The 144,179-nt window shown below is 41.8% G+C and overlaps 1 protein-coding gene and 1 long non-coding RNA gene across 4 annotated transcripts; one reads left to right on the top strand and one right to left on the bottom strand.

The window, feature by feature from the left end:
* The first annotated feature begins 14,215 nt into the window (after positions 1 to 14,215).
* On the top strand, positions 14,216 to 18,047 carry irx5a (iroquois homeobox 5a). Of its 2 annotated transcripts, none has more exons than XM_085765676.1 (3): positions 14,216 to 14,962; positions 15,931 to 16,336; positions 17,045 to 18,047. In XM_085765676.1, exons 1-3 carry the CDS (start codon positions 14,720 to 14,722, stop codon positions 17,752 to 17,754), a joined length of 1,359 nt encoding a protein of 452 aa, XP_085621802.1. In that variant the 5' UTR covers positions 14,216 to 14,719; the 3' UTR covers positions 17,755 to 18,047. The 2 variants fall into 2 exon arrangements, with proteins under 2 accessions (XP_085621802.1, XP_085621795.1); XM_085765669.1 differs by having other exon boundaries at positions 14,357 to 14,977.
* A 17,016-nt stretch (positions 18,048 to 35,063) lies between these two features.
* LOC146989898 (uncharacterized) lies at positions 35,064 to 120,202 on the bottom strand. Of its 2 annotated transcripts, XR_015035631.1 has the most exons (4): positions 120,122 to 120,202; positions 118,502 to 118,648; positions 35,775 to 35,892; positions 35,064 to 35,206 (listed from the first exon to the last, which is right to left on the bottom strand). It is a non-coding gene; the product is annotated as an uncharacterized LOC146989898 (long non-coding RNA). The 2 variants fall into 2 exon arrangements; XR_015035632.1 differs by lacking the exons at positions 118,502 to 118,648; positions 120,122 to 120,202 and adding an exon at positions 36,585 to 37,570.
* Between the last annotated feature and the right edge of the window lie 23,977 nt (positions 120,203 to 144,179).

The following is a 144,179-nucleotide window of genomic DNA, read 5'->3' as shown; positions in this document are numbered from 1 at the left end:
CCCTCCATGTGGACGACTTCAAAGGCCGGAGCTCATTCTCACCGCTTGTGTTGGCCCCCCATCAATCTCTGGCTGCTGTGGGCATCATCACCTCCAGCCTGAGACAAGCCAGGATAAAGATCAGCTCGGCAGGCTCCGACCAATCGGCAGCTTTGTCCTAAGTGTTCACCCGTGGTCAGACAAAAGACTGCACCTCTGAAGTTGCAGTTACTTTCTTCACTGATCATGCACTAGTCTGCAAGGTGGAGAAAAGCATAGCAACGTAGTAAATTGGTTTGAACATGCAGGTCAATCAAACACAACACTAATCAGTTTCAGTATCACAGAATGATTGTAATTATAATCATGGGTGACAAACATTTCTCCATCTGTGTGTGCTAACGTCACAATAATTACCCATGTCACGCTAAATGTGCAATTTAGCAACACAAATCATGGCATTTACCTCTGCTGACAGCTACAATGATAAAGATTCAGTAAAAGCGTGGCACGGCACCTTCCAGTTCATCTCCACTGTTTGTATGTAGAGAGATTTTTTTTTTCCAACAACAGAGACGCAAAGAACTCCTTTCTTTCTGCTAAACTCTCTGTTCTCAGAAATCATATCAAAAAGCCTCTCTCACAGTGCAAGCCCTCCAGGGTTCTGATGTCACTTCCACTGTAACACTTCGCTGATGACTGACATATGCTTCACATGAGCATGAACCAAAAAAAAAAACAAAAAAAAACATACACACTACACACACACACACCTTTTTGTGTTAGACGACATTTCCGACTTTACGCTAACTTGTTTTGTCAAAACAATTCCCGAAGAAATTAAACGACACATTACTCAAGTCAAACCTGAAACCTAGATCTGCCACAACAAACCTAATCCAGTTTGAGCAGCCCCTGTGTTGTGGTGTCCTCGGAGTGTGTGCGTTTTTCTTGCAACACAGCTTAGGTTTCAGGAAGTTTTAGGCCTGGAGTCAGTCATCGAGGGGGGGGGGGGCAAAACCAAGGGCTCTGACAGTGCTGATAGTGGTCATGTGTTAACCTCTCTGAATGACTTTCACTGAGTATAAACAGTGTAGGACAAAGTCCTAAGGAGTTACTAGAAAGTGATGTGAGAGCAGTGTGTGCTCAACATTTAACATGAGGCTTTTCACTCATCGTGCTGAGCAAAGAGAGCAGTCCTTTGCCAAAAACAAGACGGATAATAAAAAAATGTCACCAAAAGAAGTATCTCTAAGAGTCTATGAACACACTCCAAAGGGGAGCCCTACATTTGAAGGAGCAGAATTAGGTGCGATTAGAAGAGATGGTAAAAAGTCCATATTTGTCACAGAGCTCCTTTCAGCTTTCACCTCGTGATCAGAGGCATCATTTAGACAAAGAACAAAAGACGGCAAATATTTTGGGAAGGAGCGGAAAAAAGGAGGCCTGTGTAGTGAGCTGCAAGAGTGAAAGTGAGCGGGGCGGTGCGCCAAAAGAGCCCGTTGGTGTGGGCTACAGTTTGCAGTGCGTAGCAGCGGAGATCTATGAATACAGATCAGGGAAGATGTGAGGGAATTTTACAGCAGGTATTGTCTGTCACTCACCCCGTCTGTCTGTGTGATCACTGCCTCCTCGGCGGCTGTTTCATCTTTCACTCTCTCACACACTCAAATTCACACACACACACACACACACACACACACACACAAACATACTCCTCCCCCAGCGCTACCAAAGGAGACCTGGTGCTGGGGTGTGCCCTTGCCAAAAAGTGACAGGTGTTCCAATAGGAAATCCAAAAATCAAAGGGCCATTATTCCTATTATACATTATGATACCCTGCTTATGTCTGGCTTTGTATAAGTTACTGACATCTGGATCTGACTGAGAATACAGCATCACGTACAATGTGCAGTGTGAAATGAAATCCAGCGATGACATGAAGATTTGAACATTTTCAGTTTTGCCATATATGTAGCATCTAGTGGAATGTTTTATTTCACCTTTATTTATTTATTTTTTTGTTCTTGTTCTCACAATGGGTAGAAATATCTTGCCAGTCGTAGCCCGGAGCCCTTTAACTCACACTGTGAATTATGCCTGCAGTGAACATAAACACAGATTTTACAGCAAAACACAGAGTTGTGTATACCCAATGACTTAAATCATTCACTCCTATCATTTAAGAGCATCACCGCTGAGGCGAAGCTCGCTGCATCTCGGCAATACGTACATCTAACACTGCCTCCTAGTAAGCGAACATGGGGATAAGATGGCCGATCAACATTAAAAGTGAAACACTGAAGAGAGAGAGAGAGAGAAAAAAAAGGACTTCTCATAAGCAGTTGCTATGCAGTCAATCAGCCCGAACAAGCGGTTGCTTTTGCACAGCAGTGTCAGTGTTGATTTCGAGCATCAGGAGAGCAAAACACACATAAACCTGCCCCAACTGTTCAATCACAGTGCTCTGCAAATGGGGAGTGGGCCTTCGGTCTCAATCAGCTAAGTGTAGCAGGCAGCTGTTGTGTGGCGGATGGAGTGTGTCGTTAATTCTGTAAATATAGCTTCCCTCATGTGTCTGAGAATCACCCACTCAGGCCACATTTAGGCCAGATGAGCAACAGCTTTTGCCAACGTCTGGTAAACTGGGCGAAACTGTGAATGACTCAACGGAGCAGGGAGGAAATTTAAATGTTCCCTGTGAGAAATTTCCTTTTTTTTTTCTTTTGAAAAACACAGCACAAGGTTGCCAACCTTTACTACAAGATTTTCAAATGTAAAGGAAAACGAAGCAGCATTTTAAACAAACAGTTATTGTTATCTCTTCATGTTCCAGTTGTAACTCGTTTTATTCAAACTACACAACAACAATGAGAGGGGGAACAAAAATGCTGCGCTCTTTCAAGGGCAGTGCAGCGTTCAAACTGATGGTTTAGCACTTGTATTGTTCTTTAAAGTTGGACCAGAGAGGCAACAACTTTTCTGGCTCTTCTTTTATGGGCTATCAATAATCTTTTTCTGACACATTATTTGCTGGGCTGGAGGAAAATTGGGAGCAGCACGGTCAGTGGTTCACCACAAAGACTTCTGGGAGCTGGCGAGGGCAGTGTGCGTGGGCGATGCATCCACCCTGGGACCCCGCCAGCATGTCTTTTTGACCAGGCTGCTGGAACAGTAAGGGGCAGCGACCGAATTGCACACAGTCTCTGGGAAAAACACACAGAAGCAATTAGATGACATGACAGTCATGAAGATGATGAGTCTTCAGCAGATCTAGCTCGGTTCAGTTTTATTCATGACTCCGTTCAGCGCGATCTCACGTGATTTAGTGGCCTGCTCCTAAATTAACATTCTTGAGAAATGAATGCACCACATCATGAAAGATTAAAATAACTTTTTTCATTTTTTTGTTTAAAGTATAATCTTACATAAAAGCTTTCATTGGACCGCAGATTTCTTTTTTCTAAGCTTCACCATAATTCTTGTTTCCATTTCTCCCTGATGCTACTATTTTTCCCTTGATGGCCATATTGCTGGTGTGAAGAGTTTTACACGTATATTTCCTCCGAATTCAGCACAGCTAAGGCTTTTGGGGAAATTAAATAACCTGAGGATTGAGCTACTTTAGGAAGCCCAATTAACATATTTGCCTCTAGAGGAAAATATTGCCTTAAGTTGAATGGACGGTAATTTTACGCATGGATTTTTCCATCCTAATTCTCAGAGCTTTGAATAATCCGCAGAATTTGTTTTACAGAACAAGGGGTTTTAACATTCTGCGCTGAAGCTGAGGTGGTTAATATTTAGAGAACCGTGTGTCAAAACAAATAACACAGCTTTTCAGGGGGCTACATGTTCCTGCTGTGTTAATTGAACATGACTCAGTGATTTAATCCAGTAAAGTCATCTGTTTTGACTTTGCTGTATTAATGTATCTTTCCGAGAGCGTGATCTAAGTTTGGAAAGATAAATCCTGTTTGCAGCAGCCACGTTATGGGATATTGTATTTTGACAGAAGCCACGTTTGGCCACAGTGACCCTGTCCACAAATCTACCTTCTCCAACCCTGTGTCAAAATCCCACTATGTGCAAAGATCAAAGTCCGATGAAGTTGGGATAACCCGTATTACTTCTCATTAGTGGGTAACCTAATGCACACTGACATGTCCAACAGTTGCTGTGGTCAGTTGCTGATGCCTCCAAATGGCCCGGCCCCTCTGTGAAACAGGCTGACCAGACGCTGAAGTAGTCCCAGAGTCTAGTCTAGTGTGGCTTAGCATGAACCCCATTTGCGCTTTTGCCTCTAGGCCCAAACCAAAAGGGACTGTTAAAAATGGGCTTTAAGTCTCCAACGGCTCAGCTGACATCCACTGCTACAGATCATTAAGGCTCCACAGCCTCTCTCTCTCTAGCCTCAAACACACCAGTGGAGTCATTAAAGGCAATGTGTAATTAAAGTTGGAATAAACAAAGGCTTTTCCCCAGGTCTTTTATTTCTCCCTCAACCATGTGTGTATCTCTCTCTCATTTTCACACATGCTTTCTCTTCCTCTCCCTCCCTCCATTTCTCTTTTTCTCTGCGTGTCTCAGAGAGAGAGAGTTGACACATAAGAGAGGAAATTCTCATTGGCTCCCATGGTGGTGGCAGGCATGGACGAAGGCCCTCAGCCTAATTAGAAAACTAAATACTCTGAGTAATGCCTAACCTCTGGGAATACAACTGCCATATCTCTTACACATGTGATGTGGAAGGACCCGGAATGCCACTGGGGTGTCTCGCTGAAATATCCTGTGCTGTTCCCCTTTGCACAGCTGTCCACACAGACTCATGCACTTAAGACAGGCTCGCTTTCATAGTTAAAATAGAAATTTGTGTCCTAAGTACTGCAACACAGCTAATGCTAAATATTTAATTCCCATGGGTGCTAATTATGGTTGAGTACTGGCAACACGGATTCCCTTTTTTCACTCCACATAACAACTGTAAAAGCAATTTAAGCATTTTTCAATTAATTAAACACATAGTCTTCCAGTAACCTCTTGTCATTTTGCCCTCCAGGACCATAGCTAATTTGTGTAGAATAGAAAAGGAAAAGGGGAAGGGGTGGGGGGAGTGGGCACTGTTTTCATCTTCGCAAAATGCTCCTACAAAGGAATTAAAGGGGAAGACACATTATTTTCATGAGAGTTTAAAAAGATCACACTCTATCATTTTTTTTTTTTCCAAAACCCTGTAGTATTGTAAGTGTAGTTTGGAGTGTTATGAACCTACATATCAGATGACTGTAACCATGAGCAACCAGCCCCCATTATGTTATCAAAGCTGTGTGAGATAGTCTGGCCATGAAGCTAATCCCTGATGTATTTTTAGTCACAACTGACTGATGAAGTGAAATTACTACATCAGTGATAAAAATGGGGCTCTCTGAAAAGCCTTTACAAGATCACGCAGCAACCAAGAGAGCTCTTTAAGCTACTGCAAGTCTAAATGAACTTGTACAACAGTGGTAAAAGTGCATGACAATATGGTGAAGATGACTAGTAGTAAAATTAAGATAAGGCTACATTATGCATCTATAATATGCTGAAATGATCGTTTCTGCTTTAAAGTTCTGTGTTTCCATTGTGCCAGTGGGCCAGCTTAAAATATAAAACACCCCTGCTTCCATTTATTCAGAACTTAATCAGCGGAAAAAAAAGAAAGAGAAATAATAGGAGGAAATCTAATCACATTTTTGTGATAAAAAATATGGGCAAATTTGAAGGAAAAACTGCACTTAAATGGTATATAGTATCAAACTTCATATAATACAGAATCTCATATATTACGCTCTATTGTGTGGGTGCCTTTGGGTGCATGTGTTAGAGTTATTATAAATAAATTGACTTGACTTGACTTATTAGGAGGGATAGTGGCACACCCATCTTCTTATAAAAGGCCCCTGTCACTGTGAGGGATCAGAAGCAGGCTGTGAAATCCAGCTAATAGTCATTACAGGATCCCGGTGCCTGCACATCCTACCTGCTTGCCAAGGCAGCTCCCTCACACTTCATATTTGCATTGTGTCATCTTATCAGCATTCACCCAGACAGAGGACAGATCACACGGCAGACTGACAGCCAGATCACTAGTATCAGTAAATAGGACTGAGGGAGAGGAGAGTGAGGAGAATTAGACGTCCTGCACTCTGTAGGGGGAAAAAAAAAAACACAAAGAAATGATACAATGGCACAACCTTGTGACACTAAAAATAGCCAGAACAATATTATTTTTCTCCTGATGTAAAATTAATGTCCAGAGTCTTTGTAGATGTCCCCTTGCATGTGATGCCCCCCTCCTGTTACAAGTGGCGAGGAAGGGTGAACTCTAAGAACCCAGTGTGCTCAGTCACTTCTGGGCCCATGCAGTCAATAAGGCTATTTCTGATCTCCGGATGGCTAGGGTTTCAAAGCCTGTTTAAATGGGCTCCCACAAAGCCGGAAGCACCAACCTCAGTCTTCTCCCTCCCTGTCTTTCTCCCTCTCTCTCTCCTTCCTCCTTCACTCTTTCTCTAAATATTGAGAGGGAGCTCAGCTTGCCTACCCCCTTGGTAAAGAGAAGGGGAAGTAGGAGGGGAGAAAGGGACGGTGGTGGGGGGTGTCCTCCCCTTCCACATGCAGAGTGGTGAGGAAAGACAGGGAAGCGCAGGGTCAGGGCTCCCAGTGCTAAGCTGTGAAAGGCAAACGTTTGGCAGAGTAATTACACGCCGCACTGCTCTGGGAGTGATTAGTGATAGTTGTCTGTTCAAAGTGTTTGGAGCTCACAGCCTTTATGGGCTACGCTTGCCTTCCCTTTGCCTAATGTTTAGATTGCATTTGCATCAGGAAGAGAGTTGCATGTATCAACATAAACAGTGCACCTATGAGGCTCACCAACTGTGCACTTGCATGTTTCCACTGATGTTAAAAATATATTTCACTCCAACATCCAGGAAAGATCATTACATTATTGTGGTATATATTTCATAATTTTTTCTATTACAATCTAAAACTCTTTATACATATTTTTTAAAAACCTAATGAAAAAAATATTTATATTTATTAGAATGATTATATGCTTTCAATGTATATAATTTATACTGTATATCTTGATTTAAAAAAGTGTATTTAGCATTTAAAAGCTCCTCCTGGCAAAACAAAAATCCTCTCTACTCCTGAGTCAGGTGACATTGTGGTGCACTGCAATCAACATGCTCAGGTGGCGCGGCTGATAGTGCCAGCCTTTGATGTCTTCTGCTCTGTTTAGTTTACTCTGGCTGGCCATGCTGTCCCAACACAGCCTGCAGATGTGCCTGCAAGCTGTAAGGTGAGCGGCAACATCCCCGAGTAGCGTGTCCAGTTGTAAAGAACGCCCCGACAGAGGGTGTGGTGAAGGGAGGGGGGGGGGCATAGACAACAGGAACATACGCATACAAGGTAGATGACATGAAGTATTAGGAAATGAATGATGTTAGCAGTGAAAATGTTTTGATATCAATATTAATTCCAGTAAAATGAATTCCTATCTCTGTTGAATGGAAACATCTAATTATGTGGCTTAGTTAATCATTATGTTCTGGTGTTATAAACAGATAATAACTGTGCACAATCGACTTTTTTCAGTAAAAAAAAAAAAAAAGCGCTGGCAGTTGATATTAAGTTCTTTATTAACTCTGTTGCTTAGAAAACCTGAGAATCACTTGATTTTAGTCCTATTGATATCTTTTGGGGCCTAAAAAATACCTGACCAAATGAGAATAGTGTGTATCAAAGGAATGATGAGTACACACCTTCTCACACTAATCCCAACACAGGGGCCAGCTTTCACAGAGACTGGAGAGTTGGGTGGCAAAGCAGAGTAGAAACAAACACAGCCGTGAACAGAAAAGGAAATACCTCAGGGACTTTCTGGGATTGGGAAAGAGGTAAGACAGTACCTGTAGTGCAATCCCCTCCAAATCTGCACCAGGTGTCAGGCATTAAGGAGAGCATCTCCGCTTTGGCTTTCCACGTCTGGCTCAATCACCCAGGGCAGTGTGTCAGATGTTGGACAAAACGGATACTCTCGAAGAAGAAGAAGAGGAGGAGGAGCAGGAAAAGGAGGAGGAAGAAGACCTGGGGCTCAGCACAGCAAGAAGATCTCTGAATTCAGAACTGTACCATTGTCTAATAAAAATGCCCTTTTCTGGATGTAATGTTATTATTGTGCCACGATTCTCATCAATGTTTGACATTTAAATATTCAATTACATATGAAATTAGTCCACAGAGAATAGAGTATATTGAGAAGACTGCAGTAAGACAATAAAATACAGGAAGCAGAGCTGAACACTTTGGGTTTTAATGAGTTATTAAGATAGATTCAGAATAATATTACATGTATTCCAGTGAGGTTTTTAGTTAACTACAAAGACAATTGAGCACTGACTATTCCCTGTGTGGTAATACAAAGCAAGGAGTACACTATAGAATGCTTAGCTTGATATTAACATAATACTCTTAATCGTAAAGACAAGGTCTAAACTGAACACCTGGCACCTTCTCAATTTCAGGCATGTAAGCATTTTGCATGTGCAATTGTCCCGAAACAAAACAGTGGCAGCGGAATACTTCAGTGCCCAGAGAGGAAGGAACATAGAGCCATGTTGGCATTGTTGTTGCCACAGATTATACATGACACACCGAATAAAAAGGGCTGATTGTAAAATGTTTAAATGTATCAGAGGTATGGGAGAAGAAACTTAATACCGCAGCACTGGGAGATGGAGAATGCGACTGGGCACGTGCGGAATGCAGAGTGGCAGGAGGAAAGCGGCAATCTAAATTTCTAATGCTGAGGATGTTTCCCATTCTGTGTTTATGAAACATGGCTGCCGGGACTACAAAGGTAAGGGGATACAGCATCAAAGTCTGCCCTGACAAAAACAAAAAAGCAACAATGCTGCAGTGGAATGCACGACAGAACATAATACTCCACCTCCTCCTCCTCCTCTCCCCTAAGCAGTCTCATTTGATTACAGTGTAGCAGGCCCCAAATCAACCCCTTAGTCCCATTTCGCACTCCCCACTGGTGCTGCGAGTAGGAGGTAGAACACGACTTGCCAAAGTGGCCAGAGAGGAAAGGAGGAGAGGTGATGTTGTGGAGGAGAATCCCTCATTTGGAGAACAAAAGAACATGTGAATGGGTGAGCTGGGGTGTCCGCGGCAAAGGGGTGAAATGTGGTTGCTGTCCCAAGTGTGGGGACTGAGGCAGAGACTGCATGTCTGATGACGGCGAGGCAACGTATCGTTTACAGGCTCCCTCAGCAGAAGCCCCTCGCATGTCCGTCTCCAGCCACAGAGTTCGCCCTCTACTTAAGGCAACAAGAGTCAGGCTCAGCATTACAAGCCTATTAAAAGATACTTTTAATTATGCCCTGCTCTCCCGGGATCACTTCTTCCATGAACTCTGTGTTTCTTTGGCATGTGCACTTAGGAATGGCACAACCAGAAGCACGTGTTGTTTTCTCCCTCCAATTAAAGGGCATGTTGACAGATTAAGGCTGCTTCTGGTTTGTGCTCCACTAACGCATTTAGCGAAGATGATGAACATAGAGCGAGGAGGGGGGGCTCAGAGAGACAGAGAGAGAGAGAGAGAGAGAGAGAGAGAGAGATAGACTGATAGAAGGGGAAAGAGGAAGAGAAAGTGAAAAAGAGAAAGAACATGCACATGAACCCTAAGGGATTAATGTGTTTACATTACCTGGGCTGTGATCTATCACCAACCTCGTCAACTTCTATTATGCATCACATACATAAGCAAGCAACAGACCTGGGAGCCCCTGCAACTCACTCATACTATTGCAATTGGATTAAGTCGGAGCAAATATCTGGGGCACTGCTCCCACACTGTGGTTTTAGCATTCTGGTAGTCATTTGATTTGTACGTTGTATCACTTTACCTTCATGAGGGCATTGCACGAGTGCCACCTACATACCTCCAGAGCTTTTAAGTCGTATGGGATTTAGATGATTACCATATGGCACCTATAGCACCTTCAAAACAAACACGCTATTTAGCCGTGGGTCTGGTTAGACTACGTTCAGGCACGGAAGCCCTCAGATCATGAATCAGAATATACAGGTACACACCAGTGAGAGGAATAAGGGAATGTTAAGTATGTGGATTCACCATCTGTGATATTCACTAACATGAGGTTTATTTTGTCCCAGCTGTAGTAGCAGATCTGTATTGTGTATAAGACAGTCAGATGGAGAGGTCTGGTATTACTGTATAAATGCTGACAGTGTAGTCTGCAGCAGAGCCCCTGAAAGAGCTCATATTCACACTCAGGCTTCATTATATCCAATCAATATTCGTTTAGTCACTGAGCCTATTGACTCATTTCTGAAATAATATTACAGGTCATTTGTCTTGTCATGGAGCAGGGAGAATTATCCCTTTTATACCATCCCCCATTTGGAACGGGGGGTATGGGGTGAGTCTGGATGTGCTCTATGGATACAACTGTAAATAAATATTTTTGATAAAACACTGAAAAATCAATGGGTGCTTCCTGTGATCCATCTTAGGCGAATCAATCATAATCTGCACAGCTGGCAGTGTGGTGCGGGAGGACGGCGTGGCAGTGAGAGAAGGGTGCAATCTTTGTCTGTGATACCTCTCATTTTGGAATCGCTTCTCATAATAGGGTCATCATTTCATCACTTAGCCAATCCAGAGCCCTGCCATTCAGCCTTGCGGGGATCTTGGGGAGTAGGCAAGGAGGGGGATTGGACGGGGCCCCATCAAGAGTAAACTGAACACACACACACACACTCTCTCTCTCTCTCTCTCTCTCCATACATCTTCATTCAAGTCAATAAAAGAAAAAGAGATCGCAAGAACAGAAAAGAGATCAGAAAATGGATTCTCTCTCCTGAAAGCCAAATTGGTCCATTGTGCTTCAGGTAAACTTGTAAGATTTTTAAAGTTAAATAAAATCAACAAATCTGAATTGTGTATCATGCGAGTACTGTTTGTGATATTTACCATCAGGTCATCATCAATTTAGTTTAATCTGCAAGTGTGTGTGTGTGCATGCCCGTGTGTTGGAAGGGTTGAGTGGTGCATTTCACAGACTGCTTGGTGACATACAATAAGAAGGCTTCCTCAGTATGGATCTGGACAAAGTCAAAACATGGACAACAAACACTCAGTTATTATTTTTAATACATTTGTATAATAAAACAAAAACTTTATACCAGTAACATTAGCACTGTAAACACACAAGCAGTGTAGTAACAGCTGATGTCATGGCTATCACATTTAAAAATACATAAATAAAACGGGTAAAATTACTGCTGTAATAATATTTACGTTAATGATAATGGCTAATCATGGCTGTATATGATGCCAGTTGTTTAGTCAAGTAGCATAAGGCACATATGTTTAATCATTTAATAACCCCCCTCTTCAAAAAAAAATGCAAGGTCAAAAATAAATTACATCCATTATTTGCAGCAAATCTCCCCAAAGCATTTGGAGCGAAACTGTTTTGAATTTCAATTGGCTTCCAAGTGGCAAAAGCCCTCAGCTAATACATCAAAGAAAAATTGGTGTCAACTAATCGGTTTAGGACACAGATTTAGAATGGTTAAAAAATCCCATGAACACTTCAAGCATTTTTCTGTATACCACTAAAGGCTTGAGAGCAGAACAGCTGACCTTGTGCGCTCCGGAAACCTGTCCGCCACGACATTAACTGTTTAACTCACCCAGCCACGCAATTAGTCCGCCACAACGCATAGTGTTGTGTAATAATAGCCTCTATATCCAATTTAGATTACACTTGCTCCCTGAGGCATTTTTAAGTGGCATGCACCATCTTTCATTCACTTCTTCTTTGCCACGTAAAGCCGTTTTCATGCGTCAAAACCGAGGTCGTCCTCTCAGGGAGGAAAAAAAGAAAAGAAAAAAAGAAGCGATAACGATGAGGAAACGACAAAGTTAGAAGCTGTCAAAACACCACACATCAAGATTTAGATTTCGGATCCGCGTACTGCATGAAGACAAGCCACTTCTACGCACAAAAAAACACACATTCAGTTTTCCACCTTGAAATAATAATTAAAAAAAACCCGCAAATGAGCAAAACTATACTCACCTACACCTCTTCTTCTACCAGTGCAGTGCAGAGAGGTGGTAGCACTTGCCATAACCTACTCCTATTATAGGCTCCGTGATCTCAAATTATGGGTCCTCCTCCTACTTCACAGAGCAACTCTCAACAGAAACGCATTAAGGAGGACACATGACACAGACCTCTTCATCCGAGGCTCTCTTCTCGTCTCTAAACTTCACTCGCATCTTTTTAAGCACAAGATAAATGCAATGCGTAATGACATTAATTCTGCATGGCACTTTGCAACAGCTCCCTGCGGCACGTATTCTACAATGTGGAAGTTTTCTTTTTACATCACGGGATGACGGACGATATTGTCACTGTGAGAAGAATGTACCTGTGTCTGCTAATGAGGCTGTATTTTGCCTTTTTTTTTCATAACGTAACTCCAGTAAGGATGATAACTGTCTCTACCAGCTACTGTCACTGTTGTAGCTGCTGTTGTGGGAAGAAAAAAAGTTGCCGTAATTAGTTGACTGTCTAAAGGCTGTGAAACTAGGTCTCATAGTATCACTGTCATCTGATTAGGCTCTACTGTAGGGTCGCTTTGTGTATCCATTCTTCTTTCTGTTTCCCTTCTTTCCTCTCTCTCTCTCTTTCCCCCTCTGTGTGCGTCTATGTGTGTGTGTTTAAGTCTGCGTCGGCTCACACTGTACCAGCGTCATCATTCTTTGCTCTCTAGAGGTTTTCAGAGCGTAAAAAAAAAAAAAAAAAAACACGTGAGTGTGTGCACACACTCTTTAGCAGCGCCTACAGCGATCCCTTTCGGCTTATCTGAGACTTGAACTGGAAAGTCAATCACCAGAATGAAAGCAGCTCTTAGACAGCCTATTAGAAACACTGTTAAAAATAATTAATATAGCCCAGCACTATTTCTTGGCGCTACTTTAGTCATCCACAACCCATGAAATTGATAGTTATTTTTGAATGTCTTATGTGTTTATTAGAAATTCTAGACTACTACTACTATATGTCTAATAATACCACCTAAAAACAATAAACATACAAATAATAATAATTTATTTAATAATAATTATTTTAATATTTCTATTTTATGGATCATTTAAAAAATCGACATTTGGCAGTTGTCCAATGCCCATTAAATATAAAAAGGTAAGAGTGACATATTAAACAACCTATCCAATATTTCAGCAAAGAAATATATCTGCTGTGATCAAATGAGATTACATCCACTGGTCCAGGCGGATTTGGTGTAGTTGGCACTAATCTGCCCTGGCTTGAGGGTTTATGACTTTCTGAGTGTGTGTGTCTGACTGGTTTATTCCAGGATCTATTACAAAAACTATTTAACCGTCGCCACAGTAAATCGTTCAAACACAAGTGGCGGCGCAGACTAAACATAGCTACTTCTACAAACCACAACACCCAAATGTCAGCGAGGAAAAAGTTTGTTGGCATTCAATAACTGTTCCGATAGAGCCGTTCGGTCGAGCGCCGATTTGCGCCATCTTACTTGCACTTTTCAGCTGTCACATATCTTACCAATGCAATCTGAGTCTGGCGTTAGAAAGTCGACAATGCACAATAGCAGTAATCCATCTGAAACTCCCACTGCGGAATTTAACACGGAGATCACGGAGCGCCAGTCTGTTGATATAACGCACATATTTAAAATGACGACTTTTTTTCTTTTACGCACAAAGGAAGAATAACAAAAAAGAGAGCACAGCACTGGAGCGCCTTTTTAATTCCTGCCGGTATCTTGCAAGCCCATATCCTGGCACACAACAGCCGATTTGTTATTGATCAAGTGTGAAAGTGACGGCTTCGTATTTGGAGGAAAAAAAGAAGAAAGTTGGGAGTTGACAGACTCGCATGATGTCGCCATCCAAAAGGGGGGTGGGGAGGGGGGGGCTGCCAGACGCACTTGAGACTTACTGCAACGAGCCTTGTTAAAGAGGGAAAAAATAGAGAAATAGAGAATGGGAATGATTGTTAGTTAACGCGAGAGAAGGGATGGGGTGAGGAAGGAACAGAGAGAGAGGGAGCACGGGAGGGAGAGAGAGAGGGAGGGAGGGAAAGAGAGAGAGAGCGAGAGAGCATGGGTTTGGGCAGGGCTGTGGTTACCCAACATAAGCTTGCCTTTTCCTTCGGTGACTACACCCCGAGAGGAGGAGCATAGTGTGCAGCGTAGTAGGCGTCAGGATCCTCAATTTCCAACTTAGCATCTTGGCAGGACATTTTCCCAAGCAAAGCCCCCGTCCGACGGGTAAAAAAAAAAACTTCTGCACGGGCATGAGAGCGACCATGCAACTCAGATAAGGGAGCAACAGAAAAACAAAACGAGGCAAAACATCCGACGAGCAGTGGCTGACTGGCTGGCAGCGACCAAAATAATCAAATCAGTATCTAAACCGTTTTTAGGTTTTTTTTATTTAGTCACTTTGACTTTTTTTGTCCTCACCATTGTCATTTAGAAGGGGGGACAGACAGCGGGTCTGCAGACACACGGCTCTATGCGCCCCGACAGCAGCGCATGAGAAAATAAAGGGGGGAAAGTGCGCAAGTTAAGTGGCTTATACTCTCCGGGCTCCAGCATGGCGTATCCTCAGGGCTACTTGTACCAGCCGTCCGCTTCTTTAGCCCTGTATTCATGCCCTGCGTACAGCACCAGCGTTATATCCGGACCCAGAACGGAGGAACTTGGAAGATCCTCTTCGGGATCTGCTTTTGCGCCCTATGCCGGATCTACTGCGTTCACCAGCGCCTCGCCAGGCTACAACTCCCACTTACCATACAGTGCAGACGCGGCGGCAGCTGCCACATTCACCTCGTACGTGGTGAGTAAACTAAAGGTGATTATTCATAGTAATAAAAAAAAACGAGGACGTTAGCTTGCTCTAAAAGACTTGAGTGTCCGCTGTGTGTGAGGAGACCAGCGATTAGGAAGAAATGTGCGTCACTGATGAGCGCATGGATATACAATGACAGAATGGCAGGTCCAGAAATCGTGTTGTTGAGCAAACACAACTAATTTTACTGAGTACTGTGTTATTATGTGGTCCCTAAGTAAACTGTAGTTTTTTATTCCAAAGAGTAGCCAATGCCTTGCCGGAGCTTCTACGCTCTCAACTGAGTACAACGCGCGGTCTGAATACAATTTAGGTCACTGTATCTGATTCTTTTCTTTCCTTTAGTTGTGCGTCTTGTGAAACTTAAACGTTAAAACTTTTGGAAAAAATAGACAGTTTTTTTTTTTTTTTGGCTGTTGTATTCTCAGTGACTGATCTCATAGCAACACAAGTCATTTATCCAAACTGGTTGTGCAGGCCGATAGTTATACCACAAAGGCTGATCCCATTAGAATAGGAAAAGAAACAGAATGTTATATAGGCCCGTCATGCATAATGTCAACACATAAGCATAACTGCAAATTCTACTATTTTAATAGCGAGGATAATTGCAGATTTAGGCTGACATCTTGTTAATACAAATAAAAATACACAGGAACACAAAACTATATTCCAGTCAAGTTCAGACAAACTCCACAAACAATTATCCCAAACTTGAACTACTGGATTAAAGCCATCGTATTCGTGTGTACGTGTGTTTGTGTGTGTCTGTGTGTGTGTGTGCGCGTGTGTGCATGTGTTTATGTGCGCACGCATGTGTCTATGCGTGTGCACGTATGTGTGTGTTCCTGTTCGTTTGCTTTTTAACTATTGCGAAGCAGTTTGGAAAAAAGTGAATGTGGCTGAACTTAAACACACGTTTACATTTTTTTTTTTTATTATCATTATTTTTTCAGAGTTCTCCCTATGACCACACTACGGGTATGGCAGGTTCAATAGGATACCACCCTTATGCAGCACCTTTGGGCACCTACCCTTACGGTGACCCAGCATACCGTAAAAACGCAACCCGGGACGCCACTGCCACCCTGAAGGCCTGGCTCAGTGAGCACCGCAAAAACCCCTACCCCACCAAGGGCGAGAAGATCATGCTGGCCATCATCACCAAAATGACCCTCACCCAGGTGTCCACCTGGTTCGCCAACGCTAGGAGGAGGCTAAAGAAGGAGAACAAGATGACCTGGACCCCCCGGAACCGGAGCGAGGACGAGGAGGAGGACGAGAATATTGATTTGGAGAAAAATGACGACGACGAGCCAAACAAGCCCACAGACAAGGGAGACTCCACAGACACAGAAGCAGGTCGGTGGTGCAGGGGGGGGAAGAAAAGGGAGAAAAAAAATCATCAATTTTTCATCGCAGTCGTTTCCACTCAGGGTGCAAAATTGATTGCTGGTTAATGGTGGTATATTATTTATAATGGGACAATTGCTTTAAATAATAATCACCTTGAACTCCCCTCGTTTGACTTCTCAGGGGCTGAAATTGCTGGTGACGCAGAGTGTTTAGCAGTCAATTTATCTTTAACTGCATAATAAGGATACAGCTGCTCTGCTGCGCCGGTATTTGGTTAAAAATCACTGCCATTGTATGATAATTATATTCTCGTTTTTAACCATTTTTTAATTCTTATTATCATACTAAGGATTTAAAATTACATGATATACCGAAAATATATTTTAAATGAAAACAGTCAGCATGATATATGATCAGCCTTTAATTTGTAGCACGTTGTTCGTGCATGTGCAACACTGTTTATACTCTTTCATAATTGTGGAAAGGAGTTCATTCACCTTTTCAGGCTGGCACACATCTTTATGAGGTCAATTTATGGCATACACAATAACTGTTTTTCAGGAAAACCTGCATAAGCAGCCCAATTATTTTTATAGATCCGATTTCATTTTGCATTTGCTGTTCACTTGCCTCACGATTACCTAAACCATATGTTAGCAGCGTTTTAATGTTGGGCTTATTTGGCAGTAATTCTGATCTTTATTTGTGCTTTAGATCATAAACTCCTGAACCCAGGGGACATAGGCTGTGACAGATTTAAAGAGGAGAGCCATGGCAAAGACACGGATCCTCTTCTGAGCGACTCGGAGTTAAAAGACCAGGAGGAGCGGACTACAGACTTGCTGCCGGATTCCTCAAAACCAACCACTTCGTCTCCCTCGGCGGTGCCCCGGGGGAACCAGACCGTTGCGCAACAAGACAAGCCGTCAGATTTGAGCCATGCACCGGGTACGGTGACCAGCAACGTGACCTCTGTTATCCACTCGCCCCCTTCGGCCCCCAAACCCAAACTCTGGTCCCTTGCGGAGATCGCCACGTCATCAGACAGGTGTAAGGGCAGCGGCGAGGCGCCACAGGCTTGTCCCGGTTTGGGTCAGAGCGCAGTAATGGGCACCAACGCGTCTCCATCACGGTCCTCCCCTCAGTGCCCGCTCCCCAACAGCACGGTCCTATCCAGGCCTCTGTACTACACCTCCCCTTTCTACCCCGGCTACACGAACTATGGTGGCAGCTTTGGACACCTTCACAGTAACCACGGCTCGGTAACCACGGGCTCCACGGCACATTTCAATGGATTAAACCAGACTGTGTTAAATAGAGCAGAGGCTTTGGTAAGGGAGAGCCAGAAAGTCAGAGGCCAAACGCAGGTAGATCTTTGTAAAGACTCCCCTTATGAACTAAAGAAAGGTATGTCAAACATTTAATACCTGATATTTTCCACTCACCGCGGACTTTTATTTATTTTTTGTGGTTGCATAAAAAAGAAAAAAGAATGATGAAGCAAATTCTAAGAACAGTTATTTTCTGAGTAAATGCTTATCCTCAAATTTTTAGTTTCTGAATGGTTAAACCTAAAATGTAACAAGAATGGTCTTAATCGCTGCAGCCGCCTGAGTCTATTTGTATTAAAGACTAACATGTATATTTAATGTAGCATTTTTGTATTTAAAATGGACAACACACTATCTTTGAAGTAAATTATGGAAAAAAAAATACATACTTGTGCAGCGATTATTTGGGGGAGCAGTTGGAATGACCTGATGTGTGTCTGAAGGACATGTGATCTATACGAAATATTAATACAATTTTGCACCGTGACAGATGTTTCAATGGCAATTATCATTTCAAAATATTGTGGTAGTGAGAGGAGACACCGTGGAAGGAAAAGGCCTACATTTAGCTTAAGGATGATGGGATATCTAAACAACTAATGGGCTCAGTTTCGGGGTTTTTGTTGTTGTTGTTGTTGTTGGTGCAAATATGCAGAGTATTTTTTTTTCTTAAAATGCTTGAAACAACACGAACGTACATATTTGTTCTATGGCTTATCACCAGTTCATATTGATCTTTTAAATTCACCCAGGGCCTCTGTTTTTCTTTTTTCTTTTACTTGAGCACGATCCTAAAAGTAGATATTGATATAATAACAACACCGAGGCACAGTCATTTAACCCAATTACCTATCGTGTTTTATGCAGAGCAATCAGGTGGTGAACTCCGGTAATGAGCTCGATTTTATGCCAAATTTAGACCTCATTACTATTTTCCAAGGCGTGGCAAAGCTGTTAAGAGGGACGCGACCATGCATTTAGAACATACTGCCCTATTATATATCATTAATGGAGAGTCTCTTTAATGGCGCGTTAGATATGAAACATAGCTGTTTGGACAAAAGGGAGAAAGCTGTGATGCACACTGCACGGATAGACAGACACACTGAAGCCGGTAGCAAGGCACTGTCCTCTAACTCTTCCAACTTCTGCAGGTAGGTGTCACACTTGCTCCTAATTTCAGGGGGACTCTTTGTTAATCCGTCACGGAAACCCATCCCTGATCAAATGGCCTGGTTAAAAAGAAGTGGAGCCAATGGGGCACACACAATGATCACAGTTATTATGAGGATTATAGCAACTTTCACGAGTGGATACAAAAAAAAGGCATGAATTACATATTTGACCGACATGCAGAACAAAAAAACATAAGGCTGTTTCCCACTGACACACTGCAGATAAGAAATGAAAGATTTTTTTCCCTATGGTTTATTCATGTTTTATTTATTTACTTATCAAAAATAACACATTATTTTTATTATTATTATTATTATTATTATTATTATTATTATTATTATTATTATTACCTCATCAGCATTTGAAAGCTTGCTCCGTATTCCAACAATTGTAGGCCACTAAGCCTTGGTATCAGGCCTCAATGTTCTTTATGAAATCTTTGTTTCATACATATATAGTCTATACACACACACAAACTATGAGGTATTAACAAATATTAACTGTAAACTGAATTTTATACAAAATTCTTACTATAATCATCATCACTATTATTATTATTATTATTATTATTATTATTATTGGTGCTGTTGTGACCTCCACTGAAGTGGGACAGCATGCTCTTGTTTATGGCTGCCATTAATCTCTATAGTTTACTTTCCCCTTCTCCAGTTTGAAATCTCCCCTGGGGTTTATAAAATTCCCTCAGCCTTAATGTCCTCTATTCGGGCCCTCTATTTTAATCTGACAGAGTGTGCTGGAACAGTGATTGCGACACATCAGCCGGCTAAATAGCATAATTATGTTTTTCTTTGCTGATCCCCGTGGGACTGAACTGTTCGATGCAATGCCCCCTTAGAGAGTATTAGAGTTTTATTAGAAATTGCGTTGTTTTCCCACAATTGATCCAAGAAGTCGTGTCTCACAGGGACAACACACCATTTCTGGGGTGCAAATCATCTGTGTGAGGGTAGGTAAATACTGTGACGTTTATGTGTCAATAGGTTTGTCATGTTAGTTTGTGTGTGTGTGCGCGTGTGCGTGCGTGCGTGCGTGTGAGTGAGTGTGTGTGTGCGTGTGTTTGTGTGTGTGGTGGAGGATGTGGGGTTACAGCGCTGCAAGTCAAGCACAGCACCGCATGATGCTGTTCTTCCAATTAACTTTCTCAATATAAAAATAGACGGGACACTTTGGAGAGGATGATCATCTAAATAGAGACTTGGACCAGGGGGCAGGCGTGATTACAACAAAAAACTGTCCCACTGCTGAAGTATCTTTAAATACCATACCATTTTTTATACAGTGTTGTTTTACGAAGGAGATTATTTTAGTGTTTTTTTCCCCCCTCTAATGATGCTGACATTCACCATTCAGCTTTGTCTCCCCCCACTGTTGTTGATCACATCACACCCAGTGGGAGAGAAAACACAAGAGGTCTTTGATGATCCTGTCGAGTCTGCATTAATCCTTCGCACTGTAATTGATTATATATCCGATTCATTAGGCTATTATTATAATTATTATTATTATAATCATCAAAATTATTATTGTTATTATCTTTTGGAAAAAATGTTATAGGTCGAAATATTTCAAGTTTATACATTTTCATTTACAGTACAGGAAATTGGGGGGCGGTTTGATTTCACTTTATTTCAACTCATCGTGTTCACAATCGGGTTACAGTACATTTATACATATAGAAAGAATCATCTCTAATTAAAAAATATATATTTATATTTGATCGTTGATTATACTTGTTCTATTTCTGAGCCTGATAAAAGACAGTCCATTAACCCCAGATTACTTGAGGAAGCGGAGCGAGAGAATTTGCAACCCTTCATCAGAGAACGATAGCCTACAGGGGAGATCCTCTCTGCAACTTTATACAACTCGGTCCCAGGCTTCCCCTCCACTTGAATGGCGTGTCGGCTCATTGTTGGGATTGCTACAGTGTGAGAATACTAAGTAGGGGTGAAACCGTTCCCACGTGTGAAAATGGGGGAAATAATCCGACAGGAGGAGAAGCAGAAGAGAAAAGAGGAGGATAAGGTCTGTACCCTTCACTCCGACTTTGTTACTGTGCAGACTGATTCCGGGATGTTTGGAGAGAGAGACAAAGTTTCTTCTTAATTTCGTCATATCAATTAAACTTTTTTTTTTTCCCCAAAAAAAACTGAAGGCCACAACATCAAGTCGCAAGGCCGCGACTACTGCTTCAGTACAATTTATTGAATTAACTAAATATCATGCTCAGGCCTAAAAATATGAAATGTACCCTACTTTGTCCACATTTCTAAAATCGAATTACTGTGTAAATAAAGAAAACAAAAATATGTTGGCACTGCTCCGAATTGGCCTTTCCAAATCATAACAATATTATCCTGGTACTTAAATATGATAATAATAACGCAGAGACTGACGGCAGAACTGCCAAATTCTTTTTCATCCAAAGTGGGGGGGGGGACGGCGACAGACTGTCCTCGGGCCACTCTGTAGTTGATCACGCTTTATTTATGCAGATTTACTCTAAAAGTAGATCCGACATTTATGCGCGTACTTCGGTGTGTTTGCATCACGAGGGAGACTTTCAGTGGTGACTGAAAATAGTGCTAATATAAGACTAATGAATAACAAGAGTAAACCGTGGTTTCTTGTTTGTTTCCGAGACTTTTGGGAACCACAGGATTTAATGAAGTGGAGTTAAGTCTGGCATCTGTGGCCCCGTATAATCCCTTTTCTTATTGTAATCAGCTGTGCAGCCCGGTGTGCAGGTTGATCACAGGTAAAGCCACATAATCCAGAACTCACCTATCACTCAGTTTGGTTGTCCACTGTGGAAGTGCAGTGGATATTTAGACAACAAAGGCTGCTGTTACTAATGGTGTCAGATTAACCCACCTAAAAGCCCCTTTCTCCTCTTAAGGGACTTTAGCTTCTGTTGGGGACTGTATACATATTCAAAATTCACAGGCTAAACTAAGGCACTGAGATATTTCATTGTTTATATTAAATACTGTTTAATTATAGAAGAAACCACTACCTTTGATTTGACTTCATCCAAAACGTTCGCACATGCAAAACACAAGCCAGAAATATGAGCACTTTTGGAGATGTGCTGCAGGGGCAGGACTTGTGAAGAAATGTGGAGCTGTGGACCAAACAGATTAGACACCTGCCATCGGGACAGTGAACGCCTCTCAAATGCTACTGTATGTCAGACCACAAGGTGAAACCAAAACCTGTTGATACACACACTCACCAATATCAGCGAGCGATTACTCAGCGGAGCAGACGGTACATCGTATAAACAGCCCACTGATAAAAACGTCCCCCCGTCTACACGATACAACACATAGTTGGGGTCAAATTCAGCTCAAATGTGTAAATAGACACCCGCTGTACTTGACCTGCGCAGCTTATTCGCAGGGGGCATGAGCAGCAACACAAGTGTTGCCAAATGCGATAAAAAAAAGAGAGAGGGAGAGGGAGAGAGAGAGAGAGAGAGGTCTGAAATAAAAGGAGGGCGGCTTTTTCAGAAAAGGAGGTCGTTCGTATCTGTGACTGGAACGAACTCGGCTGTCGAGATACTTGTTTTCCCTGGATTTTCACGTTTCCTCTTCAAAAATAGCCTTCAACTTCAAAAGCAAACAAAAAAACACTGTAGTGTTTTACAGGGACCAGCTGTGTGTCTGTGGCAGGCAGGCACACATTCCCCTATAAATCCTATATCTTGAATCATATGCTGTATAATTATTGTTTTGCTCGATCCTTTGATTTTGCTCTGATTTATTTATTTTTTCTCCAGCCCCTGCATAATGTGCCACACTCACACACACACTTCACTCTGTTCTTATTTTTTTTCCATTAAGTGTAAAACCGTAAAGAAGTGAGTGACTCTCCTTCAGTGAGGCTCAGTGAGGAGTTCAGTTACTGCTCACGGCTATTTAATCATCATCATTTGCTAAATGAGAAGGCTAATTAAGGACACAATGCCTCAGCTTCAGTCTTCTGGCGAGACATGAGACTTGAGACCGCAGTCGACGAGATCTGCGCTGTGTTCTGGCTAAAACTACTAGTAAAACCAATTCATTTTTTTTTCTCGTTTTATTCCACTTCCAATCAAACAATTGACTTGTAAAATGTGTGGATATCCACCCAGTCCTGGAACTCTGGGTAAAAAAAAGAAAGAGTGAGTGTCAAGCCTTTGACACCTCCAACGTTCATGTTAAGTGGAGTTATAAAACGGTCTTGAGCAGACTGTAAAGCGGCCCAGATAAGGTGGCAGAGAGTGATTTACCACTATTTTTTTGCACTTCACGGACTGTTTTTCTATTTCTCCATAGAGCTCCTCTGGGAGAGATTACACGTGTAATTTTCAGCTGTGAGATGTTTTAAGTGACCTCCCCCCAACATAAATAAAACATTTCTATGAAGAAGAGGGAAAAAAAACATTAAGGGAGAGTGATGAACTATGAAGTCCTAGGAGGCCATGCAGGGGCTGCTGAGGAGAACTGACGGATTCAGTTTCAGTGGCAAATAATAATAAGTCTATTTAGGTACAGATGGGTTATTATTATGTGTGCATTGCTTGAAATAAATAATAGAATAAAACTGATTTTGTTTAAGGTGATGATTTTAAATCTAACGTTGGATAATTAACAGCCTGGATTCTCCAAAATGTTTCAACTATGCAAACTGATTTTTAATTTTAATGTCTAAACAACGCAACACACACACAAGCACACAGATGCAAACACACACGGCCCTTTTCTGAAAGCACCTTGACTCCTTGAAAAGGGCTGCTCATTGACCAATCTGCTCTGACAGCAGTATGGCGTGAGCTTCTGACCCTGTGACTGCAAAAGGTCTGTGTTCAGTGGCCATGTAAGGGCTTACTGGCGCTCACACTGGGGGTTTCTGCCCTGCCCTGGAGGAGGTGATGTGCACACATACACACAGACACACATGCAGGAGGGACTACTATTCCACGCCAAAGCCCCTCAGGTATGCACAGCCACAGAGCAGTAAGTGTGTGCATCCAGTTCGGAGGTGGAGACACCGGTAGGTTCTTCCTCCTGCGACTTGTGCACAGCTCCTGCCTGTATCCTCGCCCGGCTCCTCCCTCACCCTGGTCACAAGGTGAGCAAGTTCAGCACGCCCACTTCTGAAACACTGACTAATGCCTGTACTTTGTGACACAACCCTGCTACCTCACACAACGCAGCATCCTGTTGAGGAGTTTTCAATCACACATGCCGACTCAAAGTATTGATCCCGTCCTACTGGGCCTTCAAGTAGGGTCACCGTCTCTGTTCATGTGACTTGTAAATGTGTTTATGGTCATACTACAGCAAATGTGGTTTGTGAGGAAACATTAATCTATGTACAATGTGGGCCTCTAATATTTAATGGTTGTGAAGAAAATTGATGAACTGTTTTCTTTCAGTGACTTCACAGGGTCCAAGAGGGAGGAGGGGAAGCTGCCCGACTGTTTATTTACATTTGCCCTTTTTAAATGATCCCTTTCTTCTCAACATCTGCTCCACATTACCACACAGATATCTGTCCTAATGACCGCTATAATGCCTGTGCTCACACACTTGCTCCAACATGAGCGCTCACACACACACACACACACACACACACACACACACACACACACTGCCTGTAACATTACCATTATCCACTGCTCACCTGGGACACTTTACCCTCTCCAAACCACCTTGCACAACAAATGGACCTTCTCTCACTGCCGGCCCTTTTTGTTTTGCTCCATGCTTTCCACTTTTCCTCCCAGTTTGGTGTAGTTTGATGGATGCAAATGGGCACTTACTTAATTGGATCAGTTCCCAAGATGGAGATAAACGGGGCACTGCCTTTTTCTTTTTTTTATCCCCCTCCCCAAGTTTATTTTGAGCCTCAGTTCAGCGGTGTGTGAAGCGAACGTTAATGAGGAGGGGCGAGGAGACGATGCCACTGCTGGACTCATTCAAAACTCTCTGCTCCAGCCTCGCCTTCACTCCCACACAATGAGGGGAAGGAAGCTGCATGGGCCCCATGTGTGACAGTGTCTCAGTGCCAATTTAGTGCCTGCGAGTGATGCAACTCATAAACTGTCCAATCGAGACGCACCACACTGGCAGCTCCAGTTTTGGTACATGCAGGTAGTTTCGTTTCGTCATTCAACAGATATATTCATATAAACAGAACATAAACATAAAGGAAAAATCAGTCTATTTCGTTGATGTAGGTGCTTGTTTACATTACACTAGACACCCAAATGGCCCAGATATTAGGAAATAATAAAAGATGAATTATATTTGTTTCTTTTTTTTGTCATCACCATTATCCATCCCAAAAAAATAAAAAAAAATCAAGCTGTGGCTGCATGCCAGTGGGAGTGTGTTGGCTGCTGCACCCTGATTAACAGGGTGGTTTACAGCCAACTCCAATAGGTAATCTCATCAGAGAGGGGCTTTAAACAGATAAAGACCACCCCTAACTACCCCCCTCACCAACCCCCCCAACTGCCTCCCTTCCCGCATGAGACCTCCCATCTCACATACTAACTGAGAACTGCTAATACCTGGAGCCGGCTAACATGGCAAGACACAAACCAGGCTCAAATCATCTTTTGACCTCATTTTCAATAAAGGAGCCATTTCCAGTCTGATGGATGATTTGTTGGTCTTGCATGGAATAGCCATCTGGATGGAAGGATATGATCACCGTAGTAGGTATGCATCACCTGCCAGCAAGGATTCTCTGTGTAGGCTAAAGCCTACAAGCTGCAGCTATGCGTCTGTCTACGTATTCCACCCGAGCTAATATGTTTAAAACCAGACTAGCTTCAAAAAAAGGAAAGGGCGGTGGGGGGGTGGAAGAGAAGAGCTAATTGAATTTTGCACCATATGGTCACTATTGGCTCAGGTTTTTTCATCTCAAGTCAAACATGAGGTTATTTTGATCCTGTATGAGAAAATCCCTGGTTGCATCTGGAGACATAACAGCAGTTCATTCAGTTATCAAAAGCTTTGTACCCGGGCCTCTTTGTTGCAGAATAAAGAGGAGGAATCCAAAACAAATCTGTGAAAGAGCTTTGGCTGTAGTAAAACCCCTTGTCCCACACAGCCTTCCTTTTTTTGTTTGGGGAGCTCAGATTGGCTTCACAGTAGCTGCACTTAAAGTATAGAAAGATCTGATTTATTAGCTTGTCAGGGGAAGCATTGTTCAAGAAAGCAATCAAAAAGCACTTACCTAGCTCCTCTAAAATTACTGCTTTTTTCACTGGCTAATTTGTGTAACTCCCATGGAGAGGCTGGCAAAGAGTTTGATGAGGCATATAATGATGATTAATGAATTTATTGCCCTGCTGCTCATCAAACGGTTGTGGTATATACTTCTCTCCCTTTCTGCCAATGTGTTGCGCAGGCTCCAGAGCGACAGAGGGGCAGAGATGACATAGTGTCGTCCTCCTCCCCGATACATCCCTTTGGCTGTTAACCTAACTGACCTGATGGGCATGAGAATGTAGTGGAAGGGTCTGTGGCAGAGTGGGAGCACAATGGACAGTTTAACAGAAGGTTAAACTAGAAATGCAAGTAAATCTGCTGCGAGGGACACGCGCTCTCAACTTTCAGTCTCTGATCATTTTTTGTGGGAAAAGCCAGGGGTAACCAGATCCACGTGGCTTCTCCTCCTCTCCACTACCATCGCCACAACAGCCCCTTACAGACCCCCCGTGAATGGGCCTCAAAGAGAAAGAGTAAAAAAAAAAGCATCTAGAAGCCTCCACAACATTTTATGAGTCAACAAAAACAATCTACGTGGGAATCAACAACCGTGTTGAGAGATGAAAGCGAGGTGTTCACATATACCGTTATTCTGTTCAAACAAGGCCCGCTCTCATCACAAATGATGATTAACGACTGGCGGGGTGAAGAGGGAGTGTGCTCGTTTGTGTGTGTTGGCGGTGGTTGGGCTTGTGAAGCGGTCACTATGAGGTCAAAAGCACTTTTGCATATTTGCTAAATAAGCCCACCCCCTCCATCCAGGCCGCTCCCATAACTCCGGGGTCACAAATCTCCCTGTTCAACATTGTATGGGATGTTTACACTTGATTACACCCCATGCCTTCCTATCCCCTGCTCTTTAGCCAACTGTGCTTTATTAAGTCCTTGCTTGTTCACCATTGCTGGCAACTAAAGAACGCATTGTTGCAACAGCCCCCCCCAATCTACCCCCAACAACACAACAAGCATCACACACACAGATGCATACGAATCCCTACCCCCCACCATTGCCCCCTTTGAGAACAGCTCCCTGGATAGACTGTTTCAGGATTCAATGATTCATTAGGTTGGTCCCTTAAATACATCAAAGAGCTCCTTCGCTCACACAATAAACCAATAAAAGCAATTATAACCCCATATCTTCTAGGCAATGTGGATCTCTTGGGTGCAAACATTAGATAATGAAAGAGTTTGATGACATAAGTTTTCTGAGAAAGCTCACTTTCTGTCTCTTTCTAGTGTGCATACTCTTCCGCCGATGTTGGTTTGCTCTGTGTGCAAAATAGCACATGCCACAGTTTCCCCCTCTAACAACATGCATGTAATTTGGCCATATATCATAACCCCAGAATTTGTAGTTAAAATTAGAAGCTATATAAAGTTTTTGCAAGTATAGTGAGAAGCCCAGGGTGCTTTGCCACTCCTGTGTTTAACATTAAATGTTACCAGTTAAAGTTCTTTAAATATGCATTACCCACCCCTCGCTCTCTCCCTCTCCCTGCTTGATGGAGTGGATGGGGCAGCCTATAGGTATAGGCCACTCGGGCTCTGATAACCTCTTCCATTGGCATGGCAGAGATTAAATTCATTCGTCAAAAGGAGAAATTGAGATTCACTCAGCGCTGCTTGATATTGCGTTCACTCCTTTTCCTCAAAACAAGAGACGGCAACCCAATCAGGGGAATCGGCATATGCAGATCACAGCGATAAATTTTTCATGAGCATGTTTCATCCTAAAGCAGATAAAAAGGAGGAAGGAGAAAGTGGTTATTAAACAAAAGATGGAATCAACAGAGTGAAAAATGGCGTGAAGAATGAAGTTTCTAAGTGGGCGCTTTGCTTCACAAGCTGTCTCAATTCTCTGACAAGTATGCATACGGTATTGTGCTGCATACAGTATGATAAGTGGCAAGAGTTAAAACCTCCTATTATGCAGTGTGGTAGTTTTTCTAGCTTGTAATCTTGACCAAGTCGTCTTTGCACCACGTTTTCTGTGCCACAAGTTCAAAACTTCTTTTTTTTTTTTTTTTGGAGCCTTCTTTTGGAATCACAGTGAGCCAGCGGTCAGCAGGTTCACTTGCATACTATATCACCAATAAGTTATAATCACACTGTCTGTCGCCTGTGGGGAATCCTGGAATTTTAATGAATGATGCCTCAGACTCTCTGGATGGAGTGAATACTTGTGGAGCTAGACCTTGTCAGTAACTGCAAATGCTTTTCATGTTTTTTTTTGTTTGTTTTTTCAGCTTAAAGGTAGAGTAGGAGAAAAGTAGAAGCCCCTTTCTTTAGACTTCCTTTCGAGGCCACACATCCAGAGCACAGGAGCGCATAATGCTTGTTCAATGCTGTCTCATTGAATTTAGCAGGCTAGCATAAGCGTATTTTCCGTATCGTAAATTGTTGAATACTTGGAGCGCACACGAAGAGGGGTACACACAGAGGGGGGAGCGAGGGGCAGATGGTAGTTTGATAGACGCATCATGATCCAATTAATTCGTTCAGGGCATTCAAAATGACTGGATGGTGTTTTTACAGAATTATCTGTTCTACAGGTGCCTGACATTTTAACCATTCGATTAATTGCTTGCAATCGGGGTGTGAAAAGGATTTCAAGCAATACAGTAATACAAAAATACAACATACTTCGCACATCAATTTGATAGACAGCTGTGTAGGAGAGGGACAGGCACATCCGCAAAAGTGCAGAATATAGAGATTCCCGCACACTGTAATACTTGCATAGAAAAAAATGTAATGTTTAACATTTTTTCTGTGCAAGAATTACAGTGTAGGGGAATCTTTATATAAAGCAATACAGTAAAAAATGCTCCAGAAAAAGATCTCCTCCCCTACCTGTAACTGCATGCAGGTGCTATGGCTGAAGTTTGCCACATAGAATGATTAGAGGTTTGCCAGGCTGCTTATTGAAACACAATAAGAATACTTTTTTTTGGTTGACAACATACCCAACACAGCCTGATTAAGTAAACAGTACACACCTGAGACCAAAAACAATGAATTTCAAGTAGAGTTGCATTGAATTTGAGTGTCTGTATTGCACAGCCTGGCCAAATACAATTTTGAGTTGGTAGTGAATTAAGATGGGCATGTGAACAAAAGGGAATCAGCTTTTCCGAATGTGTTGTGAAAACAACCATACAGTAATGAACAAAGAAGATTTTTCCTGACTCAACAGTTTGAACACACACACACACACACAATGTTACCTGAAATGAACTTAAAAAATGGTTCAACTCTTTTCCCATGCTGGCACACGAGCAGAGGACGACTATGATATCTCTTTCAGTCCTTGACCTGACTGACTCACAAATGCACTGACTTCATTAGCAGGTCACAAGTCTGCGCTCGCACTGTCATTAGTAAATACACGAGTATTGACACACGCATATAAAAACCTTACACACATTATGTCATCGACTGGAGCAGTTTTACCTACAAGGCTACAGGGTGTGGAGCTGATGAGGGGTCACACAACCAATTACAACTGTTCCACCTGAGGCAGTCAATAGCAAGTGAAACTGTGATTCATTATCAAAATTGCCATGGATAAAAATTCAAAGTAAAAAAGAAAAAAAAAAGATATATGGACCAGCATAATATGCGTATAGTTAGACAGTCCTAGTTTGTGTGCATAATTGCTTTAATGTGGGCCATTAAGCCTAAGTGGATAAGATTTTACTGTCTGCCCTACACTGCGTATGATCCCTGCCATGATCAATACTTATGATTTGTAAGTCACCAGCCATCGATAGCACAGCATGATAGTTAAGTGTTCGACCTTGTGAAGAAGAGCTCCTTGTTCTTGAGACTATCAAACGGCATACTGATGCTTGAGGACACGGAGAGAAACTGCAAACACAGGTGTGTCCTGTAGGGACAGATGGGGACAGATACACTGTATGGGAATAAAAAATATGTATATACTATATGTGTATATACACACACACACACACACACACACACACACACACACACACGCTCACACATGATATCAATTTAAAAGAATGTAGACTGAATGAAGAGTGTAATAAGGAGGAGCGAGTCGGAAATATTTGAGGGTTTGACTGCGCTTCCCTCCCATGCATTCTTTCTTTCTGTTTAGGGTGCCATGTATGGAAGTGACACAAACACACATACACACGCTTCAGATTAGACGTTGAGCTTGAGTGACTTAAACAAGGGAAGATAACTCTGTACGGTGACAGATGGATAAGCAGAGCTATCTCAGGCTGTAATCTTGGAATAGTTTGAGACACTTTGTGTTTTGGCAACAGACGAACACGATATGTGATCTCCCCCTGAATGAATGAGCAATAGTGTTTTAAGAGAGTGGGATCTGTTTTTGAATCGTGTTGTGTCATGTTTTTACCGTCGGCGATCAGACACCAACATCTGGCATGATCAGTCCAACAAAAATGTCACTGAAAGATAATACATGACACTCAATGTGAAAAAAAACCCTCAAACACCTTTACCACATGATTACTTATCTTGATTTAGGTCTGTATATCATCCATCTTATCTGGCTACATTCTATCTTTGAACAGTAAGAAATGTACATTACTGCATGCATCGGCATGTATGAATACATTAAACACTGATGGGTCATCTCAGGCTCTGGGGAACCAGGGGCTAATTAAGATGTACTAGCTTACGATCAATAAAGAAAACATCAAAGAAGAACAACTCCGAGCCTCATTAGTATTAGCAACCCTGACACTGGTCAATCAGTTGTTGATTAAGATCTCTCACTCTCTCAAATCTCCTGTGTGCACGTCTACATGTGTCTGCAAACACGCGCACATGTGTATTTTCTAACAATACACACATTTGGAGAGTAATATGAACACTCTGAAACATGCTGGGGATATGTAAACATCAAATACTTCACTTTTAAGTGGTAATTAAGGTACAAAAATCATTTCAGCCTCTCTAATCTCGCTGTCAGTCATATACACTATCCAGAATCATGTTATTCTTGTATCAGCTTGTCCTGAATCTCATGTTTCCACTCAAGCCGACTCTGACCGCAGGCATTTTTTGACCAGCGGTTGGGGTGAAGTTTTACTGAATTCTGTCTTCGCTGTGTGTGTGGGTGAATCGAAGCTAAGTCTGAGAGAAGCAGGACCAGAGGCACCTAACACAACACAATGATCAAATGCTAGTAGAACGAGTAGCCAGAGTACACAGGGCTATTAGTTGTGAATGATACGGTTGAAGTTACTCCTGTGAACTTTGCAGTGACTCAACGCTTGGTACTGTTTGAGGGGGGGTTGTTGGGGGGGACCACTTGAGCTAGGTGTGTGTGTGTGTGTGTGTGTGTGTGTGTGTGTGTGTGTGTGTGTGTGTGTGTGTGGTTTTTGGGGGGTGGGGGTGGGGAGTTGAGGGATGACCTAACAGTCGATATTTATACCAACGGCCACACAACCCCCCTCCTTGATTCCAGTTGGATTCCACTTATAAGTGCTGCCATTCTTTCCTCTATTGAGTGCGGGCAACACGTGTTCGTGACCACATTCTCTCTCTCGCTCCCTCTCCCCCTCCTTCTCACTCTCCCTCTCTCTCCACCGAACCTAGTTATTAACGCAAACACTGGCTGACACTTGTTTGTGCTTTTAATTGTGTCTGGATGTTATGTCTCTTGTGAACACATACATTAGCATTTCTCTGGCACAGTATAATCACTCCTCCAACCACAACGCCATGCAGACAGAGCACAGGAAATTACCACATGCAATCATGTTTGCTGCACAAGCACATTTGGCTTCGCTCGGCTCCTGTATAGTCTGCCGCAGCCTCTGACTTTGTGTTGGGTTGTGAGTAAGATGCCATTTCATTCCAGCCCACATGCAAGTGCAGTGACGGTAAATTGAATTATTGTAATGTTCCTTCCAGTAATGTCAATATAATCAAACTATTAGAAGGCTACAACATTACATGTAAAATACAGATTAGAAAAATAAGTATATATTCTTTTTTGTTTTGAGTGGTTAAAAACAAGTGATTACAAAGACAATGTAGGGAAATATTCTAGGGAGGTGCGCTAAATAACACTTTTTCAACCTTCAGACTCCATGTGTGATAATCAAAGACTTCACAGTAATGCTGAAATGTTTCTGACTGTCATAACACATTTAGATTCCTCTAATTTTTCTCCGACTGATATGACGCGACCCACACAAAGAAAACCCCCCATTCCTCAGGCCTCTTCACGTACTGTGAACAAAGCAGTGGTGTGCCAAGGATTACACCGTAAAATATGCATGTCTCAATGAAATATGTATATAGCCGTGTGTCATCAATGACATGGCTTCTACAAAGGCTGAACCGCATACACAGGAACGCATGTTTCTCTGATTCTATTCCCTTGACTTTAATGGGTGTAGACACAAGAAAAGACTCATCTGGGGGGATAATTAAGCCTGACATCAATGTATTTGGTGTGCATCTTAACACATTTCAATGAACCACTCATTTAGTTTATTTGAATAACTTCTAGAATGGCAATAAAAAAAAGCATGCAATAAAGAGGCTCAGCGCACCAGCCAGCATTGTTTCTGAATTAAACGCCCCAAATATCTTCAGGAAATAAGATTGTTTTCCTGCGGATGGGGGCCTAATCTACTCAGTCATGGTGGTTTGAAGAGGGAATGTTTTCAAGTTTTAACAGGGTTGGTTCCAGCATTCCCACCACCACAGTGATCTAACGAGAAGAGGGGCTTGTCTTTTCCTCTCTCCGCCACCAAAGGGAAAGGAGGTTACATGGATGAGCTGTGAATTACACCCTGGAACAGACTGAGCAAACCAGCTTGGAGGCCTACAGGACTCGTCAAGTGTCACTGGTGATTAAATGATATTTTTCAAGATGAGCATTATCTCATCTGTGTACAGAAAAGGCAAACTTTGTCCTCTAAGCAGTAATTGAAGGGAAAGCCTTTTTTGTGTTTATTACAAGAGCCGATTACTAAGCCGAAGGCTATAGTGCCACTAGATAATCTCCTCATGACCCAGGCTCCCACAATCAACACAAAAGCACAAGCACCATAACAGTTTGACAACAGTCAAGTACAAGAGGGTGCAACCAGTGTGAGCTAGTTGCCTCTAGCTGTTCAGCTCTGGGTCTCAGGTGTCCACTTCTCTACAGGTATATATTACCATAATAGAGTAGTTAAGAGGGCCTCTTGTCAAGGGCCCTTCCCTCCTGTCTCGGCACACTGACTCCAGTGTGAACAGGGGTGCCTGGCCGATTTAGCGTAGTCTTGTTAGATTGAGTATTACACAATGGAAACTGTCATGCGGCTTGTAATGTGTAATTGAACTTGGAGCCATTTTGCTTGAGAATATTCAGACCCAGCTCGATTGGATTTCACTTGGAAAAGCCAACAGACATCCCGCTCGCTGTTTGCTCAAAGGTTTTTTTTTTTTTTTGAGTGGGGAGCAAAGGCTGGAGAACACTTCTCAGAGACGCTTTTCCCAAACGGCTACATGTCCAGTACAGTTGCACCCTTCTCTTATGTCCCCAAAACCACAATCAACCCCCACACTGCTTTCTCACAACCTACCCCACCCTCTATGGGACTGTTTTGTCCTCTGGAACTTTCATTATGCGAAGAGGATAAAAATACAGCACCCTGTGAATTTATGGTTCCTTCAGAGTTGCCATTGAAAATATGAACTTTTCAGACATTCGCTCTGAAACCAAAGTAAGAAAACAGAGCAACCACAGCGTTTATACAGAGTCACCACAACATAGAGGCCTATAGTCACTGCACTCGCACTTACAGCTTCTTGGTATTAAGGCGCAGACACTTTCAGCTGCACACACACACACACACACACACACGCTTACCCACAGCATGAGTACACATTCATACAAGCATATAAACATTTAAACATATCCACATGTGCCCATATGAGAGCCATAAGCATTGAGTAACAAATGAAAACATACACATATCTGCACACAAGGCAAGAAAAATAACACACCCACGCACTGTCACCATAATCCATTATGTCCTTTTGGATATACTTGTTTATTGACTGTGCCTGTTTTAAAGGACAGTCCGTATATCTCATTTGGTCCCAGTGTAAACCTCTCCTACTCATTTCAACCTCAGACACCAATGACACATCCCTTTAAACATCCCTTTCTCTTGCATGGACATATGACTCAATGATAATGACAGTATTGAGCGTTTTATAAAGAGTCATAATTACAATCATCTAAACCTCCATTCTTGGGAGTTTATCTCCACCTTTTCTTTCTTTCTTTCTTTCTTTCTTCCTCCCTTTCTTTCTTTCTTTCTTTCTTTCTTTCTTTCTTTCTTTCTTTCTTTCTTTCTCCTATTCTCTTTCTTTCTTTCTTTCTTTCTCACTGACAGCTGCTTTTCCTGGGAACGTTCCTCTTTTTCAGGCGATAATCTATTGCCGTCCTTCCATCGCTTACATGTAGCTACATGGTGAGTCAGTGCTGTAATTCCGTCATTAGCTGGATAATGTGTGTGCTGTCTGTGTGTTAAAACTCTAAGTGCCAGCTTTGGTGTGACCCCAGGGCAGCCTGTGGGTTTGACTGATGCCAGTCTACCCACCAAGCGTCATTTGAGCTGTGTAATGGGTTTTGTCCAGCTCAGTTTGGCCTAGATCGGCCTAGGATAACGGCCTTCACGTGTGTGTGTGTGTGTGTGTGTGTGTGTGTGTGTGCGTATGTGTGTGTGTATGTGAGTGTGTGCTAAATGCTGTTTCTCTTGCCACCCTACAATGTCTTTCTTGTGTTTACTGAAGGATCAAAATGCAACAAACAAAAAATGCCCAATCCTTGAGGATTTTAACCAAGTGGATACAACACAATGAGATGCAGTTACCAAACTGTTTCAGTATGTGAAAGCCGATCACAGTCACAGCACTCCACCTTTTTTTTCTTTTCCTGATGAACTTGTTGACCATGCTTGGTGACACGCCTCTGACACGGGATTCACACCAACACGCAGTAACACCCAGTCACCTCCAGCCACTTTCTACACAGTCAGCCGTTACAGAGGGAGCATTCACCACACAGACTGCCAGAGACAGACACCTCTAAATCAGAAGTGGAATTACACAAAAACACGAGTTGTATTATGGCAATGCATAAAGATACATTGAAAGACACATAGCTAAATTGATAAAACATGTCTCGGCTTAGTCTCCACCTGTCTTTTTCCAATAACAAACCCGCACAATTAAGTTCTAAACTCTGCAATAAATCTTCCAGGACTCATGTTTAAAGAGTCCCTCCAGGCAGGCAGACATTTGCTTTTGATTGTAGCATGAAGAAGAAAGAAGAAAGAGGTTTGTGTCTGGCTTTTTGAGTTTGTATTTAAAATGTCATATGTATTTCTAACCGTGTGTTTTTGTGTCTTGACATAAACAGAAACTTGCACAGACAAAATTTGGACTCATCTTATGTGAAAATATTCACACATTATTAAAAACAGACACACACATATAAACGTCTACTCTCTGCACATAGTGTGTGTGTGTGTGTGTGTGTGTGTGTGTGTGTGTGTGTGTGTGTGTGTGTGTGTCACATTCAAATACCATATTCAATCACAGATGAGCTCCTACCAGCCCATGACAAATCTCCACCTGTGTGTGGGATCAGTGTTGTTGCACATGTGGGAGCTCGCCCTGATCCCACAGCCGCTGCACTATCACCCATCACCTGAGGCCCTGTCTGAATGACTGACTGATGGGAGAATCTCACCTGAGAAAAAAAAAAAAGCATCAGTGATTGATCACTGAAGCTCACCTGAGCACCTGAGGGGGGCCCAGCGTGCCAAGGACTGCAGGCCCCAAGAGGGTGCACCTTTTCTTAGCCTGGCCACCTGACACCCTGAGGCAGATTCCACAGCACATGGATTTGTGTGGTCATCACCACAGCTACATGTATCTACACAATCTACCACTGACTGCATCATACTAAAACAACCTAAAGCATAACGAGTTCACCCTGGGGTCAGGCAAATTAATTAGATACTAAATCATTCATTCTTTGAGACAAATGTCTCTTCTGTTTTCTGATCATGAAAGGAGCCCACCGACAAACCAAGTCTTGGAAATAACCTTTGGCTAGACTAGACTGAGAAAATGGGATTTTGCCTCATTAAAAATAAATCAGGCCATTTTGCGCCGTACAAGTGCAAGCCAAATTGCGCTAAGGAAAAGACAATTAGCACAGAATCAATCCCTTTCTTCCTGTTTCCCTTTATTCCTCTCATTTTGTTGTTGCTTTATTTTAGCACCATAATGAATGCTAGGAGAGGAACACATAAACCATGAGATTTTTGGAAAAAGAAGGCAGACAAACCCCCATCTCGCTCATAGCTATGTCTGGATTGCCTTCTGCGCTGAGATAGGAGTCAACATGTTTAGCGACATCAAAAGAAAACCTGATACCTTAAGTATAAGAAGATTAACACTTGCAGTGATCTTGAGCTTAGGCTTCTCCAGGACTTTCAACAGACTGTGCCAGAAGGGACAATTACCGATGAATTGGCACCAACATCTCGTAGTTATTTAACAAAATCTGGCACAGTGTATAAGCTCTCGTCCTTAAGACTTCCTTTCAAGTCTGGCCCCGGTATCAGAAGGCTAACAGATTGGGGAATGTGACGAGAGCCGACAGCAGGGGAATCTGCATGAACACTAAAAGAGGGAGGTGGGGAAAAAAGAAAGCAAGCAAGCAAGAAAGAAAGAAAAACAAACGAGACAAAGAGACAAACAAAGAAACAAAATCGTATCACTCAGGAGACATTTTATTTCCTGACTTTAGGGCTGTGTCATATCTCAGGGTGGATATTTGTGGTGTTCCTGAGCTCAGTGGTATGCCTGTGGGTTTTTTACTGCGTACCTCAGTGGACTCAATATGACAACTTAAGGAAAGTGACATTGTGTAAAACCCTGAAACAAATGCTGACAGTGTGACAGACTGTGCACACACACAGGGACAAAAAATAAAAATACATTTTAATCGTATAATAATTTAAATAGCGTATTATTTCACGATTATTGCCATTTAGAGTAATTTATAATGCTTAGGTGTCACACACCCACATACACAACTCAGCTACACAACACCTGTAGGAGATGTTATGTTGCCACAAGCTCTCTGCTAATCCTTACCTTGAGCACCATGCACTCACCACAGGACTTCTCTGGGTTTAGGAGGTACACTACTCTTTACACATATATCACTCCCTATTAATCCAAAGTACATACTCTATGCTTGTACCTACAACGATTTTGTACAGCAAATGTAATCTGCCTGTCAGAGGGGATGCCAAAAGAAGAAGCCGCACGGGGGAGTCATCGACAAACTCCTCAGACAAAGATGCCTCCCTCCCTGCAGGAAACTTTGACAGCATCCCTGCTTTTCACCTCCACAACATGTGAGCAGAAACAACATAGGTAACTTTTTTTTTTTTTTTTTTACAAAAAGTTTTACTCTTTATTTTTGTTAAACTTGCACTTATCTGTATTTTTGACACTGACATTGAGATCAACTCCAGCAGGTCCAAAGAGCTTTTTTCCTCTTTACGGTTTTGGATATCATAGTTGCTCTCATCCCTCTGAGCCATTTTCAAAAAAAGAAAAAAATACTGATAAACACATTGAAGACTACTTACTTAGGCACTTAGTTAGTGATGTGCATACAAACGTAGCAATTGAAACATTGACTGGGGTTGTTCAAGAAATGCATAATTATCCCACATGTACATGTCATTTGATTAGGACCTCTACTCCAAATGAATGCTAATGCTGCCTGGTGCTTGCTGGATATCCGAGTATCCATAACAACTTCATGTGCAGCTGATGGGTGGTGAATTTGTTAGCTTGTTTTGCCGTTGTCCTGCCCCGTGAGAGCCAAAAAAAAGTGATTAATGATTTTAAAAAAAAAAAAAATGCACATGAGCCAGTTCGAAAATGAGCGACCACCCCATAGGTTTTTGCAAAGGGGGTTTACAGTAAATATTGTGTCTTTGTGACAACAGCAACAGTCTGCTCGACATGCTTGTACAATGAGGTAACAAAAACTACGTAAATTGCATCACATTTGTCTCAATTGTCTCACACAAAACATGTGGAGGGAGAAGTGTTTATTAGTGTGAGAGCAACTCTGAGTTTACAAGTTTCTGCGCTTGGCTCATACATACCTGACTGGTGTTGAAATGAAACTCATCCTTCTATCCACCTGATCTCCCCCTGCTACATGGATCACACTATTTTCTGGACTGGCAGTAAATGTTGAATTTAACTGGCTGTTGCAACATAGCATCGTCTATTACTGTCCTTCCAGCATTTACATGTTTCTGAGGAGACATTGTTGCTGTGCTAATAATAAAAATGTGTCATCTGTCATTCCTTATAAGCACTTGGTTTACATCCAGTTGTTAAATTAAGACGCACACTCTAAACCAGCAGCTTGGCAAGATTATAGAGAAGTATAATTTCTGAGTGACTTATTTCTATTTAACTCGTTTCCAGCCATTATGTGTCATCAGCTTTAATAGACCTGAATAGATGCCACGGCACGTTCCATGTTGTAAAACTCCCACTCTGCATTTTTTAAAGAAAGCTGTGAGTGATCCAACGCAGAACTCCAAGTCTGGTAAAGATAACAGGTGACAAGACAAGAGGCGCCAGTTCGTTGTTGGATCTAGAGGCCGCCTTGGGATACTGTGACAGACGTTGGATTCTGACAGATCTCCGTGGTGGAGGGGGCGGGGGCAGGAAAACTGATTTGGCGTTGTTTTGGAGAAATTCCCCCCAGTCATAGTGCTCTCTCATTCCCTAACCCTCTCTGGAGTGGCTTTGACAGATAGACGGAGGAGACCTGACCTGAAACAAGTGGCTGTTTGATCATCTCCGTACCGCTTTCATTCTGTCACAAAGTGCTATGCAAAATCACTTAATATTAAAAAAGATTTCAGTATTATTAAAGTGAAAATAAGCTCACTGGTGCCTATGCATTATACATCAATAACTCTGACAAAATCTATTTTGTAAGTAAACTGATGAGCCAAGGGGAGAAAGAGAAATTGTGATAAGTCTCAAGAAGGGTATCACGTGTGGCATAGAGAGACTTGGCATATGTCTGTGTGTGTGTGTATGTGTGTGTGTGTGAGAGAGAGAGAGAGAGGGAGAAAGTGTCAAGTGTAGCAAAAGAAAGCCAAACACAAGTTAAGTCTGTAGGCACATATACTATTTTATTCTATTTATAGTGACCATAGAGCACATTATGTCAGTTTATGTCAATTAAAAAAATAATCTAGTTCACTTTGCAGAGGTTAAAGTGTATACACACTTACAGAAATCTGCACACTAGACACACACACAAGCTCACTGCTATCCCAACACCTCATAAAGTCAGAGACTGCCCACACCCAAACAAATTTAAAACAATCAGAGGGCTTGGCAGGAGCAGACTGCTCTAGTCATTACTCTGGTCTCAGTGACAGCTTGCCCTGCTCACCTCATCTGTCTCTCCTCTATAAAGACCAGCCTTATGGGCTGGCTCAGAGCCCCCGACCCCTTCTCACACCCTTCCTCAGACACTCATATGGCCCCCTGACCCTCCTCTGACAATTTAGGCATGGTGTGGATACTTTTTTTCTGGACCACTATGACTGGTGTTAGACTTTGACACTCTTTTTGAAACTAATTTTCACACTAAAACTTTCACTACATCACAAACCTAGCATCAGATTTGGTAGTTTATCTCATTCACAAATAAGATATTTTACATCTGACAATAAAATCTATAATCGTGTCAAGTTTTCATATGTTAAGACATTTTTTTTATTACATCTTTTTCATGCTGGGCTGTTTATCCCATGGCCCTGGATTTATAATAACTGCAGGACCAGAGAGTTTAAGAAAGAAAAACACAAACCAATAGTAAATAGCTGTAGACCTTAAATCACAATCCTGTCACATTAAACAAACACTTCGATCCCTATGATAATAATATAAGAGGAAAATACCTAACCTTTACAGCCCCTAATATTAGTCTCAACTGTGACCTCCAACTTAAGATCATTTGTTATGGCTTTGCTGATCAATAAGACAGAACACAACAAAGACTGACAAGACATTAAGAGCAGAGTGGGCAGCAGGGAAAAGTCTGCCAAGTCATCACTATGGCCCAGTCTCCCACTGACTTCACTATTGTTCTGCGTTCTTTCTTCTTTCTGCCAATGACACATTTCTATACACCCACACAAACATGTAAGCCAACAGATGGATGCAACTAATCACCTAATATTCAGACACACACTAAATCCCTCTCTCTTTCAATCACATGTAGAATCACTGAAAAATGCACAGACACATGCAAATCTTTACCTCTCCCACACGCAAGGACAAAATAAACTAACACAACCTAATATAAGCCTCTCCAACTCTGCTCCAGCGCTGTACCCTGCCACAGCCGACTTAGCCAGGATTTACGCAGCCCAGTCACAGCGTCTCCATTAATTGCTGAAAGTGACACCATGCACGGTTATTACACGATTACGACATGACAGCTCTCGTTTTTCACCATTAAGAAGCAGACGGGCCTGCGCTCAGCTGCAGCAGGGTGTCAGCACATGGGAGTGAGTCGGCAGGAAGACAGGTTAGACTGCGAAGGCCGTGGCCACAGCATGGGGTGCTTAGCTTGCTTATGCGCCGCCACGGCACAAGGGTGACGTTAAGAAATTTACCATCTTGACAAAACCAAACACAAGCGGCTGAACCTTTGCTGGGTCAACAAGAACTGCAATTTGACCATGGAAGATGGAAGTCACAAAAAGAAAAGCTGGCATGGCTTTTTTTGGTCCTTCGTGCCATTAGAAAGAGTAGTAGGAGCAGTTAGCAGCAGTATAAGTAATTGTAACCCTAGTAGACATTTATGAGAAATAGTGAATGCATGTCAAGCATTCAGCCGAGTAGCTTAGGGTTCACAGTTACCACTGCCATGATATGTAATATGCCTCAACCAGTATAAATTGCAAACCCTGAGGACATGGTGGGTATCCATCACTATCTGGTATGAATATTCTTTCTATTAGTATTGGCAAGTCATAACTAGCTTCAAGAGGCTGTAACTGATGCTGTACAATCACTGTAACCCACGCACCCACAATTAGAGTCTTCGCAAAAAAATTAACATTGACATCTAATGGCATCATTATGTCCTCACCCATATCCACAATTATGAAGGGAAGAAACGGATTCATCTCGCCGTTCTATTAATTGCCCACATGAAGCAAAGACGTCAGGGCCGTATGGATTTTCTGCCAGGGAAGTCGTGTGTGGCTGTCCCTTTCCTGGTGAGAGGCCTGGGTGTGGAGTTGTGGGGGGGTGCGATGGGGTGCAAGAGAGGATGTGAATAATGCATTACAAGGTATGAAGCTGGTAAGGAGCCAGGGCTGTGGGAATTTAAAGGCATTTGTGTTTGTCACACAAATCAGGAAGTCTTGCTGTGCTTGGAGAAAAATCCGAACCGACGGCTGAGAGCGGAGGATGACACCACCTTTTCCACAGAACTCGGGCCTGAGAAGGAGGCAGTTGGCGAGAAAGTGAGAGAGGAAGCTTGTGTGTGTCTGTGAGTGCGCAAGATGGAAAACAGAACGGGAGGGGGAGCGAGACAGAGAGAGAGAAAGAGAGAGAGAGGGACAGATAGGAAGCAAATGGTCCAATCATGGCTGAATAGATACACAATTGAGTGCACAATACATACCAATTTTTACCTCACACTGTGTCAACATTTTTTTCTGAACTGGAATTCATATAATATTAACTGGAATATTATCATCGGACAAACATTTCTACATTTTTGGAATTGTTGGTTGGTTATGATGCTGCTCAGAGTAATTTAGAGTACATAAGAAGAGCTCAATGAAACTTTGATAGTTGGCCTATGGTAAATAAGTGGTAATCTCTTTAATACCAACTCACCTTCCTTGCCTATTTAAAAAAAATAATAATGTTACAGAACATATTGTATAAATCAGAAATATAGTCACATAGTCGCTATTTACTAGCAGCTACTCTCATGCAAGTGAGACTGTCAGCGGAATAAGATGCACGGTAAGGTCAGACATACTAAAGATAAAAGCCATTGACCTCTGCTCAGGAGGAGATTCTCTTCCTGCCTGGCGTGCTGAGCTGTTCTGTGGCATGTCTGTCAGTGTGGCTGTGCATGAGGGCATGTGTGTAGTCTGCATAGGATCATTTGTGTGTCTGGGTGTGTCTATCTATGTAGCAAGGGGTAAGCTTGGGCTCCTTGTGTAAGCCATTAAGGCATGTCTCGGGCAGTCTGAAGATGGAAGTTGGTCTTGAAGATTTTCACCTTGCCTGTTTTGGAAAGGCGTGGGGGGGGTGGCAAGGCAAGGCTATGGGAATGGACAACTGCGTGCATGTGGAGTGGGGCTGTTGGTGTTGCCTTGCTACTGATGCAGAGGGTGCTGAGGTGCAGACAGACAGGAAGCAGATCACTCTCTAAGAGACCAAGCCCCAACAACCTCACCCCCTTTTGACACTCTCTTTGAGCGCCAAGTTACTATGAACTTGAGCTACCCAATACAAATAATTAAATGAATAAAATCTTCAAAACTTTATAAACTTAAAAACTTAAATTATAATATGCAGATAGTTATTTGTCTTTCTTTATGCAATAGAGAAAATGCAAATAAACTAGGAAAAGCAACAGTAAGGTTCACTTTTATGGAGTTTGTCTGCTGATTTTTCTTTTTTTCAATCTAGTCCTTTCTCGTGTTGCTTGCCATCATTAATGCTACAGTGGGTTCCTTGGTGCTCAAATAGGTAAGAGCAGAGGCAAGAAAATCAAACATGAAAACAAAATTGGCCATGACTAAGCCATACCATCAAATCACCTGGGATAAAAATGTGGAAAATATCCAAATGCTATTCTCAAGTGTAGTATGGTTTGAAGTAGTTTTTTTTGCCTGGCCGCTGATTGCATGTTACTTAAGGTAATGGCACAAAGGCTCGGCTGCCAAGCTGGCAGACGCATACCAGACTTTCACTTTAAAGGCCGTGTCAGGGGTTAAGTGGTCATGGAAAAGGAGGCAGAGAGCCGCCGCTGGAGTTATTAAGCAGCATAGTTTCTCTCGTCAGCAGGTGGGAGGTGAGATCTGGCGTGAGGAGCAGGTGCTGCTCAGGGCCAGAGATCACAGCTGAACCTTAGGCTGTGATAAGCCCAATGCCACTTAAATTACACCCCCAGCACCACTTTGACCCTGCATGGTTTGTATGTGTGCGAGAGAGAGAGTTGAGGGTATAAGTGTGAGAAACAAAAGCTGAGACATGTGGATGTGAGTGAGTGCGTGTGAATGAGTGTGGGTGCATGGGTTCTTTTTTTTTCTTCTCTTAATGGTGAAGGTTATGTGTGGGTCTATATACTGTATATACACTCAAGAGAAAACACTAACAGCTAAATAAAGTCCAGCCAGGAATGACAGCTTAGGGCATGTTTGTCTGTTTATAGCCCTTCTCATTTTTCAAATTCTCTTTCACTTCAAACATCCACCCAAGTGTTGATTTGCCTTCACAACTCTCAGGCTGTGGGGGTGGATAAAGGCTGCCAATGAGAATGGAAGATGGAGGCCTATGTGGTTTTGTCAAACACAAGTGCTCATCCGCAAACTGGCATCAAGCCACAGATTTCAAACTTTGGTGTTCTGTCTGAACCCAGTGCTGACACATGTTAACGACATTTTGGAAAGAAAGAGAGTGGGAGAAAAGGCAAGGTAAGGGATGAAAGCAGCAGAGTGAGAAAGCGAGGAGCGAGTGCAGGGGCGGATGCATTTATTTGATGATTACCTTTTTGTTAGTTACAGCCCCAGAGACCCCAGCACTAGAAGCACTTCCAGCAAACCAAATCATAAACAAACAAAAAAATGGTAGACGAGACAGGGGATGAAAGTGGACAGAGAGCAGAAGCATGAGGAGCTTTGAGGATGAGGCGAGGTGAAGTATCGATCATCCATTGACAAACACAATAGAAATTTTAGATGTGATGTGAGAGGCCCCCATCCATAATTTATCAGGGGCCAAATGTGAGTGACGTTGGGTGTGGACAGGGGAGAGCACAGAGTATTGATTAGTGGGGGGAGGAAAAAAAAGTGCACAGCGCAAGGGGGGCTCCAGAGAGAAGAGAACGGGGAGGAAGGGGCGGGGGAAGTGGAGGGGATGCAAGAGAGAGATGGCTGAGCAGGGAAGTGGCGTGGGAGCTGGGTGGCGGTGGGGGGGACGTAGATGGAGCACAGGAAAGCCATTAAGGATGGCAGTGTTACCAGACACTGGCAGCGACTGAGAGCTCAAAACAGAGAAGCGCGAAGATTGGAGGACAGAGAGAAAGAACGAGAGAGCGAGAGAGAGAGGTCAACACCCCCCACCCCACCCCCCACACACACACTCCCAACTACCACACCCCCTTTCCATCCCACTCCACCCGTCTCCCCACCACCCCAATCAATATGACCATGTCAAAACATAAAATGCATGCTTTTGCTCTTAAGTAAAAGGTGTCTAAGATTTTTAAAAGCATTGATTCAGGGACGGGTCGATGAAAATCAAGGCATATTTTCCTGTGCAAAGACGGGTAATAACACTCAGCTGATAATAGCACAACAGAGGGGACTCAACAGTGTTTGCAAGGAGTGCACCGGTCAGATTACTGCACTCCACCAGGAGAGGTCACAGGAAGGGGGCAGGTCAAGGATTTGAGCTCTCTCACTCTACACACAAACTGGCTCAGAGAGTTGTCTACGGGGAGAAGCACGAGAAGGAGAGTGAGGTGATGGCACTGGACTTTTACTGGAGCATCTGCCAGAAACATTTACACATTAAAGTGAGGAGTATCGAGAAGAGAAGTTCTCACTGGATTGGCCCTAGGGGAATATGCACCATCAAACACAGCCAGACGGAGCAGATAATTCCTCTTTTGCAATGCTAACCACACAGAGCCAAACACATTTAATGAGAATTCTTCTGAGTGATATATTGTTGTTTAAACATGTCAGTCATCCTACCTTGAGGTGATATTGCTGTACTATTCTTATGGTTTAATTTCAGGCTCACAAGCTCAATTATTTTTTGGCTGCAAGTTTTCTGTGCTCCCTGAATAAAAGTCAATCACTGAGGGGAAAACGAGTCAGAGGCAGAAAGGTTCTGGGTGGGTTCAGCGGTTTGGGAAAGTTTTCTTTTTTTTTTCTTTTTCTCCTAATGTGGGCACCAGTGAGGCAGAGACAACCTCCATGCCGCCACTGGGGACACAGTGCCGCAGCCAAACCCAAGTAGTTAAAGCAGACCAGGCACACAGAGAGACAGCTAGAAAAATACAAGATGAGAGACGGAAAAAACAAAATCATGTTCCATAATCAGAAACAAAACTAGTGCCCACCACATCAAGGTTGCTGCCAGTGTGCATCCATGTGTCCCTTGTTGCTGCAACAGTTAGCACGGCAGCCACAAAATGGGGCTTTAAAGACAATGGCAGTGCAGCAGCAATTAGCCTTATCCCTGGGTGTGGCTACGCTCTGAAGACACTCATCTGTCCATGACCACAGAAGCGTATAATGAATGACATTGCTCTGACACAATAAAATAAACAACATCTGGCTGAACTTAGACAACTCCCTTCCTCTCTGTTGACCTTTTGACCTTTCGTAGGTCATAAGGCAGACTTTAATCAACAGCACTGTGCAACCAGAGCAGAAATAAACAATATTTTAGATTAAAATATATCATTTTCAAATTTACCTTGCTAGGTTTTTCAGGCTTTTACAATTCTAGGCAGTAGGCAGCCAATTCTCTGGCTGACCACCAAAGTTTTCCAAATAAAACACCCATAAATACTGCATAAATGTCAAACTTACGAGCTTCTTTGTGTATCATTTTAAGACTATGGCAAATGAATTATGTGTTGCATTGCAAGGTCAACTGAGGACTTTTCCAGAAAGCTTTTTACAGTACACACAACATAACCATGAGCCAATATCACAACAATTTGCATTGACATTACCTTTTGCTACTCTACTGGGCAAAAGGTAGACAGGTTGAGCTTTATATATTTGGTCTGCAGAAGCCAGAAATGTCATCCATAAAATAGGCAGTAGCTTGTCAAGGCTTGGTAACTAACAATTGGACAGGATGGTCACAATCTCTGCAGCCAGAGACTGAACCTTGTGTTCTAGATACCCAACAATCTCTTTAACCACCTGACCAAGCTAACACCCCAAACAACATGGTTTTCAGCTCAGAGAGGTGTATGCTTGACAAGCAGTATTACTCACTCTGGAACACTGCCCATCCAACTCTAAACCCAACGCCAAGACCTCTGAGTCAACAACTCTGACCTGAGCATTTCTCTGACACATGTCGTAGACATTGCATGCAGCTGACTAGTTGGTCATTTGGTCGGTTTTATCCTGATTGTGTGTGATCTGTTTTCAGTGAAGCACATGAGAATGTGGGAAATGGAAGCCGGCGGGTAGATAATCTAGTCACCTGATCCAGGCTCGGTGGAGGTGATGACAGCCGTGCTGTGCCACCGTGTGTCATACGATAAGGGGGCCAAACGGCAGGTGACTGTCTCTCCCCCTTTTCAATGGACAGATGACCACGCCATCAGGAAGAGAAGGAGAACGGACCTGGGGGAGGGAAGAAGAAGAGAAGGAAAAGATAGATTGGGTTAAGGAGATAGAGTGCATGCAGTGGCTTTCATTTGATACCCTATTTCATGTGATTTTTGATAAGAATGGGCAGGTTTTTCCCCCAGTGTATTCAGCCTGGCGGCCCGCCAGGCTTGTAATAGACATGTGGTACGTCATGTTTATGTGACAAAATAACGCTACACTTAACAATGGAGACACCAGGCAGTTGTTTATTCGTTTTTAGTGCAGACAGTTGATATTATTAATTTAAATAGCTTTTTTTGTTTTGTTTTTTTGTGGTTGGTTGAACATCATTTCAAGAGTGCCTTTCTGTGAGACTCTGATATAGCTTGTGTTTAAATATGTTACATAAATGTCTTATAATAACACATGATTATGGTAATATTTTCAAGTAGTTTTCCAGTCAACTTTTAACTCATTGAGTGCCAACCACGTAATTTCTCGTTTTTCGTTCCCATGCGTTGAGTGCCAAAAACGAAATTTTTCGTTTTTTGCTTTTTTTTTAAATTATGAAAATAGACACTTTAATACACATTATATGTAAATTTGGGGACTCTACGACGAGGAGAACTGAAATAGATGACGATCAAAGTCACATGACAGCTCATGATCTGGAAGTTTTTATCATAACTCAGCTTCTGCAAACGGAGTTCTGCATGCAGATGCAGCGCAGCTGCTCCGCTGCTGCTCCGCTCTCACCTGCGAGGCTGCAGCAGCTGGGAGCTGAACCAGGAAGCTCTCAGCCCACTGTCCCGCCCGGTCTTCATCTGGAGCAACACCGTGTCCTCCCCAAAGTCCTCCCGCGGTAAAATCTGATGGTCTCTGGACCAAAGCAGACCGCCGGCACCGACCCGTACCACAGACGGACCGCGACCACCGGCGGGACCGGTGTTCGCGAGCCGCTGTGGCCGGCAGAGCCTCACGTTCCGCGGCGAGAGGCTGTGACACGGCACGGTGCGTCTGTGTTATTGTTGTTTAGTGGCGCCCCCCCCGCCCCCGATGGTGGTTTTGTGAATAGAACAACAATTGTTGTGTATATTTATCTTATACGAGCCCTTTGATCCAGAAATGCGAGTGTCAGAAGAGCGACAGACACAAACAGCGCACCTTTCATAAAAGACGCTCTATCTCCTTTTCTAGAAAAAAAGGAGGGATTTTGGTGAAACCCAGCCATGTTTAGCTTGACTTTTCTCAGGAACGGAGGCACGTAGAAACAAACGGTTTGTGGCCATTTGAAGGATAAAGTTAAACCTTTCAAATGAGCTACAGTATGTGTTGGTGGCAATAATATAGAATACACTATGGCTCTAAAATAAAAAGTCAAATATGGTCTAATTTGCCGGTACACTTGACTAAAACTTTGGAAAGGAGCGCGGCACTCAATGAGTTAAGGCAAATTCTACTACTCCATTAATGAATCTGTTACCTATAGGGCCCTGCCATCAGTCAATGGTTAGGATCAGGCCTCTGTCACAAAAAAAACACGCTTAGGGGGGCCGCCCTACCACCGGGTTTGACCATTTTTCTGGGGGAAACCCTGAATGGGCCTGATATAAGGTGGTGAAGGAGGAGAAAGGAACAGAAAGAAGAGGTTCTCTGTTTCACACTGCAGTGGGGAAGTCTCTCTACTGGTACTCCAGCGACACTGTGTGAAGCTAGCAGGTATGGAAGCACTGTGTAACACATCCATGTGTTAGTGCTATCGGGAATGCACATGAGGTTGGTATGTGTGTGTGTGAGTGTGTGTGTATTTAACAGCTTAATCAACTACCTAACCACTTGCCAAAGAGGAAACAGGATTTGCTCAACATGCCTCCCACCTTTCAGAAAAGGAGTCTACACAAATAGCTTATACACACAGCTCAAACAAAGAACAAAGCCCCCCCCCCTCCTTTTGTTTAAAGGAGACTTCTGGTACATTGTATCAATAGCCAGAGTTCTCTGTGGAAACAAAGCCAGATGACAGTCATCAACGCAAAGGAGAGGGGTATAACCGCACAAACATGTCTATATTAATATCTTGTATTACTACAGTCACACAAGATAATTGCCCAAAATAGATAAAGGGCCAGGCAGCATGCTAACACCCTCATAAATGCAGATGTTATGCGGATGATTTAATCACGGTCTAACAGATGTTTTTAGGCTGCCCTCTATCATTAAAAGCCTTCCGCAGCAGATACTGGAATCAAAGATTATTCTAGGAATTAGGATATGAAAAGCATGTTAGCTCAATTAAGAAAATTAAATTGTGTACATTAGACAGAGCCTTGTTCAACCAGCAGTGAGCATTTTGCCAGCAAGGCCGGGACATAATAAAATCAAAGAATCACGGCTTAATTGAAATGCACTTAAAAAGGATCATGCTGACAAATGCGATTGTATTGAGGCGCTAATGTGCACACCTCCTCCCACTCCTCTTTAAATCCAATGAAATTGAAATATCCTGGGCTGTTGACCGCTTCCTGATACAATCAGCTGGCCGGCAGCAAAGCACATGCAGGAAGAACAAGATGATGAAACAAATAGGAGGCGGGTAATCAATTTAGAATGAACACATCAAGACAGCACCTCCCTCACTGCTCACTGCTCCCTGCGTCTCGCACACTGACAAGCACATGATGTAAAGTCCACTCACAGATTAAAACAAATGAAAGGTGAAGTGTAGATAACAAGTCACCGTAGCCTTATCAGTCTTGTCCTGCCAAAGGAGACGGTTCACTTCTCTCAGCTCATACTGTAGCAGAAGGTGGATGCTAGTGATGATGGACCACTTAGTGTTTAGCCAAGAGCTCTATTAAGATGCATAACACAACCATAGGATCATGTTTATACACACATTTGTGTATGCAAACACACACACTGGTACACATATACCCTTCTGTATGTTTACATATATCTCATTTACATTTCATTAATCTGAGGGCATGATTACTTACAGACTCACTGGAAGGCTATCTACTGCCATCACACGCACGTACGCACACACACACACTGAGGTATGTGTGGAAATCCATTTCATTGATTTCTTGACCCACAACACTAGGGACTGTTTGCAGCACTTCAGCCAAAAAGTCACCATTAATTAAGATTTAACTACTAAGTTTGTCTGTAGGGGTCTGCTTCTGAATTTGGCCCGTGAGTTTGTTTGTGTACCAAAAATACTGTCTAAACAGTGGAATGTTATCATCCAAGTTAAAAAAGAATAGATCATATTATTTGCTACTCTCTAAGGCACTATCCTGCAGCCTACTTTTCTAAGTACTAAACAGAATATATTAGGATGAATCATAGCAGTAGTGATGGCAAAAAATATCATCATGCAAGTTCAAAATCATGTATATGAAAATAAACAACTCTCTCCCTTAACACTTTTATTTTATTTAGTAGTAGCTGATGAGAACATTGTACTTGAATTGCAAACACTAAATACCTACACCCTTTTTGAGCTTACACTATGTTTCACAAACAAGCCTTTCCCTCTACATATATATGTAAACAAACAAAAATAGACGGTACACAGTTGGACTGCTGATGTGGAGACAAAAAATAATGTGTTTGCTATTTTTCTTGCCATTAATGTGTTTGCTGCTGAGCAGAGCAGTACTCTCAAAGGTAATTCTCTGGAGGAGCCACTAGGGGAGCTTCCAACCCCCTTTTCAGCAAACTTGAGCACACAGTGTATGCAAAAACAGAGGTACACATACTGTATAGACACACACACACAAACACACACACACACACACAGGGATACTGGTGGAGACAAAAAGAGAAACAAAGAGAACAGGAGAACGAATATGATTCTGTTACTCAACAGGGGAGGATGATGCCGTTCACATGAATTGTTCTTTTCAAAGGACAATACTTTGAAATGCACCTTCTCTTTTTCATAATCATTATGACTTTCATCCAAAGCATTATTCAGCCATCCTCTTCCACATCTCACAGTTGACACCGCTGTGTGATACGATGAACAAGTCAGCATGCTATTGTGGTACAGCCTGGTATCGCGATGGGACTACTCCGCGCCAAAAGTACAGAACACACCTCCATTATGCATTACACATCTAAGATATTTAAGCTCTTTGTAAGAGTTAAGTCTTGGAGCCGTGCCGTGTCATTCTGTGGGGGATGATAGGGAGCTTTAGTCATGTCTGTATTAGCGGGATGACTTCCAAAGCCTTCGGGATGGTGTGTTACAACCACTAGCTCCAGTCAGTCCCTGCGTTGATACCCAACTCTGCCTGGCCCTAAGCACCAGATCAGAACCCAAATAGGCCTTGCATTAAAGGGGATAAGCCTTACCACAGGGACTGACTATTCACCAAATGAGATCAAATGAATTGCTGTAGGTTTTATTGTGAGTCGAAATAAATAGAAAAGCAATGGCTCAACAGTCCAGTGTGGGGTTAAAGCCAAGGAGCAAAGCTCTGATTTCTGTTTTGTGCATAGAGGGGGAAAAAAAAAAGGTTGCATGAGATTATTGTGCTTTACAAAAAGTCTTAGGGAGGGGAAGTGAGACTTGAGACCTGTGAACATCAACTGACATGAATTCCAGGACACGTGTCGTCTTCAGAAGTGGGAAAGGCAGTGTTTTCCCTTCTTGGAGCAGGAGAAACATGGTTCTTATTCTAAGATAAATACCGCCCATCTGTCTGGTGCTGTATGGTGGCGGGGTGTGTGTGCCAACATCGGAGCCCTTCAAGAGACACTTAGGTCTGTGTGTATATTTTCACAGTCTGATTGAAGTAAAACACAGCCTTTAATGTATCATTTCAAGTGAACACCGTGCCCAAATGAAAACACATACACCTACAAGCCCCACTTAATTGAAGGCTACAGATTTTCACATAGCAGACAGTTTTTTTCTTCTTTTTTCCAAGGGGGAGAAGAGAGCACTTTTTGAAATCAATATTCTCAACTTGTTTTCCTGCAAATTAAAGCCGCCATTCTCTGGCTGGTGTCACCAGGGACTAGCACTGAGAGACAGAGAGGGATAAGAACTGCAGCAGTAAAGTTTTATATTTCAAGCAGAAAAGATTGAAACGTAATCCTACATTATCTCAAAATGACTGAAAGAGATAGAGGGGGAGGGTGGGTGAGAGAGATGGGAAAACATATATACCAAAAGGGAGCCCGGATGCTATTTCTGTTTTTAAACAGAATAGGGAAGAATATTCAAAGAGAAGAGAATAAAAATACCATGACATGATCATAATTTCAAATGTTCCTCATACATTTCTCTTTGAGATATCACATAAGAAAGTGTCTGTTACAATAACTTGGTGTTGACATACTTTCCATCCCTGGGAGAAGAATTTCATTGGTACAAGTTTCTTCCTCATCTTCCATCTCAATAACATGCAATTGCCTGCAGTTAGTCTACATAACATGCAATTTACACACAAGACTGCACTCTTCTGCTGTCTGTTCCAGTAGACCACGGCTGTACTTTGCAATAAAAACAGATACACTCCTCAGGAAGCTTTGTAGTGCCTAAAAACCTCAATTAGGTTCATCAATATTTGATGGAATGGCTCTGATAAGGTCTGGTCCCCCACCAGCTACCGCAGCCCACCCCTCCAGTGCCCCTGTGCTGGTGGGATGTCTTTAATTGTTGGCCCAAAGCACTGGAGACAGACAAGACTTTGTTTGCTCAGTAATGGATGGCTCTGTCCCTAACACAATATTGAGGCTGGGTGTTGTGCAAGCATGGCTGCCGCACTCCTGGCCTGCAGTAAGAGTGGAAAAGGGGAGGGAGAGAGAGAGAGGGATGTTGACGGTGGAGGAGGACAATGGAGGAGTCGTACTGTATGATGAGCACTGGACTCCCTCTGTGTCTCATACTGTGATATACTGGCAAAAGAGGATGACAAACCACAGGACCTCCATCACTCTCTAACAGCATTGTAAACCCATTGTTTCTCCTCTACATCCAACTATTACAACAAAGAACTTCTCCATCACCATCAGAAATGTTACAGGCAGGAAGCATCCAGGCCAGGGCAACCTCTTTTAAAACCATCGTGCACATATGACAGGGCTGTGAAGATAGAACAGGCACGAGAGGAAAACATAAAAAGACAGCCTTCACCCTCCCTGGCTCCCCCTATCTCTTCCTCCTCTCGTGTGCGTGTTACTTCCACCTTGGCACACGACGATGCTCACCCTCTATTCTCATCTGTGCTCCTCTTCCAGGACCCCTGAGCTGTCCTGGGAGGTGACTTTACTAAGGGATTTCTCTTCATTGACATCCTGGGTAAATTGATTTTAATAGCCAACACTTGGGGCCTTTTCTCACGGTCTCCTCTTTCAGCAGCGGCAGGCTCCGTCACGCCCTGCCATACTTCTCCACTCAGGACGTCTGGGCTATTTTCCAGGGCTATTGGAATAAGAACTGACGAATCCCTTTCAAGGTCCCAAGGAGATAATCTCCTGTCATTTCTGATTTGCATAACATTATTTAAAATTTAATGTAATGGCATTAAGCTATAGAAGACCCTCCCTTTTCTGTGAGCCCACATCTGTTTGCAGTGTGTGTGCGTGTGCACGTGAGAATGTGTTTATGCAGGGACACAACATAGTGGGGGCTCATCTCTGATGGGGTAACAGGAAGCCTCCTTCCTCCCTCTGCTCCACTCTCTCTCTCTTCCTATCTTCCCAGAGCAACCCCCACCTTCCAATCTGTCCCAGCTAACACATAATATGACCGCACTGCACTGAGATAATCAACAGATAGCTCAAAGCAGATGAAAGAGGTATCAGATCTATCCTCACTCTAACACACACACACACACACACACAGAGCAGCTAACAAAGTGTGGGGCCTTTTCCAGGGTACAGGGCCAAGACATAGCCCAGAGGACCGAGGGCCGGATACCATTCCATTTGTCGGATCCGTACGTGTCCTACTTAGAAGGCTGCAATGGGACTCAATTAGGCTGGAACCAAGAAGAGATGATAAATTAATTTATTAATGAATACAATGGAATGGAGAATGGAGAGGGATGAGCTTGCTCATTTGTTCTGGGTTGGCTAGGCCAAAGAGCTCCACTGCATTGCAGGGCTTTGACTGGGAAGGAGATGGGTCAAACAGGGATTAATGCGGTGGAGATTTTCACACTCTCCTGGTGGTTGGTGAGAACAAAAAAACAACTGCAGTCTCATTATGTAGAATATTAAGAAAAATAAATTGATTTCTGTTAAGGTCAGTCTTGCTTTACTTTCCATTTTTCCTGTGTAATCTTGAAGATTGTGCACAAGCCAACACAAACATAAAAGGCAAAACCACACACATAGCACCAAGACACCAATGGGGGTTAACGTGTGCACTTCTGTATGTGCAATTGCATTACTGATACATGCACATCCAAAGACACACAGACTCACTAGCAAACGCAAACAGAAGCATGCTATTACACTGCAGACAGACAAGAGCACAAACACACAACCACTCATAGACACACCATCTCAATTCTCTGTAGAGCATCTTCCACACATTAAAAATAAATTCATTCAGAGTCAATTTGGGGAATGTTTGGCGATGCAGGGCAGGAATACCATCTGAGCTCTGGGAATTGTAGATTGCTCCCCCTCTCCCTAAGGCATTCTCTTTGTCTATCTATTTGGTGTGATTAAAAATACAATGATGAATGCATATTTCTTCCAGATGAATAACTTGAAGGGGTTGGCAGGAGATGAATCAGGGAGCAGTGTGTTTGGTGGAGAGACTAGCCAGGTCAGACAGATTCACAGTCAGATCCTCTTTAGGCTGGACTTCCTCAGCATGGGAAGAGAAAAAAAGAGGAGGTCATCTGGACAACAGTCTGGGCTGGAGCTGGTTAAATTCACATTAAAGCTGCAGATTATCCTTGAACTGGATCTGCACAGAGACAGAATTCTGATTCTGAATCTGTCAGATAAGGTCAATAATAATATACTGTTCACAAACAGAAATGGAAAATGGAAAATCTGGACTCAAATACAAAAGGGAGGTCCGAAACGCACAACTCCGGAAAAACACATGTACCCCATGTACCATCATCTAATATTAAAACAAAGTAGTTTAGACTATTTCATCACCGTCACATTCAGAAGCACTGTGAATATTTCTTGACTTTGAAACCAATCTCATAGTTACAAATTGCATCATTTGCATCCAACAATGTATAATGTTGTTCGTAAACTCTATTTCGGTCTCTCTGGCAATTCACACAGCACTTAGAAAAAATTTAAACATCAACAACTCCACCTCCCTCCAAAGTCCCACCAACCTCTTTCTTCTGCCTTACCTCCAAGGCGCCCCTCCTGCGTGCGTTGGCAAGGTAACGGTAAACAGAAGAGCTAAGGGAGTTAAACGAGAATGAGACAATTCTGAGTCTGATTCAGAGGTTACTGTTCAACCAACACGGTCCAATGCAATCCTGGAGTTCAAAACTTAGACGGAGTCAGTGACGAGTGATGATTTTTACAATATATTGTTCGACGTAACGTTACTGGTAAATGGAAACACATGAAGAAGGTAATGTTACAGAGTAGTGTTGTGTCGTTCGCAAACGTTTGGTTCAAAGGAATGGATTGTTTGAGTGAATGTACTGAATGGAATCTCTTCCTGACCCAATTCGTTCTTTTTTCAATTCAGTCGAACTCAGCAGTGAGCGTGTAGGCCGGCAGTGGAACTGCGTGTGGTCTGTGAATCACTCGCGAATCTGGTGGTGGAGACTCTCATTGCGAGGGAACGGTGCATGTTCAGTGATGCATTCACTGAATGTACTGTCACTCAGGGCTGAGGGCTCACCTTCACTCAGTGTCGTTCACGAACATGTCGCTGTGTCGCTCGTGAGCGTCTGTGTAGTATATTCAGTGAAAGTGCCGCTCATCAGTACGTTCACTGAACGTACGAACGATTTGGTGAACAGATTTTTTGAACAAATCTTTTTAATTAACTGATTCTAGTGATTCAGTACTCTCAAAAGAACTGCCTTTGCCATCACTATTACAGAGTGCTCAAAGGCCGAGCCGGCCCGACTAACCAAACTGGATGTATTGGTTCGGGCCGAAAATCTATACAAGTAGCTCAGGTCGGGCCTCCTTTTTCATTTATTTATTTTTGAGCAGTATCAGGCCTCGTCGGGTCCGGGATTCAACACCCAAGGGTTGGGCCAGGTCGTGTTATAATTTTCTGGCCCATTGAGAATTCTATTACAGGGCCGACAGTAACCATTAGCAACTGGATGCTGCGTTATCACATACAGTAGCTCAAATCGGGCATGGGGAGGCTTATGTCCGTTCATGAACGTTTCATTACTGCTGCCTCCATTAAGTATTATTGGAGTGGACCAGTGAGTAGAGTGGACTGAGGTTTACTGCCCCATGCTCAATCAGCCATGTGACAACACTGTCCAGCAGAAACTCCACGACCATCTCATCCCTTCTTAGCTCAGGATGAAGTGGCATCAGTCTCTGCCATCAATCAAAAGCAATGTTGACTCAAGTTTTGGCTCTTGCCGCATCAAGTCCTCTCTTGGTGGTGGCTTTTCCAAAAATAGCCTTCCTTTTGCCAACTGATTTCTCTGTGGGAGCGGCGGCCCGCATTCGTCTGTCTGTTTTACAAAATCCTGGGCGGGGGTGGAGAGGAGTGTGCGAGCAGTTACGTAAGTACATTCAGGACACTCAGCCAATCATTGCATTCAGATCGAATGACATGATGGGTCAGACTTTTTTCAGAACCATTATGAGAATGGAATAACGGTGAATTTCTCTCACATTTTAGTTTGCCATCAGATTATTAATAGAATTTCAACTAAAACAAAAAAAGGTAAGTGTTGCTTTAATGCTATAAAAAAGGTTCAACAACAAGTGTGTAAATGTACCTACAACCACCTTAACAACCTACATCTACATACAATCAACTGCCCGCCAAACATATTGTATAAGAAGTATAAGACTCCTGACTGGCTGGGGAGGCTCTGGGCTTGAAGGGGAGTGTTTGAGGCTCATATCCCCAGTAGAACTCGCTCCTGGCAGGGCTACTGAGCGCGCCCCCCACCCCCAACCCGCCCCACTGCCCCCTACTAACCAGTGAGAGAGGAAGGCCCTCCTCTCCTCACATGTCAACTTCAGAGAGCATGCCTCTTGGTGCCTCAAAGCTTTGATACCAAAATAGTCCAGGAAGCCTCTGTCTTAAAAATGCCCCAGCAGACCTTTATTCAAGGGATAGAGGGAGGGAAAAGAAAGAAAGAAACTGGAAAGAGGGAAAACACAGGAGAACTAGAGTATTACTGGGAAGGAACGAAAAGGGGGAAATTTACAGGTTTTGTATGATTGTTGAACACGGCAGTGTACTGAAATAACACTGCAGCAACACTTATAAATCCTGACCAGAAAACACATTCAGCATAACAATAATTAAGATAGATTTGGTGCTAGTTGACTGAATGGAGAAGAAAGGTGCGAAAGGCCTTTATGAGAGAGACAACACTTGTCTCCTCTGAGGCCCTTTATTTCCAAGGCTTTCAGATCATCCAGTATGCACCATAGGTACTGTATATAAATAATACATAAACAATCTTATCCATGGCATCTGAATGAAAAGAAAAAAACTTAATAATAGAATTGGTAGTGAGTTTAAAAGAATAGAAAAACGGAATAGTGGAGGATCAGGTCTGCTTAATGATCAACAGCTGAAGTGAAAGAGGTAGTGAGTAGGAGTAGAGAAATTGAGAAAGTGACTTGGTGGTAATTAAAATCCACTTGAGATCGAAATTATTTTTTACCAGTTCTACCTGTGCTGTTATGTATGGTAGACACACCACTTAATGGGTTGAGCCTTTTCTATGTCTTTTCTGCAGGTACTGTAGGCTGGGAACATTTAAGGTCTAATAAGTTAGGGAGGGAGGGAGTTGACCAGCACTTGCAGGAAGCCCCTCTCAACTATAGGTACAACGTGCTGCATGGCATGTCAGGTGTAAGTCAGATTTACTGGCCAAATCACAAAATCACCAAGTTGTCATGCAGGCACTAAGTTCACCTGCCTACTGAACATATATGTCTGGGTTGTTTATTCAGCAATGCCTAGTGCTAGTCAGATGAAAGCATTTGCACCTGTCAAACTAACTGGTGGAGCTGTGATAAATTAATGATCAAATGACTCACTCAGAAGTACAGTGGCACTACCGAGTCCTGTAGGCACCAAAGCAAAAGAAATAAAGAAATAGAAAGGAAAAGAGAAATATGGAAATGCAGTTTCAGAGAAAAAAGAGTAAAGAAGAGTTGCATGATGAGAAGGTAGGGTTTCAAGACAAAGGGAAATCAGAGGGAGGATAGGGAGAACACAAAAGTAGGAAATATGAAAATGAGAGGGTAAGAAAAACCAGAAAAAGACACGGACATAAAAAAAAAAAAATTTAATTGGGTGTGTGTGTCTAGAGCGTATGTGCCTTCAAACAGAGGTGAGCAGTGGAAACAAGCATCTCTGTGTGGGCAGTGGTAGAGTACAGTTAGTTACTGTTTGAAATTTTTAAGGACCCTCAAACTGGTCTGACCAAAGTCCTATATACATTTCAGAGTTGCCTAACCAACCTGAAGTGCTGGGCCAGTGGCTGTATTATTTTATAACTGTGTTCCTACACTGCAGTAAACACATACACTTTGATAGAACAGCAATTTTATTACTGACAACCAAGAAAATATTATCGAATCAAAAAGACTTCATTCAAACACAGCCGGAATGTATTATTTATCTGCAGTATTTTCATGAGGCTTTACACAAGCATATTGTCTTTCCGTGTGTGTGATTGAATACACTTTGGGGGGCAAGGGACAGCTTATGGCTTCTGAGGAAAAAAAAGAGATTATGTCAAAAAAAAGGGTTTTTGTAAACAACACATGCTTGTGGGGGCTTTTTTTCAGGTTGAAAGAGGGAGTCACAGTGAGTGACTGGATACTCTGTTCTTCCCAGCACATTTCCATCCCTATTATGTCGTCCAGGCATTGTGACGGGAGTGCTGCAGCTCATCTCATATGCAGTTATCCAGCTAACTATACCAGCCTTCCCTGCTGCTCCACCAGCCTTTGATAAGAACAGAGGGAAATTAAAATCATGAACCTGAATTATGAATCCAATGACAAGATAGGCTCTTTCTCCGCACCATCTCTCTTGGTTTTTTCTCCTCCTCTTTCTCTTTCTGACTCTCTCTTACTATTACTTTTGCTCTTTATTCCTCTTTCGATCCCATGTTGTTCTTTCAATTTTATTTTTTTTCTCCTCATCCCCACCCCCATTCTCTCTTGGTTGCAGAGGATTCAACTGCTAGCATATTCCATAAGAGCAGAGATAGACTGAGGGAGAAAGAGAGGAAAAAAGTTTCAAACGCCGATAACACACAGTTTGCTAAAACTGACAAGGGACTCAATTAAGGCTTCCCTGTCAAAGCAGGAGTGATATTTTATTAAGTCGCAGTGTGCCATACGATGGGTACATCAAGCGACGCATCTGTAGACGAGAGGACTGCACCAGCCGGGTAAGAGGGACACGTGTTGCCACTTTCAGGAAACATCAGTCGAAACTCAATTCATCACATCTGCTGAAAAATTAAGAGACCCCGATATTAGGATGCTCATTTACTTTTTCATGCACCACCCTTAGTATTTGAGGAGAGACTTGCGTTGCCCCCCTTTTTTTCCTTTTATTACAAATGCATCCAGGCACAAAGAGTTCTGGTATTAGCTTTTACCATCAGATCAAGCGCAGCCAAGATTTGCCACATCTAAAGCAAAAACAACCAAAGGCTTGCATTGTCAGTGTTATACATGCAGCTTTTAAGAAACTGATTTTTAGGGCAACAAGTATGCTAATTTTTATACCATGTCTAACATTTGAGTTGTGATTCTGTTGTCAGGATTCTTGATCCAATGCAAATTCAGTATAAAACTGGTGGATGAAAAGTTACCAGAATCATTGCAGTAAGATTCTCTTCTGTTCAAGCACTCACTTTGTTGTTAAAAGTACAATATTTAGAATAAGCTCACCAGACCATTTTTTTCCCATTAACCAAACACATTTAATGTTTGCGTGTTTACTTGGGAAATTTCACTAGCAATGGCAGCATCAGAAAAGCACTCCATATTCTCTTACACAACTTCTAAAGCAGTTATTTTTCTTATCGATACATATTCTTTTTTTTTCAATATGTATCCCATTTCCGCAGAAGAGAGACTCCTTTTTGTGTCTCTGTGGCTCTTACTTTGTTGTCACACAACTGTGATGTGTGGGTGCTGTGGCATTGACCCAAACACACTTTACTATTGCATATATAAATTAAAACTCAGTCTACCGTTGCACTCATTTTAAGTCGCTCTGGATGAGAGACTCAGTAAAATACCTGCAATGTAAAATGGAATGTAGTTTTCTTTGTCTATTACAGCAAAACAGAAGATTTGAGTATCAACATTACATTCAGACCTCGCTGTTTGTGTGGACAACTGCATATACTGTATATTCAGCAAGTTCCGCCCTACTTTAAATTTCTTTTAAAATAAAAGTAAACTTAATCCTTCAGGGACAGCAAACATGGTGGTGTTGTTAAAAAGAAAACAGCAATACTCTGATGTGGCAGGAAGAGGCCAGGGCTTTACAGTAAGATGAAACTTTAATTCTGCTCTTGTAATTGAGATTGCTTTTGTAGGACGCTATCTTGCTGAGAAAAAACAGATGCCCTTGTTCCCCCCCACACACACATTCACGAACACACACATTCCATAAATATGCGTGTGCATGGTTTTACATGTTGTTGTACACAAATATGGGCCTGCATGCCAACTTGCCTACAGGCTGTTTGCCTTCATCTCCACAAATGTGTGTGTGTGTGTACATGTGCATGTGGTGGAGCTGACACTCGCTGTACAGGGGCTCAGTGCTGACCATACATAGTCTGTTTCATCTAGAACAAAAGCTCTGTTGGAGGACACAAAAGGCCAGGTTCAAAAGCATTGCAGGCGTCAGGAGCCCAGGCCTAGATACATGAAACAATCAGTGTAAACTTGTCCACAGCTAAGAGGGCTGTGATGCACCTACAACAATGCTCCTCGCGCTCAACTGCAGGCACGTTTCTGTCCACACAAGACAAGATTAAAGCTCTCGGTAGATCAGACACAGTGTTGATGATTAGCACAAAAGAATGTTTTTGTGTTTCTATCATTGATTAATATGTTGCTCCCAAGACGCGCAGAGCATCATGCATGATTTATGGACACTGCGTATGACTGAAATTACAGCACTGCTCTGTGGGGTTGGCATGGCAGTGTGGCAAGGGGAAAAGGCATCTGGACATCTGTGTGTTTAAGCGTGTATGAGAGGTTGTCTCATGTATGTGAATCTTATGTGACAATTGTGATGAGCGAGGGTGGGTGTGTAAGTCGTTCGGAAGGCCACATCTCAAAGACAGCTACTGGAGAAACAATGATGGATTCAGGCACTGACGAGTGGTAGTGCTGTTTTAATAAGGACAAAAGTACACACTCACACACAGAAACACAAACACAGACACACACACAAACACTAGTATAAATGTCAGACTGACTCGCTCTCCTCCCTCGCTGTTATTCCCTCATCTCTTCCCTTCTACTCTCTTCCTTCCTCCATCACTCTCTCCAGGATATTTATGACTGATAGATCTGTCAACACTCTTGCTAAACAAATGAAAGTTGCAGCTCGTGCCATCGAGACGATGCTTTCATCAGCTCTCGGCAGGCTTGTTTTGAAGTGGGCCCCCGCCTCCCTCATGTACCACCATTGAACTTGGAAAGTTAGTACTTGGGAATGTGATATTTATGTTCAGTCACCACATGTAGCAAAACTGTGTTTATTTTACAGATGAATCAAGCTCATTGCATATTATTATTCTCTCATATGATTACGTAACTTTTTTTTTCATGTGACTGTATTCAATGCAATTTGCAGTCAATGTGATTATACTGCATCAGCAAGTGGAGTTAGTAAAGTCAAAGTCATTACTAAGTAACAGTACTACTAAAATTATACTGGGACAGGAAAGATTTTACACAAAGATGTTAAGTGTAATGTAATTTTAACCAGCACATTGTGAATTCAATCTCATTGGATGTGGCTATGTCTGTAATTTTTATGGATTGAGGGTTACTGTGCCATTAAAGAGTTCAGCATTTTCCTTCTGTTTAACAGCCACTAAAATGGCCTTAGAGCAATGTTTTGCAAAGCCCTTAGTAAATATGATTATATGATATAATATATATCATATAATATAATATAATAATACGAGTGGCCTGTCTGGATGGAGCCTCATTTACAATTATAGCTTTATTACAGAAAACAAATTCCTTCTAGAAATGTATTATTTTACTAGCCAGGCTAGCGCCGCCTACTGGTTCCGGCAAATTTCATTTGCCTCAACAATGTAGTCAGGACACTAGCAATGCGTTTCGGTTTGCTCCGTCCGCCAGAGCGGACGGACCAATCAGCGAACAGACGGGTAAGTGATGGCGATGACGTTGAACTCAAGCGCTCAAGATTAACCTATGAGCTTAACCGGTGTATAGCACACGTGACCACCAAGCAGCAGCGATTAGTTGAAGCAAATGTAAGCAACCGCCTCCCGGAAGCAAACGAATCCCTATGGCTCGTGTTCAGACGCTTTTTGAAATGTAATGAAATAAGCGGCTGATGCATCAGGCTATTATTTTACTGGAGTTGTTCAAATAAGGCATCCAACAGCCTTACATGAACACCCAAGAATGGGGGGTGAGAATAGCTGAACATGAATGAATTTATATTAGAGAATTTGGTGGCTGAAAGGGAAACAAGAATATCTGGGTGAATGTGCTTGTGTGTGAGTCTGTGTCTGTGTTTCGTTCCCCCTTACAACCTGTAAAGTTGTGTGCTGTCAGCCCGGGGGCATTGTGTCCAGTTTGGCCTAGCTTTAGTCCCCTCTCCATCACTTTGCTACCTTTGAAACCTGAGAGACCTCCACCCGCCCACTCTCTATCAATGTTATCACTAATTCTTTTTTCACCTTTTGCCTTTATTCATGCAAGAGTTTCTACATAATCTGCACCACTGCAGGGCCCAGTCCTGCTGTCTGTCAGGGTTGAGGGTCACTCAACTGTAATTGCCAGTGTAGAGTTGTACCACTCAGTAATTTATACCCACACTTTGGAATATGGATTGACCACTGTGTGAATAGATGAAGGAAGAGGCAAATAGAGAGACAGTCATAAGTCTGTCTGCCTCTCTAATGTGTGAGTGTTCCATGTGCATCATGCTGATGGTGCCAGCTCTTTGTCTGTAGCTACTGTTTTCCTCTTGAGTGACTGCACTGGAACATCCAGAAAAAAGTACTGAGGCCTATAGCACAGAGGTACAAAATCTTATACAAGGAAAAGAATGCCTAAGGTTAACAGGAAGAGATAGAAGTTGTATGCAAGTTGTGGTAGTTTGAATTTAGGTTAGCAATAGGCTAGTGTTGCTTTCTGCTCAGATCTTTTTATGGTCAGAAAACGGGTTGCATATGTCCATTACTTTCTTAAAGTTTGTGATGGGCCATTTTAATCAAGAAAATATATTTCGATAGTGAGTAATAAATGCTCAGAAATATATTCTGTTACACTTTTGATATGTCATCAAAATAATCTTAAACAAAAAACATCTCAAAAACTCATGGTCTCCAGGATGATAAAGTTAATTGATTACTTGCTTGGCTTATAGTATCTCAACAACCCACCCAACACCCACCTGTTGCAGACAAAATATGGGTTCTGTTTAGGTAGGAAGAAGACAACGTAAATCAAACAAAAGCATCTGAACCAGCTCCAGGTCTGACCCTTGTTTTCTTTAGATTACTCGTGTCTTGGCACACATTCACACACAGCAATGCAGACCTACACACACATATGCACAAATGTTTAGTCTCTTCTAAATATGTATGCATGCGCGTATCCAAAAGTGAGAAGTAAACAAGTTTAATCATCCTGTTTTGTGTCGGTTTCAGTGACAGTTTACATTAACAGAATAGGGAGATTTTACCCCAGCTGGGAAAAAAAAACACCTGTGTTGAGAGAGAAACAAATAAATGCAATAAAGGTAGTTGACATAACATAGCAACAGTGCTAATTGAATACATATATATGAGGGGAGGAGAACTTAACAGTCCCTTAAATTATGCATTAATCAAACAAAACTTAATATGAACTGACAAGGAGCTTGACAATCTGGCAGCCATCTGGAAGACAGGCCTGTCAGTCACAGAGAGGTGAGAAAGAGGGCTGGCTGAACTCTGGGTTAACCCTAAAGAGTGGGAGATAGGAGGGAGTGGGAGACAGCAAGACAGAAAAGGAGACAATGAGATATACTGTAGAGGTTGAGAAAGACAGAGAGAGAAGTTGGGTCTAAAGGTTATATAAAGACTATAGAAGTTGATTTGGGATTGCTAAAGGTGTGTGTGTGAGTGTGTGTGGTCAAGTATCGCTGATACAAAAACAAGGTCACTTTGAGAGGCATGTTTTTGACGGCTGTAATGAAAAACATTGTCAGGGTCATCATACATCAACTCTACAAACAGCCACATATAGACACATGAGCTCTTTGTGCTACACACCTCACACATGACTATGCTGCTGCACAACCATCTAACCACACACACACAGCTTATTCCAAACATCAACTAAGCACCAAGCCATGCTGAGAGCTACACCACCACTCGTTTTTTTCTGTCTTTCTCACAAACACACACACCACAATCCATATTCCACAAGCATCCATCACACACTTACTTAGCCCAGACGAAAAGGCTTCACACTTAACTTGTGGCATGTCTGACTGCCGTCTGTACCTCATGAACCCTGTTGACAGGCTGAGCTGCTGTTGATAATATTGTTGTCGGCTGCAGTTGTATGCTATAAGTATGCTGCGGGTGCAGACCAAAAGCCTAGAATCAAAAACTTCTCCAACTGGCGCAGTTACACCACCAGGCTGATGGGTTGCCATCTGCAGCTGCTTCATTCCACACATGGGGACACAGTAACGAGGCAAACAAGAAGAAAACTGACAAGACTGTGATACGAGCAACGAGCGATACTTCTACCAGCTCACGCTGCACTTTGATTCGCTCCCTCCAGTGCTTAGAGCGATTTTGATTTTACCCGCCTGTAGTGTACTTAGACTCTTTTTCTCCTTATAAATCCAAGTCTGATTTCACATTGTTCTCCACCTAAGTTATGTATGACAAACGCCTGGGGCCAAATCACCATCAAAGCAGCACATCGCAGGAACACGGCGCTTCCGAGCTTCTTAGTGATGACAGATGTCACTTTTGAAGTGAGCAAGGGGATGAAAGTGGCGGGGATGTGACGGGCGGCATGAGGACAGCTTCTCCACCGCGACCTGCCATCATCAGTACTGCTGAGGTGTAATGGGGAGAGACTGGAGGGGCCTGGAAGCTCCAACGGCCGTCTGGGGTGTCTGTCTCAGTGCCCAACAGGGGCCAAGTCTTACATGTCATAGACACCTAGCCTGCAAGCAGCCAGCACCCAATCTGGCAGCCCTACAGCCAGCCAGCCAATAAGGCTGCTAGTCAGCCAGCCAGCCAGCCAGCCAGCCAGCAACCCATCATGCCTCTGCCACCCGATTGGGATGGAAGTGTCTCCTTCCGTTACACTGGCTGCTCTGCCAGTGGATTCGTCAGGGTATAGAGAGAATAGCTAATCTGAGGGAACCAGCGGCCCAGAATCAAAGGGCCACTGGCTTCTGTCTTCCTTGTGTGTAGCAGCGCTCACCTGGGTACTATCCCCGGTGTGACAGAGCGAGCAGCAAGAGGACTTGGTAAACAAGGCAGAGCAATGCAACTTTCAAACAGAGAGGCAGGTAGTGCAGGGAAACCAAAACAAACTCTTAACTCAGGAAATTCACAGAACGTTTTCCCCTGCCTTCTCCACTGTTCCCTGTGTCTTTATTGTGGCTTGATATGTCACCACTGTCTCTATCTCCTACTTGCTCAGGACTTCAAGTGGCTGTCTCTATTTTGCTGGGCCATAAATTATTCAGTGCTATGTGTCTTCTTAGTATCTGTGCTTTCCATTGGGTTCCTATCTTATCCCCTCTTCTGAAAGAAGGGCTGGTGCTTTGAGACAGAGTTTGCAAAAGGTAACACAGGAACTTCAGCACCGACAACCACTTTCTTAGTAGGAGCTCTTGTCAAGTACATATATTTGTTCCAGCACAAGGAAAATATGAAAAAGAAAAACAAGAAAAAAGTTGTATCTGAATACAACATGGAATCCAACAAGCTCCACTGCTGCTACGACAACAACTTGGACTAGTATCTGAGCTAAAAATAATGACAGTATTCCACATAGAGGAGAGTGTGTTTTGTTTCCCCAGCGCGTGCGTGTATGCATGTGCGAGTGTGTGTGTGGAGCCCAGGGAGCCCACTGTATGTAAATAGCCATATGAGACTGCATAGCATTACTGTCCAGACATTGAAGAGGTGACCTGATCCCAATTAATCACACAATCCCAGGGAGAACTGTCACATCCCATCTCCATCAGCACTACCATCCTGTTCGGTCTCCCTCCCTTGTCATCCTCTGTTCCTCCATCTCTTCTACTCTCCCTCTCCCCTCTCCCTCTTTCACACACACACACAACAGACAGCGCACGCATACCCTACTAGGTCCCATCATCCCCTCACCAACACTCCCCCTTCACTTCCCTGCTTTTATTCAAACACACAGGGTCTAAAGCTGACAGGTCAGCTGGCATGGGCCAGTCGGTCCCCACCTGTCCCCTAGCTTCTTCCCCCAGAAGGCAAAGTGCCAGAAGAGTGAAGAAGAGGCATTTCTATCTTTACAGCTGCCAAAACAAGATGCAGCCTTAGGCTTTGTATCCCCCAAAGAGATGGAGTGTTTGCATCGCTACAGTATCGGTGAAGGGGAGCATCTATTATATGGTTTATCACACTTTTAAACAAGAGTACATTGGGGTGAAGATGCTGACAAAAAGATTCCACATGCATGTGGAGGAGGCAGGTTGTTTTATTAGAATGTGACACAATAGTGAGTACTTGTAATGCCAGTGTATTATAAACATCAAAAGGCAGAGTGAACCTTCTTTTAAATGTGATATGCAAGTATATATTTACTGTTCTCCTGACTGTCATGACTACTGATGTAGGTCCTTTGAAGTTATAGTGATGACTGTGTTGGTGTGTCACATGAATCCACACACACGAGCCTGAGCCTTGTAAAGAGCATGATTAAGTAAGCGTAACAAGAAATGCGATGTTTGCGAGAAGGTGTCATTTTATATTTGTACTGTCAGTTTATATTATTGCTGGGAGAAACTGCATTAGTTAGTGGCCCCACAGAGTTTTAAAAAATGGTTTCAGATGGAGAGATGAACAAAAGTGAAAAATAAAAAAAGAAACATCCATCTGACATTTTTTGACTCCTGTGTGACCCGCAATTCAAAGGATTGGTCTAATGAGGGTTGTCTGTCGAATCTTTCAGCAACACTAAAATGAAACACATCCCATATTTTTTAATCTTTTTTTTTTTCTTTTTTTTTCCAGACATCGATATACAAGTGGAGATCAAAACACCAGCCATGTCTATGAAAGTGGCATACTGGATACAGGAGTCATGTCGTAGCTTTGTCTTGATTCATCCTGATATAACCATTTTGAGTATTCCCTTTGAAAAACGAAGAACTGGCATCTTGTGAAATCACAGAAGAAGTCAGGAGACTATGTATCACATGTCGTTAAAGTTCTATTGTTTCACCCATGCGTTTGTCGACTTATTCCCGTCAGCTTGTTCAAGTTGTTCCCTTTTTTGCTGTTACAGTTACAGGAATGTGACATAAAATCACAAGTCTGCAAAACAACGGAGTAAAGCAGGGTTTTCTGCCCCCATTCAAGGCATATATACCATGTGATAGTTGAAATAAAATTAAAAAAAGTTTTTGTGTTAAGAAATAACTTTTTACTGGTACAGTTTGGCAAAGATTAAATGAAAAGCAGAATAAAACAGTAAAAGATTTGCCTCTGATTCAAAGAGGTTCAATGATTAGTTCAGGGTCTCTCACTCACTCTTTCTCTTGCAGTTTTCCTACCACTACTATGCATCCCTGTTTGAGCAGCCTCCACTTCAGCTTCTATAGATCCTCATTAATGGTTGTGTCTACGGAAGACTGCAGGTGTTATAAAAATGTGAGAGTGCCAAGGGAAAGGGAACTGGGAGGTAGGGAGCTGAGGGGCCATTGTTGGCCCCACAGGTGAGCCTGTCGAGGAAAGAAAGGCTGCATCCTGGGACTCAGGCTTAGAGGAGGGAGGAGGAGAAGGTTGGTTCTGCATTCCCAAAACACTATAAATTCCCCTCCTCTTTCATCGTCTTGGGTTCTTTCCTTATGCTCTCTCTACCATCTCCATTTCTCACCATGCCATAGAAAAATGGGAAACTGGGGGGAAAAAATGGAACAGTGGGATGAGTATTTATAATGATAATGAGGCCCCATGTGGCTCCCTCCGTCTTAAATCTTGTTAATCGTCAGGTGAGTAAAGGCTGTTTTACAGGGAATCCACAACGGACAACAGTGAGGGAAGGTGTGTGCAACAATCAGATACACATCCCTGATAGCACCTCACAGCAGCAGCACTATTGAGACATTAACCTTTACCAGAGTGAGGAAATCCTCCGCCTCTCCTTTGAATGGATTTAAACTTTTCTCCCAAGACGTATGTGTTTCAAAGACACCTTTAAGACGTTGTTCACTAGCAATGTGAAGGAGAATGTTTAACCCAGCAGTCAAAGCCAACATACAGTATGCATTATTCATTTTTACAGTTGGTACTGCTGTTAATGAGAATATACTTTTGATTAGACTGACTTACAACTGTGGCAACAGCGAGTGATTAAATTCCTACATCAGAAACATTAACATAATGTCTTAATTTTGGCACAGACAAGCACTGGAGCTCAAGAGTGAAAAAGACCAAGTAGGAAGGAACAGTATATAATTCAGATCATACAGAATGAATGCGTTTTAATATCATTTAACATCATTCGGTAAGTTTTTGATCAGCTCAGCTGAACTTACTTTCCCTATTCCCTCTATTGACAGCTCTATGTCTTTTTGGGAATGAGCAATATAAAAGATTTATAACACAGTTAAGTATAAATACTCTTTTGAAATCAAATTAAGTATATTAATTATGAATAAACTAGAAAAATGTAAATTCCTCAGCAGAGCTTTTGTCCAGCACCACTGTAGGTTGAGCTGCTACTGAACATAACAACTACAAAAAATAAGACAGGAAGATCACCATAGTATTTTCGGAGCACATTCACTTCTGACAAAGGAAAAACCTTTTCCCTTTTAGACACTTGTGGACATGTGCTTTCCTCTTGTGCTCCCCATGGGGCACAATGTCAACTTTGCAAGAGATGATCCTCGCAAAAAATGGCAACATCAGCCATGACAGCAAATGCCTAAAACAAGATATGTTTACTTTCAAGTTACAAAGACGTATCACAACAGTAGGAATTATGACCCTTGTACACTGAGAGCAAAAGGAGGAGGCAGTGTGACGTTGTTAGGTAGAAGCACAAAGTCAGCAATAGGAGGAGGTTGGGGTGATGGACAGGTCAACAACATGTTGCCAACAAAACACAGGAGACAACTTCCTGTTCCCAGCAGGCAGTCAATGTTGGTTTCTTCAAACTATGACCATGACTGTTCCCCAACCTTGACAATGTAGCTACTATTTTAACTATGACGACAAAGGTCCCCAAGCCATAACCATATAGCTATTTTAACCCAGACCTTGATCTCTTCCCTGACCAAGTCATTTTTGTAACCGAACCTTACCAAACCATAGTGGTTTAAGAATTTATTTGTGACTGTAATCTGTCACGATTTGGAAGGTGCTCAGAAATTATGGAAACACTCGTTTGTCACTCTGGAGAGATGTGACAAACACCACCACATTGTTGCTGCACTGCATTGCACAAACACATTTATTTTGAAACAAAATTATTTTAACTGTTAAGACTGGGAAAAAGAAAACCAGCACTGTTAAGAGAGATTCACTCAGGGTACAGACTAAGATTTGTCTACAGATCTTTTAACCATTGTCGGTCTACAGGTTCTTCATCTATATTGTGTGAACCCTGCATGGTCCAGCTGCTTTGACATATCTACTGTACACCCAGGCTGGGTAATTATGAGCTACAAAGCTCACTGACCTTGTCAAGCTCTCTCTACCCTCTCCAAGCTAGCCCAGTGTATGAGAGGAGGGGGTACATTCTGTGGCTGTCTGGTTTCCACCAACACACATAAACACACACACCTGGACCATGGCTGTTTACCTGCCAGGTTAAAGGGCTGAAGTCAGTGACAGAAGGAAATTTAACAAGGAAGCCAGGGAAGTGGAGGAAGATGAATATGCAGGAAGAGTAGAGTGTGAGGGAGAGGGGCACAGAGGAAGGAGGGTGGAAAGATAATGACAGTACAGAGCAGAGGGAGGGGGTGAGTGGGGGTCACAGAGTGATGAGGGGGTTAAATGCCACAAATGCCATGTCTCAAGGCCTCATAAAGACAAGCTCTGCATTGCTCCCAAGGTCAGGGCAGGCACACATGCACCTGTGCGATGGTAGTGGTGGTTTAGTGGGTGGGTGGCTGGGGGATCATGTGAGTGCTTCCATGTACGATACACAGTCTAGCCTAGTTAGTGCATAGTCTGAGACAAATGGCCTTGCAAATATAAATGGTGCACCACTTTTAAAGGGGATTACAGAGAAATTGATGCTTTTATCTTTGTCTGCAACAGATGACAACAGTAAGAGGGTCTGGTGTGAAGGCCTGGGGTAGAGTTGAACTGTTTCATCAGTGATTAACTACTGTGAGGGATTTGACATCATTGTAACCTTTTTGATTTTCAGGTGGCAAAATATTACCAAATATGTTCAACTTGGTTACTTCCCTACCACTCCAAAATATACTACAAGCAAATTTCTCATGAAGATCAATGCATAAATGAAACTGCATGTTGAAACGGGGTCTTAACGTGCATTTTCCGAGTTACTCTTTGAGACAAGTCAACCAAAAAGGTCCTGCATGCAGCAAAAAGCAGTAATCAAATTGCAATGTCCCCATCATTTATGTCTACAACATGCATTTCAGTGTTTGTGTTAAAGAATTATATAATTGTATGAGAATGTGTTGGAATCCTCCTGCTGAAACACGATAATGGACAAGCCAAGTGGCAGGTTGAACATGCCAGCGGCCAACCAGCATGCACCAAACTCCCCCAAGCTAGAGCCCCAGATGGCTGGCCAAACTGTGGTCAATGGAGTCTGCAGGAGGCAGCATTACAGCCATCCCTAGTTATCAAAGCCAATGTGATCACTATGGTAACTGAGCGATCGGAATCGTCTGGAGACAAAGGACACGACGTGTCATCTCCGGACCAACAAGTGAGACAGCAGTGAATTAGATAATGGACACAAGCCCTCCACAAACATGCTGACACGGACACATGTATGCCCCGTAAAAATACACATCATACACACACGCATGCTATATGCACCCTCAGCCTCCTAGGCCCGAAACAGCACCAAAGCCAGACAATGAATGTGAAATGGTTAAGAGTCTGATCCTTTGATCACTTCCAATATCCAGTAACTTTGCCACCTAAACCATTATTGTCCCGTGAACTTAACAGGCAGAGGCAGCCTTCAGCCAATTACAGGGCGGCATTAGTGTTAGGCGGGAGTGTGTGTTATATGAGACAACCAATTAAAATCACTTATGGGCAGGGTAATATCCAGTGATTTAGACCTGAACAAAACGGCTTTGGGAGGATTATCCCTAGCGTAACCTGATCTTATTCTCTTACACACACACACGCACACACACAGGAGCTGACACTACAAGCTTTGCAACCCTGCACACACACACACACACACACTAGACAGATGACAAGACAACTGGGCCTTGAGCTGCATTCATGTACATGCCTTTGTCATTCCCAGACAGGCAATGATGGGGCACATTCAAATCTACAGACTACAGACATAGGAGTGTTTGAAAATACTCGCTTGCAGATACAAATACACTTTACTGTGTCCGGCACCACTTGCCTTCCTTCTGACCTTCTAGCCTCCCTCTAATCAAATTCTAGTGAAGCTATTATGATGAAGCCCAATGGCAATGTGGACACCCACACAAGGATCTCCTGTGAGCTCACATATTCTCTGTGAATGACAATGACTGACAGGCTGTGGAAAAGTGATATAAATCATAATAAAACAATGATCCAAAACACAAAACCATGAAGAGCCAAGTCTGGGGCAAGTTTATGGCAAGCTGAACTGGAAAGTGATTTTGTAGACCACAGATTTGTTTATTTTGCTCTTGTGTGAGGCAAGCACATGCCAGAGGTGATGGCCAGTCTTCTTGCTGTGAACAACCACTTTTGTTGTTGAAACTTTAACTGAAGTGAACTCACTTTCTCCATAGATAGGCTGTCCAAAAACTGGTCTGAAGTGCTACTTCTTAAACTACACAATCTTGCCCTCAAGTTTTCAAAATAATTGAAACCTAAACCTATTGAAAATCAAATGCCACCAAATTAATTACACAGCTCAGATTCTATCTTCCAGACATTTTGCCTTCTTATCCAAACAAAGCATTTGACTTCAGGCCAAAAAGCCTGTTTAGAACATGGAGACATTGTACATCTCTGAAAAATGTCCATTAGAATCCTACATAAAACGTCACAATATGCAAATATTATTCTCAGGCGCTCTTTCCAAAATTGAATGCATGAGCTCCAACAATAAGTGTAGGTAGTAATATGTAGAAAAGCTATTTTCAAGGAATCAATCCACCGTAGTTTGTTTACCACAAGCCAATGGCCAATGTTAAGTGAATGAACAGAGAACTGTTATGGACAAGATAAAAGGAAAATTTCCTGTGTGTGTAATGCAGCTTTATTTCCCACAAACTTTGTTTAACTTGACTTAAAGTGTACTTGCACACTTTTTTTTAAATTATTGCAAGTCACATAACCATTGCAACAGTGAACTTAATATTGAACAGTGTAGATTGCAATGTTTCCTTATATTGTGCAGGCCTAATATAGACCACCAGTCAGATAAACAATGGTAAAACTGTGTCTGTGAAAGTAAGAAAAACAGTCAAGGCTGATGCTGGTCAATCCCGGGGGATTTACTCTTTATGCTGAGGCCTTCAATCTAATCCTTAACAGGCTTGGCTTTGTGCATCTGTGCTTTAAAATGTTTTTGTACTCTGCTTAAAGAAAATAATTGACAATTCTAAGTAATTGGACATTTGATAACATTGTTGAGATCACTGCTGACTTTAAACTCATGTATAACTGAAGCAATGAGCCCTTAAAATGACATCATTTTGAACTCTGATAGTCTATAAGAAGTCAGACAATCCCCATTATTTTCTCAGTGTCCCACTATTTCCTATTCCATGGTCTGGACAGCAAATAACTATCATCTCCTCACCATTTATGCAGACCAGCCAAACCCAGCATGTAGCCTGCTGCGGAGAGGGAGTCTGATAATGAGCTAATGGCTAGTGCTCTACAGCCATTTGACTGACATGGCCAATCCGCAAGCTCTGTTTGCCTTTCACCTACTTGTGGCTCGGCTGTTCTGCCAAAGCTCCCATTAATTCACCCCATGGGCGTTTTTTTAAGGTATCCGCAGAAAACCATTGAAACGCAACCTAAAACCTCAAATGGGCATGTCAGTGTGGGCTAAGTTTAAACTGGCACAGTGGAGTGTACTTTCCTCCACCTCGGGACCACTGAAGCTGACCTCGACATGCAGAGAGATGGTTTAAGGGATGTGCTTGCTGATGTGCCTTGGCTAGACATGTCTGCTAGATCACTGACTGAGGAAATGTAGCGTTGTCAGGTTGTTGTGGTAGGCTGTGTGGTGAGACTGGTCCTCACTTTTCCCCTGTTCCTAGCCACCACAAATGCAATCTTTCTAGGGGTCAAGACAGGAAAGAAATCTGTTTAAGTGGGGGGGGGGGACGTTCTTCCAAGACCTTGGTAAAATACCCATGTCTCGGGACAAATTGTTTGACTCAAATACGCCTTGAATAAAGAGATTTTAGAAAAATAAAGAAACCAAAATTAGCTGACAAAGAACGAGATCAGTCATTCTAAAACGAATAGAGATAAAAATAAAAACAGCTGACTAGCACTAAGCCTTTTAATCTTACTGGTTTGGAAATATAAATAGCATTTCTGGCAGTCATTTAAATTCATCAGTCTAAAACAAAATCATACAGTCTGCCAAAATGTATGACACAGACACTCTTCATGAGAACATTAGTCCAGCAATTTGAAACCTTGCATTCACAAATCACCGTACAAAGCACAACAGGGAACAAAGCAAAATTGACCTTTCAAATGATTAAGCTGAAACATTATCATCATGTTCCCAGTTTTTTTCCTCCCCTAGATCAGAACAACTGGTTTGCCAGTTCAGAGCTGGCAGGGGCAAAGCCCATCTATGATTTCAGTTCAGAGCTGCCGGGCTGAGGGGCCAAGCTGGCCAGTGCCCATCTGGAGCGGGCCAAGTGTCTGCTCCACTCAGGCTCAATGCACAGTGGTGATTACTGCGATGGTGCGGCGGCGGTCATGGTGGTGTGGTTATAAATATAAGCCCTGGTCTGATCCCTCTTGTTCATAAACAGAGGTTTGGAGCTGCTGTGGGAACGGAGCACAAAGGCTTGTGGGCCTCTGAGGGCCTCTGTGTGCTCCACAGCCACTATTCTACCTCAGGTTTGTCTGGCCAGCTGGTGGTGTCTCACCAGATGAGGACGGCTGGGCAGTGGGCAGCGAATAAGGGGACTGAACAACAGAAGAGAGGGATGGAGCGACTGTTGGCAGCAGTAGAGATGGTGGCAAAGATATGAAGGCTGGAGCGGAGAGAGTGGATAGAGGCCAAAGGGCACTGCTTCAAATTGACTGGGAGATTCTGCTGCACAGTGGAAAAGAAACACAGCTCGAGGATTATTTTGCAGACTTACTTTGGACAGACTGAGTAAAGACTGGATGTGTGGACACGTCCTTTCCAAAGGAAAACACAATATCCAGAACTTCTCAGTCAATCACTTTATAGTTTTTACAAGAATATAACACTGACAAGCCCAACAGTGCAGAGTTTGACTGTGATAAGGGTCTTGAATCCCAAATACACAATATATCTTAGACTTGATTAGTGTGGCAGGTGTTGAGCCCAAGTGGTGGCATTCTCCAGTGAACCAACTCTGCCATGCCGCCCACTAATCCATGTCTGGATCAGCTCAGCATCAACTCCCCGCCCTTCTCAACCCCTGTACACCAGTGGTCATATGGTTCACAATGTCTGCTCCATGCCCAATCCAACATTAGCATTAGCATGAAGGGTTAAGCCGCTAATGCTGCCAGCTGTGCACGGCTGCCCCCTCAACACCAATCCCTTCTGCACAATGGAACCACATGGGGGGGGTGGGGGGTTGGATGGTTGGGAGGACAGTTGGGACAGGGTGGACTAAATTCCCGGGGGGTAAGCGTGGCTGTAGTGCCCTCTTGTGCCAAGTGTTTTAACCTGTTATTGGGTGAGTAGAAACAGAAAGTAACTGCTAAAAAATAAATAATTAAAATAGAGAGTAAATTGTTAAATAATAAATGTATGGTTAAATTAACAGTCTAATGAAGAGCTAAAGACTTAAAAACAAAGCATAGCTACAACTATCAACAATATCTTTGCTCACAACTTAAATGCCAAAAGTCTTTAATGGAGTTTAGCCAGGTGTGTCGTGTTAAAGTGGTTATGTTTAAATTTGCTACTATTTGTTACATGTTTTAACCTGTGAGTAAGTGCCTAATTGTCAAAAGATATTTATTCAGCTTTCCTTTAAATGGGTGAGCCCAGCAGTAAATGAAACCCTTTATTCTGGCAGTGCTGGTGCGTTGCTTCAGTAAAAGCATGTCAAGGCAGTACACTGGTATAGAGCACAGCAGAGAAGGGCATGGCTGAGCTGGCGACACTGCTTTCTCAGTTAAGCTGATAATTGCCCTTATTGATGTATAAAAGATATCCCACAGAGCCTTGTGAAACACCATTAGCAGGCAAAAGCTGAATTGTTCATGAGCTGCCTCCAAATGAGGAAGAGGGGGGAAAAAAATCTGAAGATTAATAAGACTTCCCCTGGAGTGTGATAATAACATGATGTATGTGTGTGTGGGCCTATGTGTGAATGTGTATTTTCAGCCAAGCCTCTGAAGAGTTTCCATTACTAAAAGACATTATTCTGGGAAACTAATCTATTTTAAATCTCAAATTGAGGGGAAAAGATGTAATGTCATTTAGCATACAGGGAAGGGTGATGGTCATTATCATAAGGGCCCTCCTTATTTCGACTAAGGCTGCTGAAGCCTAAATGATGACACTTAAAATGCCCCCAGAGCTCCACAAAAATGAGACACTCACAGCAAATGTACACTAGTGAGGCACTGTGTGAGGCCAAATCTTCTGTGCAGACGAGTCTATAGTGAACGACATGAAAGTAAGTGGCCCTAATAAGGTGGATCTTTGGCTCTGTAGGCTCCTGATGCCCATTAGAGGTCGAAAGCTAACAAAGACTAGTGGCCCCAAAGGACAATAAATACAGAACACTGATTACCACAGCAGGGACAACCATAACCCTGGATCAAAGAGGATGTGCAGAGTGCAAAAAGTAAGTGCTTGGTAAAACTTTATGAACAAAATCGTAACGTTGTATTGTAATATTAACATTAAAAACTCCCATGAAAAGTAAAGACTTGACACGCCATTTAAGTAGCTGCACAGCAACATATAAACTAAGCTTAATTATTAACTTACATGTCAAGAAGAGTTCTACCAGTTGCAATATACTGTAAATTATATCAAATCTGGATAAAGTTGATTTTTTTTTCTCTACTTCACATGTTTTTGAGCGAGAGCTTGAAAAAGGAAGTTGAAAGAACCTATTACAAATATTCATGGGCTTGACTGAAAAAGGAAATTTGTGAAATATTAAACAGAGGCATTGCACTGTGTATCTAACGATTCCTGAAGTCTCTGTATATGTATTCAAATCCAAACCTCCTAATTATTCAGAAAGGGAAGCCACAGAAATTCTGACGGGGCTTATCAATGAGAAAAGACATCTTGTTAAGTTAGGAATTCTCTTTGTGTTAGCAAGGTTTCTCTAGTTAATCTGGCACTTTTCTTGATCTGCACCAAGGTAATTGGAATGCACAGTGAAAATGCCTGCCGTATTGAGCCAGCAAAGAACAATGAGAGAAATGGATATCACAACAGGCGTTAGCTTTCTAATCAATTCTCTAACTTACTGTTCAAAAGTAGGCTTGTACTTTTTTAATGAGGACGCGGGGGGTGAATCTTTCTGGCTACAGTAACATTGGCAGATTACAGCTCCAATTAACTTAACTTTCACTTAGACATCAAGAAGAGTTATGTCTTTGTTGTGGAAACCTTGTTTGTTGTTGGTTTTCCAGACAAACACCAACAAATGTTGACTACAACACCTATATCCATCAAACAGAGGGAAAATGTGGCAGAGCGAGAAACTGAGATGCAGAAAGATCACATCTTAAAGTTTGCTCGACTCTGCGGATACATGTGGTTTCTCTTTGCGTGTGTGTGTGGATCCATGTGCCGAAATGCTTGCATGCATGCTCATTTATCTAACTGGGAGTAAATGTGTGTTATCCCGTCATCACACCCCCAGTACCCTGGCACTAAGCAGAAGGAGGGGTGAGAGGTCAGGTCAGGGGCAACCACGACCTTTCCGTCTCCGCGGCACGGTGTCATCCTTTGGGCAATGCAAACAAACAGGCCTGGCCCCCGGGCAAGGTGGGCTCAGCAGGGTGGCATTGCCAGGTCAGGGTATAGCCTGGGACAGGACAGGACGGGATGGCAGCCTCTGATAGATGCTGCTCATTATTTTCAAGCCCACAAAACTGGGACACTTACAAACAGAGAGATGCCATGGCAACTGGGGTATGAGGTCACAGGCAGAGGGCTTTTCATCCCAGCTAAACCAGCCACGTTTGTCAACTCACCCACACAAGAGTGCACACAAACAAACTGACCAACAAAGTTTTGTGGGCACACTATCACAATGTTGAATCACTTGTGTGAGAATCACGCAAGAATCTTTCTAGTCAATAATGTAAGGGACTGGATAACAAGAACATGAAACACATTGTTAAATAGCATTTGCCTTTACCAGGACACTGTGAAAATATTAACTCTTAAGCAAAACATTTGAAGCCTAATGTTAAATAAAGCCTTTGTTTGATTTTTAAAAAACTTGTATACATTGTAACATTTGTTTGTTTGTTTTTTGGTTTGTTTTTAAATGACACGTTCAGTGTTCAAATGTTCCAAAGGTTCAAGTGAACTTATTCTGAACTTACAACAAAACCTTACCCTCATAACCTGCAAATCCCCAAATCCCAAATGTAACCAAGTCAAGGTACAGAATATTTCCACTTCTTTTTGGCGATTTTTTTTATGACCTGCATATTTTCCCAGGTTGTTTTGTATAATTTAAAGAGACTGTAAGGGAATGAGGGGTGTGTGTCATGATGTCTCTCTGAACTACCTATATTTACTACTGAAAGTGAATTCTTTATGAGAGCACAGATATCAAAGACAGCGGGATCAAAGAGGATTTAATAAGCTACCCACTGTTCTACGAAACCTGAACTTTCATGTCATGTATTTTCCTTGGTTTCTTCATTTTGGGCTTTGGGCCAAGAAACTGACACTAAAGGCAAACATGTAGTCACATTGTCATTCTCTATTCCTTTAATTTGTTAGTCTGTATACCTTGTAGCGGAGAATGTCCCAGTGGCTGGCAAGTGCAGATTTTTTAAACAGCGTCAGTTTTGTACACCGCAGCAGCTATCTGCTTCTCTTCTAGCATTATTTCGGTACATGTTTCTTTTGCTTTTAGCCAAGGGCATTAATACTGTCTTCTTGTGTGTTCAGGCACATCTCTGTGTGTTAAAAAGTAAACATACAGTAATTTCTGTGTAACATTTATGCTCTGACAAGACCCAATAGATGCTGCTCATCATTTTTCACTCTAATTGAGCAAAAACTTCAGGTGTGTAACTACCAAAATGATTGTCACAGATGTAGCAGAGGTTGGCAGGGTGCAAAAGTAAAATAGTACAAATAGCAGAACTGTGCACTGAATTTAGATGTATTATTCTTGAGGTTTCTGGAGTGCAACATTGTTGATACACAATAGGTTGACATTTTAGACTGCAATTTTGCTTTAGAGTTAATTTAGAGGATTGGAAGACACAGTAACTTCAATTCTCTTGTGTTCACTTAATAATCCAAAGGACATTTTATTTAATTTATCTGCAATTTTATTTTTTAAGTTGTTACATTATGTAAGTGCTTACCTGTGTGGCAACTGACCATGTGCCATTTCTGTATTCCCTGGCTGTGAACACACAGTGGCCCTCATTTATGAAATTTGCGTACACCAAAAAACGTGGTGTACAACCAAAAATTTCCACACGCAAGGATCGGCATTTATTAAATTCTGACGTGTGCGTACGGTACGCAAACAAATCTCATAACGCAGCGTCTGACCAGGTGTACGCACCTTTGGAACCAGCGTGAACATCAGGAAGGAGGCTCTGTGTCAGAATTATTATTAACCATAGTCTAATAACGCAGCGATGTGGAACAGCACAGTTGTTGTTGTATATATTGATAACAAGATAAAAAGTAGCCAAAAAAAAAAAAAGAAACGATAAAAACCAATCTGTTGTTGAAAAATATAACTCGACCTTTAATTTTGGGCAACTGAGATGAATTAAAAACCACGACGTAACAGATGCTCGTTTAATCAGCTGTGTCCACAGTCAATGACAGACAGACCTGTTATATGTAGATCACACACACAAACCAACATCTGCACACCAGAGCATGACCCGGCAACGGCTTCCCTCAGTCTCTCTCTCTGCCGACACCGGGGGGGGGGGGGGGGGGGGGGGGGGGGCCTCCGCTAACCTGTCCAGGTGCAGCTGATCTCGGCGGAGTGTTTTTCTTTTCTTTTTTTTTTTTTTTTTTTTTTTCTTTTTCTTTCCTTTTTTTTTTTTTTTTCTTTTTTTGTTTTTTTTTTTTTTTTTTTTTTTTATTTTTTTTTTTTCTTTCTTTTTTTTTTTTTTTTTTTTTATTTTTTTTTTTTTTTTTTTTTTTTTTTTTCTTTTTTGTTTTTCTTTTTTCCCATTTCATTCTTTCTTTTTTTTTATTTTTTTTTGTTTTTATTTTTTTCTGTCTTTTATTTTTTTTTTTTTTTTTTATGTCTTTTTTTTTTTTTTTTTTTTTTGTTTTTTTTTTTTATTATTTTTTTTTTTGTTTATTTTTTTTTTTTTTATTTTTATTTTTTGTTTTTTCTTTTGTTTTTTTTTTTTTTTTTTTTTTTTTTTTTTTTTCTTTTTGTTTAATTTTTTTTAATTTTTTTTTTTTGTCATCCCCTTTTTTTTTTTTTTTTTTTTTTTTTTTTTTTTTTTTTTTGTTTTTTTTCTTTTTTCTTTTTTTTTTTTTTTTTTTTTTTTTCTTTTTTTTTTTATTTTATTTTTTTTTCTCTTTCTTTTTTTTTTTTTTTTTTTTTTTTTTTTTTTTTTTTTTTTTTTTTTTTCCTTTTTTTTTTTTTTTTTTTTTTCTTTTTTTTTTTTTTTTTTTTCTTTTTTTTTTTTTTTTTTTTTTTTTTTGTTTTTTTTTTTTTTTTTTTTGTTTGTTTTTTTTATTTTTTTTTTTTTTTTTATTTGTCTTTTGTTTTTTTTTTTTTTCTTTTTTTTTTTTTTTTAATATTTTTTTTATTTTTTTGTTTTTTTTTTTTTTTTTTTTTTTTTTCTTCCCTTTTTTTTTTTTTTTTTGTTTTTTTTTATTTTTTTTTTTTTTTTTATTGTGTTTTTTTTTTTCCCCTGTCTTCACCTTTTTTTCTTTTTTTTTTTTCCTTTCCCTTCGCCCCCCCTCTTTTTTTCTTTTTTTTTTTTTTTTTTTTTTTTTTTTTTTTTTTTTTTCCTTTTTTTCGTTCCCCCAACGTCAAAAAATACCCGGGACCTGTCGCGGGACATCGACCGGTGTTTCACATCCCTCCATCAGTACCGAACCATCCAAGCCGGTGCTATGGTCATAAAGCGCGTTCCGCCAGCAGTAATATGCCTATGATTTCTCCTCATCACTTGTGTTTATAAACTGCAGGAGCATTCTTAGATAGCTGGGTTTCGCTGACGTAGTCGGTGAGCATGTCGTCTGCAGCCATCCATCCACCGGATACGCTTTATCAATCACAAAATCTATCAATCTATCATGTCCAGATATTTAATCTTGCCCGCCCTCTCCCTGCTCAACGCGGTAATGTCGTAAAGTCCCCTCTTCTTGGTCCGTCTTCGTGTCCCATGTCGTAAAAGGGGCAGGCGACGCCTCTAAAAGCAGGAATAATCGGGGCGTGACATTTAAATGAAGCGCTCGTTTTCAGCCGCCGATTTATCACACCCACGCCGGTTCTACGCACGAATCAGCAGCGTTCACACTTTTATTAAATCACACTGACACTTGCCGTACACTGAATTTAAAATTTTTTTTACAGGACAGAATCTACACCAGATCCTGCGCAAGTTTAATAAATGAGGGCCAATGTGGGTGGATATCTCTGCTGTTTACAAAGCAGCATACAGACAGTGCATCATGAAAAGCAATTCCAGAATATCCATTGCATTTCCAACAACATATGGACACACATTTATTTTTGATGCACAGAAAGATGAATGGCAGCTGAAGATTGATGTTAGGTCAAAAACTCATAACAGCTACATGCCCCATGTGAACAGACACTAAACATGAATCCATGCCATGGTAACTGATCATATGGTTTTAAACAGGTGAAGAGAGAAGAAAAGAAGTTGAAAGGTCAAGTACCCATTTTTAAATACCACTAGTCTGCAGTGCATTGTTATAGAAAGAAGGGTTTGTAGTCATGACTTACCATTGGGATCCATGACAAGGACCAGAAAACTGTCCCTGCAATAACATCCAATTATCCTGTGCTATTATATGGGAGGCTTTATTTTCTCACTGTTATTTCCTGTGGACCACACTATTATGGTGATCTCAGTATTGTGGAACATTATGATAGAACTAGTTTATTTATGATTATATTACACGTGTTTAACAGCTGTCAGCACCAAACTAAGTCGCTCCTTTCTTTAAGCTTACAACAACAAAAGCAGTTCAGGCCCTTGTCAACACTGTATTAAGTAAATCTGATAGAAACCACAGAAGACAAAGTGAATGAAGGAAGAGGATCACACACAAAAAGAAAATACTGCTGCAAGGTGCCAAAGCACACTGTTTTCCTCCCTAATGAATTTTCAGGAATCCATAGATGCCATTGAAAAATGTTAGTTATTTTTTAAAATCCTCTATACTGCAAATGATACACTATACAAAATTGTATTTATCAGCATGTCATCATTATATAGAAATAAACTTTGACGGATTCTCATCTTGCCTGGTATGGCTTTTTTGTGCAAAGCTGCCGTGAAAATCTTTATCCCTTATACAGCATTATAGAGAAAATACAGCGCTACCCTGGATGCTGCACCCTAACTCTAATCTTCTGGATCCCATGAGGTGATGATCCCCTGTGGAGAAACCTCACAAGACCCTCTGATGTCATCGGCTGCTGTGGCATTATGTATTCACTGCCCCCGTCCCCAGAGAATTAGAGTTGCTCACTGTACTGGTGTGTATGTCAACTCATGTCTTGGGTTATTGACACATTGCTATTGCACTACGGTGCATAGTGCCTACTGTATCCATCAATGCTTTATACATTGCATGGATAAAGCATCGTGCAGTACGGCAGTTCAATACCGCAGAGGAAATTCACAGAGGTGAGTTGTGTACAGCATGTGATGAATTTAGCACACAAAATTTGTGCTAAGAAGCCTGCCTGCTGTAAAATACACAACCTGCTCCGAGAACCCAAAATGCAAATGCCTTCAACAAAGGACTCAGACACAGACACACACACACACAAACATGCAGAGTGTCAGCTCCGCACAGCCTGTATGTTTTCTTTTTTCTAAACACCATCCTATATCTTCCATGATTTGAAATGTATTAGCCAATTACACAGTAACTGCCCAATATATGCAGAATACATTGGAATTACAACCCTACCAACCTAGACAGAAAGCTGGCTGGTTGCATGGGTGATTAACATTTAATGTTAATGGTAGGCTTATGTTCAGGGCAACTGCACTGGGGTTAAGTAATGATAATAGCAGAGTTGGCCACACCACATCTGTAATAATGCTGTCTGCAAAGCGTGATGTGATGATTGTGAAATTACTACTCTGCAGCGTTTACTGAACAGTCAAACAAGCAGTTTTACTGTCAAGCAGCCCGGTCACAAAGGCATACACAATCACACACATCAGAGAGACAGAGACACACACCCTGACATCACTCACAGACTAAGTCGCTCACTCACACAGTCACAAGGACATGGAATTCAATGCTCCTTGGTATGAATGAATGAAAAATGAGTTAAGATGATGTTAGGTAAAAACAAACATTGAGAAAAGGGAGGATTCAGCATTCCCAGTAATAAAAAATGAGTGAAATTTACATGAAGCTATTATAGTTTCAGGACAATGCTGAATTCAGTTTGAATCACTGAAGTGGTGTCTCCATTCAAGGATGATCAGACATGGTCTTCATTTATTAAGCTGTGTTTACTGAGACGATGAAACAACATCATCAATCATTCTTAAAGACTAGTGCTCCGATGGGGAGAATTAGAATGCATTACAGATGTCACGCATCATCAAGCTAAACATCTCATTTCCACCTCGCTGTGTGCCGTGTCTGCTCTGTGTCTGGGGCATGGATCTTGCTCCGTCTGTGTTTGTCTGTGCGTGTTTACGGTTAAGTGCTCTTGTGGCCATTCTCCCTGGGGCAAGGTATCCATCACCGTCCAAGCAGTTTTTGACTGGGCACAGCTTAGGCCCTCAAGCCTCTTCTGGTCCCCTGAATATCTCCCTGGGGTCCCTCTGTGTCAAGGGATACCACCTGCACCAAACACACATACACACTTGCACACACAGGCCAATACAAATCACTGTGACCCTAACACTCCCCTAATGCCCTCATTAGGTGATTAGTCCCAGAGGCGGGACTAAACTAACATTAGCCACTTCCAATACCCAGCTTTGCCCCTGGAGGTAATAGTGGAGTCAGGTGGGGGTACAACACGCACAAACACACAATAGGGTGAACATTTGTATATGTTGTGTTCTACTGGGATGCATGAAATGGGGCCTGGACTCCATTACAATAGCCAATAAAAACTGAAAAGCATCATTATAATTTGAACTATTAGACACAGTTTTTTTTCCCCTTTTTGCTTTGTTCAAATGACAACATTTGATAGTACTTTTCTGACATTGCTACTGAGGAAGAAAAAAATCACCGTTTGCAAGACAAGCCAGTGGGACAAATAGCTCAACAGCTCTTGTTTCTCATGAATCTTGTTTTGTTTTTTAGTTAAACTTTAGTGTTTGTTTCCATCAGTAGTTGGGTGTAGAATAATGAATTCTGCAATGCAAATCTCAAGGCAGGGTTCCCGAAGCTGGAGTGTCTGCAAGAGGATCATAGTTACAAAAACTCAAAATTATTTTCAAAAACTGTAAAGAGGAAAAAAAGATGTCTCGGTAGTGCGGTAATCTTTTAAGATCAAGTCGTAATGAAAGAATTTCTCAGAGTGTGTCTGAGTATATTCGTGTATGTGGGCTCACTATATGCATGTGTGGTTAGGCAGGATGAGTGGTTTTGCTATCCATATCCCTCCATATTTATTAATTCATCCAGCATTCCTCTTGCCTGGTGTGTCTAACAACAATGAACTGCAGAAACCCACCACAAACGCCACTCCAGGAATATTAAAGTCTGTGGCTTTGCTGTCATAATTAACTATGAAATATTGATGCCTATAACTTCTTCTGTGGTCCCTGCCAGCAAGCCTTTAAGACACACTGGGTGAAGAGGAAACTGTATGTCTGTGAGCTGGCGAACCTGAGTCACCAATGAATAATTGACAGCAACATAATTAGCTTGGTGCTCTATTGTGTTACCACGTTTCCCACACATCCTAGAAGCATGTTCTGCTGTGAAGAAAAATGTCAAACACAGGCACGGAGAGATCTCAGAAGATGTATAATTGAAATGTATTAGAACGATGCTTTTTTGACCTTGTGCTGCATGTTGAGTTAACAAATACTATGATGAAATAATTATGACGAAAATGTAAGTAAAGTTGTTTCTTTTTATCGCAATCCTTAAGCACAACAGGAAGAACCATCTGTAGAAGTGAGTGAACCTGATGCGTTGGCTCTTTCATCTATGCTCACTGAAGCGACTTTTACCTTCAGACACCGCTGTGACTCACAGTAACAAGTACGAGGTGGAACACACAGCAACTTGCCAGAAAACTTTTAAGAATATCTAACTATAACTAAATAAATCATTAATACCCAAACCCACACAGATACCTGCAGATAACTACAACCACAGTACTGAGTGCACATGTGCTGGTGATACTGATACTACAATAGACATGGGTAATGTCTAACAAGAGTATACTACACAGTTATAGACAGTCGATGCAAATTGAGAGATCATTACCAGTAATGAAAGGTAACACATCTGCTTTTCAAGTGACATTATATTGTAGTTTGAACAACAGTCCTAATGAGACAGTCCTCCTCATTGGTGCAGTCATTGTTCCTTCATAAATGACCATCGTCATTTCATGTGTAAATGCCATTTGCAGATTGTTAGCCTTATTTTATTTGCTCTGTTGAATTGCTTTGACAGCAGTGTTGATTAGACTATATTCAAAGCATTTTTTAATATTATACTGAGGCATTTAACTTGCATTTTAACCCAACATGTTGCTATGAAATTCCAGTCCAGAAAAAAACTGCTTTCAAAAGGAAATTTTGCAAAACCATTTCATCTAGTATTAAGTATTATTGTAATGTTTCAAGATGTAACTTATTTTATCAAAATGACTGCTTCCTAACGCAACACTACCTGAGAGATAGCATGGTTATTCTAATAATGACAGATAGGACTGCCTAATACTCTGTAACAGGCAAATTTACAAAAAAATCACAAGTGAATCACTGGAAGCCGACAAATCCAAAGCTAACTGAGGGCTGTCTGCTCAATACCATCCTCATGCCATGGAATAAAATAATCCCTCTCATCTGCTCAGACTTGTTAACAAAGCTGTCAGCTTGCTTTTACAACCAAACAGGCCTCAGTCAGACCCTCTCCCTGACAGTGGAGAAGGAGCAGACTGTGTAATGCTTCAAACAGCAGCAATACTGCCCTCCAATACCAACACACACACCTCCGCTTCCTCTTTCTCTCCTTTGTCGACTAAATGTCAACTCTCCTGACATACAGCCTTGTTTGCAGCCAATGATTACCTCATAGCTAATTAATCCTGATTCAATCAATGTGAACTGTTCAGATACTCTGTGTGTGCCTCTGTCTGTGTGTGTGTGTGTGTGTGTGTGTGTGTGTGTGTGTATGCCACTTTCATATGTGTGCATTTGTGAGTGTGTGAGAGACAGAGTAATCAGAAGGGAGGACCAGTAGGTTAGATGATGATGGATGGCACTCAGCGAGAGGCCTGTTCTAATCAGCAGGACCTTTTCCCCGTGGTGGAGAAGGTGGTGCTAGAGAGGATGGAGAAGGCTGATTGACAGTTAACAACTATGCATGTATGCACGCAAATGCGCATGCGTGTGTGCATTCATGTGTGTTTCTTAGAGAAGCCCAAAAACAGCACATGGAGAACACAAGCAATAAAATATCATCCTGAGAGAGACTGTATGTCATGAACAGGGAGACAATTGACATTTGACAAAAAACCTCACACAAATTTACATTACATGTATACAAGAGGAAATGTCGCTGATTTTATCTTTTGACATAATCCTCGAAACTGAGCAGGTTGCTAGAGACACTAAAGGAAAAAGACAAGATCAGTACACGCAAAAGTCAAGGATGGGGTAAGGCTTTGTTACCCCTCCATGTCCCGATTCGTCGAAGACGTAACGTGTTACAGAGTTAGTGTTACTTTGCCACGAATGCTAAAGACACGCTCTGTTTAATGGCTGCTCTTTTTATAGTCTCCCCTCTGCAGTGCAGCAAACCACGAGAGGTCTTGGCATACATCTTATATCAAACAGCTAAAACCAGGGGAATTAAAGAAGAAAACATGTTTGTTGTCTCCCTTCTTCTGTTCATTAGCCGCACTCGAGGAACTGTCCCCAGGTAGCCTCTTTCTGGTTGCTTTCTGGAGTGACTTTAGAGAAGTTCTACCAATGGCATGTTTAAAAGATCATTTGTAGATATTCAACACAAACAAACCAGCCTCATTTAAAATGTTAAGGCATAGTTTATTTGCAGGGCTTGTTTGCATTTGAGTAAACATGGTGGTGTAAACATGTTATAAATATATGAGTATTCTTATTTATGTGGGATTCTCTAAGATAATTAAAAGTAATTAGTTAACAAGCATTAATAAGAGAGGAAAAAGCTGTCGCCTTTCCTCTTTTCAGATGACATTGAAGGGGGAGGAGGATAAAAGGCTGACCCAGATATATTTAAAAAAAAATAAAAAAATATTTTACCAATCCCTCTCTGAGAAACAAACTTGTCACATGTTACTGAGAGATCGATGGTGTCTCTCTTGAGTCTGAAATATTTATCATTTATCACAGGGGCAACAGCAAAAGGTTGCCAGACATTACAAGAAATAATGATCCCATGTCAAACATTGTTCTTTTAATTCAAACTGACTTTTGAGTTCAAATAAGAAGCATGTTGAGTTTTTCCTTATCATTTTCATTTAGCATTATGAACAACTGTGGTGTAGTGGTTTGTGACCTTATAAGTCTGGGTCTGTGTATCATCTACTGTTTACTCCAAAAAGAAAAAAAGAAAAAAAAAACTACCATCCTGTCTCTCACCCAGTGCATGCTGAGATACTGTCCGATCACCAGATGGACGGTGCAAACACACCCGGTCCACAGAGTTGAACATATCCAGAAATGGGACAGTTACCTGATGTTAATCTTTAGCTTGTTAAGGATTATTACCAGTGTTCCTGGGCAATAACTCCAAAAGAAAAATCATTATGTATTTGTATGTATTTCCCCATTGAAAAAGAACATAATAGTCAATTAACAATTATGATTTTTTAAGTCCCCTCTGGGGTTGTGAGTACACTTAAGGCACACAGAAATTATGTTCAGTCTGACATTTAAATTGGATTTGACAGCAAATGATCTAAGACCCTAGATTTGTGACTTGTGAATAATAATCACCAGCAAAACAGTAACACTGATGCATAGTGATTAAAAGACCTCAGTATTCATTTTTTATGTTGCACATGACATATGCAAACTTAATTTTGATGCATGAACAAAAGCAACTGCAGTGTGACATCCACTGCCAAAACCAATCTCTACAATCTGTAAACCCTGTTCCTGTCTGTCGGTGTCTATAATCACTCCTGATTAGTTTTTGGTGCACTATATTTGCCATTTTATTTAAATGTGTCCAAATTCTGAATGAATTTACCCTCTACATAGTATCCCAAATAATGAATTAAATAAGCGCTTTACAATACAATATGTTGCATAAATGTGAAAATTACAGTTCCCATACTCCTGTCAGTGATGACATAAAATGAAAATGATTATTAAATGCATAAAATTTATTGCCGTCTATAGGGAGTAATGACTGAATGAGTAAGAGGGTGATTTCATAGTAATAATATTAATAATAATAATCTTTATTGTCTGCATATGTGAGATTTAGCCCCTTGCTTTACAGGCTGGAGTTAAACACAATCCATCACTTTACAAAACGTCTATTAGCATTCACACCATACACAACACATAGGAGACTTAAAGAGAGACTCTAAAGATCCATTATGAAAAGCTATAGGTCTCATTTTCTCTGATCTTAGGTTATCATTAAAACTATATGTTTCACGGCCTGTTGAAATTATTTACTTCAAGAATCTAAAGCTTCATAATTTTCCCAAATTGCATAATGTCATGTTGTGGTTTTATTCGATGACAATGAAAAAAGCTTCAGATATGAGAAGAAAATCAGAGGTTCAATACAGCATTATTTAATCAAAAACATTTTGATGAACTGCTATGGTTTACGCCGACTGAGATTTATTTCACACTGAACTGACTAAACATCGACGACTTGACTCAGACTTGCATAAGTGACTGCTGAGCTTCAGTGGCATTATTACTCTTTGTGCACAATGACTCCCTCCGCTCTCTCTTCATTGACTACCACTGAGGTCATCTGTTCAATGTATGATGACACACAGGGCAACAGCACAGACTTCCAGGGGCTCTAAAAATATACTTTTTGAACCTGTGTGCATCTGTGTTAATGTGCAACAAACTGTGTGTCTGCTGAACTTGTATGTGGTATCATAGGATCAAAGGCAGTGACACACACTGCCAATGAGCATCAGACTGCCACAATTACCAGTCATTAGGTAGAGTAAGAGAAGAACAACGACGATGTTTCGACGCCCATTCTGCTCCCTCTGGAACAGGAGCTGGAGGTGGCTGATCACACACGCACGCACGCACACACGTAATTACACATGCAGGCATTCTCCAATACAAACACACACAAAGATCGACTCCCACACTATTCTCCCATATGCAAGCGCACTAAAACATCCACGGGCGCACTAAGAGAGCTGCACAGGTGGTGCCTCATATGAGGTCTGCACTCCACATCAAAAGGACACCTCTGACATCTCAGATCGCTCACAAATGATGATGCACAGAGATCTTTTGCCACTACAAAGGCAGAACAAAAGAACTGACATGAAAGAGAAGTCAATAAACATAAGGCGTTTAATAAAACATTTTTTCTGCTGAATTCACTACAAAGGTTTTCACTGTTTCTCCCCTCTCACGACACAACAAAAAGAAAAAGAACTGTTGAGTCACATGATTGACTGATAAGAGTGGCAACAATCCAGTCATTTTCTGTAAGGATGGGCCTGCCCTGGTTAGATTGCGGAAAATGTGAGGGCAAGTGAAGGCAACGTTGTAGTGTCACTAAGAAGACACACGTATGTGCATGCCGAGGAGATTTGTGGGTAACCTACGAACCCACATCGCGTGAACTCAAATTTCTCTCTTTCACTATAGCTGACACTTGAGTTTTCTAATTAGTTTGCTCTTGCAGTCATGTAACACATTAAAAAATCCCTGTTGCAATGACATGATGTGCATGCACACATGCAGACACAGTGGCTCACAACCAAGCTCACTACCAAGTATGACCAGCGTCAAAGTATGCTGCACACAGCCGCACACGCTGTGCTGAAGTACACACGCATACACACGGCAGCTGCACAGAGACCATGTGCCCAGTGCAGAGGCGGCTGAGTGAGTGGGAGCGGTGGCTTACAGATGTTCAGTGTCCCACAGCAGTTGTTGGAGCTACAGTGAAGTGTCAGCCCAGGAGGACGGAGAGCCGAGGCACAGCAGCATAGAAACAGAATGGAACATGAGGTCACACTCAAAGCCTCGAAGCCCACAGCACCTCAAACTCCTGGCACTGCCAACAGTCTGTGAGCAAGCATCAAGGCAACACAAGTAAGGGTGGGGGGGCTGGATGATGACTAATCTAAATTTCAACATCTACAGTAGCAGACTTTTTTTTTTTTTTTAACATCTATTCTCCTCACCAATGCTTAATAAGCCAAGTTACAAAATAGTAAAATAGTAAATAGTAAAACAATACTGCAAAGGCATTAGTACTGTTATTATAAAATATGTTTGTTTTTTTATGAGGAAAAACTGAACTAAACTTATAGACGAAAATTGGTTTCTCATCAGCCACTTAAGTAATTCTTAAAACTTACCATTCTTATTAAATACTGAATGATTGTTGATGGACGGTAGAGCTCCTCTGGGCCAATTACAGTAGTTTGGCACACATTTTGTAGCCGTCTAAGCATTAAATCATAGTTTTGTTTTTTCTGCACATGAAAAAAAACATTTTGAAAAAAAAAAAAACCTTTTATATGTCTATGCCAACAACTACTTTAGACATGTACTATAATTACACAACAGCAACATTTTTACAGGATAAATAAAATTCACTTGGCTTGACCTCTATTATGTCCACTCTAAATCTCTGCAAACACTGAGGCCTGTTTGAGAACTGAGTGACAGGAGAATTGCCCTGAAGTTAATGTATGGGGAAGCTGCTGGCAAACTGGCAATTAACATGAACTCATTGCTTTTCCAGGTGGTCTGTGCCAGGGTGAAAATGGTCGTGGTCATAGGTCAGTCTAGGCTTCTTCTCTCTTTTCTCTGATGTAGCCCTATGAAATGCCAGTTTAGACACATCAACGCCTTTGCAGTTTGAAAGACCTCTTACATCGGCGTGTCCAAGTTCGTCTGTGCTTGTTTTGGCCACAGATGCTTAGCCCCAACAGCGTGAACTACTCTGAAGACAACCCCAGATGAAACCAATGGGTTATTTCCTATGTGTTTCAACACTCTGAATACTATTTCAAACAGATGATGCAATTTAACTCAGAAGTTCACTTAAAGCAGTTATTTTTGATGTTTCAAATGACTAAGCTTGTTCCTGTTTTTCCACATTTCAAACACTCATTTGGAGTGCTCTGGCCTTTTCATGTTCACATGTGTGCAAGGTACCAGTGGCTGTGTGAGGGTTGTGTTTGTCTGTGTGTACATGCTTGTGTGAAAGTCAGTGTGTGCTTAAGACAACTGAGGGATCACACACACATAGTAGCGTAACATGAATATTCTGCTTTGCGTCTGGCTGCCGTGGTCTCCCTCTTGGTATAGAGAGCCGTGTAGCTAGAGGAGGGGGTGGTGGTCGGGTAGGGGAACACTCTCTAATGGGCTACCAAGGGACCTGACGCCACTCTCCTGAGACACATGTGCTCCATACATCCCAGCCTGCAGCCTTTGTCAAAATGCACACTTCCTCAGATATTCCTTTTCAAATCTATTAACTCCAAACTCAAATCCACACCCAATTAGGCTAAGCAGGGCAACTTCATAGGAAGTGTGTGTGACACATAGCATGAGAAAGTTCTGATAATGTACGTATGTATATGTGTGTATTATTTTTAAATTACAGTCCCTACCTCAAACAAACTATGTGCCCATGTCTGACAAAAGGTGACTTAAAGCTCATCAGAATTATACCACAGAGATTGTTGGGAGAAATAATGATCAAACTAAGGACATACACACAGTGCTTTAAGTGGAAAAAAACAAGTGCTGGTACTCCCCTTATTCAACTGTTGGTGGTAAATTAGGCAGTGGGCGGTCGATATCAGCAGATCATTATGTATCAAGTGATACATTCAAACATTTTAACAAGTATTTTCTTGTTAAAATCCATCTATGAATAATCTATGAAGAAAAATTAATATGTTTGTCATTTGAAGTTAACCCACTTAACAGTATAGAAGGTGTCTCTATCCTACTGAAAAGTCCTTTCTCAGTGTTTGTGCACTTGAATACTGGCCCAAGGGAGGTCTTCAGAGGGGGTCCTAGAGGAGTAGCTGCCCTAGAGGAGGCTGATGAACAAGGGAACTTGAACTGGCACTAACCATTGCCTATGGACACACACACATCAGTAGATGGATAAAAGATGGACACCAGACATGGAGAAAATTGGAGAAGTAAGCTATGCAGTTGACAAGTAAATCAATCAAATGACATACTCCTGTGTTTGTTTCTGTCCTAACAAAACAATAGACAATGCATTAGGAGGTGAACAAGGCAACTCGTACTAGTACTGAATCAAACGTAACTTTTGGTTGCGACTCGCGTTGATGTAACCTTCTTCGCGTCCTTTTCGGCAGATTCAACTCCGCAAGACCTCCTTGCAAGTGAACGTCTTGCAAGTAAAAGGGCAGGCATACTAGTGCACACTGGGTAATGTAATATAGCTATAGAAGTGTAACCATCACGCCTCGCTGAGAGAGAAAAAGAACATGACAGGGTACTATGAGCTCATGAGAAGTCCCGGTACACCGTAAAAAGTCCCAGTACACCAGGGGTTAAAATCTAGAAGTGCCGGCCCGGTACTCCGTACCAGTGCGTACTGGCCCACTTACAGTAAAGCACTGAATACACATATGTAGAATTTTTTTTTAAACTGCCACAAGAATTATACATTTACAATACAAACCAAAGACACACACTTCAAGTTCCTCAACTAAATTTTGAAAAAAAAAAAAAAACTAGCGAATACTAAGGTAATTATGGATTACATATTACGATGGATACGATGGAGAAGTGTGGGTGTGCCAGTTTTTTCCCCCTACACCCATGGTTGATCAAGTGCACAAATGCAGACAATTGAAGTTGACACAAAAAAGAGACCAGTACTGTAATTAAAATAATTAATCCAAATTAAGAATATTTTCTTTCTTTGTGCATGTATGTGTGCGCACGTCTGTAATAGTATTTGAATCAATTGAATTGTGCAAATCAATGTATCAGTGTCTGCATGTGTTTCTGTGTGTGTGTGTGTGTGCTTCACCTGTCTCCATGACCACCACAGAGAGCAGTGTGCCTGCTGCCCTCTTTAATCAGAGTAGCACAATGGCAAGGCTAAAGCCGCTTTATCTCTGCACAATCAGATTAGGGAGGATTGCTGCTCTGCTAAGCACCACAAAGTAAAGTCTCCCCCCTCCCCTTTCCTGGATCAAGTTGATTTGATTAATAATTCGTGATCATATTATCCTTTAAGAAGCATAAATTGTTTTATTTTTATTTATTTATTTTCCCTTTGTTTCTGTGTTTTTCCCTAACGTTCCTGAGGCTAAACAGAGATTGAAAGATTATCTTTTCCACCTTAGCAAGTGCCATCTCCTCCTCCCTCCTACTCTTTCTCCCCTCAGTTCATTTCTCCCCTTCGATTTTTGGTGGAGGTTTTTTGTTAGTTCTGCCAGTGACCAGATGGGGGTGCCATGCCTGCTGCACATAGTGGGGGCCTCCTCCACACCTAATCTTATCAAAATAAACATGCCAGCAGTTGTCAGCTTCTCCAGCAGCGAGAGGCAGGGAGGGAGGGTGCTATAGAAACAGGTCAGGCTAATCATGCATATAATTGCATTTTGACATTTTGGGCTACTGGGACCAGACCTTTGGATATCAGGTTATCCTCGAAGCACTTAAGTGATTAACAAATAAAAATGCAGCTCTGAAACTTAATTAGATATTATGTCTCATCCATGCCTACAGGGTGGGGTTTTAAGGTAGCTCTTGTCAGTGGGTGATTGTGTGAGGAGGGGGGCACTGTACTTAGTTAAATCGGGAAACATCGAATGGTGGAGAAACAAGTTGTTGTTTTTTTTCATACCCTTACCAAAGACACAGCACTGTGCAAATTATTTGTTTCCGAAATTTGGTACTTCCATTTTGGGAAAATACAAGTTCTTGAACAAATCCATGTGCATTCATTGCAGTTGGTGATTAACATGTTTCAGATTTACAGTCTCCAAACTGTATGTATGACCCAGGTCACAATCATTTTTAAAAGGCAAGGATAGTGAGAACACTTCATTAGCATTCTCCGACGTCTTGTTTGCTCTTAGGAATAATTACAATTACCCTCCCTTGTGGCACAGTTAAAGAAAATAAATATTTATTTTCCATTTTCATCAAAAAGCTGCTTTGGGCAGTGAGAAGCCTGCCTCTCTTATTCCCCCTCACACCCCTCTTTCTATGTCTCTCCCTCCTTTACACAAGAGTAAATTGTTCACATTAGACAGGTGTAAACAGCCGTGGGTTAACACTATCCTATTCCAAGAAATCAAAATTCAGTCGCAAAGATGAAAAGACCCCAGGGTTACATTACTCTGCTCTGCAGGAATTATTTTTTTACATCACCAATAAACACTATGGGAAAAACAGAACTGCATTATAGTACTGGTTTACTTGACAAAAATTGAGATGTTACTGCCAAAATAGCATGGATTGAACCGGCTGTGAACTCCACAAATCTCAAAGTATTGCATAGCAAGGTGTTGTTATTAAGCATTGTACAATTGCTCTCAAAGCAGAAAAATCTGTCAATTCCATTTTTGTTTTGTTTTGTTTTTTTCAATGTTTGGTTTTAGTGTTTGCAGTATGACATAGGGAATAGCGAGAATTAATATCTTGATGCCAATCCCCTCTCTAAGTTGGTGAAGATTACACGCAAACACTATCCATTTTCAAAATCTTTTCTTTTGGAAGCTAGATCCCAAAACAGGAAAGCTGAACTCTCAACCTAAAAATCATGATCATACCCTAAAGCGAAACATAATATTAGATGAGCCTCCCCAAGTGCCGTACAAACCCTGTACCCCACAGATAATAATGCTACAGACTGCGCTCCCTACAGAACGAACCAAATGGAGTTCTCACTGGCCACTACCTGATTCTCTGCTCACCAATCATCTTATCCCCATGTTAGAACCAGCTCTTGAACATGATTAGCTACTTTTCTACTTTACTAATTCATGGGCCGACTTGGGCCTCTGAACACTAAGGGCACAATCCATCTCCTGTTCTTGTTCCATCGCTCCCTGCTAAGATCCCTGTAAAGTACAGATCCACTGCATTTGATTGTGCTGATTCTTTGTCCTGCTTCTGCCCCAGCAGACCTGGTCATCACCATGGACTTTCTTACACCTAAAATAGCTTTTTTTAATTTTATTTTCAAGGGAAGCAGATTTCAAAAGATGTACTTTTCTAACAAGAGGACATAACAATATGCCTAACACCACCAAAACTGGTGGGAAATTATTTGAATGATCACCAAGCCACTGTTGTGGGGAGCTGTCTCACTTAGTCTATCAGTTGTGTTTTTCCATTGAATAAACATAACCTTAAAAATAAAATAAAGTACAGTGTCCCTAAAGCCACCAGAGCATCAATAACTCCCACTGTGGTATTGCCATTTAGATGACCATGTCCACTGGGCCCAAGGAGACATGAATGATGATGCTTAAGCGCTTGATAAAATATTTTTTTCTTTGATGAAGTAATTGAAAAAACATGACAGAGAGTGCAAGATTGACACTGGCTAAATAAAACATGCCAATTACAGATCCAATAAAGATTATGTATTTGTCATAGAATGGCATAGAGAGAGTTGCAAAACAGGTTGACAATATCTCTTAGTCTTAATAAAAATCTATTTAATTTATTGCATTTTTGACCATGTTAAGAAAATATTGATCTTGAATCCTGCTCATTGTGTCGTGAAATTTAATAAATACCACAGCGAACTGAACCAATTCTAGACCTGGTAAAGCTCATGAACAAGATTTATTTTTAAGATGGGGTCATTAAAGCATACGTTCAATGACTATGTTTACATGCAGTCAATATTCCGGTTTCTGAAACATTCGGAATAACCCGTTTACATGCGTGAGCAAACAGGGTTATTCCTGTATACATGGTAATTGTAATCAATTGGGATATCACGAACAAAACAGCGATGAACGGACAACAAACCCTGCTTCACGTAACTTTTCGCTCACCTTCTTGTAGATCTCGCTATCCTGGTACTTTCTACTGTCTACAAATGGCATGATGTTCATGTCTTTCACCACTCTTATGAAGTGACTTGTTTCCTCCTCGCTCCAAAAGTGTGGTGTTATCATGCATTACGCCATGTTTACAATAAGTAGTTCCTGTTCTCAAAAGACAAAGATTCCTTGCGAATAGAACATGCGCAGAACACAAATTAAAGTTCCTTTCAAATGGGGATATCCCAATAGGCGTTTACATGACCAAATATTCGGGTAGAAAAGGAGTAACCCAGGGGTCATCTTCAGGTTTTTCAAAAGGGTTGTTGGTGTTTACATGGCCGTGCACAACCGGGTTATTGCTAATATTCCAGTTATGAAAGTTTTATTGACTGCATGTAAACGTAGTCAATGTCTAAGTATGTTGTAGTGTTGAATGTGATATGGGAATGTGAGTGCGAGAGCTGTCAGCCTCCTCCACCCTATCCTGTACAGAGCTCATCATCAGCACAAAGACTGTGATGAAGACATGGCTCCCGACAGACGTCCTGGACGATGTCTGTGCTTGTGCCTCTGCTTCGAGGGACAACAAGAGCCGTCAGTCTGAGAAGAGAGGCGGGGAAAGGGAGGGATGCTTCGGGGGATTGGGGTTAAGGATATGGGAGGGCGAATGAGGGAAAATTGGGCCTCAGCTGTCTGCTCCATGCTCTCACATATGGCTCAGTGTCCTAGTAGCACTATGTTAAATGACAAAGAGCCTCCTCTCCATCATCATCAACTGATACACATTCACAGACACCTCTGTCTGTAGATCTGCACAAATGCATATGTAAACACCACCTTTAAAAAAAAAAAAAAATTAAATGGGGACACACACACACACACACACACACACAGACCTGTGTGTACATTTTCGGATACAACCACACACATACAACAAGACAACATGCACAAAGCACATTCACAGTCAGGAATACTCATCTCCTGCATTTTGCATAGGTGACACTTTTCATTATTCAAAGCTTCTTTCTGGGGATGTGGTGTGCACATTGAGAGGCGACATGCACTCTCTCCAAACAAGGTACACCTTAATTATGCATGCTCAGACACCAGGCATTGCATTTTGGTGTGCATTTGTGTGTGTGTGTGTGTGTGTGCGCATCTGTGTGTGTGTGTGCGCGTGTGTGTGTGTGTGCACGTCTGTGTACACGTGTTTTGTGCTTATTTGCCTAATTGTGAGTGTTTATATCTGGGACATATGCATGTGCATGTCTCCTGTGGGTAAACATCTTCAGTATACCTTTGTGTGCCTCTGTATGAAGTTAGACGGCAAATCAATCTGTACAGCTGTATATAATAATTATAGTAGCCTTTCTTTATGTGCTATATGTCCTTGCAGGTCCACAAGTGCATACAAGTGAAAACCCACAAGATTCAAGAAGTCAATTCAAGACAGGTACGGTTTGTTATGTGCAAACAGCTTCGGGAACCAGCCTACATGAGTTAAACCGATTCTGTGTGAACAGATGAGATGCAGTGTGTCACAATGGGCTCCCACCTGACCTAACCCTCATCAGAGGCAACTTCCGCTGCAAGCCCTCGACAAAACATATTTGTATTGTTGTTGTTTGCTTAGTCTCTTTATCTGCCTGACAGGGTTTCAAACTTGCACATCTCTCCCAGAAGAGCCAGCGGTGATGAAACAATTTGAAAGATGGCAGCTCTTGTCGTTCGCTGAGCGATAGAGCTCTCTGTGAAACACACAAGTAGGCTTTCATTTAGGCGATTACACCAGATTAAAATTCCCATTAATGTTGGGGAGTGCACGTTCCTTTAGAAGAGGCCTCCACTTTGAGTGTCGACACAACGGCACATTAGAACAGTGAGCATCACATTAACCAGCAGCACTGGCAGCTCCGAGGTGCAGCAAGACAGGGATTTTCAGCTTGATTGGGTTTTCATCTTGGAGTAAAGAGATGAATTATTTATTTTTCGACTTGGATGTGTGTGAGAGAGAGTATACGGATGTGTATGTGTGTGTGTGTGCGTGTGTGCGTTTGTGATGGATGAAAAAGCCAACCCAAGGTAAATACTTTAAAACATTCTACCTTTCTCTTGATGCAGAAAAACAACAAGCTTCAGGGTCAGAGTGCAACGTTCCCAAAAGTGAAATTCCAGCAATTATTCACAGGAGATCCACAGCGGGTGCTCAGGGCAACATGTCCGCACCCTTGAGTGGGCAGAGGAGACTGACAGCCCCATTATAAAACGGCCCGCGTGACAGATAAATATTTCAGACACAAATAAATAAAGGATGCCCAGCGTTTTCCCTGTGAATGGCTTTTCACAGCCGAATGCCCACGGCCGCTTGCCCCGGGATCTCCTGACGGCACCATTCACCCCTCCCTCACCGTCACCCCTCCACCTATTCCACCTCAGGCTCTATGTGACACCCCGAAACAGGCCGCCAGCCCCTCCTGATGTTGCCCCCCACACACGACCATAGTACGCCTCCTCCTCTCCTGCTCATATCCCCTGGGCCAACCACCCCTGGCAGCAGCTAGCAGGTAAAGGCGCTGCTCCTCCATTTCTGGGTACAAAGAAGCAATTAATCTACGTGTCTGAGACAGGGTGTCTAGGAAGGCCTTCCTATTGTGTTTGTGAATCTCTGTCTGTTGAGCTAACTCAGAGAGCCAGGGCCCATTGTGGCCCAGTAATTACTGTAATGTGTAGAATACATGTTGAATTGTAATGACTTTGTTCTTTATTTTGTTTTTTTTTTCAGGCTGATGTCACCTATGGTGTGGTGACAAATTGGCTCGGTAGAATGTTCTCCTGGGATATGTTTAAAAATAATAGATTTCATTTAATAGTAGATTATGTGTGTTAAATGTCTGTGGCTGTAATAGGCATGGCTAAGCGTCTCCTCAGCCTTTCCCAATAGTTTCATATGGATTACCTCGCTCCACTTTATTAGGGCTGCGTGTCTTCCCAGAGGAGTGCTGTGTGATAATTCAATTAAGGGAAAATTATGAGATATTCCTGTGGTTACAATCTAAGACAGGTCAGATGGGAATCTAGCAGCAACCCTCTTGATTCCCTCTAAGCAAAGAGATGGAGAATGAGTGAAGAGACAGAAAGACAACGCAGGGGAGAGACAGTGTCCCAGTAGTGTCAGCTCTTTCCTCTGAGGTATACACAGGGAAAAACATAGGAGACAAGCATGAGATGAGAGATCAAAGTAAACGATGGGAAATCTCAGATCCCCTCCCTCAAAATATAGAACACTACCCTGTGTTAAGGCAGCATTTGTAGTAAAGTTTCAGACAGTTTAAATCCCTGTCATGAACTGTGCTGAGAATGACTGTTTCACCAGTGGAAGCTATATGGTGCAGGAAAAACCATGTAAATATCAGCACTGACAAGCATTTAAGTTTGGGCATCAGACAAGTACTGTATCTGGCTGCAATCATACTGACAAGTTTGCCTGTGTAGGGCTCATCCAAATGTTTCTACTGTGTGTACAGTAGTTTGGATATCAGATTTTTTCTTTGATGCCCTGCTGGGCGGCACAAAAAACCAACTCTTCTACCAATGGGACTATTACACCAGACAAGTTGAAATCCTGAAAACACAAAGTCTTTCTGACTGTCTTTTTGTCCGTCTCTCCTTCTTTCACTTTCCCCCTCTCCATCTTTCCCAATATTTCTCTTTGACCGTCTCCCTGACAAAAATCGCGTTGAGCGGTGTTAGCATTGAGATAAAAAGAATGCTAAAATATTAATGGAAGTGTGCTTTGTTCTGGCGAGCACAGAGACGTAGAGACGGAGTTCTTCTGACTGGTAGAAACCAGGTCTGATTCATTAGCTGGGGTGTCTGTGTGAGGAGGTCCACAGAGGGCTGCCACATCCACTGAGAATGCAGGGTTGGCCACCCCCCACCCCCCAACTACCATACCCCCTTCCAATCAAGCCCTCCCGTGCACTTTTTTTGTCTCTCTTTTCCCCTTCAGTCTCTTCATCATTATCAACCTCCTCCTCATTCTCTGTGCAATTCTTTAACCCCAAACACTCTCAAAACCCTGCTTTATAGTCTTGTGAATTTATATTATCCTCTCATCCTCCTCCTCCTCTCCTGATAAGGTTTCATTTACCTCACTCCAACCCCCTATGCATGTTGTTTGTTCTTTCTAATGCAACTCCAGATGTGGAATTGAAAGGAAACCAAGGGAAAAAATGTACGTCTCCCAGCTCCACTCGACACTAGATCTTGGGGTAAACAAACCAGAGACCTATGAGCTAGGATCTGGTGCTACACTTTACCCTCAGTGACTGCCTTTGAGAGGTAAAATGCTACGTATTCACACATGTTTGAATTATGCCGGGTTGTGCCGAGGAAGACTGCACCACAGGGAGAGTCCAGCTTCTTTTTTACTGTCTCTTTTCTCTCATCTTTTACTCTACCTCACTTTCCTCTTCCCCTGTGAGCCAGAGATGATCAAACCATACTGAGTGGACACAGTCCCTCCATACACTGGAAGAAAAAAACCTAGAGAGAGTAACAGAAAGATAGATGGAAATTATAAACTCCTCCAAAACTCCTTTCTTCAACAACCCCTTAAAAAGATGAATTACTTCCCAACTGAATAGAGAACAGCTCATTGGGATAGTCTGAGAACAAGATTGAGGATTTCTGGGATATGTTTTATCCCCGCTATTGAGGGGGAGAGGGGGGGGGATCAATAGAGCAACAAGAGGATAAAAAGACAAAGATAACAATAAGGCTACAGTGGATGAAGTGAAGTTTTCACAAATGTCTTTATATTTGTTAAGAAAAGTACTACACTTGTGACTTTGTTTCAGGATTAAAATTATTAACTTCATTTTCTATGTACGAAAATAAACAACAGTGACTTGCCTAGGCACTACACTGGAATCAGTGCATGACAACTTCTCCATTAATAGGTTGGAATTCATAACAGATGTACACGAGCTGGAATGTCTGTTGTGGTTTATACACATCTACCGTTGTTTGCTGGAATGCAACTCTATTTGTGTTTGAATGGGTTGTAGTAGTCCAGTGGGGAGTTGAGGAAATATGGGGACACTTGTTCTACTTGTTCATTGTGTAAACAAGACATGACAACCTTACCTGACGCAAGAGAGGGATAACACACTGTACAACATAAACCAAGCAACCGGGTTGCTTTATTGTCTGAAATGCATAGTTATGAGCAGACCAGTGCAAATCATTTCTGCCATGTTCACATTGGGTGAAGTTATTGCTGGATGTGTTATTTTTTGCGATTTATTTGTTCAAGTTGTCCAAGTTTTACACTGTGCTGTGATTAAATGCACACAACTGGTTGTATTACGATATGCAAAAATGCACAGACTTACATGCAAACATATTCACACAGCAGACACACATTTACCTTCTCACACACGCGAAGCGCTCTTACTCTCACACATACATAAGGACCCTAGCAAGCAAACAAGCACACAGATGAGCCACTACAAGCTCAAAATCCCTTTATTACCTCTCGTTGTAGAGAGGGTACAGAAGTGGCTCACCAAGTGCTCCCCTCTCTGTATATAAACCCTTAAAGCCTTGTCACACAACCAATGAAAGGCCAGTGCAATCTGTAAGCAACCCTGTTCCCATATGGGCCAGCCTGCCATGGGCCTCGCTTGCCTTTGTCCTGTGGCTCTCTGAGGGCCAAGCCCCGCACGCCCCAGCCTAGCTCCAGGCATTTATTAAATATGCACCTTCCAGTTGCTGTGAAGAAAGATCCCAACCAGCTAATCTCATCACAGGCTGGGGACCCTCCACATATGTAAATCTACATCTGTTCCCCTTCAAAGAGAGAGATTCTCCAGGATTATCCGGCACACAGAACCAGACACATGCACACACATGCACACACAAAGTACTCATTTCTCCCTCATGGCCACTGCCAATCAAGAAGTCCCCCTCTCTGCCACATGTACTTGTCTGCCACCCTTGGACTCCAAACATACCCTCCTTTCTCAATTAACTCAATGAAAAGCAATGGCCAAGAAATTACTCTTTGTGTCATTGCTTTGTATTTTTTGTGATGAGACGTGACAAGGCAAGGCCTTACAAAACCTGCCCAATGCCTAAAAGCAAAGGTTGACAATGGGGTGCTGGGGCTGGGCCAGGACCCATAAAGAGCAGCACCAGAGGCCCAGGAAGCTGGCACCATACCGAGAGAAACATCCTATAGCGCCCTGGGTTATCATTATACATCCCTGCAACACAGGATTAGCTTGCTCTCTGACTGGGAGCTGCCATGAGGCAGTGTAAGAGAAAGACAGCTTCATCAAACATCATCGACTGACGAGCACATGACAGCGGGAACATAAATTGTATGCATATTCCATTCATCAAAACAACATAACTAATGAATCAGCAGAGAGGTAAGGAAGGTAAATTATGATTTCTAGTTGATTATGTTATTTGCATTTAACATAGAAACAAACAATAACAAACAAACATCATAATAATCTTATTTTGTATATTTTCTATTGTTGTTCTGTGGACCATTTCATTTACTACAAATACATTTAGTATTTTAGAAATAATAAAATCGGACTAAACAAAATATATTCCATCACAAAAACATTTATTTAAAACATTGCTCAACTACCTGATGAAATTTGTTTTTCTTGTAATCACCAACCCAGTGCTAAGCTGCTTACAGCTGCTTACTAAGTTCCCTCACGTGTCTGAAAACTTCCTTGTTTGGAAATGGCAAATGCTCTGTATGTGTTAAATACATTAAATACATCATAGTTTAACACACAACAGTGATACAGCTACATGTATGGGTGAAGCTATCTGTTGTATTATATGTAAGATTACATATTCTCTGTGACTGAGTCATGGTTTGCCTGGGGGTGTAGACAAGAGAAGGTAGAAGTTGTCCCTAATTTATCATTACTCGCAGTGCAACCAAATCAGTAGTCAAAAAGCATCAATCAGTCTTGAATGTCTGCTTAACCCCTGGTGAAACACTTCTCATCATGTCTGCAGAGCTGCCAGTACACACGCTTGTGGTGACAGTCACACTGGCAGGTTCTTATACATGAATATTATTGGTGACAGCTGATTATGTTAGCTTATTTGACTGTCATGACACAATGTGGCTATGGACTTTCGGGCTCTCAAAATTTGGTTTATTGGAATGTGGGTGGCACACAGTGGGACTTGCGCTCTACCACACTCCCTATAACTTTAAATACAGTACAGTGCTCTCTAGAACAGGCCTCAATACACAACCAAATATCTGATAAATACTGTCCACACTGAATAATGTACCGACTTTGCTGATGAACGCAAAGTGGGAATCAAAACATAATCCAACACAATATTTGAGAAGTAAAAGAATTAATGACTGGTTTTGATGGTGTGCCCTTTGAACAATGACTGGCACTGTTCTACATACTCTGCTTCACCAAAATCAATCAGGTATACCTGATTGATGTTCAATTTAATTCACCTTGAGATCGAACGGCAGGTTCACATGAGCTGGTATCGTATAATGAGATTTTTAAAAAAAGACTCAAACACAAAGAAAGACCATCTGACACGACATAACAGCTACAGAGAGAATGGTTGTTAAGACGTGTTCGATAGATCCGATTTGCATGTTTAATTAAGCTATCAGCTCAGTACAACAGAGACCCAAAACCTAAAGCCACAGAGTCAACAGCCCCTGTAATAACACCTCCCTCCGGTCAGAAGGGCTGAGGAGAAACTGAGGGAGGAGAAGAGGGAGGAGGAGAGGAGTCAGGCAAATAGGGTGTGGGGAGGTTGCAGTCAGTCACTAATACACTGAAAGGGAGAGCGCAAAGCTTTTCATTAACACCCTGTGAAAGGCACATTCACACTCCAGCCCACTAATTAAGTCAGGACTCACTCACGAGGGAGCAGGAGTAAAGGGGAGAGAAGGAAAGAGAGAAAAGAAAGAGGAGAAGAGTTGGGAAAGGGATACCAAAAAATGAGGAGACTTGGAAAATTGAGGGGAGGAAAGTGGCAAAAAAGTGAAGTGGAGAGATGGAAGAGAGGAACAGAGAGAATGAGAGCGAAGGAGCAAAAGGAGGAGGGAGGTGCAGAGATAATATCTCCGCTGCTAATCAGGTTGATTTTAAAGTCACTCGTTGCCAGTCCACTGCAGGCCTCATTAACTCGCCCCTGGCTGGCATCATTGTTCAGGCAGCGTTTGAAATCCACCAAAGGAATGGAGATTTGCTTTAATCCTGGCCCATCAAAGGTAACACTGATGCTGCAGTGACGCTGTGCCTCTGGATTAGGCCAAGCTCGAGGGGAGAGCGAGAAGAGAGCGAGTGGAATGAGAGAAAGAGACCCATCCTCAAAATTTAACTATTTCGAATTCAGTATGGTGACAGGTCTCAGGAGCCTCACCAGCACTGAAGATGACACTTTCAGGCAGTATTTGAATAATCTGGATGGTCTAGGTTACATAATTATGCCATGAACATTTGGGCACACATGTCAGAGTACAGTCTGGCAGCCTGCGTGTCAGTGTGGGGAAGCTTACAGGGGTAGGGATAAGCGCTATACTGTCCCTGCATTTACTCTCCTCCACTGTGCTCTGCTAGGTGCTGATTTGGGAAAATTTGCAATTCAAAACAACTTTTTGAAAAGAATATTTTTTCGTCTCATGAATACAGAATTTGGGAGGCAGGGTTTAAATTGCACATAGCAACAACGGGAGACCATTTTGTGTTTAGCCTACCCCTGGCTGTGTCAAACGTCGAGGACTTAAGAATGGTGGCAAATTATGACAATGTATTTGTGCTTGGCTGTGCCTACTGTGTAGTTTGTGTTAAGTTTGTCAACCAGAGAAACGAGTTCAAACCAACAGGAAGTTCAACATATTCCAAAAGGACAGTCCATCTAGATCACTACTGTACAAACTGAGATGATAACATAGTGAGGAAAAGCAATATCAGTGCTAGAGGGGCAAGCACTACAGATGAGGTTCAGCCCTTCAGAGTGCACTGATGATGCTTGACAGCTGCAATAAAAGTCTTGCTGAAATACACACTTTTATCACTTTTTAACTGTATCTTGCAAACCTGCTTTCTCAAGGAGTACTCTTCTCTTGCAGGGAAAGCACTCTCCCTTCTAGGACACAACCAAGTCCTGGGGTTGAACAAAAATGTACTGACATCTCATATATATTCATGAGTAAGGCCACTACAGTGGACATTAAACTCTAAACAGTTTCAAGAATTCCAAATAAAAGAGCATCTATCCTGGGACAGAGGCCACATCTGGCATTTTGACACTTGAAGCAAGTGCTAAAAGGACAAGCCTATACAATCTACCTGTTCATTCCCAGAATGCCAGGTCCTCACACAACGTTTAGACACACACATGTGTTCCGTGCTGATGTTTATGCTGATTCCATCATGCTTATGACATGTTAAACATGAGTTTGAGGTGTCACCAACCATGCCCCAGCATGCTTTGCCACAGTCAAACCCCAGTGATGCTGAGGATTCTCAGGGGACTCGAGGGCGAGGCAGTGAGTGGGGGATAAGTAGGAGTGGCAAAGAGGCGAGAGATTGTGGGCATGAGGACCCGAGGCTCACAGGGGGAGCCAGGTTAAGCCAGTTAAGGGCATTAGACCTCCAGGCTGATGAAAAGGGGCCCTCCCAGATCAAATTGAAGTAAATCTAGCCTAAATCCACCCTACAAAGGGAGTTTAGATTTCACCATTGTGCAGGCCAGAGTAAACAGGGGGTCCTTGAGTAAGCCTCCCTTCACAGGGGACAAAGGCAGAGAGTTGAGGAACTGATCTTACCCCAGTAGGCCAATGTTAGCACACAGATCACAGGGTTAGACACACTCAAACCTATCAGCTGCTACACAGGCCTCTACGGTCACAACACTCTCCTAAGCCTTAAACAAGCTATAAGTTCTCCACTGGCTCTAACACTCTAGCATGTCTCCCGTGACTGCTCACATTTTGCCCTCAAGACAGACGTGAAGATAACTTTGTGTTCAATCGCTGGCTCTGGGACAGACATCTCAAAGGGCAGTTTCCTCACCCTTCTGGCTGTTTCACACATCCTGGCATTTTTCTTTCATAGGCTAAAGGGATTGTTATTGCATTGTGTCTCTACGACAACTGACGAATCAAGCCTCTATCATCCTTTTCGTCAAAGCATGAGGTGATTTTCCCAGATGGCTGCTGGGCACTTGTGCTTTGAAAGCAAGATCACAGTGGCAGAAAAAAAAACACTCCTCATTCACGATAAAACTTTCCAGAAAAGCAAGCACAATCATCCTGTTAATGGTTCTAATTGAGGCATCATCATACCCGTCACACTCCAGCTGAACCTAGCACAACAAATATGTGTTCAATTAGGATCCATCAAATGCTCCCAGCCACTGCTGCTGGAAAAACAAAGAGGGCCCCTGGCCCATGGGCCTCGTTCAATTCACCTGGCAATCATATTATGATGCTCTCATTTTTGACCTGCTTCAAATTATCTCTGGGAAAACAAAACCCTTCTCCGATCCATTTATGCCAAGACGATTGTTCTTCTCCTCCCGAGTCAAAAACTTTGGCAGATTATAGCCTCCTTGTGCTTGAAAGGTACTAAAGTAAGTGTCAGGTACTATTACAGTGAAGGTCTACACAAACATGCATTTACACACACAGACAGAGGTTACAGGCCCGGCAGGCGTTTGTGTGAGCCAGCAAGAAAAGCCGACGCTGCTTCAGTAATTATCAGCCAAGGAAACCATAACAGTGTTCACACAACAGAAGAATGCAAAAACAAAAGAGCCATTCAGCAGCAGTAACACCCAAGGTGTTTTCATAGTGACGGCCATCTTGTCAGCTGACACAAGCTGCTGAATGAAATGAAAGATAACCACCCCAGGCAACCAGGTGCTTCTTCCATTTCCCAAGAGTCTATTCACAGCACACTGAGCATGGCTGTTTGTTTCAAATCAGCGCATGCACACGCACACAAAGACAAATGTACAAAATGAGACAGCTCTGTCTTGATTAGACATCTGGTCGTGATGTTGTGGTGCACCTTTAGAATGTAGTGTAAGTATACACGAGTAAACAAAACATTTTGTATGTGCACTACAAACAGGTGACTTAGTGCAACTTTGAAGGTCCCCATTAGTATTTCACCTAAACGAAGTAGGAACGGGACAATAAAAGAACAAAACATACTTTATTGCACCTTATTTTCAAATTCTTTTTCTTCATTGGTGTATGAAATACACTGTAATGATTCATAACCATATTGTCCTCATTCTTTCTAGTTGGCAACAAATGAAAAGGGGACAACCAGATCTTTCCAAACATCTTCGTATCAGGGATGAAGACAAAGTGTGATCACTCAGCAAACATGCTGTAAAAAGCAGTGTTTTTCAGTGGCCGAGTTTTACTACATGACTGTGTGTCAGTGCACAGGGCTGTGCATGTGTGCAGGCTCCAAATGAGCAGGAGGAGGGTAGAGGCCCCGTCACAAGCTTGACTATAGAAGATGATAAATAATCCAGCTGAAGTTAGCCATAAGGAGAGTCTGCCTGTCAGTCCTCTTACCCTAGAACAGCCTGGGGTTATCATGACGTGCCAGCACATTTGGTGTGAGCGTTTGACTGCTTCACCTCCTAATCGTGCCTCCTCCGGGCAGTGCTCTCCTGGGAGACCTCCCATCCTCTCCCTTTCCTGCTCCCGCTCTGTCAGCAGACTCTCTGCTGTTATGTTGAATAGTCACAAAACTGTGGATGGAAGAAGCTGGGGAAGTGAGGGGTTTATTTCAAAAGGGTGTACACTCATAGTGTTGTTGTTTGTCTGTTCTACCGGTATGACAAATTATGTGTTCTGCAACTGGCTCTGTTATCTTACATTCAGAGCTAAGCAAGGGCCAGCAAATACTCAATAATACATTTGTGCAGAACTGTTAAATGACTGATGGCAAAAACATACAATTTAAAGTAAATATGTAGCTTTGACAAGTACATGGTCATTGTAACACACGCAGACAAACGGGACTGCATTCCATGAGACATGATATAACGTTAGCTCGTTTATTAAACTATGCCTGTCCTAAAACCTCCCGCTTGCTCCTGTGGTTATCTCTCTCTCAAGTGTATGCATAGACGTGAGTTTGTGTACCTGTCTGTATGTGTGTGTATCTACCTGAGCATGGGAGTTGCTTCACTTACCCGCTCTGTAGTTACCGCTTCTAGGCCCGGTACGACCCGGCGAGGTCGTAGCTCAGGGCATCCCTGTCGCTACACAGCCACAGCAGCTCCACAGCCAGCCAGCTCGCTCGACTCGGCACTTGGTTCTTAGTTCATTTGGTGTGTGACTCCGGTGCGGTGTGTGGGTGTGTGTTTTGTCGCCAGCGCGGCCTCTCCTCGTGGAGACCTCCTGCTCTCCGTCTTGAAACCCCGGAAGTCGTCTCTCACTTCCGCCTCCAGCCCAGGTGATATGGGTCAACTCAACTCCGCCCACTCATTGGGTTAAGTGAGCTACCTCCCATCTCGTGATATGTTTCTGTGTTGTGCATTTGTGGATCAGTCTACCTTGACCTCACCTGGCCCTTACACTTCACCTGCTTCACATCTCCCAGGGGAGTTCATAACAGTCATTTATAAATAAACCCCTCAAACCATACAAGTGTTGCTTGGATGTTCTCTGGAGACAGTGTGTCACCTGGGAATGTTTATATCTACATCCTGGTGGAATATGGCAGTATGAAATTTTGCAAAGTTTGTGTGCTCAACCCTTGCAAATTACAACAGTATAACCAGTTGCTAATTGCTGCTGTCTAACCACAAGTGTTAGTATGGAGGAGGGGCAATAAAGCAAACATTAGGCCTAGCTCCAATTTGTGGAATCTAACACATCATCTGTCATTTCTTAGAGATCTTGGATGTTTCTTAAAAATCTCTTAGAAGGGTTATGAAGGTGGGTGTGGTTGTGAATATACCTACAAAGTACCATGGTAGATTTATCTATCTCACTCACAGCTCTAGTGTCACACTGGATGTGCATACTGCTGCTTCAAGCACCCAAAACTGTTCATCACAATGTTGATAACTTAATATGGATAGCGCCTATATAAGATGAAAAATAATTAAGGAAAATAAATAAAAAAGATATGTGTATCCCATTAATATGTTGTAGTCTCAAAAAAGTGCAGCAAATGTTGTGTAGCTCTGCACTAAAGTATTTCCAGTAAAATTGTCCCACATGTGTCAGTACTAACTATATTTAACTCATGAACACATAAAGCCAACCATTTATGACCAGTTGAACTATAAAGCTAAATAATAGAATTCAACTTTTCCACAGTCAAAACTGCACAGACAGCATCAGTTAAAACTGCAGTCACCAACAGGCAGGTCTGTATGAGTGGATCCAACCACATTTAACACCATTTTCAGCTCTACTTATTGTAAGAGTGTCACAACTATTTTCTTTCCCCATGTAAGCATCTATTTCCGTGGCAGAGGCAGGCTGTTTGTATGTGGCCTGTGTAGGCCGCATCTTCCTCTGTGGCTTGTTGTTCTGTGCATTTCTGAACCCACCCATTTATTTTGGTTTGTCTTAAACTATATTTATCTTTTTCACTCTGACAAGTGGGACTTGAAAAAGAACATAGTGTAAAGAGCAAAATGCATGAAAATGCTCCCCTTCTCTAGCGCTCTCTGAGAGTCAAACGAATTACTGTAAGTCAGCAGTACAGTGTCACTATTCTGTAAGCCAATGTTTTGATTATTTATCCAATGCTTTAACAAGTATGTAATTGGACCTTGTAAAAAGGCTATGCTGTCAACTTGTTGACAAAGACATACCTAAATACAATGTGTTATGTATAACAAAGGACAAAAGGCACATGGCCATGCACATAAGTCATATTGGAGAACCAAGATGATAAAAAGCACAAGACAAAGCACACTGCTTAAAATGTCTGTCACATAAATTATGTGAATTTTTTATGTCCACACAACTGAAACCATCATGGTGTTTTGATCTGGGCACCAGATGTAACAAAGGGAGCAGCCAGGTAACATTGGCTTCCATTACATTACTACAAACTACACATTGTTCTCACATTTTGTTCCACTCAATTTCAGAACAGTAGATCAGTCAATGGCTGAGTGTCAAGTCTGACTCATAGCTCACTCAGTGCTCTTCCAGTATGGGGCTTTCAAAACTCATACTGATGTCACTGATGTGCCAATGTTCTATTACTTTATATTTGAACATTTCCATGGCTTCCCTCTGATTCATCCTTTAAAAGCAAAGTACTGTCCATAACTGAATCCAGCAAAGACTGCCATTACAAATGTGCACTGTCCTTCATCCTCTCTGTCTAGACCTCCACTGCTCCCTCTCCGAGGTGATTAGATAATGCAAATGGCCTTTCCCAGGCAATAAAAGGCACCAGTACTGGTTTGAGTTTGAATGCAGTGTACCAGTTTCACTCATCAGAATGACTTATTTCTATTAAGATTTTGTTGAATATTCTTCAACTGCATTATTTTATGACCCACTCTGGCAGCAATGTTTATTTTGCTAGCAGTAGATACATTTCAGAGACTCAAATTGTATTTTTGTAACTAACCTCTTAACAAACATATAGCTGCCTGTGTATGCTGATACTGAATATCATCAAGCAAAGTTGTCTCTCTCAGGTCTGGAAATTCAGGAACCCAAATAGTGTAATCGGCAGTGATTGGCAGTGCCCACAAAGGTCAGTGCAGTTCACGTCAAAATTCACTTTCCTAATGTTTGAAGGAGAGGAGAATATCTAAACAATTTTCAGTGTAAGGAATGATTTTACAGTGTTTCCCACGCATTCATTTATTCGTGGCGGCTCGCCACAAATGAATTACGTCCGGCGTCCGCCACAAATAGATTTTTCGACTTTTGACTCGACCAACGCAGTATCGTTCCGTACATTCATCTCAGCATAGTGCTGTTTCTCCGTTATTGGCGTTCACACACACAGAGAAGCGCGCATGCATGATAGTAGTGCACGGTAAAAGTGAAACTCGTACGGTCCGATGCCCCCTCCCCCACCCCCGGCCGTCGGACATTACGATACCAATAGATATTAAAGGACAATTCCACCAGTGAACTCTGCTGACCTGCATATCTACCGTAAACATTGCAGACCATTTATAGACCCAGCCAGATTTCAGAGTGGACTCATGCCGCTTTGTGCCACAGTGTTGGTTCAGAACTAGTATCTCAGATAAGTTCTAAGTTGATCTCAGATTCAGCGTTGCTTAGACTCTTGTTGCTCTTTAAAGAAGCATGCTGACTAAAAGAAAACTGACACTCCTGTCCACCCACAGAAACTTCCCTCTTACTCTAAAAATTTTGACAGCTCTACTCCAAAGAGCATCGCGCAGACTGAGCGAATAAGCCACAGCTAGAACGTTGAGGCTTAAATGATGCAAGATGGTGGGCAGCTAGTCAGGAGGATGAATCAGAATTTCTCAGTGCATGGGTACACACTCTAAATATGAATTATTAAGTGGCTATCATACCCCCATAGTATGAAAATAAATCCAGGGTTGGATGGAATGAGAAGGGGCTGAGAAGTGGACCTGAATACTGATGTGGAAAGAAATCCCAGAAGAGGTACAGGTATTAAAAGGCCGCCAGGAAGATTGTTTAGATCTCCTGCAGCAAGCTTCTGATCGTGGCTTTTAACCTTTGACATGGAAGATCACAACATAGTCTGACACCATCTGACCAATGCTCAGACATCTAACTAGAAATTTTGAGTTTTGTTAGATGATATGGTGAAGAAAAGTTATTGATAAGAAACAGCAAGAGGTGTCAGATCTGAAAGAGTCTAATTAGAATGATGGTGCACTGCTTCAGCCAACTTGTGATGATAAAACTTATTGAAGGCTGACAATAACTTAAAAGATGCTACAGTACATGACAAATATTTCCCACACAATGAATAAGTTGATTAAAACAAAATCCATAACAATTTTACCATTTTTGGATAAAGCTTATCCCAGCTAAAAAATAGAAGAAAGTCCATGGAGTAATTGAAACCATGGTTTATATCTTTGGGAGGATGGGTGTACTTTGTATTCAATAGCAATCTGTGTATCAAAACAAATCTAATATTGTGTGCAAAAATGATGGTGGTAAAACTTCAGATGAGACTAATTAACTTATGTGGACGATGAATGTGCTCAGTGAGTTTCATGGCAATTTAACATTAGATGTGATTGTGCACAAGTAGATTTTCAAATGTCATGGAGCTAAGTGTTGGTTAGTACTAATAAGCATTATTTGACATCAACACTAAGTTACATTGGACATTTTACAATCTAACTGTCAAACAGTCTGGAATAAATCCTACATTTACAATGCTGATGTCTCAGGAAGGAAAGTATGAACGCAAGACTAACACCATTTCTACTCTGATCTAATGGAAAAACAAGTGTGCTGAACAAGCCATAGGTGCAGTTTGTGCGAGATGGGAGGTTGAGAGCACAGAGGTGAATGTAATTGAGTCTTTCACCACAAGATGGGGTCTGTCTAAGAGGTCTTAATACTCCCTACACATGCTCCTGTGGCTCTGGGACACAGTGCCCTGGGACTGTCACAAACCAGAATTACATAGCAACACAGTTTGTGCCTCTGATGTTCACATCATACCCCTTAAATAAACCCACCCCTGCACAGAGCTAAACTGGTCTGGTTACACGTCCACCACATTGTAGGACAATGGTTGTCAAATTTACAGGCTTACAGCTGTTAAAAATAGATTAGTCCACGTTTGTGCTTGTGCGCTGCAGTAAGTGGATGTTAATTCACCATGGTGAGCATGCATACATGCAACTGTGTAGTAACTGTGTTGTTCTCTCGTTGGTAGATTAAAAAAAAATAATGATTGATTACAAGAGAAAGCTTTAAAAATAGATCATGTAATGAGGGAAAAGAGGTATTCAAAATCATGTGTGAATCCTTTCTTTTTATTCATTTCAATTTAAAGGAATTGGATTCTGACCTTTTATATGAAGAACATGGTGATCAAGTCTTGCCCAGTAATGCTACAAAGGTTAGTTGCATTGGGAAAACATCTGGAGAACTATTGCCCAACAAAGGCCTGTTCAAATGTACTGAGGCTCACAGCAGAAAAAGATATTTCATGGTCCTAGGTCACAGTAGATCTAAGCTGTAACATCTTAACACATCACACCTGATCAGATGGCTTTAAAGCTTTAACCTCAGCATGATTCCCCATAGAAAGACGTACCGGACTCAACCTTTGGGAATGAAGCCAGCTAAACCACAACCATGTGTGTAGCTACATCCAGCCAGGCAGCATTGAGCTCAGTCCAGCATATGGTCTTAGCTAATGCAGAAGTATGTGAAAACATAAAAACTGCAACTAACCAATAGTGAGTACTTCAAGAGTCAAAGCTGTAAATTACATTTTCTTTCTTTTTCTGACATCCAATGATGTTGAAGCTCAGTTGACTGTACATACCCACCTGTATCTGTTCCACGGAAAAAGGCAAGACAGCATCTACAAATCCAGGTTGCTATAAAGAGTAGAGTGTGTTATGCCCTATTCGCACGGGATTAGTATTACCTGGGGACCTCTGGTAATTTGTAATAATTGCGGAGGACGTCTGTGATCTTAATCCCGTGCGAAAGCGCCATGCCCATGTCAGTAATTTGTAAAGTAAAAATTCCCCCGCAAATTACCTACTATATTTCACCAAAGACCGACGTCCCGTGGTAAAACTAGTCCCGTACGAATCTGCATCTCAGTAATTGAGGGGCATTTTTTGTTTTTGTTGTTTTTATTGTGCGCCTTTTCTACTTCTTCCCCGGTTGAAACCATACTGTACGGGTTGAAAGATGGAGGCTGCGGTGGAAATTATGAGCGGCAATTTTGACAGGTGCAAATACAGTCTTGTCTCGGTACTGGAGACCCATTTGAAGAAACAGCTCGGATCCATAAAAAGAGCAAAATTTTGGAGGATATTGAGATGGATGACATGCGGCTTTCAACAGGCTAAATACAAATGCCATGACGGCTCGTTAACAACTGCACACTGTTGTGAAGTCACGTTGCTGCTTTGGCATTTTATTTACATTTGCTTCGCACATGGATGTGACAGCAGCGGATGTTACGGCGTGCGTGACATCATATCCGAGCCTTAATGTCAGTAAATTCGAGTAAAATACAGACTTCACTTATCCCGTGCGAATGCACCGCAAGAAACACAGACGTGGGGGGGTAATTTACAAATTACCATTTAAAGGCTCAGGAAACCTTTGCAGGTGTTTTGAGTTAATTAAGTTATTAGAGTGTGACACCAATAATGCAATAGTTAACTTTTTCACAATAGGCTTTATGCACAGCTCCACTACTTCCTGAACTTAAACAAGCTCCTTTATTTCCTGTCTAACATTATTGGACAAACTGATTAATCCAGGTGTGTCTGATTCCATAGATATATATAAGAAGACTAGATGACTCCTGCCGCTGTTTCCCAATGACACAGCGTAGCCAGTACGGCAGCCATCATGGGACGGGCAACTCTCTCCCTCAGAGCATTAAGCCTATAGTGCATGTTCTGCTATAATGACCATAACTTGCTCAGTTGTTGTCCAATTTCAAAACGGGTTGATTTTTTATGAACGACTATGCAGTTATGATGCAGCATACTTAGAATCACGGATAATTTTAATCATGTATTTTTTTTGGTAAAAGTAACATTATAGTGACATTATGCAAATAGTTAGTAATAGCTACATACTGATTTATTTTACACAGAGTTATGAATCGTTTTTTTAGTGAAGATGACTGGATCACCTATCTACTTCACTGTAACTGCAGCCAGAGTCAGAGCAAGTTGCCCGTTCAATTACGGCCGACTGTGAGCTACGCCTGCGTGTAGTCCGATCCACCCCCTTGTCTGACTCAGTACCTCAGTAGTCACAACAATCGTCAGACACACCTGGATTAATCAATTTGTCCAATAATGTTAGACAGGAAATAAAGGAGCTTGTTTAACTTCAGGAAGTATTGGAGCTGTGCATAAAGCCATATTGAGATGCGCCTGTATATTCACATTTATCCATCACACCGAGTATCAGGTCCAATTCAATAAGCATTGAAGTCATTTACAAAGTCATTTACATTGCACTGGAAATAGTTTACCTTCACACATTTCAATAGACATTGACAAAATAAAAGGGAGCATGGATGCATGTTTAACACCAAATACGGCTGGGGCTTGATTTTCAGACTGAATGGTATCATTGATCAATAAATTACTATTACCATTTCTGCCCCATTAGTCTAGTTTGTATGTATGTTTGGAAAAGTTGACAATGTATTAATAAACTAGAAAAAAAGAGAGCAAAGCTGAGAGACAGTAGTTGTTGTTTGACCACTCATCGTCCCTATAATTCACTCTTTATGTTGTGATGCCTTAAAATAGGATTTTACAGTCACTGTTTTTATTTCCACACAAAACTGAGTCTTGTATAAGCCTGTTAGAAAGAACGTATGCAATGGTATCTTGCAAGCTTGTTCCCAAAGCGTCCAAACTACACAACAAAGTATAAAGTCTGTACCGGCGCCAGAGTCTGACCGTCTGCTTTCACTATCACAGCTGGCTGTTTGTTCGTCTTTTCTCTCTCTATCACTATCTCTCTTCTTTGCCACCTCTTCCACACTCCAAACACCAAGGAGTATAAAGAAGAGAGCAGACTGAAAGAGGCTATTTTGGAATTCATCTTTTATCTCACATACAGTATTTGGCAAGCAGTCTGTAGGAAGGGAAAGGCGCAATAAAGTGGTGGGAAAAATTAGAGATGAAAGCTGAAAGGGAGATACAGAGAAAGAAAGAGAGCAACTGAGGAGAAGGAAAGGAGTGGGGTCATATTTCTTTTCTTGAACATATAGGCTATTTCATGTTCTCTGATCTGAGGAGGAAATGTTAAAAAGTAATTCAGAGAGACACAGAAAGCATGAATACAGCTTTCAATTTCTACTTTTCTGATTTCAGACCTCAAAACTATGACCAACAAAATGAACTTCCCACAAAGAAAGCCTGTAAATTAATGGAATGCATATATTTGAAAGAATATTATTCATGTAAGCTAATTTTGCATAGCAAGTTAATGATCTAATTTAACCTTTTCCTTACGAATTAAGCTCCATAAAACCCTCACCAGACAACCAGATTAAGTTTTAGCTGCTTTCTAAGCAAAAAAAAATCCCCTTTGCTCATGAACAACAGAAGCCCTTATGTTAATTTGAGGGACAACACACATCCAATGATGGCTGATGCATGGCTTGTTTGCTGTGAGGTTTGTTTTAGCTTCTCTTAGTCACAAGCTACTCTCTTACTGCTGCAAAATCACAGCTACTTCACTAGGAGAACCTGCAGCAGCTAGTATCTGGCCACAATACACCGCTGAGGAGAGCCCCAAAATCACATCAGTGTGAGTGATAATACACTTAAGAGTGGAAGAGTTTTGAAGGCTGTCAATACGAGTGCTGCTCGCTGGACTCTTGTGTGTTATAAGGAGAGGTTGATTCCCTGCAGCCTCTGTATCGCTTGACAGGTGAAGACAGAGGGAGGGGGAAGGACAGAACGTGGTTTGGGTCTCTCCAATGGCGCATCACTCTTGGTGACCAACGGGAGATGATGGGGGGTTATTGACTTGTCTGGCTTGATGGGCACTCAGTGGCTGACACGGCTGCATGCAACATCCTTCAACACTAAACCAAATGGCCAAGCATGATCCAATCCTTTGCCCACTAACCTCTTTACGCCAAGATACTCCTGGGATTATTGTCCGACCTGCCCTCCCAACCACCTCCCTCTGACAACAGCCCGCAATGCATTGTGGAGATCAATGCCATATACCCCATTTTCATCTCTCCTTGAAAATGTGTCACAGGAAGGAGTCCAAAAACAGTAATTCAAAGCCTGCCTACCTGCCCTGACACAACCTTGAAAAGGGTACTGTTCATTGTTGTTTAACAAGGGAAGAATCAGACTAAAATGCTTTTTTATTAGTAAAAAAGCATTTTCATAAGAACTCAATTTTGTAGATAAAAAATAAAAAAGCAAGACTAAGTATAAAACTAACATGGCTACCGGTATGTACAGTTGACCCCCATCGTACAAAACTAAATAAAAGGTTCAAGTGTTGAGTTTGTATTAACATGTAAGGCAATACATTTAGTATAGCAGGCTTCCCTGTAATAAAGGCCTGTTAACTTCTGCACTTGAGGTAAACCAACGTCCCAGCAGTTGAAAACTGTTGTGGGTCCACTGTAAAAATAAAAATTAACTGATGCCATGACAAAAACAGTTTCATGCTTATTTTGAAAAGAATAAGGGCCAATGGGAAAAGTACAACACTTGGCCAACCAATGATATACAGTAACTTAACCAACTCTGTCACTCACGCAGATAGAGCACTGACAGGGCTGTGCAGTCAAAAAGAAATTTGCATTTTACCCCAAATCAGTGCTGATAATAAGCTGTGATGTCCAACAGCTTCTATGGTCAGCTTAATCAAATATCATCCAGTACACTGGGTTTTCTCTGGAGAGTTCTGAAGAAATCTATCTTAAATACTTTAAAGAGAGGGTAGTCTAAAAGTTAGGCAGCCATTGCCATTGTCTCACTATAGGTGTGTCTGCACTAAGGTAAAGTAATTGTGTTGAGGGCAGAGGTATAGCATAGCAAGCTCCTCTCTTCAGATGGACTGTAAATTGAGATGAAGTTACTTGAGATGAACTCCTAATCAGCCGGCAGACGCAGACAATCTCTCTGATGACTGGTGAAGGGTATTCATTGGAGAGGAGTTTAACATCATTGCGTCTGATTGACTGGGCTCTCAACTACCGTGGGTTAAGGGGGCTCCTGGGGTTAGCCTGGTCAAACAGAACAAGAAAGAGCAAGAGAGAGCAAGAGACAGAGAGAGAGAGAGAGAGAGGGCCCTTCAGTAAATAGGCTGCCCACAGAGAGTTGTGCAGCAGTCTAATGGAGCCTCATCACGGCCAGTCTGTCAGTCAGTCAGGTGAAACAAGGTCTAACGGGGTCCTAATGAAGACAGCTTCAAACCAAGTTGTCTTGAAACTGCCCAGCTAAAAAGCAGACACACTTATTATCCATCTCCCATACTGTGGAATATTGCCCACTCAAAGTCCCTAACAAGAGCAAAGGAAGATCCAACTGTAAGACCAAGGCAGCCAACAACAGATTTTGTTCATTCTCATTGGAATGAACATAGTTGAGAATCGGCGCAGTAGAGGGAGTAGTGTTGCCCTGTACAGCTGTAACTCGGTTGTAGACACGAGGCTGCAGGCCAAATGCTAAAGATAATTACAGCTGTGCCGATACATACAGTGCATAGAGTAATATACACACATTCAATTTATACTGTCAGCACTCATGGAAAGGCTCTTGTCTGATGAAAAATACATGAATGAAATTGCCTGTCACGTAGACCCATTCTGACACCTATAGTATAAATGAAATAATTGTTTTTGTGTTTTTTCTATTGGTCTTATTGCTCTAGTTTTGTATGGTAGGCTTCACCAAACTATAGGAAGACTTGCCATATATAAATTACTGCACTTTGCAAATGTTTCCCCAATCCTATTAATAATACACAACTATGACATTGCTTAACTGAGTCATTAAATATGCATATGCACATTGGGATCCAGAGAATTTTTTTTTTTTTTTTAAACATCCCCCACTGAATGTTCCTAGAGAAGAAAAACTGCAGCAGGCAAGGAGGGAATTGGGAAGATAATTGAAAGATAAAACTGGAGGTAGATAAAACTAAATTTTACATCTTTTTTGTGTTCAACAGCAATCTACTCAAGCCACCTAAAAGTAAAGTAACTTTAAAGCCCATCAACTTTTTAATAGGAAAATTTTAGGCATGTACATGAGTTGAATATTCTTCTTCTCAAACCCCTACTATACCATTATCAAAATTTCCTTAAGGCAATGCACTAAAATCACCCACAGGTAAGACATTACAGCCGTTAGGGGCGCTCATTAACATTTCCCAATGCTGTGTGAAGCCCATTCTACGGGCACAAAAAAAGAAAGCTTTTAGGTTGGTATAGGGACAGGAGATACTCGGATAGCCAGTCATCCCCACTGTCCATCCCAGCCCAGTAGCATTGCCTCAGGACACAGCCTCTGGGTGGCCCATAACCAGGCCTTGGCCTGCCGTCTCTATGGTAAGTGCTCTGTCACAAGGCTGCCAGGGGCTACAGCATATGCCACTGAATCCCTGGCGTATCTGCAATGGTAAACACAGGCCCTGCTAATGGAGGCATGATTCTCTGTATGTACTGTACGTATGTCTGTCTGTGCCTCAGTCTGACCTTCAGCTGGCCCACACCTCCTCCTCTCCCCAAATGGCTTCACGGCTGGATGGCACTGCACTGCCTGACTTGCTACATGTGGGAAATAGAGAGAGACACAAGAAAGGAATAAATGGGTGAGAGTGAGAGAGACAGAAAGGTACATCCCAATCTGTCTTTGATCCCATGATTAAAGAAAGAAAAAATAAAGAAAACATAAGCATGAACTGTTTATAAGATGTTAAATCTAAGTATTTGTGCAAAAAGGGGTGCGTAAATGAACACTCACTGAAATAGATGTCCTTAAACATTCACATCAAATACACACTCAAAACATGCTCTCACACACGGTACTAATTTTCAATTTTTAAGCCACGTAATGACAAAAGACACCACCTCTCATAAAACTTAACATTTAAACAATGATTCTGGGTAAACACCGTTTACCTTGCTGGGAAAAATGGTGAAGTTGGATACTATAAGGACACTACACGGACAACTGTGTGAATGTTCAAAAACAAATAAAAAACATTTGCAAACTCTGCTCCTTGTGTTATGGCTATGTGTTTCAGCCATTGATGGTGTATTTTCATTGTTCAACTTATAAACTCGGTCTTTACACATAATAACAGGCCTCTGAGCCATTCACCTATGTGTAAACAGTCTGCAAGGACTGCCGAGTGGAAACTGCCGCACTGGGGATCTGACCTATGAGCCATGGCAAACAAATCTTTCTGTATATTTATTTGTGTTGGCTTTGTTTGTACTGCATGCATGCCTACTGCCATTCAAGCATGCTACTGCCCACGCTGTAACCTATGTACCAAAACACAATCATAGAGTGAAATAGTTTTAATAGACGCTTGGTACTTCTTCCCCTCATAATGGCCCCAGTGAGTGTCTGGCATTCTGTGGGCATCCAGCATAATTATAGGGCTTTGTAGGTTTGTATATGAGTATTGGGGTTAGATAAAGCCGTCATTACTGTACACATACACTGTCGACACACAACCCCAGTGCTGGGTACAAAGCAATCACTACAACTGTATTATCTTTCCTGTACAAGTCTATAATTAGTTTTCCCCTTGTTACAAAGTGGGCATATGTTTCATGGAAGAATAAAAAGAAACAGATTACTTCAAACCTTAACCCTGTCCTATTTCTCTGAGATAGTTTTATAGCAGGCAAAGATAAGAGGAGAGCTACAGGGAGGGACTTATAATGTGTCTCGATATCAGGCAGTATGTGGGGAGTTCAGAGGCAGAGTGGAATGAGGAGCCTGGGGCTTATGTCTTCAAATCACAGCTTTCCCAAGCACTGTCACTTTATAACAGTGAAGATGTTAGAGGAACGGGCATTAGTTTTGACAGCATACATTCATCGATGCTCTTGCCATTTGAGTGTATGTGTGTTCATTACACACACAGCCAATAATAACATCAATAACACCAACTTACAGGATCATCTCTAGTGGCTTCTGTCCAATATGGTGCAATTAGTTTACAATATAGTTCCCCTCTCATATCTACATGGTATTTTAACAGTGAAGGGGTTTATGCCAGCACCCATAAAACATACAGGGGTCACATTTAATTGCAAGGGAGAGAGGAGATGAGACAGGACTAATTATCTTTATAGCCTGACGGCAATATTTTATTTAACTTCAGCACTGGGACCTTTGCTATGGGCAGTGGACATGAGAAGATTTACTCAGTGGAGTGGGCAGCTTTTGTGGCAGCTATGTTTTCCACTGTCAAAATGAAAATGGTATACGGGGGCTAAATACAGGACGTGAATGTACTTCTATAATTCCACATGTTTGTCATTTCTAATTTTTCTCCACCTGTATGCAGACTACAAAACTAGGGTCGTATAAATCTGTTTTATTTTTTGTTTTTTCCTTTTTAATTTTTGGGAATACTGTTTTTTCTTTTACCTTTTACTGTTATTTTACTACCAAAAAGAGTGTGTTTTTAATGTTAATGACGAAAATGTACACAAACTAAATAGAAATGACTTTAAATTTATTGAGGTAACAAACAAACAACACTTTTCCTCCATACCATAAGAGCAAATACTGCATGATGGAACATAACACTGCGCTATAAGTACCTCAAATACCAATAAAATATTAATGCTTCGAGTAAAACAAATATATTAGTTTAAAAAATAATTTCCTTGTTTGTCACATGGCTTTTGGACTATAGGTGGTCAATGCATGTATTTTTACGCTTCCAGTCAACAGATTGTTGGCAGAATTTGCAAAACAACAGTTCTGCTGACGCATAAAAGTCACCCGGGAACTGCTCAGCTCTGTATGGAGGGGTTAGTGTTAAGTTTCTTAGTTTTTCGCCAACGCAGACAGAGCTGTGGGCAGCAGCTTCGCGGTGAAGCCCCACTGTATGTGACAATAGCGCGGAAAGCCGCGTCGCTCACACTGATTACAATGCAATACCTTTGCTGCACTAAACTGAGATACCCGACGGCACAACCGAGTGTGACCGACACGGCATTTGGCGCTATCATCGTGTATAGCAGGCTTCACCTGTACATTGTTTTGAAGGGGGAGGGGGCATGTGAAAGGACAGGGGGGTATGTGCCACCCAGATTTTCTTCCCTCTGTGCAATTTTCCCCAGATTTAAGTTCCTCTTCCACCCAAAAAGAGCATTTCAGTCAAATTATGTCAAATTCTGCGATATTCCGCGTTAAAAGGGGGCCCTACAAAACCAGTCTGGTTAATGTCTAATGCCACTCTGACACTAGGAAAATGCCACGAGGCTAGGACAAGAAGGCAGTCAGGGGGAAGATGAGGTCATAAGAGGGAGAAGACAGAAGGAGAAGGAAAAAAACAGAAAAATAAATTGAGTGAAAAACCCAAGAACAGAGAGAGGGCAGGAGAGTGGTGTCATGGGAGCTGAAAGAGGCTAGTGCCATGCTATTGAGCGCCTGGAAGAGCACAGTCTCTGATTTCTTCCCCTTCTGCTTTTTTCCCTTTCAAAGAGCACTTGAAAGCTCTTCTGAGGTATCGAGCAGGTGGGAGTGTATGTTAAGGCGGACTGGGGCTGGAAATGGGCAGGGCTGGGTAAAGCAGCTCCCTCTTTCTCAACCCAACTCACAGAAGTGTAGGACTCAGAGGTCCAAAGGCACAGTGGCCCAGAGCTCCAGCCAAGCGTCTCTGAGGAGCCTTCAGCCAGGCAGAGGTGCAAATTGGAGGCGTGAGGCTGGGGCAACTTCGATGAAGGCAAAGCACAAAGGCTGCCTAAAAAGTATCCACACTTGGAAAAAGGAGAGCAACATTGATACATATTTCAAGATACACTATCTTGACAGACTATTTTTAACCAAAACTGCAATTCCCAGTACTTTTATACTGCTGATAGTGACCTACTATATTGTTTCCCATTTGGAAGGTCTCAAACTTATACAAAAAAGAACATGTCTTATTCTTTGAGGGGCACCTTATATTCAACTGTCTCTTCAAATCTAGTTCAAAATAGTCTGTTTTATGTAAACAATATCACTACAAATACATGATGATGAAAATATTGCCAACATATTTACATGTAGCCTAAATATATAATACATTAAATAATGTTATGGTAAAGACTATCTGAAATGTATGAGTCATTATGACACGTGTTTTTATTCAGACCTGCATAACACTTATGAATTAAATTAGGCTAGAAGCCAGTATTGATGCAATCCAGATTTTTTAAAGTTTGCACTTTAATATAATTGATCAAAACAGCAGCCAGCCTTTGAACGCTTGGTCCTCTGGGAGCAACTTCAAACAGTATCAATTATAGAAATCGGCTCAGAGGAGTAGAGTCAATTCCCTATCAATAAAGTATTCAGCGGCAATCGCCAAGAGATTAGGGGAGAGATGAGCCAAGTGCAAACCCGAAGGACTGCCTAAATCTACTGTATGGTGGATGCTCCAGTAAACTAAGTAGCTTCAGATGATCAAACAGGAGGTATTCCAATCAAACACTGCATAGCGCTACAGTAGCAGAGGCTGTTAATAGAGTGCTAGCCTCTGGAGAAAAGCTTTCAACCCTTGACTGAAACATGGGGGGCACTTCACTGTATTTTTACAATTAGTTTATTCTCTATCTACTGTAATAGTAAATATTCTGCACAACTAATTGGTAAACACAATACATAGGAAAATAGGACAACTGAACTGGATTGAGACACACAACAATGTGCTTAGAAAATCTAAATGGCCAAGCAATGTTGCTTACTCAACAGTGAAAGGGTTTGGTAGCTGTTGCTACTCAGTCAATTTGAAAGATATCAAGTTCCAGGCTACAATCCCTCTGTGTCAGAGACCAATAATTTGTTCAGAGATGTGGACTAAGACAGTTCAAAGCACAATCTTAGAAATGTGCAAAGACAACCTTTTCTCAACCATATCCCTGTTTTGTTTTGTTTTCGTCCCAAAATATAATGATTAAAAGAGCTTCAGAAACTGTGTGGGTCCCTGTATGACAAAAATAAAATGTTCTATTTCCAAGAGCAGTATTGATCCCCACATGGAAAATGAAAATATTTCAAAAATATCTGTGATTTTAAATTGAATGTAGAAAGCAAAAACATCTAACCACTACATAGCTTTTTCTCTTTCACTTTTGCTGCAGTTGGTGTACAGTTCTTTTTCACAAACATTCCCACTCTGAGTAGTTTGGTTATTCATTCACTCACATACGTTTTCAGTTTAATCTGACATTGGAGTTTCCTTTTGGGGATGAATAAAGTTCACTCTACTCTAATCATTTACCAAAAATCCCTAAAGTTTGAACTTTCGAACCAAAAAACTCTGGTTGTTTAAGTGGATATTAAGGTAATTCTATGAACCTTTCCACAGGGATGTTCACAAAGAAGTCCTCAATTAAAATACAAAATGTTTCCCATATGGCGAGACAGTGCTGAAATGGGGAAGAGGAAAATTCTTGTTTATCCATCTGACAGAAACAATGGTAATAATCTTCAGCTCAGGCTTGTTAAACAATTAAGACCGGCTGCTATCAGCTTGCCAATCTGATCTACTAACACAGAAAAACAAAAATGCAGACATGCACATGCACACATTCATTCACATAGGTGCTCTACTCATCCACAGTATCATCATTACAGTGTAGATCTATTGACAGAGTCATGCCATATCAATGACACCTTCAATCTTTACAGGCCCTTCTCCCTGAAAGCCTCTGTTGCGACACAATCATTACAAATTGATTGCAAAATAGCTAACAATCATGATTAAATCATTAAATTCTTGTCTGCGCTTCAGAGAATGGGGAGAAAATTAACTTCCCACCAACCTCATTTTTTTCTGAACACGAAATAATGATTTTCTGCCAGTCTAATTACAAAGCCAACATCTGATCAAGCCCGCATCCAGAGGGGATTATCACATGCGCCAGTATTAGACCTCATTACCAGCCTGAGTGCAGAATTATTACATCTTGTAATTGGATGGTGAGATTTATATACAGATCAGGCCAGTTTCTGTAAGATTGTAATTACAGGCTTCGTTGGTTAGCTACTTATCACTCAGCAGTGGAGTGCAGGAAATCGGCGCGTGGAAGAGCATTTCATTAACCCCTCACCCTGTTGGAGGGGGAGAACGCTGTACCTTCCATGTCTGTTTTAAGGACAACAGCATCATGCTCACATCAAACAATTTATCACCCCCTCCTTTGCCCCGTACCTGGTCAGAGAAGCCCTTACTTCCTTGAGCTCTTCAGTGAATAATTATGGGAAATTTGTCTGAATAAACCATCCATTTCTATTGTTGACTGAGCCCAATTTTCTGATTAACCTCCAGTAAGTGTGTAGAAAGTGCCCAACAGGCTCACCACACTCGGGGTGGGGGTGTGTGTGTGCATATAGATGTTTGTGTATCCACCCATTTGGCTTCATCCATCTATACGGCTAAGAGACCACAGTATCTTTCCTCTCTCTCTATGGGCAAAGCTTGTTCTATTTGCCTTTAGCTCATGTAAATTATTGAACACACTTTCTCCCCTTTTTTCTTGAGGAGACCCTTAATTAATGGACCAGGACGCTTGTTAAACACCTCACTTTCCATGGCACAAATCTGCCAAGTGCGATTAGACAGGACTGGCGTGCTCCAGTTCATCAGCAGAGCAAAAGAGTGAGATAGAGAGGCTTCTGCAGCCATCATCATCATTCCTCATCACAACCCAAGCAACGGCTGCTCTACTTACAAACAGGTCACTCAAGATAAACCAAAGTAAATCTGCTCTGACAATGTCAAGCTCTGACACCTTTTACATATGGTAATAAATTGAAAACGGGACTGAGGCAAATCTTGAGGCAAATGAAATGAAAAATGACAAAGAGAGGAAAAACGTAAAATGTGTGTAACATGGGGCTGATGGAAAACAAGTCATTTGCTGTTCACAGTCCTGCAACTCAGCAAGAAATGCCTTGATCCATGTGTCAGGGTGACACTGGTGGGGAAGAAAAGAAACCATCAGCACCTCTTCACAGTTAACACCCATGCAACTTACTTTCTCTGCATATCACAGAGCCCTCCCCTCTAACAATCAATACAGGCCTACATTTTATGAGACAAGGAGTTAACTTGTTCAATTATGCCACAGACAGCTCTATTCTTTTGTAACAAGTAATCTGGATAGTGAAATCAATACTGACAGGCTCACGGCACGCTAGCTAATTTCATATTACCTCCAGCCAATGGCAGAGCAGCTCATAATGGAGATGTAGTTCCACTTCATTATAAGAAAGGAGGGGGGATCAATACTAGCACAGACACACACACGTCCACGCTAACACACATGCACACACAAGCAAAAAGGTCTGATTTTACGCACACATACTAACACAAACACATACGGGCAAAGAGGGCAAACCTGCTACTTCAAAACTCCCAAGGGGCTATACAGAGCTGTCTGATGCAGGGCAGATGGGCCAGGGGCGGGTGGATGGGGGTCCAGGGTCATAACCTCCCCCCCAACCAAAATAAATTACACTTCCAATCGTCAGCAAACATGTGCACACACACACATACACGAGTGCAAACAAATACACACCCATCTTCTTCACACTGTCAAACAATCATGAGAGAAATATTCACATTTTTATATACTGATCCTCCTCTAAGCACACAAACAAACACATGCACACAATTAACACTTGACTTTTTCACAACAAGGTCATAATCTGATTCAGAGGATGACTACTGAGAGGGAAATGGGAAAAGAAAAAGGGAGAAAAAAAGAAAAAGAAAAGAGGATAACCTTCAGATGGCGGATCAAGTCTTTGACCTCTGCAGCTAATTACAAATTAAACTCCATATCTTCTTTTGTAAAAAAAAAAAAAAAAAAAAAATATCTCCATTCTTTTTTCCCATTATTGTTATCACTCTGTAGGATTAGCTGGGGACTAAGGGGATGATGTTGTCTAAGCCGATGTCAACTGTACAATTACTCCACTCATCCATCCCTTTCCAAGAAAAATACGACACTGTAGATTAAGATAAGCCATCTTGAGAAAGAATGGGAATGTAAGGCCTTTGACAATTACTAAGTACACATTGCACAGGGTAACGATTGCTCTTGGTAAACAAACTAAATACTCATTAGACTTAACTCTGACATTCCTTTTTTCATAACTTCCTATTATGCAATTTGGATTTATTGCACTCATTAATAATCTTTACCAGGTTAGGCTACAAACACTATGACAGCAGCATCATTTAGCTTTAGTAAAGGGCACCCACAGAACGGACGGCTATGTGAGAACACATCTCAACTGCATTAGGAAAGAACCCAATTAAATGCATTTTAATCTAAATATCCCTCAATATGCTTTATTGTTCTCCTTTAATTTCCTTGCTACTATTCCATATGGAGCTCCAGTTATCAAGCAGACAGGCTTTATGAGCCCGACAGAGTTGTGCAACACTGGGGCTCATCATACTCAGCCATTAACAGGCTGGCAATGTCTCAGCAACAGGGGGCACAAGCCTGTAACAAATGCCTAGCGTTCGGTTGGAATGCAGTTAGGACTCGGCTATCCACTGGAGATATTCAACATTTATTAACAATTAGGTGCACACAGCATCCATCACATGCTGAAAGGAGAGTTTGACTGTATAAAGTTTTAATGTGTGGATCATTGAGAGGTTTTCTTTCTCGAGACCACAGGGAATCTGCCAGTTGTTATATATATGTAATGCACACAGATATACAAGTCACACATTTTATGATACACTTCCTCTCCTGGCGCACTGTTGCACAGTCTCATAGTTCATTCAAAAGTGGCATTTCATTCTCTTTATGGCCATTTTGTCAGGGCTAAGTAACTGTGGAGAGGATTGCTGCAGGACAGAAAAGGGGAATTGGATGTAAGTACTGTGTGTGTGGCAAGTCATTTCAGCATTTTATTGTTTGATTAACCAGGTTCGTATTTTGGATAGACTGCAGCTAAGTTTTTTATAGAAATACACAAACTATCGTTGCCAACTGAAAAAGAAAATTGTCATGCATGAGAGCTGTGACAGATTTCTGCTACTGAGGAACTATTGTGAGGATGGGGCAGCCTCTTTTCCTTCTCCCAAAAGAGCCATTTTTTAGTGGAAGTACAGGAAGGCAGTCAGATAACTTATAAGATTTGGATATTCACAGCTGTATTTTGAGACAACCCATCATTGAGAGATTCATCTCCTCACATATACAGCACACTGGGGGAAACTCCAGCTTCACAGGACTGTGGTATAATGCTTAAAGGGATAGTTCACCCAAAATTCAAATTTCACTCATTATCTACTCACCCTCATGTTGACTAAGGGCTGGGAGAAGTTTCAGAGTCCTCCATGCCTTCTGTGAGTTACAGCAGGGCTCCGTGCAGCACTGCATGTCCATATGACAGTTGCGAACGGAGCTCACTTTTCTTCGTCCAAAAAGACACACCAAAAAACATCCAAATACCTCCATAGTGCTCGTCTGTAATGTCCCTCTTGTATTGAAGCCCCGACATGAGAAATTGTTCCAAAAAAAATTAAATAAGTATATGTTTTAAGCTTGTTTGTAGCGGAAGCTCCCAGCACTGCTCTTCCTGGTCCGTCCAAATCTCGCGCAATTTGCAGTGACACCCAGTTTACGGCTCCGCAAATTGCGCGAGATTCCGGCAGAGCAACACTGGGAGCTTCCACTACAAACAAGCTTAAAGCAGAAGTAAGCGATATTTTTGTGTTAATATAAGTCTTAAATAGTTCTATCTTCCGACAGCAATCACTTACATAGAGTGTTTGGACTGAAACACGGGTCTGTCAGTCACTCTGCTCTGCTCTGAGCCGAGGAGAAAACTTTTCTCGTATCCTACAATTTTTATCCAATGAGGAGAGAGAACAGCATGAAGGGCTGTGTGTGCAGCCAAGGGATGAATGTGGTGACGTAGGGACGAGGACTGTTATGGTGCGTTCAAGGCAGCCCGTAACTCGTGTTTTTCCGACCTGTGAAGTCGTACCAGTTCGATCTGGTACGAGTTCACGGGTCGGAAGTTACGAGTGGCAGTTATAGTGACTTTCACAGGTAAAACAGGTCGGAAAAACACGAGTGGGTTGCCTGGAACGCTACAAAGTCGTAAGTTGTGACTTGAAGCTGTAATTTACGGTTTCAAAAGCCTGCCTGGAACGCAGCATTAGCCAAAACGACCGGATCGCTTACTTCTGCTTTAAAACATATACTTATTTAATTTTTTTCGGAACAATTTCTCATGTTGGGGCTTCAATACAAGAGGGCCATTACAGACGAGCACTATGGAGGTATTTGAATGTTTTTTGTAGGGCTGTAGCCGATATCCGAGTACTCGAGTACTCGCTCGGCTTGGGCGGCATCCGAGTACCATTTCATCTACTCGGATACCCCCCCCCCCACAGCTGGAGCGCACTGTCGTCGCTCGGCGGCATCAAAACCAGGCTTCAGAGCGCCTTGACACTGCACGGGTACTCGGACCGACCTCCCCCTGAAACTTCTCCCAGCCCTTAGTCGACATGAGGGTGAGTAGATAATGAGTTAAATTTGAATTTTGGGTGAACTATCCCTTTAAAATGACCAGGGAGTCAGGTTACAAGAACACACAAAAGTCAAAAACTAATTTGGATGACTGCAACTTGCATTAGCTGTTGAGTCACAGCTCTATAAACTGTATCCTGAATTGGTGTACTATGTTCATAACCACAATTTAATCGTTGTGATTGGGTGGCTCTGGATACCCAACTGTGAATACAATACATCTAGCTCTAGTATCTTGTTCTGCATTGCAACCATATTATAAAAATGTAGCTCTACTGTAGATGCAACCTTTGCTCTTGACGTGAAACTTCCAAAATAATATGTATGGTTCAAGAGTCAGAGTCAGTTGAACGGTGTGCTAAACTGTTTGTAAAGGTTCTCAGTCAATGCCTGGTTCTGATGACCAGTGGCAGTGAAGGATAAACACATTTACTACTAATTGTGCAGGTCTTAGATTATTCTTGCTGTACCTTTAACCCTAAATAATTTGATAATTAGTCTTTATACATTATGCAGGGGAAAAGTATTATTTTTCAGCAAGCTGGAAAAAAAATATTTCAAGCATATCAATAACTCTAGTCGGAGGGCACATCATGCACATCGAGGTTAAAACTGCATTCCCCCCAGGATCCCATCACTTTCACAGGTGCCCCATCCCACCAGGTGGAGTCACTGATGCAACAACTTGGACACAATACTTCACCCCCTTCCCATCTGCAAATACTGACAACTGGGCACGCAGTCAAATCATAAAGCATTACTGCCCAAAAGTTAACCTGGACCTCCTGATGTATTAGATTTGTGTCTTTGCTGCCAGAGTGCCCCAATTTCTCATTTTTAAAAGCAATCCAAACCCTTGCACTGATAGAGCAAATAATTAATTTTCATCTCTGTTTACCATATTATAACTCAGTAGTAACCAATTTTCTTTTAATTATGTCCTGGGTCATGAGCATTCCTCAGGTTACATGAATGGCAAATAGGTTAAATATTGGATAGATTAGAATAAATTAATGTAAACAAGTCTACAATTTGGAAAACAGAGTTAATCATGTTTTAGAGTGACTATGTGCATAGAAGTGAGACGGACACTGAGAAGCAGAGACAGGCAGAGCAGGAGTAAAGATTGAAGATTCCGACTCACTCTTGCCCATTTTCACCTCCCATTATCTGATTAGCCTCCCATTTCTTCCCCATCAGTGCAGTGACCTGGATTTCGGTGGGATAGTGATGGTCAGCCAGGGCGGGGTCTACTGAGTGGGGCTAAACCATTTCAGGGTAGCGGAACCATAAATCAGCAGCAGCGGGAGAGAAGAGTGTGGGGGATTTATAAAGATGTTGTGCTCGGCCAGCCCACTTGTGGACACTGTGATGAATTCACAAGCACATTGCCAAGGCAAACTACTTCATTATACCATGGCCCAGTGGTCATTAATCTCCCTGGGAGGCCAGCATCCTGGGGGATCGCCAGACCAGAGAATTTATTCAGGCCTGGAGGTACCCATTTCATTAGCCATTCAATCTGTTCAGTACCCCTCCCTCCCTCTCTCTGTCTCTACTTGCCATCACTATAGTTTATATTATCTAATAAATAGTAGCTTCATCTCTCTCTTTTTCTCTCTGTGTGCTGTCTTTTGTATATCAAATTGCACATTCACACAACTTCCTCCAAGTTGCTGATTGCATTAAGATGCTGGTTTTTTTTTTGGTTTTTTTTTTACACGTACATATGCTGGTCTGCATTAATAAAGGCTATGCTTTCTGAACCACTCATATGTGTTAATCCATCATAACTGATTTGTTAGTGTATTTCTAATGTTTCTTGTACTGTAAAAAAAATATGCTACATTTGTGTAGTTGCACTGAGAGTCTATTACTACAAGTTCAGGGGCAACAGACAACCATGCAACCTTTAAGACAAGAGTTGAGGCAGAGTGGAGGCAGAGAGGAGATTCCCAGAGGTAAACTCTCAGCTGCTGGCTACTTCAGTCCTGTAATGGTGTCATTACTGGGGGGCAAGTGCTGCTGGCCCAACATGTTATGGGAGGGAAAACATCCAGTGATTACTTATTAATGCTGGAACTTCTTATTCCACACATATATAGAGAAAACAAATATGCCATCCCCTCTGTCTATTACTGTGATCAAACAGATGCACCTGGACAAAGAAAAACAGACACCACAGTTGTGTGTTCACTCACACAATTCAAGTGAATCAGAGATGCCTGTGAAATTGTGAATGGCAGAGAATATCGATATTTACCTTCTGCCAGTGTAGGGCGCAACGAGTGGCATATTTTTGTATCCTAATGCTCGGGGTCACTACTCGAGTTGTACTCGGGGGGGGGGCATTTCTATCTGTCAGTGTGTTTTCAAAAACTGGTACAATTATTAACCAGAGTGGGACACACAACAGCAATTTCACACCGGGCGGCTATAGCCTTGATGTTTTAATTTAGCCTTTATGCTGTGAGTCGAAGAGAAGCGTTGTGTTAGACCACTTAAAAGTCCTGCCGCGGCACAAATAGTGAGACGAAGATACCCTGCTTGCTTAACAACTGAGGTTAGTTACAGTGGTATTACGGGGAATTGCCAATTGGTAACACTGTGTCAGACATGACCGCAAACACAAACACTTTTGCATATAAAGAAGACATAAACTTCTCACTATCTCTCTCAAACACACAGCCCAGCTCAGAAAACATTGAAATTACATACATACACAGTGAATTCCTCAGATATTGTGTGTAATCACACCATGCATCTGAAATTGTAGTAAAGTCTTCATCTTACTCTTCTCCCTGATGGATTTAACCATAGCCTATATATATGAGGAATAATTTCATCAACCATGCTCTGTCCCAGTGGACCCTTTCCACTTTAAACACTTAACGGGCTAAATAAATAATGATGGCTTGTGCACTGTGCGAGTGTTAATGTTAACGGCACCAGTCACTAGCCCCGGGTCCCACAGCAGCAGGAGTCCTTAAAGCGAATAATTTGCTTCCGCTAAGGCCGCCACACTGTAGCCATTTGCCAAGCAGATTATGGGCCTTTAAGTAGCAGCCAGGCCTGAAATGTGACTCTAGGGCTCACAGGCTGCCGTGGAGGAGGCAAGACTCCTGAGAGAGAAAGAGTAGGACAGGGACAGAGAGGGATGGATGACTGACAGTTAGCAGAGAGCTAAATCTATAAATACAAAAGAGAAGAGAGATAGAAATGGAAGGAGGAAGGGAGGGACAGAGGGACGAGGTAGTAGGTGTGTTTATAGAGAAAAACACAGCGATCTGCCTGTGTCGTGTGTTTAACTTAATTGGTATAGAAAGCTTGAAAGAATTAAGACCAATAATGCACAATTTAAATAACTACTAGAATTTAGGGGAGGAAATAATGCTAATTGCAATTAGTGTTTCAGTTCAGTAAATTATTATGTTTTCGAATTTACCTGTATACAGTACTCTGACAGGGCAAATCTTGTTGCTAAGCTTGAGGAAAGATGCTGACTGTGCTCAAGGTTGTTGTGATGCGAGTCAGCAATGAGATCAGGGCGTGAAGGAGTATTGTTGAAGTAATTGTGATAAGTGTGCAGTGTTCAGCAAGCAACCATGATCAGACTCTATGATTTGGGCCCAGCATAAGCTACAGGACTTCCACAGTAAGGCAAGCTTGTGGTGGGAGGAGATGTTGCTTACCTTGAAGACATGTTGCAGCCGGTGAGAGTTCATCCACACCAAGCACCTGTTGCCTGCACCTCTCCTCCATATAGTACTCCATCCTCATTTACCGTTAAATCCTTAACAAGACAAAGCACACAGAATTTCACTTTTCAACTTGATGACATGCAGTTCAGTGGTATTGACATACTAGTCTCATTAAATACTTCGAAACATTACATAGCTGTATGTAAAGACAGATTATCAAGAAGTCTCAAGTATATGTGTCACTTTGAATAAGGATACATCATCACCCCCCTTGTATCTGTATTGGCTCTTACCCATTTACTAATTTCTGCTGATTTATCCATTGCCCTACATAACCATAATCATCATCATCACAGTGTTTCTTTGTACCTCAGCAATATCTACATCCAGTATTGATACCAATTAAAAACTTTAGTATTATAAACGGAATAAAAAAATATACTCATTTTGTTTTTCATAAACAGCAGAGATACCCAGTAACACCCAATAGCCTTCAGATAAAGTGCCTACGGTAAGTGTGTGTATGTGTGTCCATTCAGAGCTTCCGTTCTGTGTTTGGGGCTTATGATGTTAATCCCATTAAGATATCAGGCTTTAATTCAAACAGCTTTCGTGACAAAAAAAAACAATCAGTAACATCTTTCTCTAAACATTTTTTGCTTGTTTTTGTTTGTAAGCTCTGCACGTTCAGACTCAACTTTGCATCCACCAGACCCCAGTAAAACCCAGGAGAAAGCAAGCAGACACCATCAGTTGATCTACATTGCCATCTCCTCGCTGAAGAGAGGACAGAAACATCAAATCCCCCCAAAATGACATCTGAACATCAATACATGGTCCACGCCCCTCCAGTGTGACAGTAAAAGCCGTATTGATTTCCACCCAGATTAAGGATACTGCTGGGAGCAATTTAAACATACAAGCTGATGTGTCCTGGCCCAATCGTAAGTGATGTCTTCACACTGATGTTGGGCTATGCAGTTTTCAGGAACAAGAGTCTGGAACATGGAATTGTAAAAGACTAGAAATTCCTTAGATAGATAGATAGATAGATAGATAGATAGATAGATAGATAGATAGATAGATAGATAGATAGATAGATAGATAGATAGATAGATAGATATTCCTATTTCACTAATGTTACAACCTGAAATAGCTTATCATTTTAAATAATAAAGATTAACTTGCGTCTAAAATTATACTTAGTCAAATGTGCACCCAAATGCTCAAAAACAAATAACCTACTTCCAGTGTTGGGTAGTAACGCGTTATTAGTAACGCCGTTACGTAACGCCGTTACTTTTTTCAGTAACTAATAACGTAACGCGTTGTTTTTTTTAAATCAGTAACTCCGTTACCGTTACCAGACGCTGCGTTACTCCGTTCCTTTCCGTTCCTTTTGGCGAGGTTTTACAGCGGCACACAGTTCCCATAACATTTTTGCGATCAATAAAGTTTCATTGAATTGAAAGACAGAGCACACTGACACTGTGTGACTGTGAAAAACAAAGCACTCGGTGCCCTCTAGCGTCCCACACGTAATCAAACACGCTCCATGAAGAGGACTGGACAGGTCAGGGCATGACGGCGAGCGAAGGTAACTTTGCTAACGCAGCATCCGAGACCGAAGCTGTGTGTCAGTTCAGGCTGCAGCCCCTGAACCGGGACACAGCTCCAGAGTCACAGCGAGACACAAGCACCCACTCCACCGAGCAGCAGCGGTTAGAGTCCGACAGACGGACTCCAATTATGACACCTGAAACGGTAAACACAGCTGATCGATCGGAAAAAATTACCGCTTGAGTGAATTTACTTTCTGTCACAGAAAACAGGTTCTTGAATGTAACTTAACTCGGTCAAGACGTATATTTTTTTGCACTTATGTTAGGTCAAAGCTGCTGTACGCTCATCATGCAGCATGATGATGATGGTAACATTTTACAGATAAAAACCAAAAACAGATGTTTTTTCATCAGTATCAGTACAGAACTGAAATGAGGTTAGAGGGGAATTAAATCAACCTTTATTTAATGGGAGCATTGGAAAAAAAACGTTTTAAAGTAACGAAAAAAGTTACTTTCTTAGTAACGCATTACTTTTTGGTTTAAGTAACTGAGTTACTAACTGAGTTACTTTTTTAATGGAGTAACTAGTAACTGTAACTAGCACAACACTGCCTACTTCTTTGTTTCCCCCTTGTCAGTATTTTGCAGCCTGGGACACACCTAGCTAGCTCATGTTAGCTTGCTGATGTAACAGTTAGCACGCTAAAAGAAAATGCCCGGAGTCTGGACAGTTGGTGAGTGACTGATAGTTTTGTTGCTGAGTTAGATTAAATATTAAATAAATACTGTCAAAACTCGATATAGCAGCCAGAAAGGTGGCATTTTGTGGTCAAATGACTACTTACGTAGTTAACAGACACACCTACGGTCGCGGCGGTTTTTTCTTGCACAAATGAAAAACACCTGGCTGTTTGTTTCGCCGGTGATTACGCTGCGCGTGCGTGCATGACGTTGTACAAGTAGGAGGAGTCACAGTCAATCTGCTTTTATCCATGAGGAGGGCTTTTGGTCCCTTCCCTTCTTGCGGTAAACTACCAGTATGTTGAATTAAATTATTGCAACAGGCAGGAGTGTGCCCAGTTTCTCTAAAATAAACCCATTATAACCAGACATTCATTAGGCTAGAATGAGTTAAATCTCTGGAAAAATGACTTAGGCCTATATAAAGAGGCATTAAGTAGCCTAAAACACATTTAAAAGATGACAAAACACATAGACAAGGTTATCATTTATTTTAAGTTGTAGCCAACACTTATATCTTAGCCTACTTTGTAAGTCTATAGTAGATGTAGCCTATGGTGTAGGCCTACCTACAGTATTCCAATAAAACCTTCTGCAATTTTTCACAATTAGCTAATAGGGAGATGGTAGGCTATTCTGTTGAAAATACTGAATACTCTTGTCACAAGTGTCTAGGGGACTAACTCAGAATAATCAGTAGGCTATTTATTATTGCAATCTATGTTCTTATATGTTTGTTTTATTTTCATATTTTAAGTGACTCTCAAACTGTAGCTACTCTCATCAGCTTGTGTCTCTCTCTATTTTTTGAGGTTGTTTCTATCAACATCTTAACCATCATTCATGACCCTCATATTTGCACTACCAAGACAGATGCACACAGGCATCTACAGATGTGAAAGTAAATACAAGCTAACATACACACCCATTCAGGTGATCCAGATTTTCCTTCCCCCAGCTGTGCGGCAGTGCTGAGGCCATGTATCCTGATGGCACTGATGATGCTTCATGCAGCCCTCAGGCCTCTGAAGGTTAACTCCCTGACCTCTGCAGTTTCCTGGCTGAGGGTTGCTGTGATAGATAGGCCTGCTACAGGTAGACAGGTCAGGCTGTCCTATATACAGTTGAATAGAGAGAGCACACAGCACTGTAATCCAACTTAGACATTTCATAATGGAGTTCAATATTTCTATACTCATATGTTCAGGTCAGTGTGAGGAGCAGCATGTTGGTAATGTGACTCTCATCAGTGTTTTAGCTGTCACTTGAGACTCTCCTGCATACAGTTTGTAACACCATAGGCTACAATATCATCCAGGGTAATATTCATTGCTGAGGTATTGATTGATTTGGGTTTAGATTCTCTGACTCATAGAACATGCATGTACTTATAACAATGTGCATTTCTGTGTGGTACAGATTATACAGTGATGTATATGATTACACATTTTATTTTAAAAACAATGGGGACAAGCTGGGGGGCATAAAGGTAGAAAGAGGTAGGCTAAGAAACGTAGTTTTAAGATGAAAGACTACAAGAAAAAAAATACAGATATAGCCTAAAACATTTTAGACCAAAACTAAACGACATTGCATTCAGTCTTGTAAAACAATCAAAGCCCAGGTGAGACCTGAGCATGCATGCACTTGAAGTTGGCTAAATGTTGCTCTTGAACATGTGATACGTGCCGGGAAAAACAAGCCATTAGTGCCGGTTCAGGTAAACAAAATAGGACTCCAGCAGGAACAAGCAACATTGAAGGGTTGGGGGGTAGGTTGGTGTCTTTGAAGTGGCTCGGAGTATTCCCCTGACACTCCTGAGATATTTATTTGAATAATGTGCAGATTCACACCCGAGTGAGCAGAGATCTGTACGGTGGGTGGGAAGATGACAGGGTTTAATTTCCAGCTCTACTGAGAGCAGCAGTAAGAGTGAGGGAGAGAGAGAGAGACAAGGGCATTAAAGAGAGTGAGAGACAGAGGGGGAGATAAATAAAGAGCTAGATATGGGATGAGGAAGGCAGATGGAGGTGTATCGGATTCCCTAAAAACATTTTGACATTTTAAACCTAAGGCAGTTTGCCGGCAGTAAATAAAAGGGAGGGAATCAATAGCAGTCAGTGATAAGGGGATAAAGCAGCTAAATATGAAATACAGCCTAACAAAATGGTATGGATTTCCAATGGGGCCACGTGACACAAGCTGCTTTGAAATGCAAATAGTAACTTATGCACATTGTCCTTCTCAGGCCTGGCCACCTATTGATCGGCTAAAACAAATTCTATTGATCATTGAATATTTAATGGCGATAATTAAATCTCTCATGGAGGTACTTACATCCCATTTCCAGTTTTCATCGCCTTACTCAGGAGACCTCCCTTTGACTCACTGAGGCTCCAGGACCGCTCGGTGAAGAATAGCATGCTGCTAATTGCAACAGAAGTAGATATTGAGATCATGCTGATAATATTGTACAGGCTGTATCCTGTGTCAACCTGTGTGTTCCTCACAGGGGAAGAGACATGTCCGCTAAAAATGTGAAGTGAAAATCACCTTGTACCATTGTAATTGAGTAGCGGGTTATCAGCTGATGTTGCATGTAACATTTTACTGAATTAATTCTCAACAAATTATGTACAGTATTTATTGCGAAAACTCCTGGGTGGCTGGGGGGGAATAAAGCACACATGAGGAATACACAAAGTAACTTGGGTAGAGGAAAGCAGTGACTAGACATTTACAGCCCTTTACATGTATCAGTTATTGCAAATCTTGCATCCTTCTCTCATGCAAATACAAACATATTTGCATATCTGCATACAAACTCACCAGTGTCTCCTGTTATCTCCACAAGGTTAGCTCTGACCTATAATCTAGACTTCTTACTTCTTAGTGAAACAAGGCTGACTGAATGTAGCTGTGCTACCATTCTCAATGAGGCTGCACCAACAAATTTCAGTTTTATGAATAAGTGTCGAAGTGGTAAGAAAGGCGGGGGAGTTGCTGCCATTTTTAAATATGTATTTCAGTGCAAGGAAACTGTATTTGGTGATTTTAGCTCTTTTGAATATCTCTATTTTTTAGTAAAGGGGGATCCAAAAGTTCTCTTCCTAATTATTTACAGACCACCAAGATACCCAGGAAAATTCTTTGATGAGTTTGCCGAACTGCTGTCAGTTATCTGCACTGACTACAACTTTTTTATCATAACAGGGGATTTTAACATTCACATAGACAATAGCATGGACACAAATGCCAAAGAACTTTGCTCTCTTCTTGACACTTTTGGCCTCTCCCAACATGTGAAAGGGCCCACACACACCCGAGGCCACACTCTGGATCTGGTTATCTGTAGAGGTGTTGACATTACTTCTGTTGATATCAAGGACTTGGCTCTTTCTGATCATTTCTGTGTGTTCTTTGACTTACAGATAACTCCGAACATGCAGTTACCCTCTGTATCTGTTAGGAAAAGGTTCATAAATGAGAATACCAGTGTTAAGTTTATGGAGGCTATAGTCATGTCACCAACTGTGAGTGCAGAGACAGTTGATGAACTCCTGGATAATTTCAACTGCAAAATCTCAAATGTCATTGATACCATTGCACCTATTAAAACTAAGACGACCTTGACCAGACAGAGAACACCATGGAGGAACACTTTGATGGTAAAGGCTTTGAAAACAGAATGCAGGAAAGCTGAGCGTAAATGAAGAAAAACTAAACTTCAAATCCACCATGACCTCTACAAACAAAGTCTTTGTAATTTTAACCATGGGTTATTCAAGGCTAGACAGCAACACTTTACTGAAATGATTAATAAGAACATCAACAACACTCGTGCTCTGTTTGCTATGGTTGATAAGCTTACAACCCCCCCAAAAGAGATAGCTTCAAAACTCTTTTCCATAGTAAAATGCAATGAATTTGCTTACTTTTTCAATGAAAAAATCAAATCTATAAGGCTAAATATCAACACAAATCAGCAAAATAATACATTGATGCAATCCCTTAAATCACCTAGGAATAAATCAACTGTAATGTCAGAGTTTAATACAGTTGGCCAAAAAACCTTAGAAGAAACAGTTCAGCATCTTAAAACTCTTTTGACTCTTTGACAAATTTCAATCAGGCTTCCGACCTCACCACAGTACAGAAACAGCTCTTATTAGAGTGTTAAATGACATAAGGTTGAACACTGACTCAGGCAAGGTGTCAGTTCTGGTCATGTTGGATCTCAGTGCTGCGTTTGACACTGTGGATCACAGTATATCTGCTGGACAGGTTGGAAACCTGGGCAGGACTCAGCGGGACAGTCCTAAAATGGTTCAGGTCCTACTTAGAGGAACGGAGTTATTTTGTGACCATTGGTAGTTATCAATCCGATCGAGTGGCTATGACATGTGGAGTTCCTCAGGGGTCAGTCCTTGGACCCCTTATGTTTAACCTGTATATGCTGCCTTTGGGTCAAATTCTACAGAACTCTAATGTCAACTATCATAGTTATGCAGATGACACACAGATATATCTTGCACTGTCTCCACTGCAGTCCAATAGAGTCACTATGTCACTGTTTAGACCAAGTCAAAAATTGGATGAGCCAAAATTTCCTTCAGTTAAATCAAGAAAAAACTGAGGTCATTGTTTTTGGAAATAAAGAGAAGAGGGTTGCTGTCAGTAAACACCTTGAGTCACTGTCTTTAGAAACTAAAGACCAAGTCCGAAACCTTGGCGTGCTGATAGACTCAGATCTGACCTTCAACAGCCATGTCAAATCAGTCACCAAATCAGCCTTTTATCAACTTAAGAATCCAGAATTAAGGGTTTTATGTCCCAAACTGATCAGGAGAAGCTGATTCATGCTTTTATCTCCAGTAGACTTGACTACTGTAACGGTCTTCTGACTGGTCTCCCCCAAAAAAAGCATCAAACAGCTGCAGCTCATTCAGAACGCTGCAGCTCGAGTTTTAACCAGAACAAAGAGATCAGATCACATCACCCCAGTTCTTAAGACCTTACATTGGCTCCCAGTCAGCTACAGAATAGATTTTAAAGTTCTGCTACTGGTTTACAAATCACTGAATGGTTTAGGTCCAGAATACATGAATGACATGTTAATAGAGTATAAACCCAGTAGGGCTCTGAGATCTACTGACTCAGGTCAAATAGTGGAGCTCAGAGTACAGACCAGACATGGCGAAGCAGCATTTAGCTGTTATGCTGCACACAAGTGGAACAAACTACCAGCAGAACTGAGATCAGCCCCAACTGTAAAAACAGGTTAAAAACATTTCTCTTTTCACGTGCTTATAGCTGAGAACTTAAAACTTTCTATTTTCTTTTCTTTTACTTTTATTTGCTCTTGCTTTTAACTCTGTTTTTAGTGTTTTGTTTGTTTTTATTCTGTCTTATGCTTCTTTTTTAAATGTTTTGTCTTTATGTAAAGCACATTGAGTTGCCTTGGTATGAAATGCGCTATATAAATAAAGATGCCTTGCCTTGCCTTTTATTTATTTGAACAAATCTAAATAATAATTACATTTTTAATGATAAAATGTATTTTTTAAAAAAGAAAGAAAAAATACCTTAGTCATATGTGGTACGTGTTGAGTTGTGTCCATCCATGATTTGACTCAAGGTAATAGTTTATTTAATTTGGTCCCTGTCACTTGGTCCGATAATTTCCAATTGTTTTTTAACATGAAACTCAATTATCCTCTATTTCTTCTGGTATAAATCCCTTACTCTGTTTGTTATGGAGCAGAGAACACCAATGCGGATACTCTGGCTGCTGGTAAAAACAAACTCCTGAATGCCTGGAATAAAAACATAAGCTTGTTTCCTAGGGAGTAAACTGCACATGGTAGGATACCAACTGTGCCCTCAGTGTTTGTGCCCAAACTAACCAGAAATGGTCAAAATTGGTGTAAAATGACTAAGGTCAGTGGCACAATAAAGTGATATAACCTATTCATCTACATGTAAAAAGTGTAAAACACATAACTTGAGGCAATACTGAGAACATCAACATGTGGGCTCTGGAGGCCCATTATATACCTGTTGTGGTACATTTGTGCTAAACAACAGTGCACATTCTGTACAAAAATATAGTCCTGCTGTACCTCTATTTCCAAGTGTGTGTGCAGTTATCACTCCTGTCCAACAAGCAGAGAAGTGGCAGTGACTCAAAATCCTTGGCTTACTTCTGAGGTTGCCAGGTGTGCAATCTCAGTTGGAAATCCACCAATAACTAATCCCTCTCTGTGCCTAATTATTGCATTGTCACAGCACACCTGTAAAACTCAGTTAACTTTGATCAATCCTCTCAATCTCAAAAGTAGAATGATTTTTGACAATGTTCCATATCCCACTTCAGTACCTGGCTACATACTCTAGCTGCAGATGCTGTGCAGAGGAGCTTGGCAGATGAATAAACAGATATTGACAAGAAATATGTTAAAACTCTAAACTGCCTCTGTAGTTTCCTTAAAGGTCCAGTGTGTAATATGGAGGTAAAACCGTGATATACTAGCGTTCAGATTAGTTTGCAGCGCTCACTCACTCGCTCGCACTCACCCCTCCTGTCCGCAAAGTGACGGTGGCCTCCGAGGACAAAAAAACTTGTTTACCATGACTGGGAGTACTGTATTTCAGGAGCGTGGAGCCATGAGGTGAAGATCAAAACCATTTTACGATATGTCTGCTGTTTCCTGCTCCTTCTTCTTTACTTCGTTGGTTTATTTATGAACGTGAAACTCTTGAATCGTGCTCTCTGGCTGGCTGGATTTTCCTTTCGGACTGCCGTACAAACATGGCGGTGCAAGATGGCGGTGCAAGACCCTTGCTATATGCATATAAAAACCAAACTATTTTTATTTTATAGCGATTATACACTTATACAAATATATTCAAGGGTAGTATAGGCTATTCAGATTTTGCCAATAAACCTTGCCAATTATTACACACTGAACCTTTAACAAAAGACTAGATTCAATGTGTATAGTTCCATCCCAGATAAATCGGTTCTAGCAGGCCACATTTTGAAAATACTACACAAGTCAAAAATCCCAACTCCTTTCCTCAGACTTCTCTCTGAAGCCACACCTTCACCTTTCCGCGGACTTGGTGAAGACACTCCACACACATTGCCAGAGCTACATTGCCACCCATCAGACTGGAGTGTGGCTTTTCCACGGACGTAGGTGAAGACTCTGATCGCATACACCAGAGGAGGGAGAGAGGGAGAGAGAGGGGAGCTTGATTGGGCTTAGGCAGAACTACATAAAGGCATTTGATAGGTTTTTCTCTTTTCTGAGCATAAAGCATGGATTGGTCAGAGTTTTTTCAGTCCTGCAGCTGCCTCAGAGGTCTGATTATTGTTGTTCCTTTTTCTGAATACATAATGTATTGACTGCTCTCAGGATAGAAGGACCATTTCACCCAGTATAACATAAAGTGTTTTTTTAACATGATTACCAACCATAACTTTAAAGGTCTCCACCTGACTGTGGCTTTGACAGAATACAGGTGTAATACCCAGAATGTCTGGGTTTTGCTTTCTCAAGAGCTTCTTCTCTCCTCTTGCAGGTGCTTGGTTATAATCTAAAAATAACCTTACAAAACCGTGAGAGAAGAAAAATCTCCTTAATCGACTGACATAATTTATGACATTAAGAGACTGGCAAACAGGAAAAGGTTGCTGTCAGGATAGTATTAGAGGGCGACTCTCACTGCTTGGGCCAGTGTTAAACAAAGTGCCAATCAATAGCCCTTTTATTAGTGACCGCAATCAATGTACCAGTGACTGAGTGAGCCAATTAACGCTATCGACCGCCTAGATAGAAGAAAGGGAAGAAAAGAAGGGGACGGGGGCGTAGGACAGAGTTAGCAAAAAAAAAAATGGGATAGGCTGAAGTGTCTTACTCAGGTTTTGTTTTCCTTCTCATCTGCAGGGAGGGGGCGTCTGTGGAGTGAGAGGACCAGATTCCCACCAAGCATGAGGCC

This window comes from Trachurus japonicus, chromosome 3, assembly GCF_045865225.1.
Source record: "Trachurus japonicus isolate A0001 chromosome 3, Traja_1.0".
Taxonomy (NCBI): domain Eukaryota; kingdom Metazoa; phylum Chordata; class Actinopteri; order Carangiformes; family Carangidae; genus Trachurus; species Trachurus japonicus.
This window is presented reverse-complemented; position numbering and strand designations above follow the sequence as displayed.

Excerpts from the sequence above, each read along its gene's own strand:
- irx5a (XM_085765669.1), top strand. The coding sequence starts at position 14,720 with ATGGCGTATCCTCAGGGCTACTTGTACCAGCCGTCCGCTTCTTTAGCC. Across the intron at positions 14,978-15,930 it reads ACGTGGTGAGTAAACTAAAG|AGTTCTCCCTATGACCACAC; the intron begins GTGATTATTCAT and ends TTATTTTTTCAG. Across the intron at positions 16,337-17,044 it reads CTCCACAGACACAGAAGCAG|ATCATAAACTCCTGAACCCA; the intron begins GTCGGTGGTGCA and ends TTTGTGCTTTAG.